General features: G+C 45.3%; 1 protein-coding gene across 1 annotated transcript; it reads right to left on the bottom strand.

The window, feature by feature from the left end:
- Positions 1-63,115: 63,115 nt before the first annotated feature.
- Positions 63,116-117,318, bottom strand: SPATA20 (spermatogenesis associated 20). Its single transcript, XM_066614393.1, has 16 exons — positions 117,117-117,318; positions 106,987-107,124; positions 105,237-105,301; positions 102,631-102,785; positions 102,372-102,515; positions 100,751-100,952; positions 100,516-100,646; positions 98,715-98,819; positions 94,050-94,124; positions 92,208-92,420; positions 90,070-90,262; positions 88,808-88,976; positions 85,405-85,613; positions 82,848-83,047; positions 79,587-79,667; positions 63,116-63,416 (listed from the first exon to the last, which is right to left on the bottom strand). Exons 1-16 carry the CDS (start codon positions 117,206-117,208, stop codon positions 63,246-63,248), a joined length of 2,343 nt encoding a protein of 780 aa, XP_066470490.1. The 5' UTR covers positions 117,209-117,318; the 3' UTR covers positions 63,116-63,245.
- Between the last annotated feature and the right edge of the window lie 4,578 nt (positions 117,319-121,896).

Here is a 121,896-nt window from a genome sequence, read left to right on the forward strand (position 1 = left end):
TTCTGACAGCTGATGTGCATGGGATCATTGCTGCCTGAAGCGAGAAGGGAAATCACCAAGAGGCATTGCTCCGAAAAACATGTGGCTGCAGCTTTTAATAATTCTCTGAAAGAGGAAGGCCCAGGAGGGGACTAAGACTGGGGTTCCTCACCCTCCCAGGACAAGCGTTCTCAAGAACAGAAGGAGAATGTTGAAGCTTGAATGTTAAGATGTTGTTGCCAAGTCATTGCATTCTGGTGTTTTCTGTATTATCTTCCTGTGTTTTTTTTAGATCTGAAAAGAAATTCAGCTTTATAGAAAAAAATTATATCTCCTTCTGCTATAAAATGCAATTGCTGCACCTGCCCATCTAGTGTTGGCAGGGACTGAATTGCCTTAAACTGTTCCTTTAAATCAGGGGTCTCCAAACCCTGGCCCAGGGGCCAGATGCGGCCCGCAGCAAGCCTTTTTTTGGCCCACGGCCAACCTCTTGTCCCCTGAAAGCCTCTGGCCCACTCAACTGAACATGACCAGAACTGTGTCAGACCATGTGTCAGACCATGATTGTGTCTGGAGGGTGTTCTGAGGGCCAGAGAGGTTGAATAAATGAGCCCATTCATTCATTTATTCACTCATCTAAGCTCCATCTTTAATTTATCTTTAAATCTTTAGTTCCATCTTTAGTTTCATCTTTAAATTTTATATTTAAATTTTTTTTCTGGCCCTCAACACCACGCCAGATATTTGATGCAGGCCTCCGGCCAAAAAGTTTAGAGACCCCTGCTTTAAATGAAAAGTTTCCTGGGAGGGAGAACTGTTCCTTTAAACTGTTTCCTGTTTGCAGGTTCTACCCATTTTATTGCTTCCCAGGCCAACCCCAACGGGGAATAAATACTGAATTCTCTCTCATTTGGTCAGTTTTTATTTCCCATGTGGGTGTGCCTGTGATAAATTACTGGGTATTTATTTTTCCTCCATACTTTTATAGCCAAATAGACCATAACAGGAAATAAGGCACCTGTAAGCTTTCCTGCCAGTTCACTCCCAGTACTACCTCCTGTACGCTTCCTTACCCGCTATGCAACAAACCTGCAGACCTGCTTGCTACAAAAGGTGAACAAATGGGGGGGGGGGGAGAAACTGAACTGGGAAGCAAATGGGAACAAGCAGCACGGAAATATTTTAAAGGCATCCATCAGGATTTGGCCAGGTTGGGCACTTGTCTTAGGCCCATGCCCGTTAGAGGCTGGACTAACTCTTGAGCCGCCAGTACCAGTGAAAGTGCCCCATGCACTATGAGGCGCTACCCCAGTGCAGAGTTTTGTCCCAGGCCCCAGCAACCAGCAGTAGCACCCAGGGCTTCGGAAAGGAATTTTATCAGGGGGTACAAAGTTTCTTTTGGGCCCTTTTGCAAAGGGGGAGAGATGAAACAGAGCGGGGGGAGGGTGGTGGCGGGTGAGCAGAATGGGAGGGAGGGGCGAAGCAGGGTGAGGGGAGGATAGACACAGCTGGAAAAGTCTTTGGAGCCCAGGTCTACCCACCCAGGTGGCATCAATAGTGTTCCCAGCATCCCCAGTCATAGTCGTGTCCCCAGCAACCCGTGCGGGCAACAAGTCTGATAGGAAATTGTCGGATCCCAGGAAATTTCTGGGCTCCCTCCATTGGCTCCTGGGCCCCCCTTTTGACCCTGGGCACCCCCTTTACCCCCCTCTCCTAGACCCTGGTAGCACAAATCCAGCATGAGAGCTAAGAACTCTCGTTTCTGATTCAAACTCCAGGAGAGACTCTGGTGAATTATACTTGCAAGGATTTCTCTGTAGAACTCTGCTAGCACAAAACAACCCTTGCCTAACACTCATTTTCCCAATTAATTTTCATTTGTCACTCTCCGTTGTCTCTGTCGCCCGCTTAGACACTCAAAAGCTGCATCCCCCCTCCTATTTCCAAACAATTTTGCAGTGTTCGGCTCAGCACAGACCAATTTTTTTAGATGTGTAAATACAGAGACATGTTTTGGTGTGTGTTCCTCATCAGGCGCAAAGAAAGGAACATGCCCAAGCAAGGGCCCCAGATTATTAAAACTATCATCAATGTAATTGCTGCCTGGGGAACCGGTTTTATCAATTCACTTGTGTTTCTGCTGCCAGCAGGAGGACAGACAGCTGTCTTTGCAGACAAAGAATAATACTGCACGGACATGCAGCAAACACAGAACCTGTTAGCTTCATTTATTTCTCCACAACGTAGCTGTGGGTTTTAAATATAATACAATAGATGGAAGGCATGAGTGAGGAGATAGAAGTATTTAAAGGGCACAGGGGAGAGATTTAGACTGGTGCAACTTGAGATGGATTCGATTCAATATTATGTCTGGGCCTGGAGAACAATGTTCTAAGTTTGATTCAATAGTGCATCAAGGATGCAAGCTGTGAGAGTGCTGGAAAGTTGGGGATTCAGTTTCAGAACCACTGCTAGTTTTTGCACCATGTGTTTTCACGGGAGCAAACTTGCACTCTCACCATGCATGGAGTGCAGAGCACAAAGGCTCTCACCATGTTTAAACCCATTTCTGCTCAGCCCACAGCTTGATCCCTGTTGCGTATATGCAGAATTGGGCAGAAATGGCTTTTTAATGTCGAACCAGTGGACTTCCTCTCTTCCCATTGGGATATGAAGCAGCTCAGGTTCCACCCACACTAGTCTGTTGGTTGCAAGTGGGGATTAGCTAGCCTGACTTCCAGTGAGGAATTCCAATTGCAACCTGAGCTACGACAGGGAAGTGGATTAAACTACCCTTGGTCCTCCTTCCTCTCCCCCTCCCAGACTCTTGCCTTTGCTCTTCCCTGCTCTTTTTTGGCAGCTCTAGGGCTCCACACTCTTACACAGGCTTATGAACAAATGATTACAAGTTTGAGAGGGGCATTTGCCGCACTGCTTCTTTCCCCCGTTTCTTCTCCCCAGGAAAAGGAACAGGGGTGCAAAGCTGCCAGTGCCTCCTTCATAACTAGGGCAGAGCTTGAGGGGGCAGTCTTGTGCCTCCCCTTGACGGAGCGGCCAGGATAGGTGCTGCTCAGTCTCTGCACTAGTGATACCTCTGGTGTCTTGCCTGTAGTGCGCAACTTGTTGACTATATGTTGCTCATTAGTCCAGTAAGGATTTCACATTATTTAAGGAAGAAACACAAAGACTAAGGTAATGGAATGGGCACATGAGAGAGCATGTGTGGGCTACTTCAGTATTTGTTCCCCGGATCCACGGTTTTGTATCTGTGGTGTTTGTGTGTGGGGGGGGGGGGCGGAGAAGTAGTTAGCCTTGCATAGGGCACAAAATAGCCTGGCACCAGCCCTGGGTGTGCCTCAGTGATGCCTGGAGGCTGGACAAATGGCAGATCTGCTCTACCCAGGAGTCTGACTTGGGGGTTGGGCACCCCCACAAGCCTTCAAATGCTTCTTTCTAATATTAAACTTGACAACGTGGTGGGTCATGGCTTCATGGCGAGTCTTCTTCAGCCCAACTCCGGAGAATTTGGGAAGGCACCTCAGATATCCAGCTGCATCTTCCATTGGGGCACCAGGTGGTGGAGATGGTGGGCTTCCTTGTCAGGAAGCCTAGGCTCAGGATTTCATCACCTTACAAAGATGAAGTGTTGCTCAAAGAGCAGAGTGAGTCACAGGATGTTTTTTGACAGATGAGATTGGCAGCTAGCGGGCACAAAGATACACCAGGCATTAGAACTCAGTGATGAGCAGAAATGAAGCAGAGCTGAGCATTGCACAGAGGTTTCTTCCAGACTCTCAAAGAACCCACAATCTATGCCATGGGATGTGAAATGGGGCTCATCCCTCCAGTTATAGGAAGTGATCTCAGGGCTGATGAGGCCACAGAAGGGAACAAACATGGCAGACATAATGCTTCTATGTGTCAAATCATACACTTTCTAGTTTGTCCTCAGTGGACCGTCCCCAATCTTATACAGCATTTGAAGTGTGAAATTCATTGCAGCAATATTTGGTTCTGCTGGAAACTTGGTGAAGTCCAAGAAAGGACTTTGGCTCCATGGTAGCCATGAGAGGCCAACCCTTCCTAGCCTCTAAAAGGCAAAACAAGGTTCTCATGGTAGCTTATAATGACCAAATTCAACAAGAAAGTTGCTGAGAGCTCGGTTTCATCCATTGGAAAGTCACAGGGAAATGACTGAAGTAAGAATGAAAAAGGGGAGGAGAGGGAAAAAAAGGACTGGGTCTTATGTTTTGAGGAATACCCAGGGCAGAAGAGCTTAAAAGGCCAGCTGTGAGGACCAGCATTTCAGACTTAGCCTGGCTTTCACACCAACCCAGGGGGATCCAGCAAGTGGCTGCAGAACTGAAAAATAATTCAAGTACCATTGTAAGAAGCGTTCTCAATCCATCATGGTCTCCGTGACTAATTCTGTATTGTGGTGCCCATTTTTAATATTCCTCTATAAATATTCATAAACTGTCAGCTATGAAGAAGGATCCTGGCTCTGGTTACATTCCCTTGCTGGAAATGAGGGGAAGAGGAACGGAGATAAAGACAGAAAAATTCTACTAATGGCAAAAGGAATTAAAAGAGCTCTCTCTAATCAGTGAAACTCCGTTCATTTGAGTGAGTGGGGAGAGTCAGGCCCGAAAAGGTTATAATGCGCGGAATGGTACCGGTGTGGTATATGTTGCTGTTGGGAGAAAACATTCTCCAGAACGAGACAGTAGAATCCTGAAGTGGTAGAATGGGTTGTACCACTTCAGACTGTGGGAGGCTACACCTTTTGTTTTTTAATGTGTTCTCCCTTGCAACATTTCTTTTCAAACAAAATAAACTAGCAACAGGGGAGGACGGTTCTAGCTCAGTCCCTGCTATGCTAGTTTCCTACATGGGAGTCTCTTACGTGGGGCAGTGTTCAAAGGCGGTATCTCCCATCGACAGTCTGAAGTAGCACAGTCCATTTACCAGCTCAGGCTTTTCCAACTTCTTCTACTATATGTGCAGACCAGACTATGTAGGTCAGCCTTAACGCAGCCAGCTAATGTAGCGTTATTTTAAAATAATCTTTAGGCATTTTAGATCACAAGCCATTTCTATGCATCTGCTTTTCAATTCTTTTTGACAATGTAAGAATTTAAAAATGCCTAGTGCCATATCTTTCTCCATTTGCTCAGAGCTGTATCCTATATGGCACTTCACAAAATGGAGTAATCCTGTCAGTTTACAGTCTCCCAGCACCACATTTGACTCGGCTATCTATGTACATTACAGATTACAGCTGCAAACCAGTGTAACTGGCACTTTTTAATCTGTCACATATGCTATAGTGCATGCTGTATGCCTATTCAGAGGATTTCCAGTCAGGTTATACATACTTGCTGGGAGCAGTTGCTTATATGAAATCACAACTGAAGTGTCCAAGACAAATGATATTCTCATGTGTTCAAACTTAAATGGAACGTTCCATAAAAAGATCTGTAATGAGATCACAAAACCTACTTTAGCAAAAATGTACATTCACTTTAATTTTAATTTTCTATTCTATGTCAACAAAAGTCACATAAAGTACGTGTGAAACAAGAAGAGAGGATTCTTGTGTAATGATGTTCTCATCCTACACATACCATCTGCCTCATGGGCAAACCAGAAGTTACAGGAGGAGCGCAACCTTACCTGTGTGTTATAATGTGGGTTGTGCCAATTTCTAACAAAGTACGGGGAAGGGCATTTATGGTCTAATCCTAACTAGGCTGAGCACCAGTGCAATGTGCACTGAGCCAGCGCAATTGCTTTCTGGCGGTTGCAAAGCAGCCTCTGCCAGGATGTGCTGCCAGGCTGCTGTGGGGAAGCCAGAGTGGTCTCCCATGCACTGGTGGATGGCTGAAGACCCACCAGAGTAGGTAAGGCCACACAGGGGTGGGACGGGGGAGGGCAGGGTGGAACGGGGAGGAGGGAGGCAGAACAAGGCAATCATGGGGTGGGGAGGAGTGCAGATCAAGTCTGGGAGGGGAGTGCTTTCAGCAGTGGCACAGCATGCCAAATCATTACCTCCTTCCCAGGCTTAATCCACCTTCATGGATCAGCTCAGACTTGTGCCAGCTATTGAGCTGGTACAACTCTGAGTTGACTCACCAGACCCAGAGACTTACCCTGAGAAGGCCTCTGGAGACCAAAAGTCCCCCACATAAAGAGGCCGTGCTGGTGCTGCTGCATCGCTGCACATGGAATTACAGTAGATTGGGCTGCCCAAGAGCAGCACAGGTGGTGGGAAGAGAGTACAGGTAGTGCCTTGTTATCCATTGGGGGTTCCATTCTGGATACCAAATCAGTGAAAAAATATTTTTAAAGACCCACTTCCAGGTTTCTTGCTCCTCTGTTGTTGCCCCAGAATGCATTGGTATAGATACTATACCGCATTCAGCCACTACATGGGCTGAATAATTGAATCTAGTAGAATGAAATTATAAATATTTAACAGCATGAAGGTGGGAAATTGGATTTTGGTGTGTTTTTTTTTTCCTTGTTACAAGGAATTTAAAGATGAACCCTGATATCAGTGGGGAGAGAAATCAGTGGATACCAAATCAATGGACACACACACACACACACACACACACACCCTCCAAACCCTCTAAACTACTTTTGTGCTCCAAATTATATATTTTGGGAATGCAGAGAATCAAAGTTCCTTTTTATTCCTTTCCAAAAAATAAATTTCTAGCAATTGTAGCTGCAGATGTGTTGGTCATGAAGTTTTGTACCAAATAACCACACTTGCTGCACAAACTTGTAATGAAGGTAGATCCAGTATGGCACATACGCCTAGCAATAAAAGTGGCCAAAGTGGTTATATGCATCTTTAAAACTTAAAAATAACAGCAATGACTCTACAAAATGATGGTTCTCTTAAACAGTTCCTAGAGCAGTGGTGAGCTATCTGTGGCCTGTAGACCGCATCCACAGGCCACTGATGTGTGTTTCCATCCAGGTAGTTCTTTTCCTACTGTCAGTGCTTTTTTTGTAAAAAAGAAAAAAAAAAAGCAGGAACTCACAACTTTTATTTATTTATTTATTTATTTTTAAACCATTTTTTATCAGAGAAATAAGTAATAAGATACAACTAGACTTAGTCAATAACTACACACACACACACACACACACACACACACACACACACACACACACGTCCATCCCGTGTGAGCTCCCTGATAGCAAAAGCACTCCTGCCACAGCTGGAGTGAAACACCCCATTTTTTTAGGTGGGAAGGTGCACCATTGGGCTATAGGAAACTCTCTCCATTGGGCTATAGGAAAGCCTATAGTTAAAGTGTTCAGAACTAATATATAAGGTCTTGAGCCCAGCTGGAGGCCATCAGCGCCTCAAGTATTAGTTCCAAACACCTTGAGCCTAAGAGCTCTTATGGCTCAATGGCTAAAGTACTGGTCTGTGGAGCCAGAGCTGTGGAGCCCACAGCCTCCAGCAGGGGGCTCACTCCAGGAGCTAAACTGTGGGTTAAGTCCTACCTGGGACTTAAAAAAAAAAGCCTGCCTGGGCTGAACTTTGAGGAGTTTTGCAGCCTCAACTGGCCCCCCTTTTGGCAACTGGCAACCAACCTTTATACGTATTTTGCAGCCATGGAGCACCTCCCCACCAAAAAAAAATTTTTTTTTTTATTCCTCATAGGGATTTGAACCCCTAGCCTCTGGCTCCACAGACCAGTGTTTGGAACTAATACTTAAGGTGCTGATGGCCACCAGCTGGGCTCAAGACCTTATATATTAGTTCTGAAGACTTTAACAATAGGCTTTCCTATAGCCTAATGGCGAGAGTGCTGGGCTGTGGAACACAAGGTTGGAGGTTCGAATCCCTCCCTAGCCAGCAGTGCAGGCAGGGAAAAAAGGTGGGGGCAGGAGGAGGAGGAAAAAAGGTGCCGGAATGCCGTTCCGGTGCGTTCCATTACAAAAAAAGCCCTGTCTACTGTTACTAAAATGGCATGTATGTAAACCAAAGACATGTGAAATGCATGCTAATTGCTCACTATGTTGACTGGGAGGGCTATGCAGTTCCTCTGTGTCCAAATCAGAGTACAGTACAGCTATGTTCAATCACCATGAGCCACAAATTCTGGGTACACAAGAGCGGATTGATCTACCTCTACATAACAGCTGCTTCACAACCCATGAGCAGTTTCTCCCCACATTTTTATGTGCACCCACCAAAGGGAAATGACTTTGTTGCCAGCAGTAAGCAGAGAGATATTAGTGCCTGTTGAGGGGTAGCAAATATATCTCAGAAGTCATTTCGCTTTGTAACTAAGCACTTCTTTGAAATTTCATTTCAAGCGCAATCCTCAGCAATACATATGCGCTTATAAAAGGTTATGTCTCCTTTACTCTAGACCCTGTGGACATGGAGTGTTGCACCTTTTTATGTCACTCTTCCTGTTATATAATTTGCCCCTAATTTAATTTGATCACAGTCACATGAACTATGATGTAAGTGATAACAATTCTATTAATATACGAATCATCAAGTATTTTGTGTAACTTGTTATGAAAAATTAGGCATGCATTTATTCATGGGGGCCATGGTTAGTGGTTGCTAGCCAGGTTGGCCATCTGTGTCCTAGATATATACATTAGAGTTGCACGTAATGTATAATCAGTTGCCACCATTATATTCCATTCTAGACTTGATACTTCTTCATAATCTTCATCTATTTATATATTTAACTATCACAAACACTAAAGGTATAGTCAATGGGGAAAACAGATGTATTGCGTGTTCATTCCAAATAGGCAGCGTAGGAAGCTAAGTTTGGCAATGAAGTCTTCCCCAAAGGTTATGCGATAGTTTGAGGCAGAAGTAGAAAAGAAATGTCTTCCTGCTCTGTTTCATCATCCTCTATCATTTGTCATGTCTCTTCATCTATGTTAACAGGACTCTTTGTCACTATTGGTAACAATTATCCAGGGCAAGGTTTGGGTTGGCGGAGGCATCTCCACATCAGCTAGTCTTACAAGATCAGCTACCAAGCACTGCAGCAAGAGTGGATCACAATCCCAGCTTGATCATCAATTCATTAAAAAAAAAAAAAATCTATGATGACAATCATAATAAACTGTACTTCCCTTTCAAATGAGATACTGCACTGGTCAGCTATCCATGGCCAGAAGCTTTCCACTCTAATCATCTCTTTGAAAGAGGAGGATAAGTAGCTCCCTGTTGGTTTGCACGTAGCACTGGATCAGCAACAACCCCACCGTTGTTTGAATCACAAATGCCAAGCAGGCATGCAGACTAGGCACCTCAAAATGCTACGATGGCTGCAGAAGCGAACATTCACCCATTTCTACTCATGAGAGGATGTTTCAATAAGTGAGGCTTTAAAAAGTCCCATCTCTATACCTACGTTGTGTCCCTGTGTAGTTTGGGACATGTTGTTGCAGGTTCAGGCAAGGATGGAAGTGGACACCAAGGAGGTTTCAAGGAAAACAAGATTTTATTCTTAGCCGGCTGCTGGTCACAGAGGAATAGCTTCCAAAGTCTGTGACCCCCTGATTTCTCGGGGCTGTGAGTTGATATACAGAACAAACTTTCATTGTAAAGCATTGGTCAGATTTCTGATTGGCAAACAGCATATCATGTGAGGCTTTGTCCCTGCCTACATATCCCACTACTCAGATTCTGCGCTGCATGCTCTACCATATACAACACTTTAAAATATGTGAAATATTTCTAAACTGCAAAGGTCCCATCTCTCCCTCCCTGCATTGGCTAATAGCACGCTTGCAAAAGTCCCTGTTCTCCTCTGACCTCCTTCCTGCCCTCTTGCGTGAAGCTGGCTGTTTCCTGTTTTTGAGGTACTCGCTGCAAAACAACTTGTTTCTAGCTCTGCAAACCAGTTCTGCGGTCAGGCTTAGTCAGCAACACCCTTTTCCCTGTTTACACAGACACAAAAGGCATTCAAGGGGCATCTTCTCAAATACCTTGCTGACCCAAGCAGCTAAACATAGGGCCTACTTTGGCCAAGCACCCAAACGGGGCTCTGAACAGGTTCAAACACTCTAAATTCTAGGGGGTTCCCTTACAATGTCTAGGCATGGGAGACAGTAGCTGATGACAATCTGCTGGGGGAGAGGGGGAAGGCCAGAGCCAGCCTTTAAAACTAAGCCTCAGAGGGAGAGAGACTGACAGACTAGAAGTAACATCAAGATAGAAAACCAGGCTAGGTGGATAGTCAGGAGGGTGGAAGAGGAGGAAGATGGACAGAAGAGACTAAGGGGCAGCTGGAGAGAGCAAGGAGGAGGAATTGGAGGGACTGGAATGCAAACTACTGGGAGGACCACAACTGGCCTAAGACAGCATCTTGGGCTCTTTGATACTTCTCAAAGTCCTTATCCTAGACTATTCTCCAAGGCAGAGAGCCTTCACTAACTCTTAGGTCCCAGGCTATCATTAAAGAGGAAGAAGTAACCTGGTGGAGTGGTCAGGAAGGCCCATCTTTTTCTCTTGTTGTACCTTGTCCAATAAGTCCCAAGATGATTCAGACAAAAGCTTGTCTGATCTCTTGTGGCAACACCCCCCCTCCCACATGGCCTTCCAAGTCTCCCTGGAGATAGAACTGCTCCCCAGGAGGAGGAGAGGGAGATTGCACTCTCTTACTAACAGCCCAATTCTATGGGCTTTGAGCGCAGGCAGAATGCATATTCCACCAGCACTGGCTGCCAAAATGCAGCCATAAAGTGCCTTTCGGCAGCATGTTGAGTAACGTGCTGCTACGGCGACAGCAGGAAGGCTGGAGCCTTCCTGTACTTGTTGTCAGAGTACCCACCACCCACCGAGGAGCGTGGAACATGGCAGGGAGGGAGCAAAACTGGGTGGGGGAGGGGAATGGGGTGGAGGCTGTGGGAGGGGGTGGATCCAGTGGCAATGGCACATATAGGTCCTATCCCCTTCAGCAGCGATCTCACCACCCCTTTTCTCTCCTCAGACCTGTGCTAGCAAAATACGTAGTGCAGGTTCAAGGTGACACACAGCAGGTTTACAGAGAGGTAAGGGGATAAATTACCACCTTCTAATCCACCCGACCCTTGCTGGATGCACCTGTTTATGGCAAGGCAGCATCAGTTGGGGGGGGGAGGATAGGACTGGGTTTCTCTGAACTCTCAAAGCCAATGAAACAGAAATAATGTACATTGCATTAGCTCACAAAATGAAAGGAGCTGGCACTACTCTTGAATTAGTGCAGACTTCAACATGACAGTGATATTAACTGAAATGACTAGATTATGGCTAGATTATGAAGGATGTATCAGCATGCATCTGAATTTGACCTAGGGTAGTGAACGACATGCAAAGCCTAGGTTTCTATAACTGTAATAGTTACAATTGTGAGAGAATTTTAGCAAATGCAACTTTTCCTATCTCTGCATGACAAGCGGCACATGCCAAAAATCCATCTCCCATACATCTGTTCAGAAAAAGGTCCAGGAGTCCTGACCTTTTTCTGTCTCAGTACCCTAAATTGACTCACAGCATAGTGATGATGACCAATTTCAGTGTACTGTACTCATTGTAGGAAGTGATCCTCTCAGGCTTTATTACTAGCTATAAAACTACATCATGTCTTCTACAGCAAATCCTCTGTTAGTCAACTTTATGCCCCCAACATATTGCTTTTCTAACTATGAATGTGCAGCCCCAAGTGTAGAGTGGCAATAAAACATACCGTACTAATGCATTTTTGAACAACATGCAACCCCTTCCCCAAAGCTTATGAGGTCATTTGCTGAAGCAGAAAAGATTAATAAAGACAAAAGTTGAATTGCTAACCAATAAACAAAACAACCAAAACCAGCAATCCTTGGGAAGAATTGTCTTGAGGAAAGCCCATCCCTCTCATCACAGAAATGTGACCAGAGACATGCAAACTAGAGCAACAGATACTTGCGGACACACATCACAGTCATGCTGCTATAATAGTCTGAAAATAAAACACTATGAAAATTTTTGAAACGGAAGGTACAGACAAGCCTTTAGGCCTCTTCTAAATGACTTTTCAGGTAAATGGGCAGGCGAGCAGCAACATTCTCCTAATAACTTATCTGTAATGCCAGGCAACACATACCCAGCTGAGCCACTGTCACTTACAGTTGTTTGTTCAGTTCAAGGTTGAATGAATACACAAGCTCCCAACTTCACCCTGAGGTGAATCCTGATCTTCTCACCTTAGACGATGCGCAAACACTTCAGAAACATAGGTGCAGTAAGGTCTCACTGGCTAGATCTCTAAATAAGTGATCCTTCAATGTACACATTCCATTCACAGATTATTGTTCCCAGGGCTGGCCCAGACATGAGGCCAACTGTAGCAGTTGCCTCAGGTAGCAGATGGGGGGCTCATATCTCTGCCCACCAATTTGGCTCCACTGCTCCTCCTTCTCCCACTCCATGAATTGGAAAAGAAAGAGGGGGACAGAGAGGAAGAGGAAATGTGGAGATGAGGAGAGTGCCAAGCTAGAACACTGGGGAGTGCGAGAAACAGAGACTGGCATCTTATCAGGTAAGAGGGTCAGCATTTGGCATGTTGCCTGAAGTGTCAGGAGGTCTTGGGCCAGCCCTGATCATTCTAAAACTACAGTCAGGATATGGTAATATCACCTGTTTTAAGTACAGTGGAACCTCCTTACTTGCGAATTCGGCACCCATGGATTTCATTCAGCATGGGTGCTGACCCATGCTGGAGAGCCTTACTTGACATCCCAGATGTGACCAGAAGCAACTTCTGGTTGTATCTGGGGGGTGTTCTAAGGTGTGGGGAGGTTGGGTGTGACCTTCCTGGGCCTCAGAAGGCTTCTGAAGGACTCCAGAAGAACACCCTGGGCCTCAGAACACCTCTAGACATGACTGGAAGGCACTTTTGGACACTTCTGGATCACATCCTGTGATGGCCCCCACCCACTAATTTAATTATTCATGCATCAGAATCTACAGGGTGTCTGAGAACCATGGATACCAAGGATCAATTCATTAAGAAAATAGCCTGTCCAATGAAATCACTAAATTGTACTGTTTTGAGTATTTTCCTAGAGCCTTTCTAGAACATTCTCATTTAGGATCATTCTTCACCTTCAGTCCACTTTGACCAGTCCTTCACACGTCTGCTCTTGCTGTTAAGTGATGGTATTCTTCACTGAAAGGAATTGTTTTTCAGAGAAATCAATTGACTGTATACAGTACTAGTTTCCTAGGAGGCAGAATATCTATCAAGTATGTGTCGTCTTGCCCTTCTTTTTCAGTAAAAGTATTGCATTCATTTCAATGATGGCTACATAACTATGATAAGGGGAAAGCCTTACAGTTCAATCCTGTGTGATTGATAGGTTCCTCCCATAATGACACCCTCACAGGTTCTGAAGCACTCAGGAGACATTGCATACTTTCAGTGGTGTAGCTAATGATCATGTAACCCGGTGCCAAGCTCAAAATGTTTTCCCGGAAGTGATGTCACAACAGGAAGTGGCATCACACCAGGGCTTTTAAAAAAGTGAAAATTGGGAGGAACCCACCTCTTCCCCCCAGCAGCTTGCCACCCACTTGCTCTGCTGCCTCCCCTTGGTCAGTGGCATAGCTAAGGCATCTATCTGCTACCTGCAGTAAAACAAGATTTGTAGCCCCCCCAGACAAAAATCAAATTTAATTAAGTGAATAAATTATCAGTCAGACACTGTGCTGGAGTGAAGAGGGATTGTTATTCTCCCCTTGCTAAATATAAGAGGGGCACCACTTGGAAAAGTGCCTTTTTACCCAGTTAGCAGGGGTAAATGTATTATGATACATGGAAATGAGAGCTAAGTCATATTAACACCTTATTGGTTTCATGCTGTATCATGATAACATATCATTGCAACATGTCAATAATATAATAACGTATCATTGCCTCTCAGAACAAGCAGTTTCATAGGTCAGTTTTGAGTTAAGAAATCAACTTTTTGTTCCATAAGGCAGTTGTGTTTTCATTTTATGGTTAATTGGCCATAACATTTGATAGAATACAGATATTCCAATGCAGTTTATTTCATTGCATTCAGCATAAAATTACCTTTCCAATGATATATAGCATGATGGTATTATTCATACATGCCAAGATTTTCACAATTTTGGTCACTAGTGTCAATCTCAGTTTGTTGCCCCCCTAAAGCTTGATGCCCGGTGCAACTGCTATCCTCTGCACCACCTTAGCTATGCCACTGCATACTTTGTCTCCAGACCTTCAAGAGCTTGTCCATCTAGCCAGAGCCCAACAGAATTCAGGCCTTCATTACACTGTCTGTGATGCAACAAAGTTGCTATGATCAGTCATTTCGGTCTCTTACACAGATCCTGCCTGCAATATAGAAGTCACTAAGTAAACATTCATTAACCTTCTCATTTAACAATAGCTGAACTACATTAGCCTTCACCACACTTATTCATTACACAAAACATCTCTTAGAAGTCATTGATTTTGGTCTTATGTTTCTCTCTCTAACCTATTGATCCGATTAGTCCCTGTAATTCAGAATTAATTAGCTGTCATTTAGTGGAGGTAATTAGTTAGAAGTCAGCTACTGGGTGGCCTATAATTATTGGCGTGCATTAGTTTTTTCACTGAAAAAGAATGGCCAGATCATTAGTATGGTGAGATGTATGATAGTTACATATTGTGCCTCCAATAAAACCAACCAATGGGACCACAGGCTCAATGAGTGAAGGGAAGGGAATGAACATGCAGTTCAGTTTTCAACAAAGGAAAAATTGTTCTTCTTTCTTGTAGAGTCACAGGTCAATGCCTTGCTCAAAGACTGATATTCCACTGCCGAAGATTTTTTCTGTAGTTCTCTGTCCACTGAATGACAATTATGGGGTGGTCCAGCCATGCATAATGATCTGCATCGCAGTCTGTGAATTGACCCCACTGAAAAGCACTATTTAACATGATGCAAGGTGACATGAATCTATTTCTACTGTTTGATCTAAGATGACCTCTTTGCTCATGCAAACTACTACTGAGATGTTGCAGTCATCATGCAAGGTACATAGTTGTGTGAGCCAGCATTGTACAGGCACATGGTATCTAACAGCTACAGTAAAAAAAATGTCATGTAACATTTTGCATCTAGATATGCCTGCCTCTTGAGTATGAGAGACCACCTTTTCTGGGATAACAAAGTCACCCACACATCCACCACACATTGGAAAAGGCTGTCTTTTGCAAAACCAGCACTTTAGGACAGAAGTGTCAGTGACTCAGTGAGCCAAACTCATAGTGCTGACTGAGGGTAGGAACTTACATCATTAATTAGGAAGTGACATCATTACACAAGTGATGACCAGAAATAAACACTTTATTCTCACCTGGGTACTCATTAGTTGCAAATGACCAAGGAGAAAATATGTACAGTCATGAAGTGACTCCATGTCAGCAACTTGATTATGTCTCAAAGAAGGCAAGTGCTACTCTGTGATGAATGATGAATGTGATGAATGATGCAACAACTTCCAGTATGGTTAGGGAAATATACTGGAAATGTATACTATGTTATGCTCTTACTAGTACATGAATCTGAAGACAGTCCTTGAAGTTCTATAAATTCAACTCCTTAATCTGGACTATTAAATATTGATGTGGTCACAATATTACTTCTTATTTATTTATTTTTAAAGTTGCCTTTCTAGTCTTTAAAAAAACATGTCTACAATGCCGGATGTGCATAATGTCTGTTCAGTAATTCCATCACCCCTCATTTCCCTGCATGCTGGGAGCTGCTTCTGTCTGATACTCTGAAGAGGTGCATGAATGCATTGGAAATATGCCCTCTCAGCACACTTCAGTGCTGCAGTCCTACACATGCTTAGTTGAGAGTTATGCCCACTGAAAGAAGCACCCAGGAAGCATTTCAAACTCCTTCGACAAGACAATATGTGCCAAGAGTTAGCCCTTGTAATCAGGGAGATATGCCTGGTAAGGGGCTGGCTGCATCAAATCACAGTTTGATGCAGCTTAGGAAATGAATGGGTTGTACTTTCTCCTGGAAGAAGTGGCTGGTGAGAAGATGACCATAAGCCCTATAGGGACTAGCCCTGTCAAAAGAAAAGGGAGAGAGGAGAAAGCAAAGAGACAGGCAGGTGCTTTCTGGTCAGCTATGTGGAGTGTTTGCATTTGCTTTTCTGCTACTCTTATCGCTTTTGTAAATATGTACACAGCTTTTTTTCCACTGAGGAAGCACACAATAAATCAAACTGTTTGACTTAGTAATTTCTGGAAGATTACAGGCTGTCTGCCACAGGACAAATGGGGAGATGGGGACACACACACCTCTCTGAACTCTTTAGAGCAGTGGTTCTCACATTTTTCACACTGGGACCCACTTTTTAGAAACAGAATTTGTCAGGACCCACCAGAAGTGATGTCATGAAAGGAAGTGACATCATCGAGCAAGTAAATTTTTAACAATCCTAGGCTGCAATCCTAGCCATACATACCCAGTAGTTAGCCCCATTGACTATCATATAAAAGCATATGCAGAGTAGCCTATTAAAAGTATAGATCTGTAATATTTCCCCCAATGCAGTCACATACCATGGGAGCATCAAGTCTAATAAATTAAAAATAAAATACTGAAATGATTGGAAATGGGTTGAAATTGAACCACCTGAAATTGGCTCGCGACCCACCAGGTGGGTCCCGACCCACAGTTTGAGAACCACTGCTCTAGAGGGAAGGTAAGACAATAATATGAACAGGTAGATACTGTAGTTGACTTGGCAAGAAGTGAACTGGCAATAATGAGGACGAGACAGAATCCCCAAGGCTCTCTTTCCTGACGGGCTGCTGCAGTCGGCTTCCAAATACCTGGATAACATAAATTTACACTCAGCTCACCAAGATCATAATTAATTCCACAGCAGCAGGCTAGCAGAGGTCTGTTTTGTGTTGGCCGGAGAACTGTACCATAAAAATGGTATTATACTCTAGCATGGATACACAGAGTACCCTAGCCTATTATTCCCCACTCTGCTCTCCACCGTAAAAAAGTGCATGTGAACAGTTATTATTATGGCTGCACCCCCGATTGTTCTGTACTTGAAACACCCTGAAATTGTCAAATGGGAAGTACTACAACAGAATCCTGAATATACAATAGTGCAGATTCCTTTCCTGTATACTGTCATCTCTCACAGGTTGCAGCGACTTCGAAATAGCCACATGCAGGTTGCACCTTCAGAAGTGATGAGACAAAGAACTGAAAAAGCACAGCACACCAAACAACCCTTTGAAAGAAACACTGGCCCAGATTGTCTTGCTGCAGTGCACCGGTGCATACATTAGTTTAATGTTCCTTCATTGCCATCCCTAGTACCTGCTGGCTGTGCCCCTTTTAACGCACGGGCATTGCAGCAAGGCACCAAGCTGACATGCGGTATCTGCAGAATGGACAGAACGGAGCGCCAATGTCAAAGGGGTTAATTCTGAAGCACAATAAAGCTTTGAAAGCCGTGAAGCTCTGGACTAGCTATTCCATGTCGCCTTCCCGCATCCTCTGTCTGAATTCTCCACAGCCTCAACACATGCAGGAGTCTTTCAGATCCCTACCCGAAGAAAGAAGGAGCCTTTTCTGTTTTGATTAACAAGAGAGTCTTCCTGGGAGACTTTAGTGCCTGCTTCTTCTCCGCGATTGGCTTGTTTAATTTAGCCCAACATAATAGCTCCTAAGATAAAGAAGTCTCCTCCAGCAGTTCGGATTCCTTCACCCCCCTCGGCACACACCTGAGCACCAAACAATGCCAGCAGCCATCGCAAAGGTGGTTTATTGAATCCTTCAGGTTGTGACACCTCAGAATATTGGGCTGTCGGAGGCATTTGTGAAAAAGCACATTCTCTGCTCTGGCGCTGTCACAGGGAGGGAAAGAATTGGCCTTCAGAGTAATAAGGGACACACCTGCTAGTCCCTTCACTTGCTGCCTCCTTTTTATCCCCAGCTCCGGGGGAAATGGATTGTACTGCTCATTGTTACGGACAAAAACGCAAACTGGCACTATTCACTGCCTTGGCCTCACACGTCCAAGCACTGGTTGACTGGCATACCTCCCTCTGGGGGTGCGGGGGCAGCAGCAGGCCGGCACACAGGATGGCTTAGATTCTAAGGCCTTATTCACATAAAGTGCAACATTTGTGTAAGACACCTGGATAGCGAGTGTCTGTCGGAAATGCAGGCTTGCCACACAACCACCTACACACCAGTTACAGCTCTTCAGCAAGCAGACCTTTCAAAGGTCAGCCGGTGTGTTCCATAACAGCATATATTCTGTAGCGGAACCAGCCTTAGGCATCCTGGCACCTGAGGCACCATGCCAAAGGCTGCCTCTCCCTTGCCTGATGATGCACCACTCTGCACATTGCATTCCCCGGAGATGCTCTAGACCTCCACTCACCTCTCCTCCACACTTCCTCTTCATCTCCCCTTCCCTTTTAGAGGACCAGTGTAGGAGAGTGGGTGGATAGAGGTGGGTACCCTCTGCCAATCTGCTGCCTGAGGTGACTAAGCATGTCTACTCAGAAGTAAGTCCTGTTGTGTTTGATGGGGCTTACTCTCAGGAAAGTGTGGGTAGGATTGCAGCCTCCAGTCGGTTGGCCTCATGTATGAGCCAGCCCTGCTCTGTAAGCAAAGAGACAAAAGAAAATGTATGTTACGGGGAATTCAGTAATACAAAAAGGTCCGTGAGAGTGGACTGGTCAATACAAAGTCTGAAGCAACAACATCCCACCAAAAAATTATTGCTGGAAAAAGAGCCGTGCAGGCTCTTGTCAGGGCCCAGCCTCTCATTCACCATGCAGAGTTATCAACCAATGAAGTTCCCCAAAATGGAACTTCCTCGGTCACAACTTCCTAAGAAGGAAACCAGTCAAGGGCCAAAGCAGGAGCAGACGCCCACCCCAGAATGCCAATGCCTCCTTTGAATCAGAGGACAGCCACTATGAGGAAAAAAAAAAATCTTTGGACAGAGCACAGAGCTAACAACTTCAGTTGCCCAATGTCCCAACAGAACACCCTCAACCAAAATCCCCCCTAAGGGGTCTGTGCCACTGTGCAAAACTCTTTGCAACTGCATTGCAGCTTGGCCACATCTCTCTCTCTCTCTCTCTCTCTCTCTCTCTCTGGCACAGGTCTGAATAGACAAAATGGGGGGGGGGGAGTGAGGGCTTATCCCAGGGTAAGGGAATAGATGTTCCATTACCTTGATGAGGCCTTTGTGGTTTGAAACTACCCTGCAGGATGCAATGCACACCCCCATTGTCGTGGCGGCATCACCACAAGAAGATAGAACTGGGCTGCTTGTTCAACATAGTGTGGTGAAGGTGGATATAGAAAGGGGTTTCTCTCACACACACACACACAAAACTAGAGACAAGGGTAGTCCACTGCACCTGACTGGCAGGAGATTTGGGACCAATAAAAAAAATGCACATATAATTTATGGGATTTGTTGCCACAGAATGGCTTCTAACTTTGATGGCTTCAAAAGGGGATTAGACAAGTTCATACAGGACGAGCCTCTCCATGGCTGCTAACCATGCAGGGTATATGTTGCCTGCAGATTGATAGGAAGTATACCAATTGCTGAGGAGCATTGGTGGCAGGGAGGGGGGAGAGACAGAGGGGGAGAGAGAGAGAGACTTTCTCTCCTGCTTGTGGGCTTCTCCAGAGGCATTTGGTTAGCCACTGTTGGGAACAGGAGTGCACAAAGGGGGGGGGGGTGTTTGGAGGCCCAGCATAAGACATGATGCAATTTCAGAAATGCAGAAAATATAATTTCACAATTAAGACAAGTTTTTATTTCATGGCTTGTGAGATTGTCCGAGGAAATTGGATTATGTGGGAATGGCTTGTGTTACGTGTTGGTGTCCCCTCCCCAAATGATGCTTGGCCCTGCTTGGCAACCAAACTCTGTGGTCTGTTCATGACTCCTTTCTTGTTCCCTTCTGTTTAATTCTGTTCTACAGTGAGTGGGTGGATAGGGGAGAACCTGGTGTGAACTATTAATATTCATAAGGAGAGCGGAACAGTCATATTTCCTTGTGTACAGGGAATCCTGATTTGCCAACTGGAGGATCTGCCTGTCATATCTGAAGTTATGTTTCACATCAGCTTGCCACGTTTTATTTGTTACAATGGATGTTGATCAGTTGCTGACATGACCTAGATTCACATAACCTACCGGTATATTTACCTTCAGAAAACCAGCTTCCTTATGAATCAAGGAATCTGGGAATCTGGAATCATCGCTCCTTCTAGGACGTGGTGTAACTTTGCCTTAGGCTAAACAGATTTTATTGCTTCTGAACCAAGAAGTGGTGTGTGACTTGAAAAGCTGTCTCTTGTGATTCTAAGGGTTTGTGAAATGTCTGGAATCATTCATCTCAGGAAACCGAGCGAATGATGCTATCAATAAGGGCACAGAAAATTTCCTATCGCATCTCAGTTTGAAGAACGCATACACACAATGACATAACAAGTGGCATCTACTATATTGCTCTCATTTAAAAAAAAAATAACAGATATTTTCTTTGTGACTGACTAGCAAACTTTCACAAAGCAACCATTTCATCAAAAACATTCTCATTCTTTTCTTTTGCTATATTTTTCCCCTAGTCTTGTAATGGCTGAGAGGCGGAGTTGCAAATCAGGTCTTCCCTCGCTGAAATCTCATCTCTGCCACAAACTCGCCAGGTGTTCTCAAGCAAGCCACTCCCTCTCGGGCTCACCTGCCCAGATGCAATATGTGGATAATCATACTGACTTGCAAGGTTGTAATACTGACTTGCAAGGTAACTTTGTGATAATATGTGGGAAGCACTTTGCACACTCAGAAAGTGCTATATAAATGCACCGTATTAATATTATAATTATAATGATGCTATAATGATGCAATTATAATGAGCGAATGATGCTATCAATAAGGGCACAGAAAATTTCCTATCGCATCTCAGTTTGAAGAACGCATACACACAATGACATAACAAGTGGCATCTACTATATTGCTCTCATTTAAAAAAAAAATAACAGATATTTTCTTTGTGACTGACTAGCAAACTTTCACAAAGCAACCATTTCATCAAAAACATTCTCATTCTTTTCTTTTGCTATATTTTTCCCCTAGTCTTGTAATGGCTGAGAGGCGGAGTTGCAAATCAGGTCTTCCCTCGCTGAAATCTCATCTCTGCCACAAACTCGCCAGGTGTTCTCAAGCAAGCCACTCCCTCTCGGGCTCACCTGCCCAGATGCAATATGTGGATAATCATACTGACTTGCAAGGTTGTAATACTGACTTGCAAGGTAACTTTGTGATAATATGTGGGAAGCACTTTGCACACTCAGAAAGTGCTATATAAATGCACCGTATTAATATTATAATTATATTGTAATATATATAATATATTATATTATAATAAGGATATCTTGACAATATCTCTGTGATTCCCAGGATCTTGGCTAGATCCCAAATTGCAGAATATAATCAGCTCCGACTTTGCTCTCTCTCTCCCTGAAAGCACTCCCTACAAACACTGCTGATCATCACCTCTTGTATTATTAAGCCTCTAAAGTGGGCATTTAATTTAGATTTAATATAACAGTGAAACATACTTCAAAAAGATGAATATGCATGAAACAGCTGAATGTCTCATGTCAGGCCTAATCCCTAAAACATACATGACCCCCAGTGTCCTGGGCAGCTCCCACACTCCCTGCTGTGAGCTTTCTCCGTCTGCATGTCTGAAGCAGGGCCTCCTGCTTGCGCCTTCAATCCAATGACATTGTTCTTGCATTAGCAGCCGCGCAGATGCCCTAAGCAATCGTTTTTGTTTCTCTCGAGTTGTACTTGAGGCCAGTGGTCCCATAAGAAATTAATGAGATCACTGTGGTGCTCCCCAATCAGGAGGGGCAGATCGTTAAGTTATTAAAAGCATCAACCTTCATCTGAAGAAAATGGGGGGGGGGGGAGAAGACATGAAATTGCCCTTTTCAAAGAAACTGAAACACAAGAGAACGCTGATCAGGGCTGCCAAATTCCATGAATTATAGGGGTCCCAGATTTCTTCCTGACACCAATGCCAGGGTGGTAATGAGCTCAGCAGGGCATTTGTCACCAACTAATTCCTGGCAAGATCACCTTCCTGGAACAGAACATTCCTTGCCACACAAACCCTTGTATTATTTGTTGCAACAGGAAAAAGTAGCCTCAAGTTAAAAACATAATGCTATTTCCCTGGCCTGTATCCCCCCCCCAACCTCGTATAGCCCTATGCTAAGGGCCCAGCAAGGTGTTATGTTAAGCACTTTGTTAAGAGATGAAGTCCAATTAAAGTGGAAGTGCCTCTTTGTTGCAAACTGAAAAAAAGAAAAGCAGCCAGGGGGCTAATCTGGATTGGGACCATGACATGTTAGGAGGAGGTTTACACTTGCACCAGATCCCCTCCCCCCCCCCCCGGCAGCTGTTTGCTCCCCAAATGCCCATTTGCCGTAGCCGCAGCATCTAGTATGCAGAATGGCCGTCCCAGGAGGTGCAGCCGGCTACATAAGCCCAGGCCCTGCCTCTGCCTCCCAGGGTCACCAATGAAATAAAAGGCTGGCAACTCTTGCGTTATGGAGAGGTATGCAAGAGGCAGTGAGGTTCAGGATTTTCACCTTGGGCTTGCATATTTAAAAGTGATCCAGGACTTGTTCAGCATCCCCCCCCCCATAGGCTCCACGAAGAATTCTGATTCAGAAACAACAGAGCTGAAATGGTGACACCCTGAAACTTCCTGTGAGGGTTTCCCCCCCCACACACACACACACATTCATCCCTTTCCCTGCCCACCAGGCATGCAGTTGCCATTAGCAGCTCTCGCCTCCCATCACCTCCATCAATATATCAATAGTGGGTCCAAATTCACAGTGACACCACAGTTATGTTCCCGTCAAACAGCATCATGGCTCACATCGCAGCTCCCTCTGAAAGTCACTCTGGAGTCACCAAAGGAGCTGACTTTAGTGTGCGGGCTCCTCTTGTTTCACCCTGGCTGTAACTACCTGGAACATGCCAGTTTCAGAGGTATTGATAAATGGCAGTCGTCCCTGGAACAGTTTGCTTTCCTCGAGGGAATCAATGCACTTAAGCTGCGAGGGAGGAACATGTCAAACATTTATTGAGTGCCAGTGTTAAGGCACACACATGAGAGAGAGAGAGAGAGAGAAGCAAGACCTAGAAAAAAGACAGCAGCAATGTGGAGGAATGATCAAAACGGCCTGGTAGCTAAAGCAGAAGATAAAAATAAGAGACCTGGAACATGCACTCCCAGTTCTACCATTGATCTCATGCATAATACCAAGTCTTCAAATATAATAGCTTGATGAAGTGAGGAAGATCACTTATCTTCATAATCTAGAGACAGTGTACCTGTATTTTAAAAGGTCTGAGGGAGCAAAAGAGGATCAGGTTGTTCCACCTTGCTCCTCTTCTGGTCTCTTTGCCTAACCAGCCTCTCATCCATCTGCTGTGGTAACCAGGACTCTTAGTTCTGCCCTTCAGCAGGTTGGAGATGATGCTGGGTGAAGGGACTGGTGGAGAACCATCAGAGACAACCAACTGGTTCAGATGCCTGGACCCTGGTCAAGGGCCCATCTGGCCAGGCCAACCCCTAACCCCTCACTACCAGTGGCAGTGATAGTACCCAACTACAGGCACAGGGATCTTAGGAGGCTCACAGCCCAATCCTATCCACACTTTCCTGGGAGTTAGCCCCATTGACTCTAATAGGACTCTAATAGGACTCTGAGTAGACATGCCTAGGATTGGGCTGCCAGTGTCCTAGTGGCAACAACCTGGTGACACCACTGAGAAGCAGGGCAGGAGGTGCAGAAGTTACAGGTATGATCTCTAGGTTAAGACCTAACCAGGCAACCCCTAACCATCCAATTTTCTGTCTCCAAGGGTCAATTCAAGATGTCATGGAGAAGGTGCAGTATGTAAATACAGTACAAAGTAATGATGGAGCATTCCATTTCCTTTTGGCCACCCTCTTGCCCTGCCTATTGTGACCACTCCAGTTTGGTGAAGGGGCCTGTAAAGAAACACAGCAGGAAGTGCCTTGACTGCATCTTGAGCATGTATAAGTGTAGGCAGTATCGCCAGGTGAGTGTTTGACTACCATGAAAGATAAAACAAAAATCAGAGTGTCTCAACTTCCTCTGAACTGACACTTATGCTAACTTTTGGAGCTTGTATTCCCAAGGGGGTCATCCATAATGTTTGGTTAGACAGTGTTACCGTAAGGGAATGAGGGAAGTCTTGTGAATTGTTGGTGGGGGAGAGAAAAGCTGAACACATTGCTGGCTCCATCTTTGCATTTTCCAGCCCTGCCAGCACTTTAACTCTGCCTGGCTGATAATTATTGCTGCTCCCTCACGTGGCGCATTAGAGAGCTAACCCCCCTGTATCTGCCACTTTCTGCACAGCTGGGCAATTTGATGCAGAGCGTGTAAGAAAGGAAGAGCGTGCACACTTGTCTGTTAATGGCTCCCCTGCTCCTCCAGACCAGAGAGACTTGTCATCTGACGTGTTACAGTGAGTGTGCCGCTGCTGTTTTCTCAAGCCAGTCTTCCTAATGTGTTTGAGCACCTGTATTATTACCACTTGCTCCAGGCAGCTCTGGGCCAGGCCACTGTTTTGCACTTTGTGTGGCTTTAAAGAGTCTGAAATGTTTTGTTTTTTTTAAATGTTCTTGTGCATGCGTATTCCCCAGGAACACAAAGCAAGCACAAAATATGAACAAGACATGGGATAAAACTGTATACTGCCCTAGAAAAACTGCTCCAGGAAGACTACGTGCCAAGAGCATTCTGGGAGCCTTCTTATACATAGATACCAGGGACATGTGGAGAGGGGAGGCAGACCCACTGCTGACGTAATCCATGGGAAAGAGCCTCAGCCTCCCTTGTGATTGTGCATGTACTCCACCCACTTTCCGACTCTGCGTGCGTTCGATTTCTGATTTGTGCAGAAGGCGAAACTGTTTTATTCCACACATCCCAATCATCCTGTCAGACAACCTTTAGACTGCAACCTAAGACTGCAATTCCTGCTCAGAGTGTGCTTCACAATGACTATCAATAAGCCTCAGGGACCATCCTTTAAAGAGGCTCGCATCAATGTAAGGCGAGATTGCTTCGCTTATGGGCCATTTTATATATCATGTTCAAGAGTTAGTATGCCAAGTAACTTGTTGATATTCACGCCGGACAGTGAAACTGCGTAGCGTAGTGTACCAAGAAGCATGAGCCATGTAGCTATGCAATTCTTTAACTCTGAGATCTTAGACCATCAACACAGTAGAAACTAATCACTTTTTTAATCTGTTGAAACATAGTTTCAACTAGTTTTTAATACAAGTTCTTCTAAACGCTACAGATGGAAGGCACCATGTCAGATGAAGTGTTTCCCCTTCACTCTCACACAGAAGGGAAAACCTCTTCAAAGGCTAAGGTGGAGCCTGCTGCGACACACACACAGTATGCTTTTTTCCATCAAACCATTCTTTTAGTGATATGTAAAATTATGCAGATTTAGTTGGTCAAAATTACTTGATTAAGGGTGCAATCCTAACCCCTTATGTCAGTACTTTCCAGCACTGGCATAGCTGTGTCAATGGGTCATGTGCTTGAAAGCACTGACATAAGGGGTGAGGACTGCGCCCTAAATTGACTAACTTTTCTTTTAACAATGTGACAGCCATACTTTTGGATCCCATTCGTTTAATTATTTACACAAAATTATCAAAGCAGCTATCAACCATCGAGGTTAAAACAATAGTCAAATACAGCATCATAAAAACAAAACAGCTAATATAGATATAGCAATAACTAAAGAAAATCTCAATTCAGGGATGAGATAGTAGTTGAACTCTGAGCCAAGCTGAAAACCTGTTAAAAAAGAATTTTAGCAGGCCTTGGAGAACCAGGATTGGTGGAGACTGCCTGACCTGAGTTCCATGGGCCAAGGCTCACTAAACTGAAGGCTCTGTCACATATCATCATCAGGTGTTTCTCCATGGATGGACTTGCAAAAGGCCCTCACCAACTAACCTCAGGGGTTGAGCAGAAAAAATACAGGTGGACGTGGTCCTCTAGGTTTGTTGGCATCCTTCAATCTCGGAAGACTATGGTATCGCGCTCTGAACAGTGGTTCTGGAACAGTGTCCTCTCCAGTGCACGAAGCCTGGGTAAAGTAGATATGGAGGATAGACTCTTACCCATGCAGCAAATCCCCCTCTCCACGTTGCTGAAATGGCCCAATGGAAAGGCAGAAGCCAATACGGTTGGTTCCAGCGGCATTGCAGGAGTTGCCAGAACGTGACTGTGTTCAGCCATGAATTGCCTCAGGGACTCCGGCTCCAGATTTTGCCTCAAGGTTAACTCCTGAAGACTTTTCCATAACTGGATATAGCCACAAGGCAGTGGAGGTTTGAGATCAGAGTTTTCTTTCTCTCAGATGAGCTACCTTTCCAGGCTAACGAGTCCCATCTACCCAGTGGCTGTTTAGTTGCCTCTTGCAACAAGTACAGCCAAACTGAGGGCCTATTCTTATCCCCCAGCCCCCAGGGGTTTCCTCTAGGTACCTTAGTCCCAAATCGCTCAGGGCTTCAAAGGTAAGACCAGCACCTCAAATTGCCCCCAGAAACAGACTGCCAGCCAGTGGAACTGATACAAGAAAGGAGTCACATGATTCTCATACCTGATGTATGTCAGCATTCTTGCAGCAGCATTCTGTGCTACTTGTAGTTTCTGAACAGTTTACAAGGGCAGCCCCACATACAGCATGCTATAGTAATCCATTCTAGATGTAACTAAAGATCATGTGACCACAACTTTGAACACTTTCTAGAGATGGATGCAATTGGTGCACCAGCCAACACTAGGCAAAGGCTCCCCTGGCTACCACTGGCACATCTATTAAATTTCTGCCCATCCTTGCGTATACGTAACAGGGATCAAATGTGTACAACTGTGAGCTGGGTAGAAATTGGTTAATATAGTGGGATCCAGAAGCAGCACCAATAGCCTTGTCTACTGCCATTTTTTTTCTATTGATCCATCCAATCCAAAGGATTCAGGAAACCGCATTGTAACCATATTGCCACTAAGAACAAAATAAGTGTTTTTTGCTAGGACTGAGCTGCTTAGTCAAAACAAAATTCATTCCTTTACTCCTCTGCAGCTTAATTAGCAAGCATATTGACATAATTAAGATAGTTAATGTACAATAAGCCCAATAAATCTTGCAAACTTAGTAAAACATTTAAACTTGGCAAAAAAACAACAACAACTGACAACAAACGTTATGATAATCCCACACCAGAGGGGGTGCAGAGATGGGGGAGGTGAGTCCTGTTTTGGTGAGGTTTAATATTTTAAATTAACTGATTGAAACCTGTATGACCCTTTTCAAATTCACAGGTACAGAACTGGAAGGGACAGAGACCCATTAGAAGGAGAGGCTTCTAAATGCAAAGGAATCTTGAAAAGCAGGGCTGTTATATTAGAGCTGTTGTAAGGCTATTACACATAGCCTATGGAACATTATGAGAACAGAAAATGGTTAGGCAAAGAACACTGCTAGGGATTTGGAGTTATGGGGATAATAAACTGGATACTCATCAACAATATAATCTTATAGGACAAAGCGCCATTTTAGCCAGGATCTGATTCAGAGTGATGCAACACCAAATCCTGATGTGTGATGTTACGTGAACAAGGTTTGAGCTTGCATACTGCCTTTCCTCCTCCTGCTTCTGTTTCCCTTCCCAGGATCCATGCCAGGCAGTAGGGTTCTGGGACAAAGCCCTGTGTTGCCCGCCCCCATGGCACACTTTGTGCACATTCCCCCCAGCAGGAGCAGGCCCACTCTTCCCTCAGTGATCTAAAGGAAGAACACCTCTTTCCCACCTTCCTGTCTCTGTTCTCAGCCAAGAACAGCAAGAGCTGGTGGGGCTGGTGTGTACTTGCTTCCCCCAGTGCTGAGGAAAGACATGACCCAATCGCCACTTAGAGAAGGAACAGAGCAACTTGCTTCGCAGAGCATTGCTCTGCTGTTGTCTCCTCCCTCTGCCCCACACATCTGTGAACAGGCATTCTTAAAGAACCTGAATCATCAAAGGGACCTCTGAGGAAACCCATTTGCAGATGTAAAGGGCAGGAGAAGGCATAGTGTAGTGATGGAGTGACCCAATTGATGAGTGCCTCATCCTATTGCTGTTCCACATAATGGTGAGTATTGGGGTGGCTCCAGGGGTCAGCCAGGTGGGCCCTTAGGAACTTGTGAGCCCTTCGCCAGTGCCTGACCTGGCTGACCCATATCCCTCCCACATTAATTTTTGCAACAAGCCATAGTGCCATCATATCTGAGCCAAACAAACTATGACGATTTGGAAAATACAGTTTGCCTGCAAGCCCAGAACTGGAAACCACAGATCGATCATCATTTCCCATTCTGGTTTGCAGTAAACCTATTCTTTACGTAAGCACAGCTTGCCGTGTTTAGACATAATGGCACACTCTGGGTTGCCACAAAGGAAGAAATCAGAGAGGATGCAAGTGCGGAAAGAACAGGAGTTAGTAGGAAGAAGGAGCGCACATGCCCAAGGCTTGTTTATGTAATGCCAAGTCATGGTGTGGCACTGCATCTGAAGCAACGCAGGGAGTCAGGATATGACAGGTCTGTTCTAATGAGTGTCTAATTTCCCTTTTCATTGCAGTGCTGAGTTCAGTTGTGGGTGGGCACAGGGAGAATGCCAACACAGTCGAGAGAGGAATGGATAATCAAAGGTTTAAAAGGCAAGTGGTCGAAGGATCTGCTATGGTTAGCCTAGGGGAGGAAATGAAAAGGAGATGCATTAACCAGTTTTCACTTCTGTCAATGTAAAATATTTCAGAAAGAACTGTAAAAATAAAGGTCTGCTATCCCCTGAGAAAAGAGATGTTTTGGACAACCCCTGAAACAAGGACACGCACAAAAACAAACCAGTTATTATGTGGTTGTTTTCTGTTTGTTGTAATTTGTTTCTGAGGCTTTATTATTGTCGATTATTTTTAATTCTTTGTGTGCCACCTTGGGCTGCCCTATAAGTAGGAATGACTGGATAGAAATGTTTTAAAATAAATATGATAAAATAAATAAGTTATATATGTGCTGCTGCTGCAGCAAGCACCCAGGTCTGAATATGTGTAGACATGCTGTGAGCTGTGAGCTGACACTGCGGATCACCTATTAGAATGGGCTGGGGAAAGTTGAACAATGAACAAACCCAGTGCTTCAAAGAAGTCCCATAGACAGTTGGAAAGTAGGTCAGGAAACAACCAGGTACTCACGAAGGTCTCAGCCTGAGGTTGCTGCTGCTATCAGGGCAGATAGCTGAGAGAGGCATTTCACAGGAGGAAGCTAATGAAAGAACCAGATGAGGAAGGAACAAAGCAGATGGGTCCAGGTGAGAGCAGGCTGAAAGAGGACAAAATGAGGCTTTTATACCACCTTCAATGGATGTTTATGGGACTGTTCTTACAACCAGCTATTAAACCGTGTTGTGATTCCAATTATCCAACCAGGAGCATTTTCACAGTTGGGAACATGAATGCATCACAGCACCTTTACACTCTGCTTTACAAGAGTGGAAAAATTCTCCTTTTAGACTGGATCTAACCAGCCCAGACCTATACCTATAACATTCCCCCTTATAGAGTAACACTGGATGGATCAAACAGCAACTGCAAGGATAAAATTGAAGGACTAGAAGTTTTCATCAATTATTTGGCACATTCCTCTTGATTATTTCTCTGGCTGTGCTCATGGGATTTATTCCCTAAAATTATTCATTGCCATTCCCCCTAGAGCTTGCCTAGAACTGTGTCTGCTCTTCAGATTTTGAGCCAGGCTATGTCGTGGTAATTAGACATGGAAAGCTCAGGGGCTTGTTTTGCTTGTGAGGACTCTGGTATAAATTCCCATGGAAAGTGAAATGCAACAAGCACCTGCTTTCAAGAAGCATTTAATCGCCGAAACATAATCAAGTGACTATACGTGCTTTGCTTTCCATGTCTTGAGAAGGGCAGGAATGCAGTCAAAGCTATTTCATTTACAAATCCAAAGAGAGAACTGGAGATATCCATTGTGTAGCATATGTGCAGTTTCAATCATCAACCCAGAAAAGATCAGGTGTTTGAGGGGGGTCACTTGCAGAAATTGGTGACACATTCTCGAACTCCCATATTGAGAAGCAACTGTGGGGAAAGTATATTCAGCATTCTGTTAGAATCATATAAAGATCAGAGGAGAATGCAAATCTGCCCAACTACTCCCCTATTTACTACATACAGGCAGGGATGGGAAAACCCAGCGTTCCTTGACTCGAGTCGAGTCTAGAGTCACCGGCCCCCGCGACACCCAGCAACTCCACCTCTGTAAGTAAAGATTATGTAACTCTCAGACTTTGGTAAACTTCCTATTAAAACAGGAAGGAAGCACAATCTGAGGTACAGCACAATAATTACTTTGAACTGAGGTGAAGGTCTGTTCTTCCGTTGAACAATTCCTCAAGACACTTTTAAAATACTAAATAATAACTTGGTAGTTATTTTAAGGCTTAGGAGACATGGAGCGAATTAGATAATCTGTTTAAAAACAAGCAAATGGTCTCTCAGAAGAATAAAAATATCTGTTTTAATAATAACCCAGAGCCACAGGCATGTATCGTCTAAAAATAAAAAAATAAAAAGACTGAGCATATGCACACTGTCTAACTATTTATTTGGCATTGTTATGGCTCACACACATGCCATTGCAATAGCCTAAATTGCAAATTGTGGTAAAGCCACAAATGGTCACATTTTTCGGACTCCCAAAGTCAGGAGCAGCAACTTCTGATCTATGGTGACTGTGATGAAAATCCCCCAATTCCCCACTCTTTTAGAGTGCTTTCAAGTCCATTAGCAGAAGAGTCAATTATCCCCCAAGAAGCTTGATGAATATTTAGGATTGCTACAATTAACAGCCCAACACATGGGCTTTTGTTAGGGAGTGAAGCTCCTTCTGGGATCATCAGCCTCATAAGAACAGTCCTGCTGGGTCAGGCCATAGGCCCATCTAGTCCAGCTTCCTGTGTCTCACAGCGGCCCACCAAATGCCCCAGGGAGCACACCAGATAACAAGAGACCTGCATCTTTGTGCAGCCTCACTTGCCTCTCCTACTGGCAAGAGGCCAGAAATCAGGAAAAAGTGGTAAAAGTGATACTGCTTGGCTGGCCAATGGGATAGAATGGTGACATCATTGAACAAAGATTGTATAAGATTATAAGAGTACCTCGCGTGTCTTGTCAGACTAGACCATTGGTGAGCTCGGTTTACAAGCTTTCATTTTTGAAAAAAAGAAGAAGAAGAAGAAGAAGAAGAAACAAGGTTGTAGCTCTGGTGGTCTGTGCTCCCACATGTGCAGGTAGCATTCTGCCTGATGGCTTAATGGTAAACAGGAAGAGAGGCAGAATGAGTCTGCCTGCAGAATACTCATTTTGGTAGGCTGGGACTAGTCCAAGAGGTGGCTGCTCTATAGCTGATACTTTGGTTTGCTCCCACCAGGAAAATAATCCAGAGACAGAAGGAGAGGCTTTCAAGCCGGAAGGTGGTGACAGAGCTGGGAATGAATAGCTAGTAGCAGTCACAAGAGGGAGGATGGCAGCCTGTTTCTGCCCACCAATCTCCCATTGTGTCTGCCTGTTCATCACTCAGTGCTTGCAACTGCCAGTAAACCACTCAGGAAAGTTTTTTTTCCTTGCCAATAGTTCTTAGCAAGGTTACTGAAACAATAAGGTTCCAGGGACAAGTCAACGTGCCCACACTCTATGTAGGGTCCACCCTCAAAAACAGTTCAGAACCTGCAATTAGTGCAGAATGTGGTGGCTCAAGTGGTTACAGGGGCCAGACGATATGACTTGCTGGGCCACAGCTCCAGCAGCTACACTGGCTGCCCATTTGCTTCCAGTCCCAATTCAAGGTGCTAGTACTAATCTTTAAGGCTCTCCATGATCTGGGTCCAGGTTTTCTGAAAGATCGCTTCCTTCCATACATTCCAGCCCACCCCCTTAGGTCATCTGAGGGGGCTCTTCTACAAGTGCCACCTTTGTCCCAAGTGACAGAGGTGGCAGCTCGAGGGCAAGCCTTCTCTGTAGTGGCACCACAACTATGGCATTACCTCCCAGGGGAATGGAGAACTACTTACATGGCTTTTCAGTGAGGGCTCAAAACATACCTGTTTCATCTGGCATTTGACTGCTGAGTGGCTATCTGCCCTCTATGCCTCTGAAATACTACTTTGACTTGACTGCCTCCCTGGACTTATTGGTTCCCCATTGACCCAATGATAATTGTTAGTTTATGCTCTGTTCTAGCTACGCTCCACTATGTAAAGTGAAAATTAATATTTTTAATGCCTGATTTCATGCTTTTCTGTTGCTATACTTTGTACTTGATTTTAAAGCTGTGTTAGCCACCTTGGGCATTTGCTTTGGCATGGAAATGGTGGGATATCAATCAATCAATGAGTCAATCTAGTCTTGCTATTCTTCCCTCTCCCCATCTGAAGCAGGCAATCACAAGGAAGTGCTCCCCTTTAAATCTCTCTCCCCTGTCCTTGACAGACTTCTCTGTCTTAAATTCTAAAACTTGTAGATAACTGCGCTGGTTCATTACAGAAAATCCCGGCAACATAATCTGGCTATATCTTAGGGGCAAGTTTCCAGTTCTCCAGATCTCTTCATCAGACTGAGTATTAAGCAAGGCAAAGTGGGGGAAAGAGGACTGGCCTATTCTGGTAATCCTAAAGTCTGCACTTTTATCACCAGCTTAAACTCCTGCACTTTACTTCAAGAGTGCTATAAGCTGAAGACTTCGGGGCTATAACACCATAGCCAGCAATTTCCACCACCCCCATCGCCAATATCATTTGCTTGGCTTAACATCCAGCCTGATGAAGATTCATGGAGAACTGAAATGGTTGCTGCTCAAGACCTACGAGCCCATGGTGAAGAACAGATTTCCCCCCTTTTTCCTCACACAGACTGTCTCTTCAAAGAAAAGGGTAGGAAAATACAGCCATCACTCATTTTGCAAGTGTTTATGAAACTGAATGTTTTCAGTGCAACATTTTTTTCTGGTACTAGAGTGATGGGGGAGGCCTTTAAAAATGTATAGCAGAAAAAATGGGGGAAGAAGGAAAGCAGAAGACACCAAATGTCTCAAAAGCTTGCCAAGGATTATATTTATTTGTGTACCAATCTCTCTTCAAGGAATTCATGATGTCCTAAACAGGGATTTTATCCTTACAACAACATTGCAAGGTAGGTTAGGATGAGACATGGATTATTTCTGTGATGATTGCCTTCCCCCCCCCCCATTTTATGCCTATTTTTCCTTCTTTTTGGACATTTCTAATATCCCAGAAGCTCCTGTACAAGTTCCAGGGTCTACAAGCCTCTGGGACAACAGTATCTGGTTCTCCTTTGTTTGAAACTGTACTGCCAGCATCTCTGTGTGTTTGTAGATTCTAAACATTCCTCTCTGTCTGGAGTAGTTAGCCTGCCTACAGACTGGCATGCCCTGCCAACTGGGCAGCAAACCTGTCAGTCTAGGGAAAGGGGAAGAATGGAGCAGCTAGGTGGGCTCCAGTTCACCAAATAGGTGACCTTATGACCTCATCAAACCTAAGTTGTTCCAATTCAAGTACAGAATGGCAGTATTTATAATTACAGCATCTATTAGAGACTCTAAACTTGGTCCAGCAGTATTATCTGCTTCTTAAGCCCGTTTATACTTTGAGAAGCATTTTTAGAGTCAACAGCGGAAAAAGAAGCCTACAATATTTGTTTATAAATATTTGATGTTGCTTCATAAATATGATTCTCAAATACTTGGAGGCATTTGGAAAGCCAAACTAGATTGTCCTATTTTGTAGAACCAATGGAAAGTGGTTTCAAATCACTTTCCTGCAATATCTATGGATCTTAGATTGTGATTAATTCAACAACAGATGTAGTTTCAGCATATATGGGACAACACAACATCTTTACAGTAAAGGGTTAATTAAAAAATCAAAATGCTGGCATTGTAATACATTGAATGCAACACTTACAGATATGATGCAGTCTTGTTTAGAAATATGATTTTTCTGGGAAGAAGTCATTCAGAGCCCAATCATATCATTCCCCCCCCCCCGGCCACCGGTGCAGTCTTGCCAAAAAGGAGTATGCTGTATCCAGTGGGGGAGGCATACCAGGAGGCTTTGGAGGGGAAAGATTTAAATCCCCTTACCCTTCCGTAAGTCTCCTGCTCCACAATGGGTCTCCTTGGATCTGCATCAGCTCTTTAGCTGGCACAAATTCAAGGAGAGAAAGGCATTAGGGAAGCTGCTGATGGAGGGGATAGGATTCAGTGCTTGCCATTGCTGCCAGATCCACCCCTCCTGCAGCCTCCCTGCCCCCTGATCCTGTTTATGGGTAATTCAGTGGGTTGTCACATCTGCTCACTCTGCAGATGCCACTGTGATTTTGACTTTAATAAGAACCCGTATGGTTCAGTGCTCCCCTGAAGGCTCCCAAGGCTTTTCCCCTGTACATCTACTGGTACAGTAAAAAGGGAAAGCAAGGAGCAAGAAGGGGTGCATGCATGCTAACCACTAGAATCCGCTCCCCTCAATCAGCCAACCTTCTCATGATACCATCCGTAACAACTTCACAGTGACATATGACCCTATGGAAAAGGTAAACTGCTATAATCAGCTTCAACCCCACCAAAAACTATAGCAAGATACGGTCCAATGATTTTTGTAATACAGTATATGTAATACAATAAACCATATTAAGAAAAATTGCAAACAAATAGATCAGCCAAAGACATAAGAACATAAGAACAGCCCCACTGGATCAGGCCACAGGCCCATCTAGTCCAGCTTCCTGTATCTCACAGCGGCCCACCAAATGCCCCAGGGAGCACACCAGATAACAAGAGACCTCATCCTGGTGCCCTCCCTTGCATCTGGCATTCTGACATAGCCCATTTCTAAAATCAGGAGGTTGCGCATACACATCATGGCTTGTACCCCGTAATGGATTTTTCCTCCAGAAACTTGTCCAATCCCTTTTTAAAGGCGTCCAGGCCAGATGCCGTCACCACATCCTGTGGCAAGGAGTTCCACAGACCAACCACACGCTGAGTAAAGAAATATTTTCTTTTGTCTGTTCTAACTCTCCCAACACTCAATTTTAGTGGATGTCCCCTGGTTCTATTGTTTATATATGTAGTTGGTACTTTGGATAATAATAATTATAAACTTCAGCAACTTATCACTCAATTTGCATAATATGCAAATTAGACTGCCCAGATTTAAGAAACTGGATTATGGCAACCCTGTGAGCTGTGGGGTGATATTGGGCAATCTGCTGAGGTTTCTCTTCGGCCCTATTACAATAAAAAAAAAAATCCCAATTTAATGGCAGTGTACTGGAACCCCCTAATATTTGGAAGGGAATGCTAGATTTAATTGGAGAAAGGAGAGGATTTGAGGTTTACATTTCCTGGTCATTACCTCCTCTCATTACAGTTATATATAAAAAAAATTGTTGCAAACTGACAGAGCTTTATCTATAGGGACACACACACACAAGCACACCTTAAATAGCCAAATGGCATGTCCATTTTTGGCAAGTTCTAAAGTCAAAAAGAACCTTCACTAAGGAGCAAGTAAGGTTTCAAGTTTGTGAGAACTTGATTTCAGACTTGATGTTAAAAGAGCAAACCAAAAGGGGGTTGGGGGAGAGGAAGTGTGTTTCTGGGCACAAAAAATGAAGAAGCCCCATCTGCTGTATAACATCGGGCTGGTCCAGGTGACACCATCTGCTGGCCCTGCCTACCATGCAATGAGGGCTGTGAGAGTACACATCTTGCTTTCCTCCCCAGTGTGCTGTCCCACTTCACGTAATACTGAGCAGGCTGCCCAAACCGCCCCTTCTGTGGAATGTCAACACTACTGTGCACACACAAGGCACTCTCTTTGTAATTACTAACCTGGTTTTTCCAGGGTTCCTAATCATACCTTGGATTGCCATCCTAGGAACACTTCCCTGAGAGTAAGCCCATGGAAGAGAATGGGACTCACTTTTGCATAGACAAGCCTGGGATTGTGCTCTCAGCTATACATGGTCTGACTCCATACAGACATTTCAAGTGAACATGCACAGGCCAGGAGCAAGGAGGGCTGCCACTGCGATTGCATTCCACTCCACATAATGGCTTGGAGGATGAGATAGTCCAACCCCTTTTCTTGTGATTTAAGTACTACCTTAGTAGCAGTCTGAGCCCCTAAATATTACATTAGATGACTTTGAAAAAGGGATTAGATAAGTTCATTAAGGACCAGTTGATCACTGATTACTAACTAGTCATGATGGCTGTAAGCTCCCTCCAGGTTCAGAGGCAGTGTGCCATTGAATTCGAGAGGAGTGGGAGGGCAGAGCCATGCCCTTATCTCCTGCATGTGGGCTTCCCAAAGACAACTGATGGGCTGCTGTGGGAAACAGGATGCAGGACCAGATGGGCCTTTGGCCTGATGCTTGGCAAGAGCTTGTCTTACTCCTATCATAGTTGCAGTTCATTCCCAGACTTGTGTTTACCAGTTTGACCCTTTCTGCTTTGCAGTCTGGCCCTAGGAATTTAACTCTCCAAGATTCTCAAGGATAAATGAAGAGGATAAAATAGAGACAGGAAGAGGCTAATGAGAGAGAAAGAGAGAGAGATTTTAAAATCCTGCCCAGTGTGCCTTCTGTTAGGAACAAGCTAGAAAACCTGTGCAAGATGATATTTAAATTGGTGGGTGGCTTAGTAGGTTCATGATTCTTCTGCTCACACCCTACACAGAAATGGCACAATATCTGCCATGCTGGATCAGACAAAGAGCCATCTAGCCCAACAATCTGTTTCCAAATATGGCCCACCTGATGTTTCACAAGCAAGGCATGAGAGCAACAGCCTTCTCCTATTGTCCAAACTTGCAGTGGTATACTGCTTTTGTCCAAGGAGGTTCCATTTAGCAATCATGGTTATTGGTCATCCAGATGTGTTATATAGCGCTAAAGCTTCCCCTAGTTGTCCCCATGCTGGGCCATTCTGGGTCCATGTTGTGACAAAGAGCATTATGGCTCTTTGTCTAAAGGCACATGGGCATCTATGATTGCAAAGGAAATTCCATGCCACTGCCTGTACCACTCCTGCAAATGACTTTACCCCCTGATCAAGGCTCCTTTTCTATGACTTCTCAGATAGGCACATGATTTGAAAACTGAGGCTGAATCCCTTTCTGAACCCAACAAAAAATATTTCCAGGAGCTGTTTGCATCAGGGCTAATTGAGTGTTTATCCTGCACTGCTCAATTCAGGAGAGGGGCTTGTTTAGCGTTATACGTCTAAGCCACAAAAGCCATTAAAAGCCTAATTAAAGCATCAGAAGTCAGCAAATGCACCAATGAGCAGCAGCAGCAGCTAGTTCAAAAGTATTTCTGCTCTCTGCCACAATGGAACATGGAAATATGCAAATTAACATGCTTCTTAGGGGGTCCGATGCACTGGTGCTTGTAAAATCAAAGAAAATAAAAATAACTCTTTGCAAAATGCTTTTCCTTGCTAATGGCTAACATTACCCCGTTGTGTGGGTTCTGGCATCAAATGGAACCAAAACAGTGAAAGCTTTACAGCATAGCCTTGTCTTGCTGTAGAGAACATACATACTGCTCCCAAACCATGCCAGGGAGGGAAAAGACTGATAGAGGGTGGTTGAAAAATGAGCGCAGCCAGCGTTCATGCAGCAAAGCTGTGACGAGTCTATGAGCATACAATGCACAGGAAAAGTCAACAGAGAAATCTGCTTTGTTCCATCCCAGCTTCCTCCCTCATCAGCTCTCACAGGAGGCTCTCAAGACACACTCTGTCTCTTTATTGCCGTTGCATGGCAATGACAGCCACTCTGGGAGAGGGGAGGCAAAGGGAGAGCTCGTTAAGGGACGGGCTCCCTTCCATGGCCAGAATATGTCACCTCTGCTTCACATCTCGGGGCCTGTCTCTTGTTTCCTCTTCCCCGCGTTTTCTTTTAAGGCCAAACTTGCAACACGCCAGCTGACATAACTGTGTGGGCTGAGAGTTTCTCTGACTCTGCAGACCAAGGCACTCGTGCATAAGTCACCATGAAGAATTGTGATCATCACTTTGCGCAAATAAGGTGTGATATGCCGGGAGATCAACAGTGAACAAATCTCAGAAAAGAGATGAGAAAGCACAAAGTTTGCCTCACCTCTGAAATAGTTCATCCCTGGTCACAGATATGATGGTTAGATTCAACTCTTATTCAGTTTGATCGCAGCCTTCAGACCCTGACTAGGATAAATTTAAAAAACAAACTATGAGCCCAATCAAGATTTTGATCATCTTTCTCCAAGCCATACCTACCCTATATGATAACCTACCTCCCATTGTGGCAATCTCATATGCTTTGCAGAGAGGGTCTTCTGAAAACAAGTTCTTCTTAACCTATGGTAAGTAGGATACTATGGAGGAATCAAGATAAAAAAAATAAATACTTAAATTATTCTTAATACATTTATCCAATTTGTTTTTCAAACTAAAAGTCTTCATTTGTTAAAAACTAGCTTGATATCCATGCTTTGCTACAGTATTTAACTACCTTAAATCCAATTTGACTCCAATAAACTTTGATTGCAATGAACAATTGAAATTTAGCACAAGTACCCCATGTCAGGCAACACACTGTAATTATTTAAAGTCATGGTTCCATCACATTTTTTTTGTTTAATAAATTATTTTTGTATTTTGAATTGGTTTTGTGCTATAATAGCATTCTTCAGCAAAGGTATCACAAAAGGAACAGGAAAACAAATTAAGAAAAAGTATATGTAGTTTAATGTATATGTAAAAGTTTATGTAGTTAGTATGTAGTATATGATGATACTATAGTGAAAGAAAGTGAGGAGGAACTAAAGAACCTCTTGATGAGGATGAAAGAGGAAAGTGCAAAATGTGGTTTGAAACTTAACATTAAAGAAACTAAAATCATGGCATCCAATCCCATCCCATCATCTCATGGCAAATAGAAGGGGAAGAAATGTAAGCCATGACAGAGTTTATCTTTTTGGGCTCCAAGATCACTGCAGACGGAGATTGCAGTCATGAAATTAAAAGACACTTGCTTCTTGAGAAGAAAGCTATGGCAAGCCTAGACAACTTAATTAAAAGCAGAGACATCTCTTTGTCCAGAAGGTTCATAGTCAAAGCTATGGTTTTCCCAGTAGTAATGTATGGCTGTGAGAGCTGGACCATAAGGAGGGCTGAGCGCCAGAGAATAGATGCTTTCGAATTATGGTGTTGGAGAAAACTTTTGAGCGTCCCTTGGACTTGCAAGGAGATAAAATCAGTCAATCCTACAAAAAATCAACTCTGACTGTTCATTGGAAGGACAGATGCTGAAGTTGAAGCTTAAATACTCTGGTCATCTCATGAGAAGAGAGGACTGCTTAGAAAAGACCCTGAAAAAACTGAAGGCGGAAAAGGGGACGATAGAGGATGAGATGGTTAGATAGTGTCACCGAAACATACATGTTGGCAACCTTCAGTCTCGAAAGACTATAGTATCACGCTCTGAATGGTGGTTCTGGAACAGCGTCTACTGTGGCTGAAAAGGCCAATTCGGAAGTGACAATCCCTTCCACACTGGGAGCAAGTGCAGTCTGTCCCTGGTCTGTCTCCCTGGCTATGGGCCTTCCTTCTTTGCCTCTTAGCCTCAGACTGTTGGCAAAGTGTCTCATCAAACTGGGAAAGGCCATGCTGCACAGCCTGCCTCCAAGCGGGCTGCTCAGAGGCCAGGGTTTCCCACCTGTTGAGGTCCACTCCTAAGGCCTTCAGATCCCTCTTGCAGATGTCCTTGTATCGCAGCTGTGGTCTACCTGTAGGGCGCTTTCCTTGCACAAGTTCTCCATAGAGGAGATCCTTTGGGATCCGGCCATCATCCATTCTCATGACATGACCGAGCCAACGCAGGCGTCTCTGTTTCAGCAGTGAATACATGCTAGGGATTCCAGCACGTTCCAGGACTGTGTTGTTTGGAACTTTGTCCTGCCAGGTGATGCCAAGGATGCGTCAGAGGCAGCGCATGTGGAAAGCGCTCAGTTTCCTGTTGTGAGTGAAGAGTCCATGACTCGCTGCAGTACAGAAGTGTACTCAGAACGCAAGCTCTGTAGACCTGGATCTTGGTATGTTCCATCAGCTTCTTGTTGGACCAGACTCTCAATGAACGTTAATTTGGACAAACTCCAGAAGTTAGTGGTAGACAGGGAGGTCTGGTGTGCTGTGGTCCCTGGGGTCATGAAGAGTTGGACACGACTGAACGACTGAACAACATATGTAGTTTGAATAAAGCAAAGCATGTTGATGCAGAAAAATGATGAAGTGAAATTCAGATTAAAACATTTGATGAAGAAATAACAAAGAAGAAGATTGTAGCGAAAAATATATTGCGAAAAATGCTACAACCTTTGGTTCTCTACTTAAGGACCTCTTTATAGACCACATTGATGGTTCTTCCCCTGGGTACTATAGGATGACCAGGCTGCTAGGTGAGCTCACTCACCTAGAACTGTCTATGTGAGAAGCACAAGTCAATCCCTGCCTTCTTCAGCGACTGTCCCTGGGACTTGTTGATAGTCACAGCAAAGCAGAACTTGAAGTGGTACTCTGATGGTCTGCATGGTATGAACACTGACTCCCCCAGCATAGCCAGTGAACGCTGTGGTTGAGCCAGTGCCCCTCCCTTACCCTCCTCTCACTGGAACCCAGAGGTAAACAGAGCAATGCCTCCTGTGCGGGAAGCTAGACTGCGCCACACAACTCTTGAGCCAGTGCCCCTTCCTAACTCTCCTCTCACTGGAATACAGGGAGAAGCAGAGCAAGGGCTGGTGACAACACAAGGTCTCAGGAGAAAAGCTTCTCAAAATCTTGGGGTAGCAGAACTTCACATTGAGCCAGAAATACACTTCATTTTACTGTTCAGAGTAAATACTAAAATGACTGTCATTCTTCTGTTTATTTTACTGTTACTACTCTTTGCCATACCAACTTAAAAGGGTTAAGTTAAAAGGGCTGGCCTGGCCTCTGTTGCCATGTCGGCAACAGGCCTCTCTCAGGCAGCAGTATAGAGGAAAAAGTCAGTCAGATCTTAGTAATAGGAAGGGTTCTATAATTTACCCCTGAATTTAGACTTGCCCCTTTAGGAGTTATTAGGGTGAAATCCTGAGTTATGTTTTTAAGCATTTGCATGGGCAACCTTTGTGAGCAAAACCAAGTTTTCATCCCATCAGGCCTAAGAGAGATTGAGGAATTCATGAAAATACATTTTACCCCTTTTCACCCCCTTAGGGATTGAATTTCTAAAAATCAATTCTTAGTGGGGCCTTATGTCACAGAAGGAATATACTCCCCGAATTTCATGTTTCTAGGTCCAGGGGCATTGATGAGTCAGTCTGGACATTCATTTTTTTTAATATATATAGCTGTGGGAGCTTATGAGATTATCCATCCATCACAGATGTATTCCCCCTTCCTCCAAGTTGCTCAGGATAGTCACTATGCCCAGGGCTGGCTCAAGACCTCCTGACACCTGATGGGGCTTGCGAAATGCTGCCCCTTTGCCCAATGATGTGCCAGCCTCTGCTCCTTCCATTCTCCAAGGTTCTAGTTTGGCACTCCACTCCCTTTCACATTTCCTCTTCCCCCTCTTCCTCTCTTCCTTTCCCATCTCAGAGAAGGAAAAGCAATGAAGGCAAGTAGGCAGACAGAGAAGGGCAAACCCACCAATCTGCAGCCTTAGGCAACTGCTTCAGTTGGCCTCATGGATGGGCCAGCCCTGACTATGCCTAGCAAAAGGTGGATTTGGCTGAGAGATAATGATGGCCCAAAGCTACCTGTTGGCTTCAAAATTTGACAATGCAAGCAGAAAGTTTCTTACACCCAAGCCTCATATTCAAGCCATTATCCTCGCCTGGCTGGTGATTTGCAAAGTGTCTGAAATAGCCTGTTATATGATTTATTATCAGTTTTGAACATTTATATATAGTTTTCCAACAAAAAATTCTTGAAGTGGTTTACAGAGTGAAAGGAATAAGAAAACATTTCGCTGTCCTGAAGGGGTTGACATTTGTAAAAGGTGTCTCTTGACCCTTTAGTGGGGCTTTACAAGCCTTTGCAAAGTCAACGGTATGTAAACAGCGATACTGGCACGAGCCTCTTGCATGAGGTGTTGCTCTAGCCAGCGACAGTCCACTGTGCTAGAGCTAACGAGATCGGCAAACAGCCTTGTGGGTCCACTTCTGTGTCAGAACATCATTAATAATGGAATTAGAATGGATTTTAGTATTTGTGCTCCCTGTAAAGGCTGCTTTCAGCTATCATAATTAGCTCACAGGAAAAAAAAAAGTGAATCACTTCGTTGACATTCCAGGGACATCAGGTATTTAGGTTACAGCCATCACTAGTAATCTGATTGTGCTGCTTTGCAGCCAAGATGTTACCTGCCCCCTCACACCTATAGGGTTCATCCACAGACTCACCTGGCTGAGAACCCTAATAATATGGCAGGGAGAGACATAAGAAGACCCCTGTTGGATGATAAGAATGGCTTGTCACCAGGAAAGTGGTCAGTCACATGCTTCTGGGACATCCACAAGAACAGCTTCCTCACTGCAGGAACCGCTATGCATGGGCACCACGCACGGCTCATTGCATAAGGGCCATGTAACCATATCCCTGATTTACATAAATAATTCCTTTTTTGAGCATACATCAGATCCGGTCAATGTACATATGGCCTTACATGACAACTGCTTGTGTCACATATTAGCTTAGTCAATGTTGGCATCCTTTAGTCTCAGAAGACTATGGTATCGCGCTGTGCATGGTGGTTCTGGAACAGTAAGAACATAAGAACAGCCCCACTGGATCAGGCCATAGGCCCATCTAGTCCAGCTTCCTGTATCTCACAGCGGCCCACCAAATGCCCCAGGGAGCACACCAGATAACAAGAGACCTCATCCTGGTGCCCTTCCTTGCATCTGGCATTCTGACATAGCCTATTTCTAAAATCAGGAGGTTGCGCATACACATCATGGCTTGTACCCCGTAATGGATTTTTCCTCCAGAAACTTGTCCAATCCCCTTTTAAAGGCGTCCAGGCTAGACGCCATCACCATATCCTGTGGCAAGGAGTTCCACAGACTGACCACACGCTGAGTAAAGAAATATTTTCTTTTGTCTGTTCTAACTCTCCCAACACTCAATTTTAGTGGATGTCCCCTGGTTCTGGTGTTATGTGAGAGTGTAAAGAGCATCTCCCTATCCACTCTGTCCATCCCCTGCATAATTTTGTATGTCTCAATCATGTCCCCCCTCAGGCGTCTCTTCTCTAGGCTGAAGAGGCCCAAACGCCGTAGCCTCTCCTCATAAGGAAGGTGCTCCAGCCCCGTAATCATCTTAGTCGCTCTCTTTTGCACCTTTTCCATTTCCACTATGTCTTTTTTGAGATGCAGTGACCAGAACTGGACACAATACTCCAGGTGTGGCCTTACCATTGATTTGTACAACGGCATTATAATATTAGCCGTTTTGTTCTCAATACCCTTCCTCTCCAGTGCACAAAGCCTGGGTAAAGTAGGTATGGAGGACAGACTGTTACCCATGCAGCAAATCCCCCCTCTCCACGTTACTGAAATGGTCCAATGGAAAGGCAGAGGCCAATACGGTTGGTTCCAGCGGCATCACAGGAGTTGCCAGAGCGTGACTGTTCAGTCATGAACTGCCTCAGGGACTCTGGCTCCGGATTTTGCCTCGAGGTTGACTCCTGAAGCCTTTTCCATAACTGGATGTAGCCACAAGGCAGTGGAGGTTTGGGATCAGAGTTTTCCTTCTCTCAGATGAGCTGCCTTCCCAGGCTAGCGAGTCCCATCTACCCGGTGGCTATTTAGTCGCCTCTTACAACAAGTACAGCCAAACTGAGGGCCTGTTCTTATTCCTATTCTTAGCTTAGTAGAAATTTCCAATAATGAACTAAACATGAGCATATACTGTATGTGTTTTCCATGGGATTTACCCTGGTATCTCATCCCCACCAATCTCTTTGGCTTCCTTGCTTATTGTGTTCTCTCATTCTGCTTTGTTAGCTTTCCCCTGTGGCTCCAACATCAGAAACTGCTTTCAAAGCCCCCATCTCTCATTGATGTAACATCAATACAGCCAAGATAAAATGCCAAGATTTCAGGAACCAACTGCTGATCAGATGGTGTCTTCTCTTCTAGGGAATATTAATTGGAGAATTAGAAGCAAGTCTTCATTAGTGCAACCAGCCAGAAAGGCCAAGAGATAGCGCCATCATTGGCAGGAGCCAGGCTTTGGATAAGCACAAGCAGGACAGAGGCAGTTACAGTGTCTGGATTTATCTTCTTATAGACAACAGAAGACCCACTTCTCACATACACCCCAAAACAGAGGCATAACTAGAAGCCAAGGTGCCCAGGGCAGTAATGGCATGATGTAATGTGACATTGTGACACCACTTCTGGGTTCTCCCCAGAGGAGGAAGTGCTGGCAGTTTCAGAGGGGAACCTCCACTTAAGAAAAAATGGGGGTGCGAAGCTGCTGCAACAAGCACCGTCCTCCAGGAAAACTGTAAGCAGCGCAAGGTAGTCACTTCTGGGTTCATCCCTGAGGAGGCGGCACTGGTGGCTTCGTGCCCCCCTTGGCTAGTGCCTAGGGTAGGTGCCCCTTAGAGTCTGCTTCAGAAACAGGAAAAATCCCCATAAATCTTGTTTCTTAAAGCTTGGGATAGATATCTTTCCAATCCCTCTTTTTCTCAGTTGGCTGGTTGCTCCCTCATCCAGAAGTGGACATGGACACATATATACACTAAAAAGCTCCAGAGAAGATTTGTGGCAATTGCATTAATTCCTTGGATGTTCAGCAGATGTTCGGAAAAATATATCCAGAATCCAAATTAGACCCTGATTGAACAATAAGCTTCCAAAATGTGTCATTTGAAGAAATATAATTATTCACTTCTGCTCCCTTTTATTTTTTTTTAACAAAAATTATCCCACATCTTTTCTGCAGACTTAGGGTGACTTAAAATACAAAGTGTTGTATTTTACTTTTTATAGTAAAATTGTATACTACCAATACAAAACCACCAATACAAAACAATTATAACACCAACAAATATCAGACACAAAAACTGCAAAACACACACTTCAAAACAGAAGGGGTGAAGAGCCAGAAGTCAACCGTTAGTCATGACATAAATGCAAAGGCTGGTCAAAAAAGGCAGGTCTTCAGCTGGCATGGAAGGGTGACATTGAGGGGGGCCTGTCAAACCTCTTGGGTCAGAAAATGCCACAGGACAGGGGGCCAGTCATTGAGAAAGCCTACTTGGGGCAGCCACTAATGGCACTTTTGACGAAGGCAGTACCCACAATAGAGCCTCTCTGAAGGATCTTACAGGGTGGGCAGATTCACATGGGGGGAAAGCAGCCCTTGAGCCACCACAAAACAGTGCCCACCCAACAGTGCACAAAACAAAGCCTATTCTGGCTAAGTGGTCCAGAAAGATACTGTAGCCAATGCTTTTGAAAACCGTGGAGAGGTCCAGCAGAACCAGAAGGGAGGCACTCTCCTCTTCCCAGTATAACAGCCCAATCCTAACAGTGGCAGCACCACCAGGTGCAGAAACACCAAAATGGCAACCACTGCATCAGGTGATCCCGCCAGGGCTGCCAAAGGTCTCCTTGGGAGAAGGGGACTTTCATCCCCCTGAATAAGGGCGCAGGTGCCCAGTGGCTTAGCTAGGTCATTTGACACCCGGGGCCCATAAATTTTTGTCACCCCATACAACATAATTAATTAATTTTTCAAGTGATGTCATGGCTGGAAGTGACATCATCAAGCAAATTAAAATAATTACAAATAATTAAATTAAAGATAACCAATTATCTTTAATTGGGGAAACCAGCCCTGATCCACCAAGTGAATTTTCTCTGCAGCCTGCGTGCAATAATACCCCCCACCACAAAAAAAATTGGTGAGATTTTCAGCTCTACCCAGTACCCAGTTCAATTTAAGTTCTTAAATTTCAAACATATCAATATCAGGACCCACCTGGCTTTACAAGTCTAAAATAGAAAACATTCACCTTACCAGCTCAAGCCTCTGTCTTATTCTTTTTATGGGATGGGGGGTACCTTATGGAGTATTTGTTGAGCTCCAGTTCCATCAGAACGGGACCATTGTGATGGCCTTACATTCCCTTTTGCCTGACCTGACCATGAGCCAAGGCATGTTTGCTTACTCGTCAGTAAACGCTTAGTTTCGCTTTCCATAGGGCTCAATACATTCGTCAGCTTGGAGGGAGGGACTTCCTTCTCACGTGTTTTCTGGGGCCTGAGTTCATCAGATCAGGACCATTCTGGTGTTGCTGGATTCCTCTCAACCTACCCTTTCCGATAGAATAAGACAAGTTCACCTGTTCACAAGTAAACATGCGATATGACTCAGTTTCACTTTCCATAGGGCTCTATGCATTTTTTGTTTTCTGGTTTTTTGGCCGTAACATTTGATAGAACCCAACAGTTTTTATTAGCCAGGATGGCCAAAAGTCAAACCTGCATACAGATGCCCTTATACATCCAAGGACACTGTCTGCATCCTCAGTCTTCCCAAACTGAAAGGAATCAACAAGAACTGGACAAGCAGATGCCATGGGGACCATATCGGAAACTGTCACTGTGGAGTCCATGTTTTGATGGAGGCAGGAGATTTCCTCTGCAAATGCTTAGCAAGCTGGTCCCGAGCGATCCTGCATCCCACCTCATGAGTCCAGCTGCAGAAGGCCCCACCTCACACAGCATGCCACATGCTCTCTGCAGACACTCTGGTGGTAAAGGAGTAACTCTTCTTCGCTGCCAGCATTGCCACAGGGCAAGTTCCATAATGAGGTTTGGCAGGAGTCTTCCTCTACAGCTGCTCCAGTTGTCTGCCGAAGCATTTCATCACCAACAGCTCTGCGGAGAACTAGGATTTGGGAGGCAAGAGGGACTGATGACTTGGAGCAGAAGCAGCTCTCCTCCCTCCCTTCTTCCAGCAGTGATGGAGGGACAAGGAGAGAGTTTTTTTCCTTTTCTCTCCTCCCTCCAGCAGCACTGCAGAGAGGGGGCAGCTGCTGCTGCAGTCCTCTTCCAAGGTGCTGCCAGCAAGTCAGTTGGGGACCAGAGCCTCCACTGGAGTGGCTGCTGGAAGAAGGCAGCAGTTAGATGGACTGGGATGAGTCTATTCACCAGCCCTCCAAGGGTGCCGCTTCACGTAACTGTTTCAGGTCGCTTTGTGGCAAGGCTGACCCTGCTCCAGCGCCATGCCTGAGATCACGCCAGCCAGCTTAGGCAGTGACAGTGTTGGGCAACAAGGTAGGTGGGACCCCCAAAGAATTCCTATCCTGTCTTGAGCATTGAGCTTTCAGAACAAACCTTCAAAACTGAGCAGGACCCAGGGGTCCCAGCAGACCATTGCAACCTCAGCTCCCGCCTTGTCACCAGGGCTGCTGTAGTGTCTTGAAATCCAGTGGTTAGAGCCAGGAGAAGGCAACTTGCCCCCAACCTTACTCAACCAGGTCTCAGTGACACCAGGGTTATGTTGGTGGTCAGTTTTTTAAATGATTCAAATGGCCCCATCATGTTCACTGAGCAAATGCTCATCATTCATGCATGGTCTCCAACCCCGTTTCTCCCAGCGCCAATCAGGGGTGCCCGCAATGTAATGTTTGCCGTAGCTATGTTTCTGCTGGCAGCCAACAGCTCTTTTGTACCATATGCTGGGCACTTGGACACTGTGGCCGGGAGTCCCAGGGGGAGGAACCGGAGGCCCATTAAACACCGAACACAATCAGCGTGCGAGTCACTGAGCGGAAACTTTTCACATCGCTGCACCTTGTCATGTCCGTGCACTGTGGCTGTCAACAAAACTTTAATTTAATTGTGCAGACAAGCAAGGGGTAGAAAACAACAGTTTCAGCAAATCAACGTAATTTGCAGGGAAATTGGTGAGTTACTGGCAGGAAATGTAATGAGGACAGAAGGGACTGTAATGACGTAGGATTTTTCCGCTTCTCGGCTTGGGGCTCTCTAGGGCCATCAGCTCAATCGTGCCTCCAGTTCAGGAACTGACAGGGATGCTTGATAGCAGGACAGTGTGATACCTGCTGGCTCGTCACATGGGGCATTCCTGCCAGGCTGTCAGCAGTCAGCAGCTGCCTGCTGTGCCTGGGGAATGTCCTTTCCTCTTTCGATCCACCCTCCTTTTAACACTCCACTGCAACACTCCAGCTGTGGAAGGGAGCTTCCCGGGAACATGCATCGCAACTAGGTGCACTTTGTCAGCTCCCCACTCACAGCACTAAAGCTGGACAGGTGCAGCTTCTCTAACAGCAGGGTGTCTTGCTGCAGAACAGGAGCCCCTCCCCCCAGCCTAGGGAAAACCCTTCATTGCCCAGATCCTCTCCCTGATGAATCCCTCTGGGCTTCACCCAACACAGCATGACTTTGGAAGCTGCAGTGGATCTGTCTCCAAGGTTAAACTGACTTTTGCCAACATTGATGTCTTTACCTCTGCGTTTGGAGCGTGGGGAGAAAAACAACTGAGCCTGCTCGACAATTGAGCTGAAGCAAGGTGTGCTCTCTCCAGGGGCTGAAGCAGATTGATTCCTTTCTTTGGTGTGTGTGTCTTTTTTTACCTAGACCTTCCATTTCCTGTGCTGGATTATTTTCCCTCCCAAGTTCCTTTTTCCTCTTTGCAGATCCTGCACAAGTCAGCTTTTGTTCCTTTAAATAGAAGTTTTGCTCCAGTGCAATGAGGGAGAGAGAGAGAGACCTGGGAACTGTCTTCTGTCTTAACCTACATTCCTATTCCCTTCAAATCTGCAAAAGCAATTAAAATTTAAGTGGAAACCTCTGCACTGCAGTAGGGGCTGGTGGGGGCAGACAGAGAAAGGCTCAGGCATGTCACTCAGACATTTGTTCCACAATTCACTTAGTGGGACTGGAGGAAAGAACAGCCTCCATTTCTGACCTGAGTTACAGACACTTTGCAAATCCCCCACAGCCGTGGTTCCCAAACTGTGATGCTCCCTTCATCCACGTTGCCCACGTTGCAGCAGTACCATTGCACACGATATCCCACAATCTTGCAAGAAACTTGGCCTGGCAAGCCAGGAAGGCCACACTGTGGCCCTGTGAGTGTGCCACAGTCACAGTTTGGGAACCACTGCTCCACGTAATGACAGAAACATATGATTTATCTGCAATTCTGGGTTTGATGGGACAGTATTTTGTCCACAGTGTGTCAGTTCCTGCCCCAGGATCATGATGCAAAAGCCAGCACATACCAAAGAACTGTGAACAGTCCAAGCCCTCCTCCACTTCTCATGTTCAACAGTGGAAGTCTAGTGGACCAAAGTGAGGTGAGGAAAGGAGCTTAGTGATTGTTCCAGGATACCCCCAAAGATGCTTTTGCCAGGAGATGGTAACTTCAGTCTGTATTTGTGTGTGCAGAGCATCCATATGCGGTGTTTGGGGTTTTGGACATGGGGTTGTGACCGAGTTAACATTTCCTTAGAAAGATTACATTTGAGTCTGGCTCTCAGATTTCCTCCCTGAAACTTCCTACTGAGCTAGTTTTAAGAGCTTTTGGACTTGCAGTCCCAGGTTTTTAAGCACATCAAAGGAAAATGTTCTTGCCCTGAGTGAAGGAAGGGCTTAAGCTTGCTGACTCAGTGGGACTTGCCCAGTATTCATTTCTGGGACAGAAGAAAGTAGACACAGCAGAAAGTGAGAGGAGAGGAAGTTCATGCCCATTCAGGAGATCGTTCCCACCACAAAGAGGCTATTGGTTTTCAGTTTGAGTTGATCATGTGAGGAGCTCATCCTGAGTACAAATTGTCGTTTTGTTCACCACCTCCATTTTCCTAAACCACAGCTTGTGCTGGTGATGGAACTGTTCACGCAACCAATTTAACATACTTACTGGTGGGCTCAAACTACACTTTACACATATGAGTAATGCAAACATGCTTTTAAAAAAACTAAACGGACTGGGCCTTCATGGATTGGGACCATGGTTTGCGGGAAGAGGATTGTTATGGGGTTGGTACAAATGAATGGATCTCTTCCAACCTGCCTGTGTGAGCAGATCACAAAGAATCCTGTGGTGCCTTAAAGACTAACAGTGATTTCAGCATAAGCTTTCATGGACTATATTTTATCAGATGCAAGCATAAACTTTTGCAGACTGCAGGCCACTTAGGTAAAGGTGGTCCTGTCCAAACACTGACCAGACACAGACCTGCATAGGTTTTACATCATGTGCTTTCAGACCACCTCCCAAGACTTAGTTGTGAAGAAGTAAAGGATACTACAATCCCATCGAGGCCACCTTCAGCACATCACAAGGAAAATGGGAACCAAAGAGCTGAAGCAAGGGGCAAAATAGAGCAGATTCACCCCATCCATTTAGTTTTTAGTCTAATTCAAATTTTGCATCATTCCAACCACAACAGGCACAACAGACAATAGAAATGAACTAGTTGTGATATTTGGGTCCAACCACCTTTGAAATGAAGTACTTGGATCTATAAAGTTTGGTTCAACTGTTTACGGATCACTTCTCTAAAGTGATCAAGATCTGGGTCTCTCTTTATTCCAGATTCTTTGGCAATACTAAACATTTTCTGCATATTGACAAAGTAACCACACAGGCTGGATTAATGTATTCCTAAGTAAGGACAAGATGAAACTGTAACAAAACCATACCTAAATAAAGTCTACCTGAGCAAAAAGCCTGAGAGGGACCTTCTGCATTCTAGTTTGCAAACACTTGAGAAACAGCTTGAAAAAGGGGGTATGCAGCAGAGTCTTGCCAGGATGTTAAGTGTCACCAACTGCAGCATGTCCTTTCTTTATCAAAGAATTTTTGTTCATCACAGCTTGGTCCAATTAAAATTGACAGCTTGTTCACGGTGGCAGCATGAGAAGGAACGGAGCATACAACAGGGCAGAAAAAACAGACAGTTCAACATACAGGCAAGATGCTACCTGGAAGGGTATTTGAGTGTGGGAAGCCACCACCTCAGCACCTGCCACCAAGAATTTTAGAGACTGAGATGTAGATTCCAGCCTCTCATTTGCTCCTGCCTCCCGATCCCCTATTGGTTCCTTGGATGATGGCCCTTCCTAGGTGGGAAGCAGAGTTCATTTGCCATCCCTAACCTCCTGTCCAACTCCTGGTGCCAACAATCCAGCAGGAAGATGTGTGCAGGGTGGGAAGCTAGTTGTCATCATGGCTGTTACACCCTCCAGGCCTTTGTCCTGTGGGGCCAGGCTGCTATTCTTCAACTCTGATCTTCAGTGTCTTCGTATGGCGAAGGGATAATTTCAAACCACTGACAGCCTGAACAAATGAAGATCACATCTGAAGAATGGCAACATGTTCCCACAGGACAACAGTCTGCAGAGGGACCATCCCCTCACACTGACTGCACTCACTTTCCTGCTGAGCTCGCCAATAAACCCCCGACTCGGCCTCTCCTCTCCCTCTCCTCCTCCTGTTCCAGCAGCCAAGAAAATCTTCACTCAGATGAGGTGCAAAATTCCCCTCCAACTTCAAAGGCATTTGTCTTGGCTGCCTCGCCTTCATTCCTGGAACATCCCCTTGGAAAGCTCCGGACACTAGGAGCTGGCAAGACCCATCACAGAATGTTGGCACCCCCTTCCTCAACCCACTTACAGACTGCAGCAGCAACTCATTAAGGGTGGTAAGGGGGTGGTAGTATGGGGGGAGGAGGACGTATTTCCCAGCCTGTTTCAAGATGAAACTTTACAATATCCCAGAGCAATGCTGGCAAGGCATTCCAACCTGCCAGCAGAGTATCTTGGAGAGGGTAAGAATTTTTTTTTTTAAGTCACAGGACCTGGGTCCCTGCCCCATCATTGGAGATGCCATTTCACTTTTCTGCAGATGGAGAGGATGCCAGCTGAAATGAAACTACTTCCTAATCTCCTTGCAGTAAAAATAACTTGAATGCCAACAATATTGCTAGCTTTCCTGTTGTCATGCGAGAGAGAGAGAGAGAGAGAGAGAGAGATGTGCTTTTTGTGGGCTGTCCTGCTGAGAGAAGTGACGACTTTGCTAGACAGTCTCACTATCCCAAGGTATGAGTCAGAATTGGATCTCTCTGCTGAAATCCTGATTTAGAATATCATGAGCATCTGGGGGTGGACAAAAACTCCAGCAGTGTGAATACTATACTTCTGGTGCATTGGAAAGACAAGAACTCCAGTAAACCCATGCAATCCTGTCTCAGTTGTATGCTTGTTCTGGCCTACGCCATCCTGTGGATCAGCCAAAACAAACTGGGAAGCTGTTCATTACAGGATATTGAATGTCGCCTAAGAGACTACAGACTTGCAGATATGTATTATTGTGTTACCTGTGCTGCAGTGCGGCATAACATCTGGGATTATCAAGTATAAAAACACAGTTGACTTAGTCCCATTTTATGGCAACATCTGGTCCACCCCCAAGCACTGCCAAGTAGCTTAGCTTACCTATAGCTTACCTACCTATAGCTTAGTAGTAGCTATACCTTACCTATAGCTTAGTAGTGTGCTTAGTATAGTGACCGACCTTACTCTTCCTTCAAAAGCATGTTCCATTTTTCAACACCTTTTGTCTATAACTTTTAGCAGCATCATTGATACATTCCATATATTGGTAAAGAAGATCAAAATATTATCTGGAAAAGGAATGAGTTACTCGGGGGGGGGGGAGAGGGAGGGAGGAAAGGAAGAACTGATCATATTGCTTCAAAAAGCAAACGTAACAAAAAACACAGAAAGCATGATGTGCTATCAATCATTTATGATTAGGAATTTCCCCCAGTTTTCCATACCTTCTGACTAGACGAGTATCATTTAACAACCGAGGCCAGTAGGCTAAACACTTGCAGTAACTTTCAAGCTGCAACCAGTATTAGAAATACAGTCCCCTCAATCCCTAACCTCTGTCCAGCCTGTTTCACTGGGAATTAGGAGGTCAGCTAGTATATGGTTTCCCATGAAGTGATACGTAATGCAGAGCAGGGCCCACAAATACATTGTGACCGTCCTGCTCCAGGGCATGATGGCTGGGTTTTGCTGTCAACACTCCTATCACACACAGCTTGCCTCTCACACCAGCCACACCTCCTCTCCTCCTTCAGGCTCACAAATGACTGTATGTTGTTCATTAAACATAAACATTAGGAAAATGAAAGGAAGAACAAAAGAAAAGATATATTATTTGTTGCTTGGTGAGCGTTCAAAACTAGTGTGCACTTGAGAATAATAGCAATCCAATTTTGATAGGACCACAGTGACATGACAGAGAAGGCTGTTAGAAATGAATTCCAGGAAATGAAGAGGGGAAAGGGAGGCACTAGAAAAAAAGACAAATAATATAATTACAAAAGAAGAAAAAGTCTTGAAAAACATGGCAAGGATTCAGCCATTTTTCAGAACAATGGAAGCATCAAGGCCAAGCAAGCAACTAAGGGAATATTTGCACCAGTATTTTTCCTAAAATATGCCCACTCTGGGAAAGCTGGCATAGTCTGAAGTAAAATGGAGTCACTGATAAGTAGAGGGGGTGGCGAAGTCCAAAACTGGAGAGTTTTAGGAGTCCCCTGCCACTCCATTTTGAATCATGTGCCTGTTCATTCTGAAATGGATTGGGACTGAGCCCTGTGAGAAGCTTCCATATCCTAATGTGTAGTCACGAAGGCTGTTTTCTGGCTCGTTCAATATCTGCCTAACTCAGGGGTGTCCAAAGTTTTTGGCAGGAGGGCCACATCATCTCTCTGACACTGTGTCGGGGGCCGGGGGGGGGAAAGAATTAATTTACATTTAAAATTTGAATAAATTTACGTAAGTTTACATAAAAGACTATATTAAAGATGAACTTATATGAGTGAATGAAGGTCTTGAAATAGCTCAAGGCCTATAAAAGGCCTGGCACAAAGCAAGGCTGGCCTTTCCTTTGCTGCTGCTACCGCATCACAGATGTGAAACAGTAAGCAGTGGAGGAAGCCCTCATCCCACAGCTCATGCAAGAGGTCAAACAGTTGCCCTCAGGCTGAGAGCAGTTGCATCGGGCCAGTGCAGGCTCCAACAAATCTCCAGAGGGCCAGAGGCTCATTGGAGACTGGGGGCTCCCTGAGGGCCACATTGAGAGGCCTCGAGGGCCGCAAGTGGCCCCAAGGCCGGGGTTTGGGCACCCCTGGCCTAACTAATCAGACTGTAAGAAATACCTCATTTTGTGGAGGCAGTATCTCTACAAAAACCCTCTCATGCTGGAGTCATGCCAAGAAAAATGGCTTACTGGTTCTAGAGTGAATACACCATGACAACATTCTAGCACGAATTTCCACTAAGATACTAGCTGTGCACCATCTGTGGTTGCCATACAGTGATCCAGATCATTTAGATAGTGCCTGTTTTCAAATGTGCACACTGAGAAAACCAGAGACCAGATAGTTTTGGCTGTTGCCCCACCTCTTCCTTTTCTCCCTCCCACTCACAGCGAGGTCAAGCACAGAGTCCTGTTTGCCACTGCAGGTTGAAGACCAGCTAAAAAAATATGTTAAAAAGATAGATCAATATATTTTTGTTTAATATATTATTAATATATATGTTTTATTAATGTTACGTTATATTAATATAATATAATTTTGTTTAATATGAGCAGGAAATCTGTGAAACTAGTCTGATACAACTGCAGTCCTGCTGTTAAAATTGAAGATGCCCAGGTACACAGACTATCCCTTCTTGTAATAGTTTGTAATTTATTGTAAATCCACACATTTTCTATCTGCTCTTCAGAAAGCATGATATTTCCTGATTGCTTTCAGTGGAATTTTCAGTGACCACTAGTACCACTGAATAAAATTTAGCAATGAAGCCTAGCATTGAGGATAATTTAATACTGGGAATAAAAACGAAAAACAAGCAAAACCAGGTTCTTAAAATAAATTATAGAAGATATATTGAATTGCTTTCACATAACGGTAACTGGACTAAGTTTCAGAGGAAAAAGAAGTGTATTTCTAGTCAAACAATCTAGCCTGGAAACTTTCTTGCCTTGAAACAGTCTGTAGGGCTCCCACAAGTGTAACCAGGGGTGTTAAATCATAGCTTCACATGTTGAGAACATTTTGAAGTTGAGATGACAGAAAAGGAGAACACCCATCAAAGTTCTAGGGGACTGTGATGCGTTAACAAGGAACACGCATAACATTCTGTGTGGCTGTCATTTTCGGGAATAAGGAGAAATCCATTAGAACAAAGGGGGGGGAACCCCATATTTTGGTACTTCCATATGTAACCACAGCTATAAAAGGCTTGAGATGAGTAGGCAAACAGGCCAGCATTTTCTGTGTGCACACACATGTGCAAGCTCGCACACACAGTGTCCCGGATTTGTCTAGATATTGTCGGTATTTCTAAGTTGATTCTGATAGTGACTTCCCAAGTCTCAGGCAAGAAGCTTTCCCATCTGTGATAATTACAATCCTTTAACTCACTGGTTCCCAACTCGTGATCCAGGGACCTCAGGTGGTCTGTGAGACCCTGAGAAGTGGTCTGTGAGATCTCAGGGGGGGAAAAATCACTTTTGATCAACTTCCAGTATCTTGCTGAGTGAGCTGTCCTCCATCAACCACCAGAGAGGGTGGAGATTGGACTGCCTGCAGCTGCAGCTGGCAGTAAAAGCAGCAAACCACAAATCTTCTCAATAAATAATAAATCTCTAATAAAACTTTTCTAATTACAAATCATTAAACCCCTAACCCTGAAGTATTCAATCTGTGCCTCCCGCCTCCCTAGTGAGGCGTGGCTGGCCTCCAGGGGCATTGTGAGGAATCTGGAGAGAGAGGTAGCTGTAGCTGCAGGTGCTGCCTGCTGACTTGCTGCTTTTCCTCTGCTGTGAACGAGGTGGGTGGGGCAGCATGAAGTGGGAAAGGCATGTGAAACATGGTGGGGAGAGGTGGGAGAGAGGGCTGGCTGGGCAGGGGCAGAGGTGCTGCATCTCAGCTCAGAGCGCACTCCTGGCAGGCTTCAAACTGGGAGGGAAGCCTGACCTAGAGAGAGCAGCGCAGCGCTTTTCCTCCGCTTGGGAAGGAGGGAGTCCAGCCTGCTCTTAGGGGGGGGGTGTATGTGTCCAAATGCCCCAGCCAGCATTCCTCTCTTGCCTGGGGGGAATAGGGGTGGCATCTGCATGTTGGGGTGTATGTGTGTGAGCAGCCCCCATCTACTTTGGGGTGAGTTGTAATCTTGCTCTGTGAGGCTGCAATCCTTTCCACACTTTCCTGGGAGTAAACCCCATTGACTCAAATGGGACTTACTGCAGAGTAGACCTACATAGGCTTGGGCTCTGTGTTAGCTTCACCACCGATCTTCACCTTTCTCTTTTTCCTCCCCCTTCAAAAAAGAAAAAAAAGCCACTCTTGATGGCTTTGTCTCCAAAAATTGATTAAAAATAAAAATCCCCATTCCTTTTCAGCCATCCCCCTTTTTCCTTCTGCCTCCTTTTTTTTTTGGGGGGGGGGTACTCTGTTGGTTGCTATTGCACGACAAAAGGCACAATCCTAGCTAGGTCTACTCAGAAGTAAGTCCTATTGTGTTCAATGGGACTTACTCCCAGGAAAGTGAGGTTAGGATTGCAGCCAAACAGTCCCTAGGTCTCAGTTTGCAATTAGCAGATACATACAAAACAAAGTCTTCCCCTCCCCCAGCAAATTCATCACTTCTCCTCCCTCCCTTCCCAAAACCCTCCAGGTGTGCTGCTAACAAACTCAGGGCACAAGCCTAACCAGGTCTACTCAGAAGTAAGTCCTATTTTGTTCAATGGGCTTACTCTCAGGTAAGTGTGGTTAGGATTGCAGCCTAACCTAGGATTGAGTGCTGGTAGCTGTTTTATGTTTTTTGTTGTTTTTGTTTCTAGTGTATAATTATAATATCTTCATCCCCATTTGGGGGGTAACTGAGGTGAGGTGTTGTAATGGGGAGCCCTGGCCAATGGCTACAAGGATCAGGGGAGCCTTGGGCCAGAAAGGTTTGAGAACCACTGCCCTAACCCATGGTGCAGGCGAACCTGGAGTCACTGGAGGTGAAGGGAGCTGTGCTCCTCTTGCCTCTTGAGGCTCTTCTGAAGCCCAAAGAGGCCATATGCATCCGCCCATGTGAAAACCAGAAGTTTTCTGTGAAAACCAGAAGTTGCCTTTTAACGAGTGAGCTTCATTCTGAAACCTGCCAAGGCTGAGGGCAGACACATGTGGCCTCTGCAGGCTTCAGCAGAGCCTTGGAACCAATGAGAACTCAACTCCAGTCAGATTTGGGGAGGGGGCTGAAAACCGTGGGTTTCGAATACCTGTGGTTTTTTCCACTGGGGTTCAGAGACCAGGGCCTCCGTGAATAATGAGGGCCCCCTCTAATACAAACTTTAATGTATTTTTTTGTGTGCAGGGGTGGGGGGTTGCATGTGGTCCCCAATAATTCCAACTTTTGCCTCAGTGGTCTGCAGTCTCCTAAAAGTTGGGAACCACTGCTTTAACTGGAGATGCTGTGGATTGAACCCGGAGCCTTCCGCATGCAAAACCTGTGTTCTGACACTGAGCTACAACTCTTCCCCTTGCTATTGTTTTGATTATGCACTCAGCAGAGAGTACGCCTGGGGAGTTTCCATTCATGGCCTACCAAGGTCACTTTTTGACCCTCTCCATCTTCTGGGATTGCATTAGCCCAAGAGGTAGAAAAGGTTCCATAGCAACTCCATCATCAGCTAGCTGCCTAATAAGTCTGTAGGAACATAACACATGACACTATGCACCTCTCTAGTTCTGGTGTGCTTGGTTTTTGTTTTGTAAATAGCACCCACAGGGAAGCCTGATCAGAATCAGGAGTGGACAAGAAGAGGAGAAGAAGCCTTCCCCCCTCCTGCAGCAGTTTTCTGCAGTGTAATCTCAGGCACATTCACTCAGAATTAAGTTCTATTGGTCCACTTGGACCTACTGCCCACTTGTGTGTTTCAGTCTGAAACCTAAGGCTGTGCTCCTATGCACCCTGACTTGAGCACAAGCCAATTTGGGATGCAGTGGAACTGACCTCTAAATGTACATGCATGGAATTGGGCTGCACTGCTCTTCCTACATTTCGTTCTGCTACAGTCATGTTTTTTGTGCCACTTGCACATCTGCACATTCCCCTTTCTGCTGTAGAACATCAGTCAGAGCTTGCAAAGGCAATTAAATCCGTAAGCACAAACTATTCCCTGCTGTCTCCATGCTCTTGTACAAACTCTTTGCATCATCTGGATCAATCACACATCCATGAACAAAAAGTCTTTGGATTCCTATAGTTTGCAGCAGGAGTACAATAAATCCTCTTTCCTAGTGCAAGAATGCGGTTTGGGGTGGGGGCCTTCCAACGCCAGCATCAACTCTACTGACTGCACAGACTCCCCCCCCTCCCCCCATGTAGACACTGCATTGAGTCTCAGCATCCGTGCAGGTGTACATAGGCAAGAATAAGCCAGATCCTCCTACTGGAGTTGGGTCCCCCTGTCTCCAAGCAAAACTAATGAGGGAGCTGGGACTGCATTGTGAACGAAAGTGTTCCTATCAGGTCTGAAAGTGCCATTATCTAATTTACTGCGAGGAACAGCAGCAAGGTCAGGAGACCCCATAACTAAACCTATCCATCACTGTCACTGCACAGCCAGCACTTATGCGCCACAAAATCAGACATTCCTTGCTCCCATGGACCTTTCTGTCCTGTGCAGAAGTTTCTCAGGTATGGCTTGGTTGTACCTGCTCATGCTGGCAGAGTTCAAAGTGCCAGAGGGATTACAGGGGTCGCAAAACTCCAGCTGGGGAATGGCCACCGGATACCATACCAAACATTAATTGCGGTTGTTAATATCACTCCAGATATGTCAGATTTCAGGAGTAGGCCAGGTATAATTCACCATTCTTGCTTACACTTATGCTTTAGCAACCCAGTAGGGATCAACTAAGACCCAGGCATCTTTGGTTTCCATCATGCAGTAACTGCCAACAGTTACTTCTTTTACAAAGAAGAGAAGCCTGGAAGGAGCTGCACTGGGTACTCACAGCCCAATCTACTCAGAAGTAAGTCCCATTATAGTAAATGAGCCTTACTCCCAAATAAGTGTGCATGGAATTGCAGCCTCGGTCTGATGGGCAGATCTAACCCCCTAAAAATCTAACCCTTCTACCTTTCTCATAGGAACCTAGGCTTTTGTGGCTAGAATTATCACCAATTGTAAAAGTCTTCCTATGGGCTTTATGACCACATACCTCAAATTTAGTTTTTCCTAACATTTTGCTCTTAACTATGAAGGGCATTGTCAAAGGAATAAAATGCTACCTGAAAACTAAAGCTACTAGAAGCTAAGATATAAATGCAGATAGTAGACCTAGAACAGAAATTTCCCCAGCCAAAAGGACCCTGAACCTGGGCAATTCAAAATAGAATCTAGCTCCTGGAAAAACCCACTCCCATCTGAATAAAGAGAAAAGAAAGGGAATGTATAACCACTGGTCTCCCTGACCCAGGAAACTTCAGCTAATCAGTTCCCTGACAAGCTTCCTCATGTCTTCAAATAGATCATCAACCACCTGTTCCATCTCCTTGCTGACCAGCTCTATTATTCTTAAAGGTACCTACAGCTCCTCCCTGTTCTCCATTGAACCTGAGGAGAGAACCATTCTACCTTTGTTTCCAACAGCCTACACGGGCAGCCCAATCTTGCCTAAATGCCCCTTGTGGCAATGTGTGGCTTCTGCTGCATCCCGCAAGGGATTTTTGGCTGCTGGAGGTCTCCTCAGGGTGAGCCCCAAAAGCCACTAGGGGCAACCAACAGTGTTGGTGCAACTCTGTGTTGCTCTGGTAGGTGGATCAGGTGTGGAAAGGGGGTGTGGATTTGGTGTGTCGCCACCGCTGAACCCACTCCCCTCCAGGGACCAATCCGCCTATCCCCACCCCATCTCCTTCCTATTCTGCCCTCCACCTACCCCCCACCCTTTTTGACCCCTCCACTGGCTGGCTTCTCAATGTGTGCCAGTGGAGATGGGAAGCCAACATACTGGCTCCTAACGCTGCCAGTGTTCTGCTACTGCTAGCTCTGGTTAGGATTGGGCCTATAATTTCTCAGTCCAGCATGTCTGTCCATAACACACTGGTCTGCAAGAGAATGGTAGAACTAGGCCCAGAACAGTCAGCGAATAAGAATGCTTAGAAGTGGAAGCTAGTTGTCAGCATGCAGTATGTTGATCTTGGATAGTCACTCCTGAAAACTGCAGAGATAACCCTACTACCTGAGCTATATTTGTCAAGCAGGAAGTGCTCAAGGTGCAGGAAACCAGCTAAGGTAAACTTTGTGTTTACAAGGGTAGTCCACATGGACGTTTTGCTTAGCTTGAGAGCATCCTAAAATAGCCTCCCTTTCACTAGCGAATGTGACTTTCATGGCCCCCTGTTTTTCCCCTGGCTTCTTTCATTTGGCACAAGCTGAACAATTGATTCCTGGCAACTCCTGCATACCTGGTGGCAGAAAATTAAAGAGAGCAGGAGGGCTGCTTGGATGAAGGGCAGATCCAGCTCCGCTACACAGAGAGAGAGTGTTGAATAATTCAGCTTATGCTGCCCTGACACGGCCAGAGGGAGCAGCAGCAGCAAAGGCTGCTCTGCCCAACAGCAAAGCTTCTTGGCTTCTGATGTCAGCCTGTTCTCTGGCTCTATTTCTGGGATCCTGGTTGAAATGTCTCCTCCGTCACCAGTGGGAGCTGGCAATGTGAGATGGCCTCAGCAGCACTTAAGAGAATTGCTCGTCCAAAAGCGTATAATGGCTTTTCATTAGAGTCAATTATCTCGTTACACTGAAAAATGCCACCGTCAGCCTCTGCCTTACCTGACAACGTGACTCGCTGGCATCGTGCAACACCCTCCTGAATTGCAGGCAGGATCTCCTGTTAGATCGTCAAGGGACCAGGAGAGTTGATATCGGCAGACAAAAAAGAGTGCCGCAGAAACAGGCTTCACTTCCCAGGAGAAAGAGAAGATCACCAGTGCTGTTATTTGCAGAAAAGTCCTTTCCTGGTCGCACATGAAGCCAGCTGATTGCCCCGATTGTTGGCATTACCAGTTATGATCTTGTCATAGCTCCCCCCAGCACAGGGAAGTGGCACCCAAGTCTTACATTTTAAAGCAGGCTGCATGACCTCAGGAGGTTAGATTTATAAATGTAGTGCCCTTGATTTCTGCAACAAGTCCCCAAATTATGCATGCTAATACTCGTATATATATCTGTATCTTTGTAAATTACATTATTTAATTCGTTGATTTCACATTTTTTCCCAATTGATCACTGTTGAAAAATCCATTTACATTGAGTCCGAGACTTTGGGCTGGATCTGGGTTGTTAATGTTATCACTGTCATTTTATCATTTATTTATACAGGTATTTATTTATACAGGTATGTATATGCATTTGTATAGTGCATTCTGAGTGTGCAAAATCCTTCAAATACTAAACCTTACAAAGTATTATTAACCCCATAACACAGACTGAGGCTCAGAGGGAAAGGCTTGCCCAGGGCCACCTAGTGAGTTCATGACAGAAGCAAGATTCAAACTGCGTCGCTCCACTGGTCCCACCTCCCTCCTTCCCTCCCTCCCTCCCCCACCCTCTCCCCCCACCTCCCCGTAACGCCTCCCCCAGCCATCTCCCCGCCTCCCTGTAATGCCTCCTCCCCACCCTCTGCCCTCCTTATTCTCGCCTCCCTCCTCCCCACCTCCCCCCACACCCCCACCTACCTCTCGGTTGGCAGTCTGCATGACCGCCAAGGAGCAGAGGTCAGGCTCCCATCCGGCGGTAGCCCGGTGCCGGCCAGCACTGGGCTACCACTGGCACTCACCCGGCGGTAGGATCTGCAGACATGCCTTATGGCACGTTTGCGACAGTGCATTTTGGCTGTGAGCCGGTGCGCCGAACCCAGGATTGGGCTCTTAGTCTCCTCTACAAACCTAAAGAAAAAACCCTAATACAATGGTTCTCAGACTTTTTAGAGGCCCTAGAAGCTGCTGCCTGAGTTATAAATGCCAAGGAGTGCGGCTATAATGGTGATTGGGCAGCAGTGCTCCCCACCCCAAGTAGCAGTTTGTATAATCCTTGATGCACAAAGCCTGATCTTCCCTGTCCGTTTTGTGAACAACAAAAAAATGGGTCAAGACCCACAGTTTGGGAACCACTTCCCTAAAACATCTTAGAGACAATCCCATGCTTATCTACTCAGAAGTAAGTCCTATTGTCTTCAATGGGCTTAATTTCAGGAAAGCATACATAGGATTGCATCCTTAGAAGGAAACAGGTACTTGCTTCTTCACCAAGTTAGCCAAAAGGTGAGGGGACTTGACATTGTGTCCTAAATCCCATAATTTTTTACAAAATGGGAGAATGACCATCTCCTGGAAGGCCTGCAACATGCAGTAGGAACCAAACTCCTACTAGATCAGCTGCTTTAGACAAAACATCACTGCTTCGATGGGACCCAAATTCATACTTCAGCTTAGAGCTGACATTACATGGCAGGGGCTATTCCTCCTTAAGGTAATGTAATTTCTCTCCAATAGCAAATACTCGTGAAGACTACTGAGCATCTATCCTCCAGAAGAGAGAAGATGCTCCTTCAAGATCAGAAACGTAAGTAATTTAGCCAGTGAAACGGAGATCTGGAGGGAAAAATGGAAGGCGAAGCAGTTGTAGTTTATTCTGAAGGTGACTTTATTGCAAGGTCCAAGCAACTCACGATGCCTCATTCAATGTTTGGCTCTCTCTTGTCTTGTTCACTAAAGTGCAAGGGCAACCATGGAAGGCCAGAGGTGGCAGCTCAGGGCAGAAGCATACGGCACAGCTCTTGACTGGAGGTGACCGGCAAGGAACAGGAATAGTTTTCACAGAGGTAAGCGGTGGCTTTCCCATCTTTCTTCTCCAGAGAGGCCAGAAAGGGAAGATGATGGTACAGGAACCCTGTGCTGTCCCCATCAGCAAGAATCAGCACCTGAAACAGAGACATAAGAAAGGAGAACAGGTCACAGGCTTGAGAGGTTAAGACCCAGTTTTCTCCCTCCCTAAGAATCATAGACCTGCAGTCGGAAACACCCAGCTGAGTCTCGGGGGACTCAAGATCAGACTAGCTGCTGATTTTCTTCCCTACCATGTTGCCTGCTGCTTCCCTGGACTATCTGGACTGCCACAGACTGGGCTGGTGTTTCTTTTGCATCTTTTGTTAGAGTACATTTTGGGACAGAGAACCATTTATTTATTTTGCTATTTATTTTGGCCCCTGGCTCATGCACATTGCAATCTTAATGATTTCACTAGGGTCCTTTAGCACTGCTGAAGCATTGCTTTTCTCCAATCAATTGGAAGTAGAAATTAAAATGGTAGTTTCACACAGCACTTACCATAGTATTATATGATCTGGCAGTGCCCATTCCCATGGAAAAATTCTTATTTTCTGAGTAATACCATTCAACCATTTAACATCCTCCCACAATGTTAATGAGTAGCTTTCTCCTTGTGGCCTCTGCCTCTATTTCTTCATGTTCAGCATGCAGTGGCATTCATGATGAGGTGACCCTTAATTAATCAGTTCCTGTTCCCATGGGGTGGGGAGGACACAGCTGCTTTAATTACTGGTTTCACTCTTTTTTTTTTTCTTTCAAAGAAATAAATAGATACTTAAAAACACTGTTTTCCAATAAAAAATAACACAAACACACACCTGCGGGGAACAGGAACTGAATAATTTAGGATAAAAGAAGGGGCAGGTCATCACTAATTAAGACCAGATACCAACTATTGGTAGAAGTTGCAAAGAGGAAGCTGGTACTATATCAGGAGTAACAGACCAATCCTATCCACACTTTCCTGGGAGTAAGCCCCATTGACTCTAATGAGACTTACTTCTGAGTAGACATGCATAGGATTGGGCTGTAAAACATATAAACTCAGCAGCATTTTGCCAGTCTACTTTGGAGAGGCTAGTGCTGTTATTGCATTTTGGGGGGAGAGATGGGAGCTGAGACCAAATCAGTTCTGAAGAAAAACAGGAAGACAGAAAACAGTGGCATGCAATGGTTTGGCAAACAAAATGATCTAAATTCTTGATAAAAAATGAGAGAATGAGAATTCCAGTGGAAACTGCCTGATAAGTGTTTGAATATGAAGGACCCTGACCCTGTAAAGGCATTTGGACTACATGACTTTCAGATCTTCTCTAGTCACAAGATCCTGAAATTACATGAAAAGAGTTCTTGAACTATCAACAGCTCCTCCTGCTCAGTTATCATCTCAGGAAAATGTGCAGAGTAAGCAAGGCAAGAGTCTCTATTGGCCTATTGGGCTGATTGGGGAAGGACGGAACAGCTTGTTTGAAATACAGGAGATTCCCCTATCTTCTGCTAAATGTACTGGCTATTTCTAGGGCTGTTGAGTCTAGGTCCAAGTTGATAACACTGAAGCGTATCAAGAAACCTAATGAGAAACTCTTTTTCAAGACACCACACCAGAAATAACAGCCTCAGCAATAACCCAGGAGTCAGAATCTATAAGCAAGCCCATTGCTTCTGGTTTAAGTTGATTCTGGGTACAAGATCTACTTCATGCCAGCAACTCTCATTCAAGCCCTTGCATCTGGGGATTGCAGTGGAGTTTAGGAAGGGAGTGTATATGTGTATGTGTATCCTTCTCCTGTTGCCCTAGCCTTTCTGCCTCATCTATGCCCAGACTGAGCTGAGATCCACAAAATCATGCTGTGGCCAGCCCCAAGTTCCCATCAGGCTTCAAACACACCACTGCAATGGAACTCCAATGGCATTCATCATTTTTACAGCATGACAGCTTCCTTCATGAAGGATTCAGAGCTGGAAAAGCCTAGGCGAGTATCCCAAATTCTAGGTCCAGAAGCCCTCCCCAATAGCAGACTGCTACCAGACAATGTGAGGTGCTGGATGGCAAGCTGGCATCAGGGCTGACACAGCCCAGCACAAACTATGTTGTTTCTCTCTCATGCTGTAGACATGCCTAGGGCAGAAAGACCCCGCTATGGAGAGGGAGCAGAGGTGGGACCAACCAAAGGATGGAAGAGCCAAACTAGAACACAAGGGTGCCAAAAATTTGACTCATCTAGAGAATTCTCTGGGAAACAATAATACAAAACAAAGAAATGCCCTACTTTCATGACTTTTAAAAAATCCACTTTTGCAGAATGTCTGAGCTTTCCCACAAAGCTTTTCGCATGCACTCAAAGCACTCTTGTTGCCTCTCATACTTCTTTTCCCTCAGAAAGCCCATCAAAGGAGGCAAGAATATCCATGATCATTTGTGAAAATGGGCAGAAGCAAAGGGAGAGACTCTCTTGCTGAGGCATTAGATTGCTAAACAGTGGAAGAGATCAGCAGGGACTTGAGCAATTCAGTTCGCGTTTTGGGCTGTTGATACACTTCCTTTAAGTATCCAGCATTGACGGTCATCTGAGAGAGGATACACGGCTAATTAGCTGTGCAAAACTATGAACGGTTTGCTGGATCAGCGCAAGGGTCCATCTAGAACAGCATCCCATTTACCAATACTGACCTGCCAGATGTTTCCAAGAAGTCCACAACTAGGGTGTGATGGGAACAGTCCCAGCAAGTTGTGTTCAGAGGGACAGGCCCTCTGAACTGGAACATTCCATTGACGAATCATGGCTAAGAGTCATTTATAGACCTATCTTGGGATAGCAAAGGCTTGTTGCTGAGCTTATGTTCAGGAACACCTTTTTGTTCCTAAGTCCTGCTTCCCCCTCCCAGAACAGCACTGCTATCCCATGATGTGGAAGGTGCCCTGACAGGCAGAGATGCTCTCCATGATTAGGAGCAGGGAAAAAAATGCGCCCTTCTTCACTCTCTGTGCCACAAACTCCTGTTCCCAGCACCGCAGGCTATGGCTGAGCCACTAGCATATACACACAGGTTTAATTCAGTCTGATGTTCATCCAGGATCCTTGCTGACCTCCATGCTCAAGCCACTTCCACCAAAGTGCAAATATAGTTGGGCATGGTGGAATCCTTTGAATTGTGTTAGTATGGTAGGGCTATTCCTTGCCCCACCATAACTGATTACTTAACAGTGCCTGCCGCTGTCACACTGTTCTTCCTGGGACAACAGCAAGGGATATGAGATTGGCAGACACATCTGGTCAGCTTAAAGCTCAACTAGACCACATGCTTTACCAAACTTGGTTATCCATCTGCTTTCTAAAACATGCTGCTTCTACATACATTCCCAGCCTGCTCAGTTCTGGCATCTTTCTCCACAGACATCCTAAGTGCCTCTGTGCTTCCCCTTCCCCTTTAATTATATCTGCACTGTAACCGAACTACACCTGATTGCATCGCTAAGTTTGCTTTTCCCTTGTGCAAACCTGTTCTCGGCCACCCTTCTGAAAAGGGCTTTCTCTTCAATATACACCCAGACTTATCCTGCCCCTGGAAAGTGTCCTGTCTCCACACTCTGCCCATTCACTCCAGAGACTCTTTGGGGTGTTTCTAGGCCAGATCAAAGCTGCAGAGGATCCTGCTGCAGAGTCATCCATTCACTGCCGCTGAGAACTGCTCTAATCATGCCTGAGAAACAAATGGTTGCAGTACTAATTAATTTTTACAATACTAAAATCATTATTAGCTCCCCTGGGGTCTGGGCATTAATGGAAAGTGCACTGGGATAAGCCTTGTCAGGAGGGAGAATCATCTACCTTTGTTCAAGATGTAAAACAGGACAGACCATACCAAAATCAAAGTGAATGGAAGATACACCAAGTACTTCTGTCATTACAGGACAAAGGCTTTTTCTGTCTCTCAGGTTGGTTCTTAAGGAAAGAAGGAAACAAGCAGGAAAAGGGATCTGGTGAAAGATTTCCCTGCCACTCTTGTGAAAACAAACATGAGAGCTCTGCATGTATGCGTCCTCTCTCATATGCACACAGACACGCATGTGCAACACAGTAATCAGGGCACTCACATTGCCTTATCATACTGAGGAACTGTTCCCCACATCAGCATCTGGAAAACTACTGTACAGACAATCCTAGATAGAGCAGTGTTTCTCAACCAGGGGTACTCGAACCACTGGTGGTACTTGAGGTGTTGTCTGGTGGTATGCATGAGACCCCCCTGACCCCAGCCCCCTGGCAGCAAGACCCACAATGCAACACAACAAGCCTGATGCGAGGCTAAGTTTGGCGGCAGAGCTCCAGTGTGCACTTTTCTCGTGCTCGAAAAAGCCCTCCTGTCTGCCCTGAGCCTCTTACTGGTGTTTTGTCACATCTGGCCTCCCGATATGGAAGTAACTGGTGGTACTTTCAATAGGTGGACAATGCAAAGTGGCACAGCGGGGGATAAACATGGAGAAATGCTGAGATAGAGCATTCAAATCACTGCCCATAATCCTCCTAGTCTGGAAGTCAGGTGACATCAGAGTACCAATCTGGTGCTACTGGTTGATACAAAGTTTCCAGAGCTTCTGATTTCCCTCAGGCTGGTCAACTTGTTGCTGAAGGAGGTGACTTACAGCCCAATCCTATGCATGTCTACTCAGAAGTCAGTTCCATTTGAGTCAATGGGGCTTACTCCCAGGAAAGTGTGGATAGGATTGGGCTGTAAACCACCAATCTCTGTCTACCTTCTGCCCAAGATACTCACCCACCCTTGGTCCTGAGCACCTGAGAATTTCTAGATAGAATTTTGTGTCAGATAAATAATGACACCATTTTGTACTTCCCAAACAGTGAGGCAGGTAGTATGTGGGAGACCCAGCCAGGGAAGCGTTTGTAACCACTCTCCCAGCAGGCACAAAAAAATAAAACAAATGCTATACTGGAGAAGGAAGGACACTGAATCTATACTGAGTACATGCACTTGCACACACACAACTAAACTACATTACATTAAGCATATCATAAGAGATGATGAATGTGGTTTTTTCCCCCCTGAAATATAAGCCACCAGAGAGGTGGGAGGGGATCTAGATCAGGACAATGTGGGAAGAGGAAGACTTTACTCCATCACTCCTGACATGATCTCAGTTAGTCTCCCAGCCTTGGGGCTTCTCTTTGCCCCGACTGGAAAGTTTTCATTGGAGCCGATGAGAGCTTTCCTCCTGAAGTAAAAAAAGCAGCTACTGACTGAGGAGGGCAAACCCAATTAGGATCATGGCTGGAGTAGAGGGTTAAAGGTTTCCTCCTGTCAACTGAGATCAGATTCCTTTTTAGGAAGAGAAAAACCAAACAAACCCAAGCATGTCAGCTCTATTGATGCAGTTACTGTAACAGAATTTAGCGCATAGGCTTTGGGAAATGCCCCTGCCGCCATAACCAGCAAGTGCCAGGTAAGAGTTTGTGCACCAAGCCAGCCATTGCACATGTTGCCACAACCCACACTTACAAAAAGCTCTTGCCCCATCCCAGCAAACAGCCACCACATTGATCAGTATGGCTTTCCCTTTCTACCCAGGATCTCACCTACGCACAGCCCGACACAGCTTTGGGAAAGTCAAAAGTAAAAGTTATTTCAATGTCACTGTCACCTTGTTAATAGCAGACCCAAAATATTTACTGAACACACATGCACACACCACAAGATTCTCTTTCTAAGCTCAAGTTTACTTATCTAAGGCATTTATACCCCACACTTCAACCAACCCACATTCCCAGAGCAGCTTATATTCAAACGTAAAATCAATAAACACACGTCAGTAAAACAATTAGGACTGCATCAAAACCATTTAAAATAACTGAAGACAGAGATAACAGTCTTCCAGCAGTAAAACTGCATTTAAAAATCAACTTGAACCTCTCCCACAGGCTCCCCATGCCACCATTCACTCTTTGCATTTTCACTCTTTCCTGTCAGATCTACTGTCAAACACCTGACTCAGGACAACTCCCAGTCTCATATTCTCTGCTCCTTTTCTTGGGCAGGCTCCCCGATCCCACACGTCTGGGTCACTCTCCCCATGACATAATCCATTTAATGTACTGGGTTGATGTAAGCCAAAGCTTAGAATCTTCCTGTGGGCCACCGATTTTGCTCATGCGACCTCCTCAGTGCACCCAGCCCACCTCCACGACAGATAACAGCGCTGCTGTTTATACCACCATTTTTCTCCTGGCCTCTTTGTCCATCATCTTCTCTCATTAGCTTTATCTTGAATTCCAGGAGTGATTAATTACCAATTCATGTCCAATCCAAAATTCATTAATTCATTTTCCGCAAGCTCCCCGAAGTCCTCTTGCTCAGGCAGGATAAAGGAAAGCCAGAGCATTAGCACTCCATGGACAAAGGAGATAATGAAATCTTTCTTAATTACCCTTAGGCCACTAGGACAGCAGGGAATAATAAACCAGAAAGTAAACTCCAACCCAATCCACCCCCTGGTTCTTCTTTGATTCCATGTCAAAATAGGGTGTAACCAGAGGCTGCCTTTCCTTTCCCCTCAGGTTTGTCATTATGAGTGACATGGCCCATCTAGATTAGGGTTACACTGAATTCTCTGTAATTTCAGTATTTGCTTTTGAAGCAGAACGTAGCCAAACAGAATTACACCTCTCCTCAAACAGAGTATTCAGATCACTTTGATGAACCATTTTTGTTCCCTTGGCTTCTGTTTCTTCCAGGTAACATTTTCCTTGTTTACCTTCACTGTCCTTACAGCACAACCTTATGCATGTCTACTTAGAAGTCCCACTGTGTTCAGTGAGACTTACTCCCAGGAAAGTATGTACAGGATTGCAGCCTCAGTCTCATGTGCCCACACTGGCATTAATCTGATTGCCTGTGGTAACCCAAATTCATGAGCATCCACAAACTGGATGACCAGTCAGACCAAGTTAGATGTAGCACTGTGGCATCAGTGACTTTTGCCACTGTGGCCAACAGAATTAGACAGCAGCGATGGCAAGTGGGGGCAAATACAAAGGAAAATGGTACTAAGGGGAGCCAAACTGAAACAGTGCAAATGTGCTTGCAAGAGTGCCTAAAACCACTAAAAGGAGGAGGCAGTTTTCAACTCATAGGCACTCCAGCTCAGCCCTTAAATTACATACACTTCTAAAGAGGACATGTCTTTCCATCTGGGCATTGAATGCCTGCATGACTCCAGCACTTGGAAGATGAAATGTAGAGAGCCATGCACAATGGAGCACACTTAGGAAGTAGGTCCTTGCATCCTCTCCCTCCTCCTATTTTTGTAGACACTGGTGCTTCAGTGGAAGCCAGCTCAATCCCAATCTCAAGAGCCACAATAGGCTGCATTAACGTATCCTATTATTTAATTTAGTAGTATGTACTTGGGAAAACTTGTTGTGAACACATTTTAATTATGGCTGTGCATATTTGTATTGTTCTGAATTTTTGGAAGTTGCCTGGCTCCAAAACCCGGCATTTCAGTACTAAATATTTTCACATAAACTATACAAACTTGGGAGCTAACTATCCAAACTGGAGGTTTCTGTAGGGCAGGATGACACATTTCTTGTCCAGTTCATCTCTTAAAACGTGGTATCTGCTTCTTTCCTACGAATCAGGGCCAGGAGTGCAGAGGTGGGAGGAGGGCATGTTACCCACTAACTCTACCCACCAATTTCTTTCCACAATTTCCCCTTCACCACTCTTCCTCTAGCAGGGGTTATGGACTCACACTTCCTTCACAAATCCAGGCTTGGAAGGCCTGGGAGGAAAGCAGCAGGGGCAGGGAGCTGCAAGGGGAAAATCCCCTGCTGAGGAATCCCCTTTCCAGTCTCGGTGCAACACCCACTTCATGGCCATGATTTCAGTGCAAATCAAGTGGCCTCAATTTAGAGGCAGGAAGGCATGATGGAGGAGATGTAACGTGGAGTTCAACCTTCACTTGCCCATCTCAAGATAGAAAAACGGTTCACCACAGACTCCCCATAGATGGCTGTCTGGTGAAAAGCTGCCTTCTCTTCCCACCTCGAAACTAGTTCCTTTCTCAGGGCTTTTCTGCCCCTTATTCCAAGGAAGTAAGTTGCTGTGTGCTTTTTGGTGAAGAATTAATTACCGGCATGACCAAATTAATTACATTTGCCCTGGCAAGTTTTAGCCACCAGCAGCTTGCTCCCACGGTGCAAACAGGGATGTCAATGGGCACATGGCTGTCTTCTCAAACAAACGGTGCTATTTGACTTGCCTTCACAGCAAGTCTGTCTCCAGGGGGAAGTGAGTCAGGGCTGCTTCATCACCTGAAGGAAGGAAACCGGAGTGGCAGAGAAGATGAAGACATCTCCTTTGGTGCACAAGCTCCAATTCAATTTAGTGGAATGGCTCTTCCCAGGCAACCCGTTGCTGATTCATGATCCCTTCCTTTAGGTGATTCCTCTACCTCTATCCAATTTGCTGCCTTTGTCGATGCGGCTTGGATCGGTTGGCAGTTTGTTTCTCCTTGCAATGCAAAGTGCCGGTTCACACCTTGAAAGCCCTAGAATGATGCTTAGGGGTCACGGACACCCTTCCTCCATATGAGTCCACCTCTCCCCTAAGAACTTTGGGAAAAGCTCTCTTGCATGTTCCACTACCATCAAAGGTTTAGCTGGTGACGGTATGTGAAATGATCCTCTCTGTGATGGCTCTCACCCTTCTTGCTTGTGTTTTGGCACAGATTGAAAACAGTCCTCTTCCAGCAAGTCTTTGCTGGTCTCTTTTGATTATCCCTATGATTCCAAAGACAATTTTGAGGGAGGGGGCAATGGATTGATGGGCTATTACTTTCCTCCCTGTTTTAGGATTATTGTTTTCACTGCAAGCAGTTGCTGCTGGTTGGATGCATATTGCTTTAACCACTATTATTAGCCACTTTGAGTCTTTTACAGAGAAAAGCAGGATATCTTTTCAATAAATTCACCCAGAACTGCAGCTACAGAAAACTGCCACTGCCTGAGCTACAATGGTTAAACTGCTTCCTACCTTCCTCGTTGTGGATGTTGCCTCTAACAATAATGGAAAAAGGCCAGACCACAGTAAGGCAATAGTTAGCCAATACTAAGGCAACTAAAGATCTCAGCATGCCTATTGTGTTTTCAGAGCAACTTCTCTGTCACTGCAGTTTTTCACCTTGACTTGTGATGTGCCCACATCACATACCTCCCAAATTCCACTGTCTTCCCGTCTTTTAATTTATTGTCCTGTTCATGTGTGAATGTATTAAAATTCAGGCCAATACTGCAATTGTTTGTTTGTTCGTTCGTTCGTGAGCACAAATGTATAATTCCTGAAAAGCATACAACATTCGGCCAACCCCTGACTGTGACAATGCCTCTTGGCCAAAGAACTCCCACACTAGGAAATGAGCAGCAAAGAAATCAAGCATGAGGCTAAGTTTGTGATGTGCAGAAATATCCTAGAACTCCATTTTGAACCAAATCTTTACTCTGATTAGTTCAAACTAGTTTGTTCTTCCCGTGGATGAATTTGTGGCCTGGTTCTATCTTTCCTTGTGTGTTTATCAGGCATCAACACTGACACCAAGTTACTACACAAAGTGGGAAATGACTAAGGGTCAAATCCTATCCAATTTTCCAGTCTCGGTGCAACTGTGCCAGTGGGGCATGCACTGCATCCTGTGGTGGGGACTCAGTCATAGAGGCCTCCTCAAAGTGTGGGAACATTCGTTCCCTTACCTCAGGGCTGCATTGCGGCTACACCGGTGCTGGAAAGTTGGATAGGATTGAGCCCTAGGTCATGGTATATTTTCTTTGCAAAGACTGAACTAATCTGTCCACCTCCAAGGAGGGCTGGAGGTAAGCAACAGGACATGGCTGGCTGGCTGCATCTTGCTTGGCTTTTGAATTTCCATCTGAAGACAAAATGCCAGAGAAGTCAGACCTCAGCCTGAACCAGAAGACCATTTTTGTATAATGAGGGTTGCTTCAGATCATGTTATCACAATAGTCTGGTGAAAAGATGCACATGGTGCTCTGAAGTTTTGGGGGCTGAAGGGTACCAAGCTTTGTAGACAGAGAGAAGCTTCTCACCCCAAACCTGCTAGCTGGTCACCCTTCAGGTCCAAATAAGGGTCTGGCGCTCTAGTGAAGGTACTCTGATCTCCACCTGCACGTGCACACCTTAGAGTCCTTCCTTTGGTCTCCTTTGCCCTTTATCTCATAGCTGCAAAGCAGGGTTGTGGTCCTTCAAGCCTTGATGGGATGAAGGGAGAGTCTGGGATGGGATGAAGGGTGGAAGTCACACCTGAAACATGTCAGTATCCCTTAGCAGTCTCTGTAGTGATATGAATTTAGGAAATTCTTCTTCTGAACAAATGGAATTGTGGAAGTTACTTGTCACAGTCCCAATCCTAAGACGTCACTGTGCCCCCTTCCTCTCGCAACCTGTTGATACCTATAGATATTGCTGAGCGCTGCATGTGACTCAGCAACTCATAGTGGTGTCTGCTACCACTGTGAACCCACCAACTGAAGCTCCCACTATTTCCTCACTCTGGAGGGGAAGGACCAGCCCCAGTTGTTAAACTTTGGGTCATGGTTCTACCTGAGATTGTTTTCAAGGCCAAATCGTTGCTGCACTTCCAAATGGCCAGCAGGTGGTAGCAACCTGTCACTGATGGACTCAGCCACAGGCAGAGTGAATGCCGATGGTGCAAAGTTGCAGGTCTGTCAATGGTCCAGATGCTCGTGGAGCTACTTCTGAAGGGTGCTAATATTCCTCCCCCCCCTTTCCCCTTCATTTTGGGGAAGCCAAAAAAGCAGGGATGAGCTGCAGGAAGATTCCCAACTCCTCCCTTCTCCCCTAGCCAGCTCTATGACACTCCAACAAGCATCTTTCTTTTTTTTTAAACAGTCACAGCCTTTCCTTCCAAAGCTCTCACTGCAGTCAGAGGAAATTGAATTAAACAGTGAGAATGGAATTTAATTTCCATGCTGTTTGATTTGATCATGCTCCCTTCTCCAGGCTTCCTCTGCTGATTCATCATCTAGCTGGGGCCCCTCCCAGAACATGTATCAGTTGCGTAGAGAACAAAAGCTGATACAGCTGTTGGGAAGGGAGTAATTTATTAACACTGGCACAGGCAGGCTCAGCTCCCTGCTGTCAACACCGCACTTTCCACAGTTGCAAAGTGGGTCACTGCTTTTAATCCTTTGACAAGAAGGTGGAAGGAAAGAGATGGAGGTGGGGCAGGAAGAGACCCAGACACAAAGGGCTCCAGGTACCAGAGAGGGCACTGCAGTGGCTGGGACTGAGAGACATCAGATTATTTAGTCCTGAAACCAACAAGTGCTGGTGGGTTTGAGATTCACTGATGCCATCTCCACTTTCCTCACTGATGGTGCTGGACAGCTCCTGACCAGCTTTGACATTCCCATTTTCGGGTACTTAAAGACCCAACTAGACTTGAGATACATGAATGAAGCCCCCAGTGATTGGAGGAGAGGGGGGTTGAGGGATGGCTGATAAAGGCAGCCACAGTGGGGCTTGATTTCTGTTGGGGCTGTGAAGGGGGGGGAAGAATTTGTTAAAGCTGACCCTGCATTGGTTCCCCAATACAAATCATTCCTCTGGAGTTGCTATAAACTATGTGTACAAAAGTGAAAAATATACAAACACAACACGAGTGCCTGCATACTTTCTTTTCTGTAGTTAATAACAGTTTTGGGGCAGGGAACCTGGAGAAATTTTTGCTCCTCCCAAAGAAAGCTGAGAGCAGAGCACATACAAGTCACCACAGACACTCGCCTATAAGTCAATCTCACAGATAAGTCGAGGGCAGGTTTTGAGCCAACAATCATGTAATTTTCTATGACCCTCGGATAAGTCAGGGGTTAAACTTAGGGGGGTGTCTGACTATAGTTTTGTCTGATTTTACTCGAGGCCAGATCCTGAAAAATAACCCACCATTAATTGTTACCTAAGAACTGTAGTCTCTAATTTATTAAAAACATAGTAAAAGATTATAAGATACATTTTTATTCTTTTTAAATTCTGGTCTTCATCACCTTTTTGTAAGCATTATCAGAGTAAGTGCACTGTAAACAACATACCAGTAAAACAGTGGATCCCAACCTGGTATTCACGTACTCCCAGGGACACTCAACAGGACCTTTAGGGATACTTGAAAAAGAATGGAATAATTCTGAATGGTCCTGCTCCAGAATGCCTTGCAAGACAGGAATGCCTTCCAACGACCAGCCAGGCAGGAAGGGAGGTAGCTAGTTGGCTGTGAAAGCCCCACCAATAGCTAGTTTTTGGTCATCAATTCATGTATGAACCAGCGATTGAAAACCAGCACAGTAAAAAAGGTGAAACATAATATGGAAAGTGATCAATCACCCAGAATTTCTCAGCACACTTCTGGTGCAAAACAGTGCAAAGGCAGTTCTTCAAACAGATGAAAAGAGAAAATATGTGATGAATACATGAAGTCTAGGCTTTCATATGGAGGAGATGAAGGCTTGTATTATTAATTACAAACATTTTGCTAATATGAAGGGTACAATTTATGGAAATGGGCTGCCAAGGGATACGCAAGTGAAAAAGGTTGGGAACCACTGCAGGAGAACCATGAATCAAATCCACCTTTAAGGTGTCTGGTGTGTTAAATCAGAAGCTCTACATAAAACATACAACCCTTAACACATAACTGGGAGTGTGCAATTCAATTCACAGCACAGAGTTGGAGCTGCATATATTTGCAACCCTTTTTACTGAGAAGTAGACCCACTGCTTTCCATGGGTGTTATTCTTAAGTAAGGGTGCACTGAATTGTAGCCTGCTTCAAAAGGAAAGGAGGATTCCCATCCTGGTGTTGAAAAAAACAGATCTGCTTTGCAAGCATTTGCAAAGCAGAACCAGGCTGCAGCAGAAGGAAGGAGAATAAAAGGTTAACAAATTGCTTCTAAGGAGCTGTGCCTGCCTGCTGCTTGAGAAACCTGGTGCCTGTCTGCAGCTTGAGAAAGGAAAATTTTCAGAGTTGAAAGGCTTTGCCCTCTGATTGACCCAGAGATAAGGCGAAGTGATAATTTGAGCTTGATTACTTGGTGAAAATTTCAGGTACTATAGGTGAGTATCTATGGTAATTCCTTCCTCTCTTTCTTCCCACCAACTTTGTGAAACCCATAAGGCTAAGTGAGAGATAGACAAAAGTGGCTGGCCCAAACTCCTAGTAGCAGAACAATCTGAGTCCTTCAAAAGAAAATGTTTTGGCCAGTCTACATTAGTAATGAGGCTTGAGGCCAATGGAAGGGCAAATTGCAAAGACCAACTGTATAGAAAGTACAGTCTGCTCCCAAGACACACCTGCAGATGTGTGCCTGAAGGCAGTTTCAGATGTCAAGCTCCCCTCCTCACATTTTCAAAACACATGCAAGAAAGCACCTGGAAAAAAAATGAGTCAAAAGCATACAACTATGAAAAGAGATCTGGAACACCATCTATTGTTCTATGTGCAAATTGAAGCCAAGAGTCCCAGACACTAGAACCTTGGCATATGGCTTCCAAGTTCAAGCCTTCAATGCCATGAATATGAACCAGAATAAAAGTCATTCACCCATTTTTGCCTGGCCCACAGGTGTACACATTTGGTCCCTGTTGCGTATACGCAACATTGGGCAGAAAAGGCTTAAAGAGGACTTGAACAAAGAGGGTCATGAGATCCCCCAGCCCTTTGGCTATTTACTGCCACTGTCAGAAAGGACATCAGTCCATGTGCTTGTAAGTCCCAGACTTCCTGCTCTTTCTCCCTCCCGGTTTCATTTAACTTGATACATTCCCCAGTAAGCAAGCTGTCATAAGGAGGCTCGATACAGCCAAAAAAAGGAATAGCTTGCAAGAGAGTGAACTGTCGCATTATTAGGAGTGGTGTCACAGTGCTGGACTTCAATAGACGGTCTGCAACAGCATGGCTCCCCCCACCCACCCACCCAACCCAGGAAGGGACCAGAGTCCTTCCCAACCCTCATTGCCAACAAAGTTGGGGACACTGAGAACCCCATTCAAGAAGTTCCCACACATGGTTGTGGATTAAAAGGCCATACAACTCACATTTACACTGGCCGCCACCACAGAGAACTACCAGAACTCAAGGGCCGTATGCTGGAGAAACAGGTGAGCTCCAGGGGTTCCCATAGCAGAGGATAGCTGGCAGGAACACAGTTAAGCAGGGCAGAAAACTCTGATTCCTAAGGTGCCTGCTTGTAACAGGCACCAGGATATCCCCAGAAAGAATCCTACCCATGGGTTGAAATTCTGATCTCTGCTCTATGTATTTAGGATCGATACTGATAAAGATGAGGGGCTAGAGCAGTGGTTCTCAAACATTTACCATCTAGACCCACTTTTTAGACTGAGAACCTGCCACTGGAAGTGATGTCATGACCGGAAGTGACATCAAGTGGGAAGACTTTTAACGATCCTAGGCCACAGTCCTACCCACACTTACCCAGGAGTAAGTCCCACTTACTATCATTGTTAAAGGAATATACAGAGTAGCCTGTTAAAAATATAGATGCGTAACATTTCCCCAAATGCAGTCACATATCATGGTGGCATCAAGTCTAACATATTAAAAATAAAATGTTGAAATGAATGGGGACCCACCTGAAATTGGCTTGCGACTCACCTAGTGGGTCCCAACCCACAGTTTGAGAAACACTGGGGTAGACAGATTCAGAAAAAATTCACCTTATTTTAAATGATACCTTGACTGAAAAGATTGAGGAGGCTGTTGCTTGCTCATGTAGTTAACCTGAGCAGTAAATGAGCTAATTGTGTCTGTATCCTTATGACAATTTACTGTGTCTGCATTATTAGGATAATTTTAATTCTCTCTTTAACACTACTGTTTGTATGCCAATAAAGGTTTCTATCTGTTGGGTACCTGGTTATAGGTGAAAGGCCTAGGAAATTCTAATCTATGTTTAACTAGAATTCCATCAGTCTGGAGACCTGGTGTACCCTGCCCTACTTAACCCTTTGTGTTCTTCCAGGGGTACAAGTCCCCACAACAACCCGACTTCTAAAACAACTTTACCTTCCTACTTCTTTTTACTTATCCACTCCCATCCACCTGCATCACTGGCCAAATAAAAAGAAGGACATGAAGTTTCAGATTGTACACAAAACAAATGAAGCAATATGCAGGACTTATTCTGAGTTGCCAGAGCAGAGCTTTCTTCAAGCAGAATTTGGATCCCCTTTTATGGGTATAGAAGAAATCCACAGGCAGGTGAATTTGAAGAGCGGCAAGATCAAGTGACAGACTCCAGGGGCATGTACACTGGTCCTAGATCATAGAGCCTAGTTGAATGTATCTCATCCACCCCCTCTATCACTGAGTTCAGTAAACTCTGCAGTCAATATTTTCCCTGCTGTCATCCAAACTGTTCATTTTGTTAAGAAAACAGGGCATTCCCACATGGAATCTGTGTCAGTTTTATTAATCCAGATGCATTTGCCAATCCAAGGATGACAGGTGGATGCTACCGTAATGAGCATATCCCCCTGGAGAGGGAGTGCTGACTGCCCTGTATTAAAACGCATGCTCCAGAGCAGCAACTGCTGGAACAATCTGTTTCCCAGGAAGGGGGCAAAATAGAAAGTTACAGCTTTTGCCACAGTTTTCACACATTCCCAGCCAAATGAGATTCTGCAGCCTTCACCTGGAGCACCAGGAACCAACACGGTATCAGTGGCATTGCACTGTGCAGATCAGATCACAATAGGATTGGGTTGTTTGTTGTCCTAGCACGGGATCTTCTTGCATGGCTACTGAAACCACCTCAATCACTGTGGTCTCTGCCCTGTCTCCAATCTTTTTGTCCATGTCTTCAAATACAGGCTTTTTAGAAATTAACCTTGAACAAAAAATTCAGGATCTTGAATAGTGCCTACTTTGGTACATCCTCTTGGGATTCCTTGACATTAACCCGGCAATGTTTGACCCTAAACACACATCAATCTCCAGTACCTTTTCCTCATCAAACTGACTCTTGTGGGGCCTCAATGCTGGAAGGGCCTGGTCCTTCTGAGACTGCCATTTTGCTGACCTTGATATTCTGAAGGTTGCCCACACCGTGGGTGAAATTCCCAACACACTACATCCCAAGAAGGAAACACCAAGGCCAGAAGGAGAGAGAAATCAGCCATCTACTGGCTGTTCTTACCCGATTTGGAGTGTAAGTAGAATAGAAAGATTGCAGCAGCTCTCTCGTGTCTTCTCCTGCTGGGTCACCACAAATAACAACCTGTCCAGAGATAAAACAGAAGAACGATGTGCTTTGAATCTTCCCTAAAGAGCTAAACATACCCAGAAAAATCCTCTGTGGAGACAGATCGACAAAACATAAGTATCTGGAGCTCACAAGCAGTGGAGAAAATGATAGAATCAGTACACATTCTCCCCAGCCTTATTGAAGGGGTCTCAACACGCAGGCATGCGGGACCTGTGCCACTTCTTAGCTGAACCTCTTAGATGAACCGAAGTCACAGGAGATCCAATCCACTCTTACTACCTTCACCTCCTTTCCACATCATGTTATGCCCTCTGCAGTACTGAAAGCACCAAATTGCCTCTATGCAAGCACAAACCACAGGCAGTCTTGCATCCTTTCCCCAGTCTCACAGATGATCTACAAACAGTGGCATTGTTAGGGGGTGTGGACAACATGGGTTGACACACTTGGGGGTGGTGGGGACAGCACTATTGGCCAAAACTGTGGAAAATCTTGATATTTTTGAATAATACTTGTCGGGGTTCCCCTCCTCCCACAGGTCCCCAACTTACCGAGGCTTCTGGGCCAGAGGATCAGGGAGGAAGCCGGTGGAACATGGGGCCACCTCCCCATATGCTGCCTGGGCACTCCTGTAGGCGGCAAAGCGCAGCAGAGGAACACTGCACGCTGAACCCCCCGCTTCTCCCTCCGCCTTGGAGGAGGGAGGGGGGAGACTGGACGCAGGCCATTCGGCTGCTGGGCAGCCACCCCTCCCCCGCCGCAGGGGAAAAGGGGGAGCACTCCCTTGCCCAGCCAGCCAGGACCTGCCTTGCTGGGCAGGGCACCTGGCTATGACATCGGGGGCCCACAGCTGGACCTCCCGACGTCGTCTGCAGTGCTACAGGACCCAGGAGGGCAGGGCCAGCCCACCCCCCAAATGCAGAGACCAGAGCAGAGGCAGCAGCCTTCCCAGCCCTCTCAGGAACAACTCTGGCAGCTCCAGGTGAGAAGAGGTGGGAGGGAAACAGAGAGAGGAAGGGGAGGAGTTGTGGTAATCCCAGGGGAGGGCAGTCCCAGAGACAGGCCCTTTTTGTACCATCCCTGAGAGGGAAGGGGAGGGGCCAAAGGGGAGGGGTCTGCCCTACATAAACCTGGAGGCCAGGGATGACAAAGCAGTTGGGAGTTAGAAGAGAAGGCAGGAGGATCTGCCGCTAGCAGCCCCTGCTCCTGACTGGCAAATGCTGCCAACCCAAAGAGGGGGAACCAGGTGACACAACTCCCCCCCCCATCTTCTGGTTAAGTAGTCTGAGGCCTCCACAAGGGGGGTCCCCCTTGGAAAGGCCAGACGGGCCCTCCCCTCCCCCCACTGGGGGGCCTCACAATACTATATATTATTTCATGGGTAATGCAGAATGCAACTGAAACAAGCCATGTTGAAATATCTGTATTGAATCAAACGTTATAGCCAAATACCCAGAAAAGGAAACACAACTGTCTTATGTAACAATAAGTGGATTTCTTAACTCAAAACTGACTAATGAAACTGATTGTTCTGAGAGCCAATGAGGCATTATGACAACACAGCAGGGAACCAATAAGATGTTAGTATGAGTCAGCTCTCATTTCCATGTATTAGAGCTGATACTAGAACTCTTATCCAGCTGTGTGGGTGCCATCAAGTTGGCCACAGATTTTTTGTTGGCTACTGATTTGCTGGGAGATCTGTACTGTTATATATTAAAATAAATACATAAAGTTAATGGGAGTTACACCAAACAAAGTGATACAACTGCATTTGCTGTGCATATGATATTGTGATTTACTCTGTATGGTCTGGAGATCCATCATGGGGGTAACACAATGAACTCTCGTACCCGGTGATGCAAACCGTAGTGATGTCTCCATCTACAAGGCTGCCACCCCAATACTATACATTTCAGTACAATACCATCTTCCATGTGATTTGCCAGCTAAGACCAATTTAGAGAGATGACCAATCCAAGATCTTAAGTAACTCAGGATCTTTAATGCCCTAGGGAGAAATGGCATACTGCTTCTCTTACGCACTAGGCCAGGTCTTTCAAAAGTCCAGCCCATGGGCCAGATTTGAAGTTTGGGAGAATCCTTCTCCCCCATGAGGGTGCTTACTGTTCTGACATGCCACAGCTCTTCTTGTCACCTGTTTGGGACGATGCAACACTAGGGTACTGCACCATCGATGTGACTGCCCAGGCCCCAGAGCATCACATTGTCCTGATCCAGGGACAAGAAGAGCCACAGCATACTGGAACGGTAAGCACCGTTCGCTCTGGGGAAGATTATCCTGGTGTGTGGTGGTCTCCAGTTTGGAGACTGCTGCTCTAGACCCTATCCGTGTCACTGACCAGGGCCCAAGGCTGGCAGCAAATAAGGCAGGGAAGCCACAAAAAAATATTGTAAGGGAGCAACTTTGCCTAACCACCTGACAAAAAGGTGATAGTAAGCAATAAATCAAAGCGGAATCAGCAACCAAGTACATCATTGAAAACAGACTGAGCACAAATCATCTGCTTGTATTTCAAAGAAGAAAAATAACTTCTCTTAACCAAGCTTAGAAAAACATTTTTCCTTCCTTCATTTTCCTCTCTGTTACCACTAAATCTGCAAAGGGCCAGGACTGCCACCTGGCAGCGACATGTGCAGGGGAAGCAAAGGCAGTAAACAGACTCTCCAATTAGCACTTGGGACCAGGGAGAAAGGCTATTGGCAACTCCAGGAGGAACTTCTGTGGTTGTGTAGATGTCCACACCTGGAAGAGCAGGCAGCCAGTGCTTACACAAGCAGAATCTGCAGGGGATGTGGTGGAAGAAAACAGGCACAATCATGATTCTAAAACCACTCTGTGGGCTGACACGAGGAGATGCTATTGGAGCACTTGCCTGGATGAATCCTCCACTCAGTCCATTAAAAAGAGGCCTTCTGGGCCACAAGACCAAACCAAGACCCTATGATTGGTTGCACTGGCCAGCAGACTTATTCAGACATGAGGGTCAACCTCATCCCCAGCTCAGTGATACAGGAAATCACTCCAACCAGTTCTCTAAAGTGGTAATCCTGCAGTCAGAAGTTCCCCTCTTTCCCAATCATCTTCTTTTAACATTTCATACACACTGTTCTATTTCTTACAATGCTGGGCGCCAGAGAAGGACACTCAGCTCTTTTCCATTGCAATACCTGCTTGAGAGTCAGATGGAAGGCTGCTGTGGCACGAGCCATCTCTGGAAGGACCACAGGAATCTTCAAGAGCCTCTCTGAAAAGGCAGCCAGGATCTGTCCAGCTTTTTTCACCCACTCCTTGTGGCCAGAGTAGCTAGCTGCCCGGAGCAGGTTGGTGACAGCAATAGAATTGGGGCTGGGTTCTGCGCCATCTTGGTCTAAGGAGGAAATTATACTTGATCAGGTACCCTGGAGCCCATTCTTCCCTCAAACAAACTTGCTGCATACCACAAGAAGACCCATAAGCATTATCTGCCTGTTGGTGATCAATGGCTTTCTAAGCTAAAGGCACTGAAACTTCTCAGTCAATTCATACCCACAAGGTGTCTCTTGAAAGCACACACATGTATTCAGGAGTAAGTATGATTGAACTTGTGGGACTTATCTTGAGTAAACATGCACAATAGGATTGGATTTTTAACGTGGTCTAATTTAAGGGCAGCTGCTTTTCCATCTTGGATGGTTTCCATTGTCCTTCTTTCTCCCAGGCTGCCTGCTCAATCTTTCTGCAACATCAGAGCAGCTAAGACAGCAAGACAGAGGGGCTCCCCCTCATACCAGGCCCACTGTGAATCAGAACAGGTTCTGCCCACTCTGTGCCAAGCAACACTGACAACCTGCGGATTGGAAACATGCTAATGCAGATTAAAAGCACAGCAGAGTGACAAATTGACAAGATAAGGCAAGAATGCTGAACAATCAGGCCTCCCATCTCCCTCCTCAGACTGACACAAGAGAGATGCTTGCCTGATTCATGTCTCTGTACACGACCCACGTACCAAGCTTAAAATCCCAGTGCTTATATCTTTCAAGGCTGGAAACTGGGGCATGAGTGGAGGCTGCTGATTGAGGAGACAACTCCCTCAGGCAACGTGCTGCGCAAGAGTCTCAGGAGATTGCCATGGAGCAATACCAAGTGCAGAAATTGTGTTTTTTTTTTCTTTTTAGTACAGGCACCAGGAATGCTGCAAAAGGGCCTGTCAGCATTTCTGTATTGGTGCCCGTCTGGTCTATTCCACCAATACCAAGCTTGTTAAGACCACAAGTGAGCCAGGACACACAGTCAAGCCCACCATCATCATCATCAACCGACTGCAACTTCACAAGTGAAAGCACCCACACGATTCTCTCACCATCCCTCAGAGGACAGGTTGGATTAACATAACCTCTGTCTGCAACTGGGCTTTGACCGTTTTTTCCCCTCTCGCTTAGCTTGTGGTAGGTTCTCTTGCATATTTTGGGAACAGCTTAAGATGTATTCAAATCCCAACTAAAGAACTGTTGCAAAGATGAAGGCTGCCCAACTTCAGTCAGCGTGTAACCTGATCACATCTACGAAATCCAGGACTGGACTGTTCACTGGCAGAACACCTGCTTTGTGTGCAGAAGACCCTGAATTCAATCCTCAGACTCTCCAGTTCAAGGGAACTCAGGGCTAGGAAGGACTTTGGCCAAGTCCATTGAAAGAGGCTGCCATCAAAGATAACACTAAGTAAGACCATCCAATACCCAGACTAAGCAGAAGTCCAGGCTACAGTGTTCCAAGTAGGAGTAGCCAGCAAATGTTGCTAGCTGCAACAAAAAGATGGACACTTGAAACCTCGAGCCCTTAGGACTGATGGCGCCGCAGCCTGTGAACTTCTACCTTCCTTTCAGACATCACAGTCAGCCTGTCAACAAAGTTGACTAAGGCAGTCACCTCAAGTAGGGGACTGGGGGGGCAGCAGAGGACAATATGTGGCCGCTCATTGCTTTTGGTCAGACTCCACCCAACACCACCCACCCGTGGTGCACCAACAGCACTGCACACCAGCTACCACCACCACCCCTCCTCCTCCTGAGGTGTTCTAGCCAAGTCTCTCCTCCTCCACTCCATGCTTCTGCTCCATTCCTCAATTCCTTCTAAACTTCAGACAGTCTAAGGAGCAGGCAGCTGCAGCACTAGAGCACTGGCAGGCCAGAGGGGAAGCAGAGCATTCCACCAAATATAGCGGGAAGCAGAGCACACTGCTGTGTAAGCAAGGCAGCAGTGCTGGGGTTGACTTGGACTGGGCTGTGTCTGCACATTCTCCATTAACACACCAACCAGCATATCACTGCTGGTTCACCAGCTTCACCACTGCTGACCCCAGTGATATCTACCTCCGTATCAGACTCGCCCTGGACACTGAATTCCTAAAACAAAGCAAGGCAAATTCAGAAGCTGGAACAACGCATGTTGAACATAATGCACAAGCTCAAGGACTTGTGTACTATGGCTCTAGAAAGGAGAACTAGATAGCATATAGTGCAGAACTCATAGCTCTTTGCTTAGGTGTCCTGTGTAGTCAGAAAACTGTTTCCTATTGATTGTAAGCAGGTTTTTATTTTCCTTGCTGTAACTATCTTTTGGAGCAGAATTCTGCCCTCTGTAGTAATACCACTGTACCAAAAAGGGAGGTCATGTGTGCCCAGGCTCTCTCATTCTTCACCCAGGATGGGGTGCATGACTCTCCCGTCTCAGAGGGACACGTACCATCCTTCATGCGGAGCAGTAAGGAAGGGTCTGCAGCCTCTGTGGAGAAATAGGCAAAGCCCTTTGGATCCCAGAAGAGCTCGTCTTGCTTGTGCTGCAGCTGCACAGCCCACTCCAGCCAGCTCGGGTTCAGCGAGGCCTCGTAAAGGTCAAAGAGGGCTTGGATTACAAAGACATAGTCCTCCAGGAACCCATAGATGGGAACAGAACTGCAGCAATGCAAAAAATATCACAGTCAAAGCAGCTCCCACAACCCTCGGCCTCCAATTCTAGTCAATGCAACATGCACTGGAGATGAATGAGATCCCCCCCCCAATACTTTGAGTTTATGCTATTCCAGGAGAGGACCGTAAATGTTGACAGAATAAGGATCAACAAACAGAGAAGTGCATACAGCAAGTCCTCACTTGCTTAGCGAGATTTAACATTTTTCCTTCAGCCGTTCACTCCAGCAGATTTTCCAAGATCCCTTACAATTGCAGACTATGCCCTTTTTGTTCTCTTGAACCAGATACAATGGACCACATTTTGTTTTGTTGCCCAGCTCCCTATTCCCTTCGTGACACTCTCCTGATCCCTATGCTATCTTCTTTGCCTGGTCCTTCTGCTGACCCTCTACCTATCTTATTAAGTGATAGCTCTGTGACTATCACTAATGTTGTAGCAGACTATCTTTCCTCTGTTTCTAAGTTAAAATTCCCTTCTTGATCAATATAGTTTCATTTTCTCCCATTTTTTTTTAATCTCCTGTTGTGATTTTTCCTTTCTCTTGTATATAGTCAAGCGCTGGCTTTGTTATACTGTTTTGTGTACCCGTTTGCCGTTCGTTTCTTTTAAATGCCAATAAAGGTTTCCAGACTTGAGCAAATCGTCACTTAAAGTTGTCAATGGGTTCTTGGAAACTGTGACTTTAAGCGAAACAACTCATAACGAATTATGAATTTTAATTAAAATTAAAAACTCTCATTAAAAGAGTTACATTCCTAAAGCATATTTCTGGTCACAAAAACACTGCCAAACTTCTAAATAAAGAACCCAAACACTAATATTAAACACTGAAATAAACGTGAGTTTTCTGGACCAGAGAAAACCAACATAGACCTGGAGAGAAGTTACAAACTCCACACAGACAGTGGTCTTGGCCAGGAATCATTTTATTTCATCAGCTCTAACAAAATGACTTTAAGTGATGACCTGCTGTATTCTCCTTCAACATCCAGGAAGAACTTTTATTTACAGATCCAGCCTATTTATACATGAATTTTTTATACACGGATTTGACTCAACAGGAAGAGAGAGAGAGAGAGAGAGAGAGAGAGAGGGCAGCTGGCTGACAATCCATCAGTCCTTCTCTCTCCAGCGGGCTCCTCCCTTTCCCCTGAGCACGTGAAAGAAAGGTGATCGCTTTGCATTGGTGAAGGGAGGGGCTGAGTGAAGTTTTCTAACCTCTTGGAGGAGGACTGGTTGATGGATTGTCTTCTTAATGACTCTTATCTTAGAGTCAAAAAGTCATCAAGGCTGTTTTTAAATCACTGGAGCAAAGAAACTTTGTTTTTAAAATTGCTTTGCATTTTTTGCCATCCACCTGAGTGCTTGGAACCTGTACTTAGCCCAAGGGGTGGCCAGGTGGGTGTTTGTAAGCGCTTATGGTAAATATTTTGTCTTGCGCCCTTGTCTATGGCCAGAATGGGGCAAGAATGAGCTACTGGAGGCAGAAAGTCTTTTGACTGGGAAGTTTACAGTAGATCTGCACCTTACACTACAGATGAATGTGCAGGAGTTTGGTGATCAATGACTGCCAGATACTCTAGCAATAGTATACCTGCTTTGGATATTTTAGCAGAGAAGCCATAACTAAAAATTTGAAATAAATAAATAAGTTACAGCCATTTCTTCTCTAATGCTCGGGAGAGAGAGCATGGACAGCTCCAGAACATGGCAAAGGTACTTCTGCCTTCCCAGGCAGAACCAGTGCAATAGCAAAAGCTTTTCAAAGGCAGACGCTTCCATGTTCTTCCCAGCATGGGAGCAAAGAGGAACAGCTGTGTTTCCATCCCCACCAAAATGACCAGGCAGGCACAGCAAAAGTGACATGATTTGCGACAGACGCTAACCTGGAAGCAGACTGCTGCTGCTTGAAGAGATGAGCATGAATGCAGCTTGAAAATAAAATGTCACTTGTCTGCTCTTCTCTCCATCCTTTCTCCTTCCACTTTAATTTGCAAGCTACTTAAGCAAAGTTCAGCCTGACACGCAAGGGGCAGGTATGAAGCGGCTGTTAGCATTAAGCAGCCAGGCAAATCACCCTTCTTTATAGAAGGCTTTAATCTCCATTGACACAAGCTTAATTTGTGTTTGTTCAGCAGAAGAGCCATCTTTGGGAAGGAACCAGTGAAGGACAAGGATCACAGTCCAGGGCTCTGAAGTTTCTCTTATCACAGTGTAGGGGTATCAGGCGGGTTGGGGGAGAAGGCAGCTTCTGCTTGGGGATGGTACCTGTTTGGGTGATATGTGATATGCTTGAAATATAAGAAATTGAAATGGGTACTGGGTAGGGGTGAAAATCTTACTGATTCTTTTTTGGGGGGGTGTTATTGCAGGCAGGCTACATAGAAAATTCACTTGGTGGAACAGGGCTGGCTTTCCCTTATTTATTGATTTTACTTTAATTTATTTATAGTTATTTATTTTAATTTGCTTTATGATAGTTCCTGGACAGATTGTCATTCTAAGAAGTGGGTCCCAGTGCTAAAAGTTTGAGAACTGCTCCAATAAGGTTTTAGTAAGTTGACACCCTGGGGGGAGGTGACACCACTAGTGACCAAAATCACTAAAATCAGAGTTTGGAGGAATAATACCATCATGTTATATATCAATCAATGTGTAATTTCATGCAGAATGCGATGAAACAAACTAAGTTGAAATATCTTTATTCTATCAAAAGGTATAGCCAAAAAACCAGTGGGGGAGGGGCGATGATAGATCACCACGCCCACCACCTAGAGTGTTGCCCCGCACACTACAGGGGGGTGACGCGCTGGCCTCCCGCACCGGGTGACGCAAACCCTAGTGATGCCACTGTATGTATTTACTTGCTTTTTAATTCGTTGGTTCTTATTGTGATGCGAAGGTTGCAGAATTCAGAATTTTACCACAAAAGTCATAAGAGGCCAAGAAGAGGAGAACAGAGAGAAAGTGACAGGGGACAAATGAGTTGCAGAGCGAGAAAGCAGAAAGCTTTATGAAGCTTTGTAGCTTGCTTCTGACCACTAAGAATCTTATCCAGCTGGTCTGAAAATCCTCCCCTGAGGAGAAGAGTAAGCCGAGCACTTCAGCAGCACTCTTCTCACTCAGACCAGCCAGAATGGCAGCATCACAGACATCTGGCCACAGCATCACCTACCTCTTGTCCACTGAGTTGCCCTGGCCCCGATAGCAGCTTCGGAGAAGCTTCCCAGTGTGAGCATCAAACAAGTGGTTCTGCAAAAAGTGAGCTGCACGCATAGCTCGGTCAACATACTCCTCCTTGTCCAAGATGGCTCCACTCTGGGCAAAGCCAGAAATCATCAAACCTGAGGAAGCAAAGAGATGAAACCGTCTTTGTGTACCACAGGCCAGGCTCCCAGTGTACACATCCTCAATGCCTCAATAAGTGAGACACTTATTCAAACAAGGTGGAAAAGAGGCCACATGTCACCTTGAGCTCCTCACAGTCTGGTGTCGGCCCAAGGCACTTCTCCCTAAAATGGCTGCTCATAGGGTCACTTTCAAAACGCACAAATGCAAAGTGAATATATACAGACAACCATTCACCATGTTAACTTATTCTTCTGTGCCTGCTCATCCTAGGCACTGGTGAGAAGAAGCTTATTTCACACTGGATCAGAAGTCCAGGGAAGCAGAAGCATTTGCCTCATCAATTGGCAGGACACACTGTAGACCAAGTGGGAATACACATAGACTTACCACCTGACAAAATGTCTGTGTTCAGTCATAAGGAAGCAGTCAACAAATTGGATCACTACATCTCCTACCAGTTTAAAAAAGAGGAACATACTCCTGAATCAAACCCAAGACAATTTCAAAAAGATGTCCCATAAATTTCTGGAACTACCTGTCAAACACGCACGCTCCTTCTCAAGAGAGATAGAGGCAAGTGTGCACAGCTTGCCCTGTTATTTGCTTAGGCATCTTCATTCCGCGATGGACAGGAATGCCCCCTGTGTGTTCAGTAATGTGAAAAGCCACAGTAATGCAGCTGCATGGTTAAAGGAAGACGCTGGAGGAAAACAGGAGAAAGGTTCTGCTGCCTCCAGCTGGCCAGACAGCAGAAAACAGGGGTTGTCCAGACAGTGAAGGCAGCAGTAGAAAAATCAAGGACAAAACAAGACAACTACAGCCCTATCAGGGACTGTTCTTCCAGTATCAGGGATGTCTTCCTCCCATACCACTTTCACATGTCCCATACAACACCTCACAGCAGACAAAGCAAGCCTGGATTTGAAAGGATGCTAAGAAGGCTGGTCCAATCAGCTGTAGCTGCCAAATCCAATTGATGGCTTCTTCATAGAGCAAAAACCATGGCTAAAAAATTGTCTTCCCAAAAATCAATGCTATGCCTCCATCTGCACACTTGATGTCAAATAACCACAAGAATAGCCTCACCGTTCCAGGACGCCAGCATCTTGCTGTCCAGATGAGGCCGTGGACGGTGCTCCCGTGCCTTAAACAGCTTTTCCCGGCTCTGAGTAAGCAAGGTCTTCAGCTGCTCCATGCCCAGTCCAAAGCGGGCAGCTGTAAGTTCTAGGGAATACTGCACAATCAGGACGTTCTTTCCTTTCAGCTCATTGTGCGGGTCCTAAAACGAGAACATCAACATCAGAGAACAGGATGAGGTGGGAAGTTCCTGAAGTTGAACCTGTGCTCATTTCCTTCCAGGTCCCCTCTCTCTGGGTCTGATATCAGAATGGTTGCAACTCGCTAGTTCAAGGGGTTAATCATGACCCAGAACTGAGGAATTTAGGGTAGGTTGCACTGACACTGTTTTCTTTATTATTTTAAAGTTTAGTGAAGTGGGGAGGGAGAGAGAGGAGAAAAATCAGACACAGGTAGAGTGGGGGGGGGGGGAGAATGGGACGCAGAAAAACAGTCCAAATGGATTCCTGGACCTCCTGGACACCCAATTACCTATTAAATCTCAACCAGCCATTTCTACTGCCTGCCTTGAATAAAGTCTAAGGAGAAATCTGAGGACCAAGAAAGGCAGTATAGAAATACCTGTATTACTACTACTACTACTACTACTACTACTACTACTACTCGTTTTCAGCTTAGGGGCCACCCACTCTGTAAGTTTGGAAGCCCAGTCTCAGCTTTCCACCCCTCACCTGGAGAGACATACTGTTCCTTCCAAAAACAAAAGGTGAATATTGGCCCAGCAGGACTGTCTCTGCTCAGTACAAGACACAAATGCATGGTCATCATTCATGTGTTACACAGGATCTAGGCATCTTTCCCAAACCACTGCCCAGCATTAAGTCAGCAATGCACTTTCTTGCTGGGAAAGTTCAATTCTCCCTGGCTAGCCAGTGCAGCAAGAATAGGACATAGGAGAAGGCTGTACTGGGAGCATAGCTGTGCTTTAGTTCTCTCTTGCATGTGGAGTTAAATGGTCCATTTCCAAATTTTCGCTGACAGCACACCGGCAGACCAAACATCTTAAGGCAAGAAGAGCCTTGGGTACCATGAAAACACGCCTTTTGGGCACTGCTATCCTCCTGTAAGCAGGTGTCATCAGATCCGGCTGCTGATCTTTTGCCTTGCCAAGGAGGATATAAATTATCCCACCTTACTGTATTTCTATCCAGCCTTCCTCCCCCAAACACATAACACTCCTACATGTTCTAGCCCATGGAAACAGACTACATGTAAGTCACCATCTGCATATTTCTTTCTTAGTTTATATGTCACAGGGCCCAATCCTATCCAACTTTCCAGCACTGGTACAGTGGCAATGCAGCCCCAAGGTAAAGGAACAAATGTTCCCATACCTTGAGGAGACCTCTGAGACTGTCTCCCCACCACAAGATGCAGTGCATGCCCCACTGGCACAGCTGCACCAGCATTGGAAAACTGGGTAGGATTTGGCCCACAGTCAGGTGGCAATATAGAATCATGTGAGACACTCAAGCAGGCAAAGAGACCAGGCCAGATTCAGGGGGAATGAAGCAAAAACTCAGGAAGAAGTTTACGGATACAGCCAAGGGGCTAACCAGCCCATGAGAAGCTTCTTCTTGCTTCCTTTAATAAGGCTGAAGCTTTGTAGGGAGCTGAAGCCCAAGAAAGCATGGACGTTTGAGCAGCATTCCAAAGTAAAGAGCTGAGGAAAAGCAATTCAGAAGCATGGATATTTACTGATCTCCATAACTAAGTCACTGGAAATGTTTCTTGCTCTCTTATGTAGAGCATGGAAATCTAATGATGTTAGAACATGGATGCACAATCTGTGCATGGAGAAGCCCTGCTATCCTACATCTAATAAACTAACTTCTGCTTCTTACCATCCCTTGATGGCTGTTGCCCAAATGCAACACACATCGAAACACACACTGCCTTAGCTGGTGAGCTGCCTCTGCAGTTGTTCAGTTAGCAGCCGGTGAAAGCACTCTGTTCCTCAGTAGCTGGGCTACTGTGCAATAGAGCTGCACAAATGTCCTACGCAACTATCGGAAAGTGCCTTTGCCAAAACTGACGACAAGATACACAAGCCCCCCAGCAAGGCTGCGCCTCCCCTCCCATGTCACCTTCATTGGATTCACATTGCCATCCTCCTTAATTCCGTAGTGATGCATGAAGACATCTGCCATGGTCTTTCTCTCCAGGATTCCTTCAATAGGGTCTGGCAGGAGCTGCCGGATCTCCTCCGCTGGCCACACGCAAAACGCTCCCTCTTGCTTCGCTTTTGACAGGACTGTGGGGTAGGAGTCGGCGTCCTCTGCACTGTAGAACCCCCCAGACTGAAAACAAAAGTAACACCACAAGCATGTTTGCCACATGAAGTGCCCTGGGCCATTTCCCAACAGAAGTGCCACATCTGCAAGTGAGAGCCAGGCTGGAAAGTCAACTGATCAGAAGGCCTAGCTACTAGCAAGATTGTCATTAGGCCACACAGCAAGGAATCTGGCTAGCTGATAGGCAACCCAAACTGGTTTTAGGTCCCTCTCCCAATCACAGTTTCAGTTTAAAGAGCAATTATCTAGCCTTCCAAGCTATCCAGAAAAGCTTGACACCGTTTACTACTAAACATCTCTACTAAATGTACCCTTCTGTTGGAATGGGCATGTGCCCACTGGTTGGGCAGTTCACCTGTCTAGTAAAGGATTGAGATGAAGTGGCCAGGAGGTTTTCACTTATTGGATATCGGTGACCCTATGATATCATCAACCTTACATTCCATGTGGGTGTTCCAGCGTGGCTCCCTCAGTGAAAGCATCTGTGTATGGCCAAGCCCTCACCTGCTTTCTGGGGAGTCAGGGAGGTGTGATGGCCTCTTCAAGTAAGTACTACCCATAATTGCCTTCTGTTGGGTTTTTCTAAGTTTTACACCTGGGCACTGTCAATGCTCAAGCTCTTTTACAAGCTTTCTTGCAATCAAACTACCCTCCCACTCTGTTTTTGCCTTCTTCTTTGCTTAAATGAACTGTTCATATTCTTATCTTTACTTGTTTTGTCTATGCCCACCAATGATGCAGTTTGTCATTATGTCTAACCGCTCATGGGTACTCAGGTGATTTGAGTTTATTTACATGATTGACATCCCACCTTTCCCTCCAAATCATCGGTCTCCAAATGGAAACCCCTGCATGCCAAAAATCCCTTCCCTGACACACACAGAACTTATCATTCCATGGGGAGCCTGCTGTCTTTGTAGCTGATCTCCCCTAAAGTTTGCACTGGCCAGTTTGTGCTAAGGTGACAGCATGAACTTTACGGGATATCAGTGACAAAGATAGCAGATACCCCCATGAAACAGTGAGTTCCGTTCATGCGGGGGAGGGATTTTCATGGGTGCCAGATCTGTCCCACGGAGCAGGTTTTGGTGACAACTGCTCCAAATAATCAGAGCACTCAAACAGAACTGGAGGGGAGGGAGAAGCCTAGGAGAAGAATCTCCTAGGAGAGGAAGCCTTTCTCAGACACCACCCCCACCTGGACTCTAAATCTAAGAAGGTGCCCGTTACACACACACACCCCATGCATCCTTCCCTGAAATTCAGCCTTCAGAGTTTTATCACACATATTTGCATGTAACATGCAGTTGGAAGACTTTAGATGGCATAACTCTGAAACTGTCTGAAGCCTTTTAATTTGAACGGCTCTTAAAATTCATTATGGATTTTATCCAAAGCAGCAAAGAATTAGCTACCAAAGGTACAGAGAGAAATCACTGGAAGGTGCTCTGTGCTGGCTTGATGGAAGGATAAATGAAGGCTATGCATGTTCTAGTCCATTAGACTGGGGGCTTCAGGCACATCTAAGGATTGAACCAGATGCAGCTGTTATCAGCTTCACAGGGATGTTGGCAACTCAAAAAGGTCAATCAGAATCTGATGGCAAGGAAGCAGCAGACTGCAATGGCAGCTTACCTTGTCACTCAGGTCACGGGAGACGTAGAGCAGAATGTCAGCAACAATGTCTGCAAAGAATTCGTCACCAGAAATCTGATTGAGACACAAGGCAGATTTTATTCCAGAGGGAAGGAAACAGGGAAGGGTGGCAGACTAATATAGTATATCTGGAGCCCAAGATTTTAAGAGCTGATGCTGGAGGAAGGGAATGCTGACTCAGGGGTGCTAAACCCACAATAAGATCAGAGAGAGACTAATATTAAGGAAGGGGTCACAGATCCATGGAACAGCATCTTCCTTGCAGACAGAAAGCAGATCTGGTTCAATTCCAGGTAGGGTAGAATAAAATTCCTGCCCGCAACCCTGGAGAATCACTGCCAGCTAGTATCAACAGTACTGAGGTAGGTGGACCAATGGTCCAACTTGATATAGGAACATGGAAAACTGCCTTATATCTACACAAGAACATGCAAAGCATATTACTGCTAGGATAAAAAAATGTTTTAGATTTACTCAAGAACAAGACTAGCACACTTAAAAACCTTTGGGTAGCAGACATGTTGAAAGTTGGGAAGGATCACACTCAGAGCACTGAACAGTTGTTGCCCAATACAACATGGATGTTGCCTAACAGTGTGAGTACACGACAGTCCTGGCTACAGGCAATGCATGTCCTGTTCCTGAATCCAGTATGTTATGTCAGGTAAAATTATTTCCCCAACACAGGCTCAGAAATATACAGCAACAAAACAAGCATGGTTTATCAGCTCAGGGCACAATCCTAAGCCACTTTCCAGCACCGACATAAGGGCAATGCAGCTCCAAGGTAAGGGAACAAACATTCCCTTACTTTGAGAGGCCTCCATGCGTGCTACCTAACTGCAGGATGCAGCACACGTCCCACTGGCACAGCCAGTGCTGGAAAGTTGGTTAGGATTTGGGCCTCAGTTACCCACCCCTCCCTACCAAATGCCCTCTCCCACCCCAAACCTCTTGCCCCCCCCCTCAAAACACCACAAGTCCCTTCTCCACACAGTCTGTGCCAAAACATTTCTACAAAAGCTTGCACTCCAGTCAGACTAAACCAGGAACTTTATGTGGTATTACTCTGATTTACCTAAACTAGACAATTTGTTCTTATGAGTGTAGGTTTCTCTCCTTGGACAGCTGACCAGAACTCCCACCCATATGCAATTTATTTTTCAGCTCTTTTGAAAAGGTCAAATAGGTAGGTGTTACTACCCCAATGCCATCAGCAGTTGATAGGATGTGAAACAGGGGCAGCTCGAGTTGCCTCAGCAAAGCAGGAGTGTGGGGGGAGGCAAGAGTGATCTCAGAGGCAGCAGGCGGCCTGGTTTACTGGCTTCCTTGACTCAGAGCTCTTATAGATTCCACAGCTGCAAATCCTTTTTGAATTGCATCTGGGGAGCCTGGAAATGGGCAATTAAAATTAGTGTGGAGAAGGAGAATGACTTCTCCTAAAAGCTCTCACCTCCAGCCGAGGCCATGTCAACGGCAATTACTGTGAGCTCCTTGGTTGTGACTCGAGAGGGCTATCACAGGTGTCAGGATCGGTATGTATTCATTGGATGGATATCCTGGCAAATCCCTCTAGGCAGCTTATTGTTCAATAAACAGTACTGAGCAATATATCCATAAACTGTCTATCACTGAGAACAAAACTCACAAAATATGGCTAAATATAACAGCAACAACTGATCTCATTGATTTTGCCCCCTCCCCTCCGCCTGACAGAATAAACATTTTACAGCCTCTTTTAAAAGTTCCAAGAGGGCAAAAAGTTTGATAAGCCTCTCTTAGGAACTTTTCCTGCAGGAATGGCACCACAGGCACCTTGCCTTCTGTACAAAATAATGAAAACCAACTGCAGACAAGGGAAGGTTTAGGAAGCAAGAAATGAGGCATCAGAGGAACAGATGGAATAAAATGGCATCATCCTCTCCACCAGCGAAGTGGGCAGCTCAGTTCTGACCTGTAAGAAAAATGTAGCCAGGTACAGGGAAAAGAGGGGATTCTACGTAAGTAGGCAAACATGGAGGTTTGCTTAAGTACATGACTTGAAATATGAAGCCTCCCCAAGGTGGTAAAATCCCCCCTCCCAAAAGCTGGGAAAAGAGAGGATTGTGTGTGCATTGGCTCATATGGAGGGGGAGCACATGTGTAGCAGTGGACAATGGCTCTGGAAGGAGCAGTGAAGAAGGCAGAAGGAGGGAAGAAAGGAAAAAGGCTGTTGAGGTTGAGGTACACTCACACCCACCAAGGAGAAAACATGCTAACTAAGCAGACTGAATAGCAGTTAGACCAGTGTGTGGAAGGACAGCAAGGGGAAAAGATGAATGGGGAGAAAAAGGACAGGCAGACAGACACAACGGGACGGAAAGTTTTCTGTTGGAACAGCAGGGCACAGGATGGAGCTCTGCCCTCCAGAGGGAATTCTGACAGGTTCCTGTTAACTTGCTGAGGAGTGTGACCCAGTGTGTGAGGGGGAACAGCACAAAGGCTCAACGATCCAATGCAACATTTGGGTGCAGGCCCAAATTTTTTACTATTGAGCTGTCAACACAGGGATGTAGAACCTTTCAATCATTGAACACCTGACTCTTTAACAGGCAGTACAGCTCAGATCATTTCAGCAGATGTCATCTGAAGCAGCACAGTGCTGTAGGGATTTGAAATGCTAGCCCCTGCCCAAAGTGCCCCATTCGCTCAGCTATCAAGTGTACAAATACACTCATACCGAATGTTGACCATCCCAGATTTTGCACTTGCTCATAAAATTAATTTACCACTGCAAACTAAAAGGTCATTGTGGGATTAAAAAATACACTTATTATATTTTATAGAGAACATGAACAGCCATCCTGGAAGTAAATAAAACATTCCAACACAATAAAACCAAAGGCCACAAAATATCAAGCTATCTGTGCCACATTATATTGCCAGAGACTCTGAGGATCTTATCCTTTGTCACAGCAAAAGCAAGGAGAGAGAGAGAGAGAGAGTGTACACACACACACACTGCTTTGGTACAGTTTTTACCACAGTCTTGTCACGTAGGCCCAGCAGTACACCAGACACCATAAACCACAGCCAAGGACTGACAAAGAGTAGGGTAGGTTCAGTGAACAAGAAGTGCGGTAAGAAGCAGTTACAACAGGTACAGAGGGGAGACCAGAGAAGGAAGCCAGTACCCAGGACCCACCTGGAACCTAGAAATGCAACCCCCTAGGTGCACCACTGATGTGACAAAAAAAAGCTAAAGGGATGCCACCTGAGTCTGCCTTAAGCTCCCTCACAAGTTTTTTCTTCTTAAACACTTCCCACCTTGGTAAAACAGTACAAGGATGGTTGTATGTCTGTAAAGAATTGGGAGGCTGTGTGGAAAGTGGTACGAGTGAGGGTTGGGAAAGAAAGTGCAAGCTTGCCCTATCCAGAATGTCCCAGGAGAGGCAGCCTCGGCTAAAGGCCTAAATGAATTTGTTCCATCTCATAGCACACCTACCATGGAGGGAATGTAACAGGCCTAGCTCCAGTGAATCGTTTCTCTCTGCCTCAAACAATCCTGTGCAAATACTGGATGCTTTGCAATGCACAAAGTGGTAGGCCTTGCTGATGCCAACAGCTTTCATTGCACTCCTAAGGTGCCACGTTACTGCCAGGAAGAATAGCAGTAAGGGGAAAATAAGCCCTGTACACAGCATTGCCATCATCCTATCTTGTAACTAGGTGGCCCAGCAGGAAAGAGCAAGAGAAGCAACAATCCTTGCTCTTTCCTTTGCCTGAACACCTGAGGGTACAGCCCTAACCCCTTATGTTAGTGCTTTCCAGCACTGGCATAGCGGTACCAATGGGACATGTGCTGCTTCCTGCAGTTGGGTGTCACTCACGGAGGCCTCCTCAGAGTAAGGGGATGTTTGTTCCCTTCCCTCAGAGCTGCATTGCTCTTATGTCAGTGCTGGAAAGCTCTGATATAAGGGGTTAGGACTGCGCCCTGAGTCACTAAATACAACATAGAACTGGGCTCAAGAAACTCTGTGGCTTTCTTAGTGTTGTCTCACCTAATCTTCCTCTTTCCTCCACCTCCTCCTAATGACTCCACAAGCCATATGTACCTCCATGGCATACAGGACATGTGAGGTGGAAGAGTGTTTAAGAATTGTCCCTGCTGGCTATGGCTGGCAATTATGGGTTTCATCTCAGCCACAGGTCCACCTGAATCCCAATGTAGGGTTCAGGCACTGGGGAATATAGTACTTCCCCCAACTGCTCAGCCTGGCCTTGCCCTTCTCCTCTGCTGTTATACTTCTGGTTTGCAAGCAGCATTTCAACACCACTACATCAGATATGCCTGACTTGGGATAAATAATGTGAATTCAGAGAGCTCACAGGGAGAGAGGGTGCACTGTGCTACCCAGAGATCCACAGCAATTCCCTTTCCTGGTATATATGATATCACCAATACAGAAGCAAGAAAAAGTAGCTGCTACTACCAAAAAACATGGAATTCCACCACTGTGAAAATGCACTCAATTTCTCCTCTTTTAAGGGCTCTCCGCATCATTCCCTCCTGCTCTGTTTAGATGAGCACTGCTTGTTCACAGTTCTTTCTGGTCCTGATCTGGACACCATCAGGTATTGCTTTGAGATGCTGCTTAGGAATACCTGAAATGCCTTGGCGTAAGCTGCTGCCAGCTGTCCCTGATCGTACAACATCTTTTCAAAGTGAGGGACATGCCAACGTTGGTCTGTGGAATAACGGTGGAAACCCTGCAGAAGAGAGAAGAAAAACATATTTTGCGTCACTTCTGTCCAGCTATGACTGTGACTCCAGAATGGAATGCTCTTTGCCTAAGTTCCTTTCCTAAGCAAGATCACCTAACAGTGATGCCGAAGCAGTCAGAATCCACCAGAAGGGTCATGAGAGCCTTATGGATGGCGAGGCCAGTGGTGATGTGAAGCCACAGATGCAAATCAGCCACACCAAAGTCTGTGAAGATGCAGTGCTCATGGAAAGGAGAACTGCCATTAACAGTTATTAACAGTATTTATATACCGCTTTTCAACTAAAAGTTCACAAAGCGGTTTACAGAGAAAAATCAAATAACCAAATGGCTCCCTGTCCCAAAAGGGCTCACAATCTAAAAATATGCAAAGGAATACCAGCAGACAGCCACTAGAACAGACAGTGCTGGGGTGAGGTGGGCCAGTTACTCTCCCCCTGCTAAAAAAAGGAGCACCCACTTGAAAAAGTGCCTCTTACCCAATTAGCAGGGGTAAACTGCCACAAACCCATCAGCTGCAAGAACAATGGTAACAAAATAGAAGAAGCCCACTCTGCTTTCTGCTAGACACAAACACCTATGCTATGTTTGCAAGCCTGGAAGACTGAGCACTGGACTTCAACGGCACCAACTACCGGTAAGTTGCCATACCATTTAGATGACCCAAAAGCCAGAGTGCCAGGCCCTATAAAACATGGACCTCAGGGCTACTGCCTCACTGTGCACAACCTTGCTAATATTCTATTCTGAGGTCTCTGCCTAGTTCCTGTTTGTTACCCAGGATTGTGGGTTCAGTCCTATCCAACTTTCCAGCACTGGTACAGCCATGCCAAAGGGGCATGCTCTGCATTCTGTGGTGGAGGAACAGTCATGGTGGCCTTCTCAAAGCAAGGGAATGTTTGTTCACTTACCTTGGGACTCCATTATGCACCAGTGCTGGAAATTTGGTTAGGATTGGGCCCTGTGACCCCTGCTTGACAACCTCCTGCCTGCCTGTCTCAGGCAGTGGATCCTGATCCATGGGTTCTGGAACTCTGCCCTGCTTGTTCTGGACTGCAGTCCTCTCTTTGGTCTCTGAGATGGTGGCCAAATCTCTTAGATTTGGACACCTAACAGTCTGTGGCAGATCCTTACCGAGGCTTGACACTTACTTGGCAAAGAGAACGTGATCTTGTAAGAAGCTGTCCCTACTAGTTACAGTATCATGATTTAGCTTGGGTGTATTTGTTACAACAAGATCACTTGGAGGAGGGATAAATTTTTTGGCAATGGGATTCAAAAATCCATAGAGCAGGGTGGTATAACCATGCTGAGTGCACTCAATGAGCAGCATAAAAATAGATTAAATTATCTTGTACTGGACCAGTTAGTTGGACCTGCCATGTGTTACATGTAGTTTCTTGTAGACAAAAATCTCCTCTTCAGGCATATCTCTGGAGCTCTAAAAAGACACAATTTTCAATAGCTCGCATTTTTATCCTGCCATGAAAATACTACATTGGTTGGCTTGACTTTAATCTACTTCTTGACCTCCCTCAAAGTGAATGGCAGAGAGACGGCATTGCCAACGAAAATCAGGGAAAAGGTGGAATTAGCAGCTCAAAGAATACGGACTGGCAAGCAGGTTCTGAATTCTGATATTTGGAACTGAAAAGTTTAAGAATTACTGCCCTACACCTTACCTGGGCAATATGATCGTGAATCCCACCATATGCCATCATCTTAAGTGTGTGCAGTGCCATCTGCAGGGCCCGGGCTCCTTCGGGGGTCGACCGATGAAGAGCCCAATATGAAAACAGGAAGTTCAAGTTGACTGAAATGCAAAAGTGTAAGAAAGCAAAGAATCTGGGTCAGCTGCTTATACAAAGCTGCATCCTCATACGTGCATTCAAATTGACAAGAAGATCTTGGGCTAACCTGGAGTAGGGAATTTGGGAGACTCTGAGAATCCACCGTATTCGTCATCATAGGATTCTGACAGTTGTTGGAAACATCTGCTTATCACTTCCTTTGAGGATGGGGGCACCTCCTCCCCTTGAGCACCAACATCAGTCCTGGCTAACAGTGCAGACAGGATTTTCTGGCTGTTTTCCAAAAGGGTAGTTTTGTTCCGTTTCCACTGGGGAGAGGGGGGGAAACATCTAACTCACATTTTCCTAGTGCTTACTTCTGTCCTCTGATTCATCCAACCATCTATTGCCTCAGAAACAGACCAAACATATTCCAGCTAGAGACATAAGAGTGTTTTTAGACGCCACAGCAAAGCATCCTATCTAGAAGAGTCACTGATTTCCCATCAAAGATGTTTCTTCTTGTAGGTGAGGTTTTAATTTTATTTAAAACAAACATATATATGCCCTTCTACAAATTGGACCGCAGCTGATGTAGAATAAAATATTTAAAACAAAGTCAACATTCCACATGCCCTTTAAACTACAAACAAAATACCAGACTGACTTCAAGTTTGGTAGTCCCATCTATGTCTCAGATGGGCTTGGAGTCCCAGCCTTAAAAAGGACGATGAGGAATCCAGGCTTCTGTGCCACCAACATTTACTACAGGGAAACTGGACATGGAACACAGACCTGGAGATGGCAACTTTGTTTCCACTGAAAGCCACCATGAAAATGCTTCAAGAGCTAGAGGAGAGTAGCCAATTTGCTTTCATGGAATTTGCATGAATAAACTTTGCTCCATGCTAGAAGGCATGTAATGCTTCATAGGGCCATACACGACAGGTTCTGTTCAAAACTGAAGGATGTGTTTGCTGGAATGTGCTGGCGATTGGGATGGTGAATTAAAATCTAATGTTCATGAATTAAGAACTAATGCTTACATGACTGTAAGCCGCTGCAAGTGCTTCTAAATGGTGGTGGCAGTAGCGGTAACTCCCCCTGCTGTGACAGCCTCTCATCACAGCCTGATCAGCCCTATTGCACAGGGTCTACCCACAACTATCACACAGTTCTGGTGGCAACTGGAACTAGCATGGAAAATATTCATGCCATAGTGGCAATCTCCACTGTGAGTCCTTTACAGATATCACAGCTACCACTGCCACCACTGCACAGAAGCCATTCCAGCAGCTTTAACACAACAGCCATAATAACACTAAAATCTCAGCCGAAATATTCTTTAGCCATGCAACTGTTTGCTACAAATTAGAATACTGATAATGTATTCTACAAATTATAGAATACTACAGATTAGTATAGTAGAATACTATAGAATACTACAAATTAGTATTAGAATACTGATAATGAAACCCCCAGATGTTTTCAGGAGTGCATGCCAGGATGCAAAATGGAAAAAAAGGAGTTCTGTATCATATAGGACAAACATGACATTAGTTAAATGTCTCTATTTACCAGTTTCTCTCTTCTCAATTGCTGTTGAATTGTCCCCAAAATGTCCACATTTGTCAATTTCCTACATTAAACTTCCAGAGGAAAAGGCGAGAACTATGGTTACTCAACTTGGGCCCCACTGTATTATTCCAACAAGAAACCCAACAGATCTCACAATCCTAGGCCCATACCTGCTCTAAGATGCGGAGCAGGACCGTTCGGAAGCCAACCTGGTAAATGCCATCCTCAGGAGGGAAATAGGTCCCACCTACAAATGGTTTGAGATCAGGAGTCAGCCACACACTCATTGGCCAGCCTCCTCCACTGCTGGTTGCCTGTAGAAAAAGGGTATGGATGAATGAGATTCCTTTTATAATCCATAACTACGGACAACACAGCAAAGCGTTTTCTACTATGTCTCGTATTACTTCTCCAATTTCCAACTCCCACCTGCACAAAGGTCATGTAAACTTTATCCACATCTGGCCGCTCCTCCCGATCCACTTTGATGCACACAAAGTTCTCATTCAGAATCTGACCAATTTCTTCATTCTGGAAGGATTCTTGCTCCATAACATGACACCAGTGGCAAGTCGAATAACCAACTGAAAACAAATACTGTCAATTAAAGAAAAGTTCCTTTATGAACAAAGCAATGGAGAGCCATACTTCAGAAATGAAAATAACTGTAATTTATTCAAGGAACAGGGAGAAGCTTAAGAAGAACTGCAGGTAGAATGCTGTTGTAGGGCCTTAGCACAAGAGTTACCCCTAAGAGAACATATACACAAATAAACTGCAAACAAAATGAAGGAGTATAACCCCAAATACATCAAATTTTGGAATAGCCTCCCCAAGAATAGTTCTTGGAGCAAAGAACTGGCACTGCTTTATGTGACAAAAGATTGACAATGTTTAATATCTACAGTGAAGTGCTGAGGTCCATTCAACAAAACTGGCTGAAGAATGAATACCTGAAGAAAAAACAAAGGGGACTAGAAACTTTTTTTAAAAAGCGAAATTTTAAAAGTCAAACAAAGAAAAAGAAATGCAAGATTTCCAAGATTTGAGCATGTGATTATCTAAGCTCCAAATCCCCACCAGCCTGTAAAAGTACTTGGAGAGCACTTCCCAAACAGAAGATCTGCTCCTGATGGAAGGGCCCCTCTACAAGCAGATCTATCAGTCAAATTCACACAGTTCCAACTGTCCTTGTCTACTACAGACTGTCCCCATTCTCTGAGATCTGTCCCTGGTAATTCACAATCCATTTAGAGCCCAATCCTAAACTTCCCTAATGCCCAGGGTTACAGTGGTGCCAAAATGGCAACCGCTCTAGCCTATGGGGCCAGGGAAGCAGTGCCAGGTCTCCTCAGGGTAAGGGAACAACCGGGAAACACCCAGACAGCCCCAAAGGGTCTCCTCAGATCTGCACCTGCTATTGAGCTGGCGCAGAAACAAGGAGTCCCATGTTGGGTTTCCCGGCCTGGGAAGGGAGTTCAGATATGGTAGCAGAATCTGACGCCATCTCCGCTCCCCTCCCGGGCCCTTACAGCACTTTTTGCAACAGCCCAGGTCAGGCACTGGTGGAGCTCTGGCACCACGGCCCATAGAACTGGGTCCTTAATTCCACATTTTTGCTTCTGGGAATGCTTTAGTGAAATGTTGTTGGTTGTGCCCGTTACTCGGGCAGGAGGTCTGGTCTAGAGGGTAGAGCCTCCATCTGCCTGAAGATAACATCCACAAGGTCGCCAGTTCGAGGCCACCGGCACAGTGCGACCTTGAAGCAGCTGATAAGCTGAAGCCGAGCTATTCCTTCTGCTCTGAGCGTAGGAGGATGGAGGCCAGAATGTGAAGCCAGATCGGAATGAAACACCTGAATGTAGTGGTTCTTGAAAGAAAGAACCTTCTTTCAAATTGTAAAAATCCCTATTTAATAAGGGATTTAAATAAAAGCCTGCCTATGTAATCCGCCTTGAATAAAGTCTTGAATAAAGACCAAGTAAGGCGGTATATAAATACCTGTTTATTATTATTATTATTATTATTATTATTATTATTTTCCCAGTCTCAGCATCCTTGCCCAGGGACTCCTGCAGGGTCCTTCTTGAACAGGTATAGATACATGCTGTTGCCTGCTCATGAAGGCTCAAGTTACACATTAAATTTAATTCATGACTTCATCCAGCAGTTTTCTTTTATTTTTGTAAATAGTACACTTAGAATTGTGCAAACTGAATCAGAACTGCAACACGGAGTAGGTTTGCCCCCAACTTATTTCCAATCTGATGTGTGTGCCACATGCATGCTACTTATTTTTTTAAAAACGAAGAAAAATGGCAAGATCAAATCACACATTAAAGTAACGTGCTGATGCAAACACAGCATGTAATGCACAGTCTACCATTTTGTACACTGAAGTCAGTGAAAATAGCTCAGGTCTGTTATGAACTGCTGATGACATATTGTAGGACAATTGTGCTTCCTAGTATACATAGCCTTGGTGAAAAGATGGCAGCCAGCATCCCCTTTGCTTTCAGAGGAAAAGTTCTTGCAGAGTATCTAGATACACCATTCAGTCAGCAAAGAAGTGCCTTTGGCAAAAGTGCACTGGTGGTGCTGAGAGGCCTTAACAATGCATCCTGGTAGGAGAACAGGGGATGTTGTATGTATGTCCCTATTTCCATCTATGAAACTATGACGCGCAGATCTGAGGCTGAGTTGCTTATTCATAAGTAATTTTTGTCTGGACCTTTGCTCATGCAAAATGCAAAGAGAGGCATAAAAAATCTCCAGAAGGAGTAAAATACAAGCAAGGATAACTTCCTCACCTCCCAAGCAGGAACTTGGTGGAAAAAAGAAAGCACCCATTGGGTGAGAACCTACTTTGAACAAGATTTATTCTCTCTCAAGCTTTTCTTCTCACAATATTTAAAGTAAATGTGAAGCCAACTGACAGAACAGATTGCATTGCATGTTTTTAAGAAGTCATATATATAACACACACAGATTATGATGATATAAATAAGTATTAAATGATGGTATTCCTTTATTACCTGATAGAAATATCAATTTATCCTCTCTCTTGGCTTTGTCAAACGCTTCCTGACCCCATGGGTACCTGGTGGGAAGAGAAAGGGAGACAAATGCTGGAGTTTCTCTCTATGGTTCACCCAGTTGAATATGCCTGTATTTAAATCAGACAGCTGGTTATAAACAGTCATGTTCCTTCATCCACTTACAACCAAGTGAAATTATTTCCAAAGTACTGTTAGAAAACCTGACAGCAGTAAAAGATGTGCACACAGGACCACTATAACCAATGCCCAGCTGTGTGGCCCAGGCTGCCATAATTATCAAATACTTAAGATAACATAACCATAGTTGAAGATAACACTGTAGCAGTGAAAGATAAGAGCTGACACCATAGTATGTGTTCTGGAAGGCCATTCAAGACATAGGAGGCAACAAGGGAGAATGAGTGGAATCATTTAAGAGACTCTGGGCCAGTCCTATCCAACTTTCTAGCACTGATTCAGGTGTGCACTGTATCTTGGGGGGGGGGCAGTCACAGAGCCTTCTTCAAGGTAAGGGACTGTTCGTTCCCTTACCTTGGAGTTGCATTGTGGCTGGATGGCACTGGAAAGTTGAATTGGATTGAGCCCCTCTGGAGCAATTTGGATGGTTTCGTCTCTCCCTCCCTCCTTCCCTCCCTTCCCTCCCCCCTCCCCCTCCTGTGTCATGTATGCATTCCTTGGCTGAGCACATATGGCTTTCGGTAGCAACAGCAGTCACGCACCCAGCATCTCATGCAGGCTGCTAGTCAAGGTGAGATAGGAAAATATAAGATCCCAAGAAATTTATGGGCACCCTTCTTTGGCTCCTGGGTCCCCTTTTCCACCCTGGGCCTGGGAACAAATTACCCTCTCAACCCCCCCTCTCATGAGTCCTGTGTGCCGGCTATTTTTCCAGCATAGACTGGAGAAACTCTGTGTTGGGCTTTTCAGCCAGAGAGAGAGGATAGGATCCAGTGAATGAGGCCTCTGCTGGTTCCACCACCTAATGAGTCGTTTCCCCCACCAAGCTCCAGAATGCCTCTCCCCACACCAAAAGCCCACACCACCACCCAGCAGTCTCACTCACTTCCAGGTGGCATCTTTCTGGCATTGAGCCCATTCCCAACACTCCCTCCTCCCACGGTGCTGTAAACATGCTTTAGAGCAGGGGTCTCCAAACCCTGGCCCGGGGACCAGATGTGGCCCACGGCAAGCCTCTATCCGGCCTGTGGTCAGCCTCTGATCCCCTGAGAGCCTCTGGCCCAGCTGACCAAACACAACCAGAGTTGTGCTTGTGGGGTGGGAGAATGGGGGTCCATTTAAGTGTGTGCTTTATTTCTTGGGCTGTGTTCATGCTTGGAAAAGTCCTGGACATTTGAGCCCATTCATTTATTCATTCATCTAAGTTCCTTCTCTAATGTATTTATTTAAATTTTATATTTAATATCTTTTTCTGGTCCTCGACACTGCGTCAGATATTTGATGCTGCCCTTTGGCCAAAAAGTTTAGAGACCCCTGCTTTAGAGCACACCTAGCGCTGGAGCTCAATGCTGCCACTAATGATCCATAAAATTGGGCCCTAAGTTGCTTCGAGTGTTCTTTTCACAGATAAGTAGAGTTAAAAAAAGAAATCCTACTGATAATAAGATGTCTGTGCACCCTTAAAGAGAAAGTCTGTTTCAACACTTTTTCTTGAAGCTTCTCCCATCATGCTGCACCCTTTTGTCTATTAAAAGAAAACACCCCTTACCAGTCAACAGGGTTATGGGCGTGTTGAAGGAGATAAGGAGATTTCTCGTTAATCAGACGGTTAGTATGGAGAGGACTGCTGGAATGGTTGCCCTTCCTTCCTGTAGCCATGGCCAAGGCTGTTCTCAGAAATATGGTTCTGCAACATGAAACAGACTGTTAGCATGGCAAGACTCCAAAATACTATGGTCCAAATTCATTCCCGAGCACCAGGCCTCTTGGGACACCTAGACACCTCCTAGTGAGATCAGGATCTGGAGAGACTCAGGAGTCTGCCTTATCAGGATACACTGCAGATTTGTTTCACTAAAATAGCAAGTCTAGGATGGACAGCAATGAAGATCTTGTGCTAACCTTGTGGACCTGCTATCTTGCCTCGGTACACTAGCAACACATTTATTTCAGGCACACACAGGCTTTGTGAGGTCGGGCTGAAAGAACTCACTGCATAGGCCTATAGAAGCATTATTATGAGCTGTGTTGTGGCTGGTAGCGATGCTCAAGAAATCAGCAACTGTCTGCAGATTTTCTTAAGTTAGCATTTGTTCACAAAACTACTTGGGTTTACTATTTAAAGGCGTGGTACAAATTAATAAAATAATAATAATAATATTTCTGTAGCATTTTTAGAATACAAGGTCTTGGCCATTTTTATTTGAATACCCTCCCAATTCTCCAATGTAGGCACCAACGGGGCCTCTTTTACACATGGAAAAAGCGAGGCTGAGAAGGAAGGACAAGCCCAAAGATGCATCTTCAAGGTTGTTGCATGCACTCTCCTATGCCCATCCCCTCCTGCTCTCACAAATGACCACTTCTATCAAGCACACAGACATGTAGGTGATCAGAGTGGGCTTCAAGGTCCTACTGTGCATGGACTGCTCAATCCAGTTCAGACAACAATCAAAACCATTGTGTAGAATAGATTATCATGAACAGGCCACAGGAAGCCATAGTGATAGGATCACGGGCTCCCCCTTCCATCTCCTGCTTTGTGTGCAGGGAAAGGAGACTGACAGCTTCCACTTTTGGTTTTGAATGAAGGCTGGATCAGATGATACTGACCAAACCGACCAGTCTCATGCAATTAAGGACATGTATACACACAGCACACATATATCCTGGCTTCTCCCCTCTTATCTGGAGGAACTGGGAACATTTTTCTTTAACCCATTCATCTGAACCACACCTTGCAAACAACTAAAGAAAAATGTCCCAGATTTTCCTAGATGAGAGTGGAGAGTCCAGGATGTTCATGCTCATAAAAATGCACACATTTTTGAAAGCATGGGGCCAGTCAGATGACAACTGAACCAGCCTAGGTTTCTTTGACCCAGCTACAGTTTGAGCAAACTACAGTTTCTTGAGATATAACAGGAAACTGCAGTGTGTGTAAAGCCCAAAGTAGAAGTTTCAATCTTCCCCCCCCTTGCAGAGGGGAGGAAAGGCAGAGGACATGTACCTGGGACTTGTCATGGCCTACTCATGATTGCATCTAAGGGCGCAATCCTAACCAACTTTCCAGCACTGGCATAGCTGTGCCAGTGGGGCATGTGCTGCATCCTGCAGTTGGGGGGCAGTCACGGAGGCCTCCTCAAGGTATGGGAATGTTTGTTCCCTTACCTTGAAGGTGCATTACCCTTATGTTTGTGCTGGAAAATGGGTTAGGATTGTGCCCTAAGTCACGGTTTTGAAGAGCATCTGAAATAAGCCTACAAGTATTATTAACAACAGTATTTACATGCTCCAGGCAGATATGACCTCAGAAAGCCTATGGTACAGAAAGGATTTAAAACCAAATGTATGTATCTCCAAAATCAGCACTCAGTGGGTCTGCTCTACCTGGTTGGCATTCATTCCCTCACGCTCCTCAAATTCACACATTACAAAAGGAGTTTCTAGCTACTGCAGCCGTTCCCAAACTTGCCACAGTCAAGGGGCCCTGTCATGGTGCCGCCATCACCCAGTTCTCCCAGGCACTGCCATCTAAATCATGTGAGATCTCACACAATCTTACGTGATTCAAAGTGGCGGCGCTAAGGAGAGGCAGTATGAAAAGGCTGCCAGGAACATCCCGTAGCACCCCAGTGACTTCACCACGACACCTCTGGGCACCACAGCACACAGTTTAGGAACCACAGAGCTACTTAATGTTTTAATCAAACACACAAAAATCACAAAAAAGGCAGTAAGGGTTAAGTTATCAACAGTGACAAAGAGCTGTGAGTGACAACTAGCCCGAAAGCCCTTTCTCTTGGGGTACCTGTCTTGGGACCCCTTGTGAAACAGACCAGGCTGTTACCTACCTACCTGTCTTTAGAAGTCTTCAAGACTTCTTTTTCAGACAGGCTTTGATGACCCAACTCTCTTACTGCAGCTGATTGTACTTTTGCGTCATGCTGCTCTTTTGGTTCACTGGTTCATGTTTTATCACTCCATTTTATTATTGTGTACATATTTTATTCTGTTTTACTTTAAGTTTCTTTAAAGATCAGTTTTGCTAGAAACAGGGGGATAAATATAAATCACAAAGAAAATAAACAACATTATATTATACCAAAACCAGAGAGTGCTCCAAGGACAAACTCTGGTCTTTATTATGAAGATAACATGCGCAGTGCTTTATTTTTTTATATATTAAATGTTTATATTCTCTTTTCAACTAAAATGCCTCCCAAGCTCTACCCTGCTGTTCATATGTTTTATAGAGTTTATCTTTCTTTAACATTTTTTGTAAAAAAAAAAAAATGTTTTAAATATTTATTGTTTGCTGCTTTCTGCATTTTAAAACCAAAGAAACTCAAACACTAAGGAGTACAACATAATTAAAATCAAAACAATTCAAACTAAACAGAAGTGACAAAAATTACAGACTATAAAACAGAAAAGCTAGCTTAGAGGACACAAACCAACAGAAAAAGAACTCATTCACTGTGAACAGCTCCAAAGAAAACAACAGTTGTACAATTCATTGCAAGGAGTCAGACACACTTCTGAGGAAGGATATTCCAAAGTCACAGTGCCACTGCAAGGAAGGCCCTGTCCTGCATACCCACCGATCTAATCGTGGCAGGATGCAGCGTGTCCCCTGCCTTCAACTAAACTGGAATAACAGATCCTGGAATAACAAATGTGGATGAAGTAAATGTGAGAAAAAAATTTGAGCCTGAAGGAAAAATTTTAAAGCACCATAATTAAAACTAAACCAGTGGTTCACAAACTTTTTAGCACTGGGACCTGCTTTTTAGAATGACATCTGTCAGGACCCACCTGAATGTGATGTCATGAACCTAGAAGTGATGTCATGGCCAGAAGTGACATCATCAATTTAGGGTTCAAACCTAAGCCATGATCAGCAAAGTTTCCATTACACAGTGCACTCGTGCTGTTGTTTTGCATAGCTTGGAATTCAAACATTTCAACGTGGAAATCAAAGCAGACTTGGATCCTTCTCCATCCACACAGCCCTCCCACTGCTTTCCAGGGTCCCATCTTCCCAGCTATTTCGGACAAAATACCATGCCTCTCTCCCACCAGGAGCCCGCCCTGTCCAGCAGCTCTGTACCCTGTATTTTCAGCCCTGTATTTTCCATGTAGAGCTAGGTGCTACACGACCACCTGAAATTGGCTCATGATCCACCTAGTGCAAGGCTTTTCAAACTGGGACGTTGCAATGCCCTAGCCCAGTGGTGGCGAACCTATGGCACGCGTGCCAGAGGGGGCACGCAGCGCCATCTCTGTGGGCACGCAGCACTGAACCAGGCAGCCTGGAGAGGGGTGCTGAAGCTGTGTGTCACTTTAAAGAGAGGCTTTTTCCGAGCCCCCCACCCCGGGTTGGGAGGGTGGGCTGCTTCCCTCGACCCCCTGAGCTCACTGCCCTCCTCTCCCTTCACCCCCCACCTGCCCCGAATTTGTTTCCCTTTTCAATTTTGCCTGCTCTGCAGGCTTAAGCTCCCTGTTTTCCCTTCCCCAACTCTCCAGCAGGCTCAGCCAATTAGCATCTAGCATGCTCCTGGCTTTTTCTGTTGGAATGGCTCAGGGCCCTTCACTGGCAGACCACCAGCCAATCCTGAGCCGCCCTCCTCCTCGGCCATTACAGCCCACCTTTCCCTGAGCAGCTCCCCACTCAGCACCAGGAGAGGCTTTTCCTCCACAGCAGAGGAGACATCCTGCGTGCTTGTCAGAAGTAAGCCCCATTACAGCGGATGAGGCTTACTCCCAGGAAAGGGTGCCTGGGATTGCAGCCTTGGAGCCTGCTCCTGTGCGTGTCTACTCAGAAGTAAGCCCCATTAGAGTCAATGAGGCTTACTCCTAGGAAAGAGTGGCTGGTATTGCAGCCTTAGAGCCCACTTCTATGAGTGGGGCTTTTTAAAAAAAAAATTTCTTGTTTCAGAAAATGAGCAGTGGCCAGGTCTTGCAGTCACCCCCTCCCTGCCAATATTTCTTTACCCAGCATGTAATTAGTCTGTGGAACTCTTTGCCACAGGAAGCAGTGCAGTGATGACAGCTTGCCTAGTTGCCTTTAAGAAGGGATTGGACAAATTTCTAGAGGAAAAGTTCATTAAGGGTTACAAGTAATAGTAGGTAAAAGATGTTAATGTATAAGTTGTTTTCTCTAAACTAAAACCTCAGTATTCCGGTTAAATTGCCATGTTGGCACTTTGCGATAAATAAGTGGGTTTTGGGTTGCAGTTTGAGCACTCGGTCTCTAAAAGGTTTGCCGTCACTGCCCTAGCCTGTGGGCCCAGGCCTCTGCCCTCTTAAGGGGCGGGAGCAGGGAGGAGGCAGGGGCATGATCCCCAGGATCACACTGCTCAGGGGGCTGCAGGGACTTGGCTGGGCTTACCAGAGCCTCCTGCAGACTCACGGGGGTGCGGGGAGCCCTGCGCGAGTGCCTGCAGGGTTCCCCGATGCTTTAGAAGTGAAAGTGGAGCCATCGCGCCCCGCCTCTGCTAAACCGGAAGTGGAGTGCAATCACTCCACTTTCACTTTTGAAGCATCGGAGAGCCCTGCAGACACTTGTGCAGGGCTCCCCGCACCCCCGGGAGGCTGCAGGAGGCTCTGGTAAGTCCAGCCAAGTCCCTGCAGCCCCCTGAGCAGTGAGATCCTGGGGACTCCCGGAGAGTTTGCAAACCACTGACCTAGTGGGTCCTGACCCACAGTTTGAGAAATGCTGTACTAGACAACTTTGGCCCAAATCCTAACCCACTTTCCAACAGTGGCATAAATGTGCTAATAGGACATGTACTGCATCCTGCAGTTGGGGGGCACTCACAGAGGCCTCCTCAAAGTAAGGGAATGTTTGTTCCCTTCCCTCAGAGCTGCATTGCCCTTAAGTCAGTGCTGGAAAGTGGGTTAGGATTGCACCTTTAGGCTTCTAAGTTCAAGGAGGAACACCGTATGCATATGATATAATGAATTTGATGTAATGTATTTTTTAAAAAGCAATTTCTGCTGGATTGTGGACAGATCTTTCACAAATCTTGTATTTTTTGCATACACAAATACAAACAGTATCCTCCCTGCAACCACATAACTGCCAACCACAAATACACTTCCCATATCCCATAATGTCTTTACCAGTTCAAACTCTTCCACTAACCTTCATTTCTTTGTTGTTTCACCACTGTTCACTAACTCTGAAATACATCTATCCTCATCCTATACTCCTCATGCTTATTTCTCCCTACCCAAAAATTTCTTAATCTACAGCTGAGGTCTAGAGCCAAGGTTAACCATAGGCCCATCAAAAAGAAACTATTTAACAAAAATAGGATGATAACATTTACATTATTCACTTCTTAGGAGTGACAGTTGTCCCTGGTTTTCAGATAAACACCAAGCTTCACTTAATTTAATTAGCTCCCTTACTGCAGAGCAACCACAGCGAAACAGAAGACAACTTACGGATCGGAGGTGTTGCTCCGATTTACAATTTGAATGGACAGCGGCTCTGGTCTCCTTGTTAAGGCACCTTGGCTGTTCCAGCCATCACAACAGAACTATAGCAGAGGAGTGGATTTTCAAAATAGAGTTGACTCCACCCCCATTCCAGAACACAATCGTATCTACCAATCAGAATTTACATTTTCTAGAGAGGGCGAAGCAAGTGCTATCTTGAAAAACCTCACTTCAGTTCCTTCGAGCAAATAACAGTTATGAAAACACAGTGATGGCATCTGGCCTAGTTTATTTGTTCTTGTGGAACTCCTTGCCACAGGATGTGATGATGGGCCTACATGCCTTTAAAAGGGGACTGGACAAATTTCTGAAGGAAAAGTCCAGCACAGGCTACAAGCCATGATGTGTATGCGCAACCTCCTGATTTCAGAATTAGCCAACCTCTGAATGCCAGATGCAAGAGAGGCACCAGTAGATCTCTTGTTGTCTTATGTGCTCCCTAAGGTATGTGATGGGCCACTGTCAGATGCAGGAAGCTGGACTAGATGGCCTTAGAACTGATCCAGCATGGCTTTTCTTATGTACAATAACAAGAACCTCCTAAATTTTACACATCAAGCCAAATTTCAGTACAAATTTTTGTGGATCTGTTTATAGATAAATGTAAGCCACTAGTATGCTAATTTGCTCACTATGTTAGAGATAACATTTTTATGTTATCTGTTCTGAGGAACTTGGCCACCTGAATGGTTTCAAACCCCCAAAGGAAAATAACTCGGTTATCCCCTAGGAAGTAGGGGAATATGTATCCCCTAGGAATACAACACACAGTAATATCTACAGAAGACCATAAAGAAATTATTTAATTTCAATCTGAAAATATGCACAGAACCAGGCTGCAAGGGAGAAAATGAAAATTGGAAATAAATTGACCTGGACAAAGTAAGGACATGTTTATGACTTTATGGAACAAGATGCAAATATCAGATTACAGACTCCATGAACAGTGAACACATAAGTGTGCATAGAAGTCTAGAGAGTGAGAACAGCTGAAATTGTAAACACAAGAACAATGAAAAACAATTAGCAACCAAAAAAATAGTAGCAGATCCATTGTTTCCCCAGCTCTAGTTAAGAGCAGAGCAAATCAACTGAGAATTCCATCAGTAACAAAGACAGATGAGAAAGTAGGAATGGAAGTGATAAGAAAAATATCCTTGTGAGATTGGAATTTGATGCTGTGAATGAGCATGGCAGTATAGCCAGACCCAGATGCAATGCTCAGCCAGTTTGCCAAGAATGGACACAAGAACTTTAGCACATGTTAATGATCCAAGGAACTCTCTGAATGGGAGTCACCATCTAGGGCCCCAATAATATCTGCCAGGGAAGTGGGGCTAAGGTGTTTCCTCCCCTCTGTCAGAAAATGGTGACAACAGAAGACAGTACAGTATGTGCTGGCAGATTACAGAAGAGTTAGGATTTGATCTGACAGAAATTGAAATGGAAGCCAAGATGGAGCCGGCTGCTAACGCCCTTAGAACACCCATGTAGCTGATACCGATAGTAGGAAATGCAACCTACTCCATCCAATGCTCAAACTTGAATATTTGTTAAAAAAAATAGTACAAAGACACTATAAACCATAAATGCACTTCTCAAGACAGGGCAGGAGCATATAACAATACATACTAAAGGGGAGCTAGAGCAGCAAAGGCTGCTAATGGGCACTCCCTGTAGTATTTTTCCTGTCAGTCCCATTACTGTGCTAGAGTGTGGTGTAGTGGTAAGAGTGCTGGAGACTTAAGTTCAAACTTGTACTCAGTCATGAAACTCTGTGGGCAACCAACCTTTGAATTATCCATTGCCTCAATTTTCCAGACTCACAAAGAGAGACTGGTCCAACAAGAAGCTGACAGAACATACCAAGATCCAGGTCTACAGAGCTTGCATCCTGAGTACACTTCTGTACTGCAGCAAGTCATGGACTCTTTGCTCACAACAGGAGAGGAAACTGAACGCTTTCCACATGCGCTGCCTCAGATGCATCATCACCTGGCAGGACAAAGTTCCAAACAACACAGTCCTGGAACGAGCTGGAATCCCTAGCATGTATGCACTACTGAAACAGAGACGCCTGCGTTGGCTCGGTCATGTCGTGAGAATGGATGATGGCCGGATCCCAAAGGATCTCCTCTAAGGAGAACTCGTGCAAGGAAAGCGCCCTACAGGTAGACCACAGCTGCGATACAAGGACATCTGCAAGAGGGATCTGAAGGCCTTAGGAGTGGACCTCAACAGGTGGGAAACCCTGGCCTCTGAGTGGCCCGCTTGGAGGCAGGCTGTGCAGCATGGCCTTTCCCAGTTTGAAGAGACACTTGACCAACAGACTGAGGCAAAGAAGGAAGGCCCACAGCCAGGGAGACAGACCAGGGACAGACTGCACTTGCTCCCATTGTGGAAGGGATTGTCACTCCCAAATCGGCCTTTTCAGCCACACTAGACGCTGTTCCAGAACCACCATTCAGAGCATGATACCATAGTCTTTCAAGACTGAAGGTTGCCAGCTACTACTACAATAATGTCACAGAGATAAATGCGGTTGAGGAGAAAACTGTATATCACTCTGAACTCCCTGGTGGATGGGGTGAAATAGGAATGTAATAAATAAAGGAAAAAAACATAAACAAAGGACACTTCTGGTGAACATTTCCCAGCACTGCAGATCAATACAAATAAGTAAAGTTTGCAGTCTCTCTGCCCCACCCAAGCACAACCCCTGGGATGAGAACTTCTCATTGAGAAGGGCTCTTTGCCATGCCTGGGGTGGGGATGGCACCATTCCACCCAACCAAAGTGAAAGCACATAGCCACAACTCAGTATGGGGACCAGTATGAGGGCAGGAGTATATGGACTAAAAGTATGGTTACCAGATACAAACAGGGACAGAATGCCTATACCTTTAACCATTGCATAGAAGAGGGAATTTTGGCAGGTGCAGCTCAACAAGGAAGGGTTTAAAAAGGTTACACTTGCCAAAATTCCCTCTTCTAGATAATGGTGAAAGGTACAGGCACCTTGCCCCACTTTGTATCTGGTCACCCTAACGAAGAGAAACAAATAAGAATATATGAAGAGCTGCACTGGATCAGGCCAAAGGCCCATCCAGTCCAGCTTCCTGTACCTCACAGTGGCCCACCATATACCTTAGGGAGCACACCAGGCAACAAAAGACCTGCAGCCTGGTGCCCTCCCTTGCAGGGTGACCAGAAGTCATTACTGCAAAAGAGGACCAGGCACCCCAAAATGTAGGGCATCCAAGAAAAGTGTAGGACATGACAAAATGAAACTAAAAACACTCATATACTGATTTCATATGGTTCATTTAAACACTGGATTACTTATTATTGCATTTTAAACTATATTACATAAAATTTATTACTAAGGCTCCACTCACAGGGAAAAGGAGGGCATTTAAGTTCTTTTCCAGGACACAAGGTTAAAAAAGAGGACATGTCCTGGAAAAAGAGGATGCCTGGTCACCCTGCTCCCTTGCACCTGGCACTCTGAGGTAGCCTAATTCTGAAATCAGGAGGTTGAGTATACCCATCACTGCTTGTAACCTGTGATGGACTTGCACCAGGATGCAGGTCTCTTGTTATCTGGTGTGCTCCCTGGGGCAATTGGTGGGCTACTGTGAGATACAGGAAGCTGGACTAGATGGGCCCTTGGCCTGATCCAGCTGGGCTCTTCTTATGTTCTTGTGACTTTTCCTCCAGAAATCTGTCCAGTCTCCTTTCAGAGGCATGCAGGCCAGATGCCATCCTGTGGCAAGGAGTTCCACAGGAACAAATAAAGCCCATTGTCCCCAGGCAGACAAAGAGAAGCAGTCGCAGCCTCTTTGGTTTGCAGACAGGGGAAGAGGAGTGAGTTTTCAGGATCCGATGGGCTGCATCAGCCACCACGCCAGCCAGGCTGGGACCCTGAGCAGACCAGGAGCGGAGGTGGGCTGCTGGTTGGCCAGACAGGCTCCCTCTTCGCTTGGGAGCGCGGTTTCCTGGCTGCTGGTTCTGTGCTTGTAAACACCAGCACATGATCCGTCTGGCTGCAGGCCGGAGGAGGGGCAGGGAGGAAGGAGCGGCGCTGGAGCAGGAGCTGGGTGGGCGTCGGATAGCTTGTTGCAAGTCACCCACGCGCCACCCCCAGCGCGCCCGGGCACGATCCAGTACCTGCGAGCCCAGGAGGGGCGGTGCGCGGCGGGCCGGCGGAGCAGCAGGCGGCTGCCCGTGCGGCACAGAAGCACGACGGGAGCGGGGATCATCGCGGCCCCCGCGGGCAACGCTGCCAGGCAGCGCAGGGCGGAGCTCAGGGATCCCGAGAGGGCCCTTCGGGGCAGGAGGGAAGCGCTGCTGCATCAGGGAGGAGGAGGAGCCCGGCTGGGTCGGGGGGAGGGACTCTCTCAGCAAAGAGGAGTGACTCCAGTTTGAAGAAGCGCGAAGGAAGGGGGATGGTCCTGATCCTGGGCAGCCAGAGGAGGGGAATCTCTGGAACGGAGATCAGCTCTTTCTGCGGCTGTCTGAACGAAAGTACTTTTGGAAGAGGGGAGCGGAATCATGCAAGGGCTGCCACGGCTGGCTGCAATCCTGTCCACACTTACACAGGAGTAAGCCTCATTGACTATAATGGGACTGTCTTCTGAGGAGACATGCATAGGCTCGGGTTCTAGGGCAGGGTGGCCAGACGTCCCCTTTTCCCAGGACAGGTCCTCTTTTTTACAGCCCAATCCTATGCATGTCTACTTGGAAGTAAGTCACATCATAGTCAGTGAGACTTACTCCCTGGTAAGTGCGTAGCACTGCAGCCCTAGGACCCAGTCCTATCCAGTTTTCCAGTGTAGGTGCAGCTGTGCCAATGCGGCATGCGCTGTGGTGGGGCAGCAGTCACAGAGACCTCCTTAAGATATGGGAACATTTGTTCCCAAGAATACCTTGGGGCTGTATTGTGACTGCACCAGTGCTGGATAGGAAAATTGGATAGGATTGGGCCCCTAGTCTAGTGTCCTGGAAAAGAACTTAAATGTCTTCCTTTTCCCTGTGAGCAGGCCCCTGCAGGAAGTGCATAGCCTTCTTGTAATTAAGAAATGTAGTATAGTTTTAAATTGAATAATATAGTGTTTAATTAACTGCATGAAATCAATAGACAAGTGTTTTTAGCTTTTATTTTGTCATGTCCTACATTTTCCTTGGATGTCCTACATTTTGGGGTACCTTTTGCAGTTATGACATCTGTTCACCCTGCTCTAAGGGTGCAGGGTGCTAGTTCTTGTTTTCAGAAATCCTGGCAAGTCAACCTGCCTGAGGTCCTCTGACCATGTACAGCAGAATGTCTTTCTGGGGGGCGGGGGGGGGGGGGGGGAAGAGAGATTGATTCTGTGAACCCAGGCAGAAGGTGCAGGCTTGCAAACTGCAGACTCTCCACCTTGCCAGGTCCCAAACCTCTTACAAGAGCACTGCCAAAATGTACCTGTACATGCATTCCTATTCACACAGCATAGGAGGTGTGCAAGAAATGCAGCCACCACGACCACCCAAGGACAATTTATGTAATTTTTACACATCTGTAAATTTTTACATCTGTGTAAAAATGGATCTGCTGTCATTTGGGGGGATTGCATCCTCCAATTCAAGCATATTGACAGGAGGTGAAAATTTTGACTGGGCCTGTAAAATGGCTGATAGGCAACCCTATCCAAATTTACTTATTTATTTTTACTGGAGAAATTTATATCCCGACTTTCCCATGCCAAAGCAAAAGTCCATGGCAGCCTACCAATCTCCATAATAAAATACAATGTATGTATTATACCCCTGGGGGCTGGGGATAAGAATAGGCCCTCAGTTTGGCTGTACAGTACTTGAGGTGACTAAACAGCCACCAAGTAGAAGGCAGCTCATCTGAGAGAAGGAAAACTCTGATCCCAAACCTCCACTGCCTTGTGGCTACATCCAGTTATGGAAAAGGCTTCTGGAGTCAACCTCGAGGCAAAATCCGGAGCCGGAGTCCCTGAGGCAGTTCATGGCTGAACACAGTCACATTCTGGCAACTCCTGCGGCGCCACTGGAACCAACCAACCGTATTGGCCTCTGCCTTTCCATTGGACCATTTCAGCGATGTGGAGAGGGGGAATTTGCTGCATGGGTAACAGTCTATCCTCCATATCTACTTTACCCAGGCTTCACGCACTGGAGAGGACACTCTGTTCCAGAACCACCATTCAGAATGCAATACCATAGTCTTTCAAGACTGAAGGATGCCAACAACAGTATGTATCACAACAATAAGTTTAAAAAAATCAAAACTGAGCATTAAAATAGTAATTTTAACAGTAAACACTAAAACAGTGTCTCCCAAACTATTGTGTCTCCCAACACCAGTGTGTTGCGACCTGATTGTTGGTGGGTCATGAAACTGAAACTGACAAGCTGATGAGGAAAATGTATTGATCCCTATGGAGAGTGAAACTGAGCTGCATGCATGTGTTTACTCATGGAGTAGTCACCCATGACTCAACTCTTCTCAAAGGCCAGGTCAAGGGCCAGCAGAATGGTTCTGATTTGATGAAAGTGGAGCTCAGCAAATGCTCCAGAAGGCAGCCCCCCCCCCACCATATTAAAAAGGATAAAAACAGAGGCTTGAGCAACTGGTAAAGTGAATTTTTTTTTTAATCTTATAAAGTTAGGTGGGTCCTGATAGAGTGTCTTTTTAAAAGTGGGCTCCTGGGCTAAAATGTTTGGGAACTATTGCGCTAAAACATTAAAAATGTGAGATACTACTTTGAAATGGTCAAAATGGCAGGTGTAGATGTGATTCCTTGCAAGATTAGCTAGTGGAAGTCATGTTCTCTTCCCATACTGGTACTTAAATTGAGCAAAATTCTAATCCTGGTCATCACCACCTGGAGTTCCACTGAAAACAATGAGAATTGAACATATGGTATTATTCTGCCTGCCTTACACTGGGATCATGTTATTTCTTTAGATCAGTGTTTCTCAAACTGTGGGAAGGAACACACTAGGTGGGTCATGAGCTGATTTCAGGTGGGTCTCTATTCATTTCAATATTTTATTATTAATCTATTAGACTTGATGCTACCATGGGATGTGACTGCATTTGGGGAAATGTTATAGACCTGTGCTTTTAACAAGCTACTATATATATATATATATTCTTTTAACAATGATAGTCAGTGGAACTTACTCCTGGGTAAGTGTGGGTAGGATTCATTTCAATATTTTATTATTTATTAGACTGGGTAAGTGTGGGTCTCTATTCATTTCAATATTTTATTATTAATCTATTAGACTTGATGCTACCATGGGATGTGACTGCATTTGGGGAAATGTTATAGACCTGTGCTTTTAACAAGCTACTATGTATATATTCTTTTAACAATGATAGTCAGTGGAACTTACTCCTGGGTAAGTGTGGGTAGGATTGCAGCCTAGGATTGTTAAAAATTTTTCCTGCCTGATGATGTCACTTCTAGTTATGACATCACTTCTGGTAGGTCCTGACAGATTCTTATTCAAAAGTGCGTCCCAGTGCTAAATGAGTGAGAACCACTGCTTTAGATAATATACATGCAGAGCATGTGCTGTGCCATGGAACCAATGAGTCCCTGCCTTTAAAAGTTAAAGATGCATCCTCCCCCCCTCTGGCAGGGAGAGCCCACTGGGACTCAAACCAGCAGCTTGCAGAGGCAGAAGGCACTGCATTTGCCAGCTGGTGCTATCAGGTTTAAGCCTTTGCTTTCTTTTTATTTAAGTAAATACATTTAGGAGTAAAGTAAAGCTCAGCCTAATAGGAGGAAAAGGAATACACAAGGATTGTTGCCATCCTTTCTCTAGCCCTCAAGTTTTTGGCCAGCTCTTGCTATTTGAAAAGGTATGCCATAGAAGCAGACTTGGCAGGCAGTTAAAATATTCATGATGCTACAGGAAATGACAGAATGAAAAGCATCATAGCTCAAGAATAAGTTCTGTATCTCATCTGGGCGGCTCTGCATGGGGGGGATTCTTTGCTATTTGGAGCCCCTCCCTCAGGACAGAGACATCTTTGCCAGTTGTAGGGGGAAAAAATGTTAGTAGATTCACAGCATAGTCATTTCTTCCTGTTTTCAGAAAGGGTTTCTGCCAAGCCAAGAGGGTATTGCAGTACAGGCTTGATCTATAATGTTACTAACTTAATAGTCAATTAGCAGCTCAGCACTCTCTGCCTTGATGGAACCGTTGGTACTTTTCATATCCAGGCCTCCTACAAGTCCCTTCCAGCTCACTATATGCAAGAGAAGAGCTGCTGCCCATTCACCTCCTTCTGTGTCTTGTTGACTTGATCATTGATTTCCTATTTGAACAGTTGAGGAGGGAAAAGGGGGAAGATGCCCATGCATGTAAGGAGGTGATTTTAGTAGAGTTTTTCAATAAGATGACAGACAATAAGATGAGGCAGTCTGGGGTTGCTGAGGTACTGAACTTAGAGCACAATCCTAGTCATGTCTACTCCAACGCGAGTACTATTCAGTATTGGGAAAATCCAACAGGGCTTGACTCAAGTTAGGTTGCAGAGTCACTGCCCTCCGCAACTCTACTCGAAAAAGAGTCCTAACGGGCCTACTTTCTGAGTCACCAAGGGTGCAGTCCTAACCCCTTATGTCAGAGCTTTTCAGCACAAACATAAGGGCAATGCAGCTCTGAGGTAAGGGAACAAACATTCCCTTACTTTGAGGAGGCCTCTGTGAGTGACACCCAACTGCAGGATGCAGCACATGTCCCATTGGCACTGCTATGCCAGTGCTGGAAAACACTGACATAAGGGGTTAGGATTGCACCCCAAGTCACCCTTTAGTGACTCTAATGGACTTGAGTTGTCCCCCTCCTCCCAAAAGCCAGCCATGATAAAAACAGGGCTGCTGCCAGGGAGTATGTGCGTGTCAGAGCTCTCTTTGAATGC

This window comes from Tiliqua scincoides, chromosome 2 (genome assembly GCF_035046505.1).
Source record: "Tiliqua scincoides isolate rTilSci1 chromosome 2, rTilSci1.hap2, whole genome shotgun sequence".
NCBI lineage: Eukaryota > Metazoa > Chordata > Lepidosauria > Squamata > Scincidae > Tiliqua > Tiliqua scincoides.

Excerpts from the sequence above, each read along its gene's own strand:
- SPATA20 (XM_066614393.1), bottom strand. The coding sequence starts at position 117,208 with ATGATCCCCGCTCCCGTCGTGCTTCTGTGCCGCACGGGCAGCCGCCTG. Across the intron at positions 102,786-105,236 it reads TAAATTGATATTTCTATCAG|TTGGTTATTCGACTTGCCAC; the intron begins GTAATAAAGGAA and ends ATTTGTTTTCAG. Across the intron at positions 94,125-98,714 it reads CTTACGCCAAGGCATTTCAG|ATTTCTGGTGACGAATTCTT; the intron begins GTATTCCTAAGC and ends TGTCTCAATCAG.